General features: G+C 39.6%; 2 protein-coding genes and 1 pseudogene across 2 annotated transcripts; 2 read left to right on the forward strand and 1 right to left on the reverse strand.

Annotated features, from left to right (window-relative positions):
- The first annotated feature begins 1,892 nt into the window (after positions 1–1,892).
- LOC143564108 (uncharacterized) lies at positions 1,893–2,267 on the forward strand. Its single transcript, XM_077051484.1, has one exon. The coding sequence runs from the start codon at positions 1,893–1,895 to the stop codon at positions 2,265–2,267; it is 375 nt and encodes a 124-aa protein (XP_076907599.1).
- A 237-nt stretch (positions 2,268–2,504) lies between these two features.
- On the forward strand, positions 2,505–3,551 carry LOC143564109 (uncharacterized). Its single transcript, XM_077051485.1, has one exon. The coding sequence runs from the start codon at positions 2,505–2,507 to the stop codon at positions 3,549–3,551; it is 1,047 nt and encodes a 348-aa protein (XP_076907600.1).
- An 11,309-nt stretch (positions 3,552–14,860) lies between these two features.
- LOC143564110 (G-type lectin S-receptor-like serine/threonine-protein kinase At4g27290) lies at positions 14,861–91,003 on the reverse strand (annotated as a pseudogene).
- Positions 91,004–106,319: the final 15,316 nt, after the last annotated feature.

The following is a 106,319-nucleotide window of genomic DNA, read 5'->3' on the forward strand; positions in this document are numbered from 1 at the left end:
GGGGCGCATTTTGTGGGGATACAAGAAACTAAGCTCTAGTCTTCGTCTCTCTTTCTAATTAACAAGGTATGGGGTCGAACGCTTTTTGACTCTGAAAGAACTGATTCTCGGGGCCATTCGGGTGGCCTTTTGTGAGTCTTGGACCCGACTTTTTTCGTGAAAGTTGGGACGTTTAAGAACATGAGATATATGATCATAACGGGGCTTATTAAAGCTACAGGGGAGAGGGTTAATATTTTTAATATTTATGCTCTAAACGACCTGGCTGACGGAAAGGAGCTGTGGCCGACCAGTTGGAAAAAAGATGGTCTTGCTTTGGTTTGTGTGTGATGGTCGGCGATTTTAATGATGTTCGGGACTCTTCAGAGCGTTTATATTCTGAGTTCGTGGCGTCGCACGTGAATGCGTTTAACAGGTTCATAAATGATGCGGAGCTTGAGGAATACAACATGGGTGGCGGGACGTTTACTTACGTGTCGGATCAGGGTGATAAGCGTAGCAAAATTGATTTATTTTTGTGTGTAAGGAGTTTAAAACTACCTGGCCACTAGCGTCGTAAATGTCTTATCGAAAGGGTGTTCGGATCATAAACCGTTGTTTCTTAATATGGTGCCGACTGATTTTGGGTATACTCCGTTTAGATTTTTTAATAGCTGGTTGGAGATTCCGGGTTTTTGTGACTTCGTAGTTGGTTAGTGTGCTCGGTTCAGATTTTCGGGTCGGTGGATATGTCCTTTTCCACCAAACTAAGATGGTTGAAAAAGAGAATTAAAAGGTGGTTAGAGGTGAAGAACACGGAGGAGAATGGTGTGTATGATGGAAAAAAGAATATACTTATTGAATTAGAAGAAATTTCCGAGCACAGATCGTTATCCGAAGACGAAATGGGTGAAAAGTGTGAGTATTCAAATTACATACACGAAGTGGATGAGGTTAAACAAAAAGACTTAAGACAAAAAGCTCGGAGATTGAGGGTGACGACAACTCGAGTTACTTCCATGGTATACTAAATGCTAATTTATCCTCAAATCGTATACATGGTTTATTGATTGATAACGTGTGGATAAATAGTCCAGCAGTGATTAAAGAGGAAGTTTTTAACTACTTCCTGTTGCGGTTCACTGAACCACTTGGTTCTAGACCATGGTTAAGTAGGCTTGAATCGTGGTCTTTAAACGGAGTGGAGGCAAGGTGGCTGGTGGAACCTTTCTCGTTATTGGAGATCAAGAATGCGGTGTGGGAGTGTGACGGCGATAAGTCGCCTGGACCAGACGGTAATAATTTTAAATTCATAAAACGTTGCTGGACGTGTTTTGAAGCCGACTTTCTAAAGGTGTTTGATGAGTTCTTTGCTCATGGGCAAATTATCATCTGGGGTTATTGCATCATTTTTAGCGTTAATTCCCAAGGTAAAAGACTCGGTTACGTTGAGTGACTATCGTCCGATTAGCCTTATTGGTTGTCTAAACAAGGTGATTTCAAAGGGTTTAGTTGGTCGGTTGAAAAATGTTATTGGTAAATTGGTTACGGTGGAACAAACGGCTTTTTTGGCTAGTCGAAGTATACTGGAGGGTCCTCTAATTCTTAACGAGTTGTTGGCCTGGCTAAAAAAACTGAAAAAAAAGGGCTTGATTTGCAAGGTAGATATTGAAAAGGCTTATGATTCTCTAAACTTGGATTTCCTCCTTTCGGTTCTTGAACAAATGAACTTCCCTAGCAAATGGAGGCTGTGGGTTCGTTCCATTTTGGAGGGAGAAGGGCTGCGGTTCTTGTGAACGGTTCGCCGACACCTGAGTTTGAGTGTTCGAGAGGTCTTCGTCAGGGGGTCCTCTTTCGCCATTTCTTTTTGTTTTGCAATGGAAACGTTAACTGGATTCATGAGAAGGGCAGAAATGGCAGGTGTATATAAAGGATTGAGGTGTGGTGTTGGAGGTCCGAAGGTTTCCCACTTCTTAAATGAGGATGATGTTGTGTTTATTGGGGAGTGGGAAAAGGAAAACGTGGTAAACTTAAGACGCATTTTGCAGTGCTTTTACTTGGTGGCGGGGTTGAGAATTAATCTGTCAAAAAGTTGGTTATATGGGATTCGGGTCGAGGAACCGGAGCGAATACAAATGGCAGGTCATCTAAGGTATCAAACGGGTTCACTTCCATTCAAATATCTCGGGTTACAGGTGGGCGGTAATATGAATTTAATTGATGCATGGGACCCGATAGTGGAACTTTTCAGAATACGGTTATCGTTATGGAAAGCAAAAAAATTATAGATTGGAGGTAGAGTTACGATCATAAGGTCAGTTCTAAATTCTCTCCCGACTTATTATTTTTCCTTGTATAAAGCTCCGGAGGGTGTACTCGAAAAACTCGAAAGGATAAGAAGAGCGTTTTTGTGTGGAGGCTCAGAGGAGGAATCAAAAATTAACTGGGTAGCTTGGAATAGAGTTATTGCTTAGGTTCGTAACGGTGGTCTCGGGCTAGGGTGGCTGAAAGAAACAAATCTCGCCATGCTCGCGAAGTGGTGGTGGAGATTTAAGAATGGAAAAGATGAACTTAGGAGAAAAATTGTGTGGGCGATTCATCACTCGGATAGGTCATGGACGGTTATTCCAGCGAAAGTGTCGATTCCGGGGCCGTGGAAACATATTGTCAATATTAATAGAGAACTTTCTGCACTTAGTTTTGACCTTTCAAAGCTTATTAGAAAGGAGGTAAAAAATGGAGAGAACTTCTGGTTTGATTGTTGGAGGGGAAATAAACCGTTTGTTGAGAGGTTCCCATTGTTGGTTGATCTTGAGATAAGAAAGGGATGCTTAGTTTCAGATAGGTTGTTAATGCATGAGGGGGTTATTTGTGGAAGGTGGGGGTGGCATAGACAACCTGTAGGGGCAAATGAAGTGGAAGAGTTAAGGGATTTGTTGTTGGTTTGTCAACAGGTGATATTGGAGGAGGGGCTAGATCAGTCGGTATGGGGTAGTGAGGGTGGATGCGACTTTTCAGTGAGGAGCATGAAAGACGGGCTTGACGAAATTAAATCAACGGCTGAAAATTATGTGATGGAATGGAATAATTGGGCTCCAAAAAAGATCGGTATCCACGCTTGGAGAGTGGAAATGGGTCGCATCCCGGTCCTGCTCGAGCTCGTTAAAAGAGGAATTTCGGTGACAACGACAGTGTGCCCGGTTTATGAGGACGACCTAGAATCGGCGGAGCATTTGGTGGTGTCGTGTAATTTCGCGCAATCTTTATGGAGTGTCATCTCCTCGTGGTGTAAGGTCCCATCTATATACGCGTTTTCGGTTAAAGATTTGTTGGAGTTGCATAGGTACACCCGTTTCCCAGAAAAGAAAGCAAAAGCTTTTAACGTGGTGTGCTTGACGACAATTTGGTGCATTTGGAGCGCGCGTAACACCCTTGTTTTTGAAGGTAAACCGGTTAATCTCAACAATGTGGTAGGTGAGATTAAGGCACTTAGCTTCTTGTGGGTAAAGAACCGGCGAAGGAATACGAGGCTTACATGGGAGAAGTGGCGGGCTTTTAACTTCGAGTTGTAATGGGTAGTTGGGTTGTGTGGTTTTGTTGCGGTGGGCTTTTGTTAATTAAGGCTGGTTGGTTTTGTACTTTTTTGGTATGAGCGTCTTGCTTGTATCGATGTTTCGTTTATATTAAAGTTTTGGTTAATCGTTCAAAAAAAAGGTTAACAAAATTAATTAGGCCCAACTATATTCTTTTGGGCCATTTTTTTCTTTCAAGCTTATGAAACAGCCGAAAAACTAAAACCAAACGCTTTCTAAAACCCAAAAACAAAACTTTGTTGTTTTGTTTAGTTTTAGCCTAAAACAAACACAAACCTAAATGGGCACACTTTCTAAAATTTCATATCCATAAATCATATCCGGTCTCTATCTTTAATCTTGATATATATCGAACCACACCTCCCAATAATTGGTATCAGAGCAGAAACGCTCCTTGGAAAAATCGAGGCTTGTGAAAGGGAATTAAATCAAAAAGGAAGATTGGATCGTTTAGGGGGTTGCGAAGGAAAATGATATAAATTTGATTCAATTTTGTTTAAATCCAATTCCTTTAATTACATGGCACACAACTCTTCCAAATCTAGTCCAGAAACAAAAGCATTAATTATGTACAAAGAAGGAGAATCTTTATTAAAGTTCAATTTCCTAATATTAAATTCTACAACATATACTGTTTGAAATCAAGATCATTATCGAAGCAAAAATGTAGGTCCTCTTTGGATGGATCTAACAACTTTACTCGGATCAATCCGTGTTATTAGCTAGAGAAAATCACTAACAACACTCGGATCTCGGATCTTAGTTTGTATGAACAAAAGAAAGAAAGAAAGATAAAGTTGGAGGTGTTTGGTAGTGAGAGAATTCTCTTTATTTCCTTGGAATTGATGTAGAATTATGAAGAGTTGTTTGAAGAAATGGGTAAAGTGACCTTTTATATGGTCATCATTTCTCTAAATTTTATATTTCGTTCTTACAAAATAAACGTACTAAGGTAAATAATACACAGACTAAAAGCATTTATAAATGCATACGCAATCCTAATACTAATATAGAATATTAGCCCTACAATCTCCCTCTAGGATTGAGTATGTCTAGGAACCTTTATCAAGTTCCTTGCTTCGTCTTTATTTCTTGAAATTGAGTACTTGTCTTGATCCAAGAGCTTGAACGAGATTGGATCTTGGACAATTCTTTATTTTCCGATCTTGAAGACTTGAACTTCAATCTTATTTTCTGGGAAGGGTCAGCAACATAAAATTTTAGAAACATCATATGCGGGAGGCTCGACATCTAATTTTCCTTTGTTGACTTTCTTGGGCCGATTGGTTTCTTTTCTTTGTCCTTCGACTAATCTTCAAACACGATCAGCTCCCTTTTAGGTCCAACCGGCAACTGTCACCTTCTCCTTTTCTTTTAAGGTCTTTAGCATCTACAACTTCAGTCTCTGCAGCCCATGACACTTGATCTTGAACTACCTATCCATGTACAGCTGCACAAAACTCAAAACGAATAAGATTCGTTCAAAGAACCTCTCGAGGGTCAAAGAAGAGTTTTCTTTTTCAAAACATGCCCCCTCAACTTGTAAGTGATTTGTTTAAGTCTCAGGTTTCCAACGAACTTTGTATGAACGACCATGACAGCAAAACACATGATTTTGAAATAAAACAAAGATTTAATAAAATATGTACGAACACATAAAAACTTAAAATCTTTTTGGAATTTTTCATATATTATAATATTTCGAATATATATATATATATACATAATGTATTAAAATTGAAGCATAAAATAAAACAAGAAAAATGAAAAAGATAGGAGTAACGATAATTAATATTATATAATAATAATATTTACAGAATTTTCTAATGACTTTACTATTTTTGCGATAAAGATCACAACATGGAATCATATTGATCGATGACATCCTAGATCACACTTCTATTTGGATATTATTATGTCAAGAAACCAAAGTCGATTGTAGATATATTTGTTCACTTTAAACTTAACAAGTTTTTTAATTTCACTGTGATACGTTAAGATATGAATTAGGCACAATACTTATGTGGTCCTCGTTAATCCGACATGTTACAGACTCCATCATACCTCGAGCATAGTTTGTGTTCATCCGTATCACCCCGAATTGACTCCGGCCCTAATGATCAAAACATTTTAAGCTTATTTAACTTTTTGCTAACTTTCTTTCAAACAACTTTTAAAGGTTGAACCATAGACTTACTAGCCATAAGGACTTACATGCCTTCATATAAAATGTTTAGAACTTACTTGTTTGCCCCACGTTACGTGGTTCTAATATACCCATTTTTTTTTTGATAATTTATCAACATTTTTGTTGTCGATTTTAAATACTTTTTGAGCATTTTGCAGTTTTTCTGCTTTAATATTAATTTATTTTTCAATATTTGAATCTAAAGCAATAAATAATTTTTATTGTGACCAATCACTAACGAGCTCGTGTATGTCTGACTAATAACATTTTTGCCTTCATCGATATGACTTATTTTGAGTCGGCAACCGCTTCATGAGAGTGTAACCACTAGCATAGGCGAGTATTTAAGTTTATATCACTATAATACTTACTCATTTTTCAAGCCTATCTACACATCAAACAATGATCTTGTTGGCTTTTGATCTACTCTTTTCATGTGGTAGGATCATTAAAGATAATTTCCTATCATTTTCCAAATGTCGGATCGATTTCTCAAAATTTTATGATATTTATAATATCCGACTCCCTCTAGTCAGGAGCTCCCTCTAAATGAGAGAATACATTTTGAAACTTTTTCTGGTTTTCTTAATAACATGTAAAATATTTCTGGTAAGTCAAGTGACTTAAATTTGTTTTTCTTAAATAAAAAAAAATTGGTGAGTTAAACATAACTCATTTTCTCCCTCTAAAATTGTGACATATTCAAAAAAAATATTTATAATTTTATATACAAAAAGATAGATAGGTTGTTTTAATCAAAATTGATCAATGGCTTTAATGAAAAGATCAGCATAGCTGTTGTCAGATGGACTATCCTAAGTATGCATTATCACATCATATTACAAAGTGGAAGGAGATTCAAACCGAAGCCCAGCAGCTGACGCTAGATCCATCAGTTGAGAGAAGTAATTGAATGATGTGAGTTTGAGAAATGCTTGACAAGTTCTAGTTGAGCCATTTGAACAATGTTAGCATTGTTGAAGCACAAAGTATGAAACATTTTCCATTTCCTGAAGTTTGTCCTCCCGTGTCGCTTAAGAAAGACTCGAATCCGCCATCGAATGGTTTAGCATTAACAAGGGTTTGTCTTCCATCGTATGTCGGGTGCAACCACTATCTAAGTACCGAATACTCTTGATAGTCCTCCTTGATTGACCCTACATGCACTAAGCGTTTAAATGGACATGGGTTCCCGAGACTTAGTTGTCTCGGGAAAGTCGACTATAAATCGACCAAACTTGATTTTATTTCTTGGGGAAGCTTCACTTGATGAAGACTCGTCCTTAGGAATACAAGCCCAAACTTGTTCCTTGGTTCTGGAAATTTTGGAATTTTTTTTTCTTGTTTTTGAAACTGTTTTTGTTGAATCATTAGACTTTTCAGTCTTAGGATCCTTTTTTATTTTATCCTTTTTAGTTTTACAAAAAGGTTTATTTTTGTGTTTTACCTTAACTTTGGATCTCACATCCACATCACTGGCTTCACTATCAGCTTGATCGGTCCTTGAATCAGGGCTACTAAAAGCACCTGTTGGGGACTGACTAAGCAGCTTTTCAATATCAAGTTGCTGCTTGAACAAGTGCTTGAAATGTCTTGAAATGTGAGAAGAATGACCACAAACAAAACAACACTTTCTCCTAGGAGCACTATAGAACTCATCAGAACTATAATGTGGTTGGTGCGGTGGGAAAGGTGATCTGTGGAATGGAACATGATCATAAAGCACATTTGATGTGTGACCCCGATCATCAAAAACGTTAGTGTAATATGGATCAACAAAAACTTGTTGATAATGACCATAGTATTTGTTATCAAAACAGTTGTATGACTGAGGACTTTATGAAGGATTAGTTGTTTGAAAAAATGATCTTTTTTTATGGCACGTATTTACATGAAGTACTCGTTTCATTATCATTTTCAAACACTTTTCTTTTACTTGAATTATCCTCGGTCTTACAACTTGATGATGAACAAATATTTGATATGTTCACCTCAACAGGCATTTCCAACGACCCACTTTCTTCTTCACAAGCTGTTGAACAAGATAAATCACTACTAGAACTAACTGCTAAATGAATGAGATCAACAGTTTTGGAGACATGAGGAACAAATGTCTTTGGTTTTGGTGCATGACCAATACCATAGACCATTTCGTCCTCTTGTGGGGTATTGAAATCAAAATGAGGTAGGCTAGTATAATTCTCATTAAAGGGAGGTGGAACAGTTGTATGATCGTAGCCGTCTTTTGTTTCACCCCAACCTATGCCCCAATAATCCCATTCAACTTATCAGAGGCTAGCTCAAATCTTTCAACAGCTATTTTCCTTTGAGCTAAATCTAGCTCTAATTTGGCAATGTTAGCATTTAACTCAACCGCACATTTTTTATGATGTTCAGCTAGTTTTCCAGCTTGGAATAGTTTTTCATTTAACTTAGCCATATCATTATTATGAGTTTTAATCCTAGTGGCGTAGATCTTTTCAGCTTTCTTAAGTTCATCATTATGACATTTAATGCCAAAGATTTGATCTAAAATGGTAGCATTATGGGTTCTATAGTGTATAACTTTATCAATACAAGCTTGTGAGCACAAGTGTGTGTACCTCGGGAAGGATAAGACTTGCTTGACTACTTCCACCTGCAGCACATTCAGGGATGATAGGACTTGCTTGACTGCTTACACCCGCAACACTTGTCTCGGCTTTATTTTCTTTGGACCGATTGTTTATTCGGAGGTTGTCATCCATTAATTCAAAAGACTTGATGGTAGAATCCAACTCTGAGAGTGTTATGGTATTCAGATTTGTGGTTTTCTTGATGGTAACCACACTGATGTTCCATGCGTAAGGCAGTGAATTCAACAACTTCATGTTGATCTCAGACAAGTCATGGATGATACCGGCACTTCTTAATTTAGTAACGAGTGACTCAAATCTGTTGATGAGAGAGGCAACCGATTCTTCTTGAATTTGTTTAAACATGTTGAATTCTTCTTTTAACATGTCATTTTGGCCTTCCCTCATATTGAGACTTCCTTCAAGCTTAACATTGCAAGACATTTTTTTTGTTCAACGGGTCAAAGTCAACGGTCAAGGGGTCAACTTGAACTACTTTGACTCGATTAGATTATATTAGAATATATTAAATTAGATTAGATTAGTTTTTTTTTCTAAGTAAACTGATTATAATAATATTAAAATAAAATAATATTAAAAATCATTCGACTACTTTTGATCATTCGATCACCTTCTTTTTTTTAATATAATGATTTTAATAATTTTAAAATAAAATAATATCCCATTCGATTACTTGAATTAATAAAAAAAATTTAATATCAATTGAATATAATAATATTAAAATAAAATAATATTAAAAAATCATTCGATTAGTTTTGGTCATTCGATCACTTTTTTTTAATATAATATGAATATAATAATATTAAAATAAAATAATATTAAAAAATTTTCCTTCGACTACCCACATTCATTCGATTAGAATTTGATTTTTTTTAGAACATAATAAGCCAAATATTAATAAAGTCTAAAGGACTTTAGCCTAAAAACCAATAGATTGGTTTAGATCTAAGTTTTTATACTGGACCTGAACTCGGACACAAAAACCAAGAACACTAAACACTTAGATTTGAAGATTTTCGGGTATTTCTCGGATGTAAAGCACTCCAAATGTAGTGAGTAACACGAAGAACAACCTCAAATCTACCAAAAACTAAGATCAAAACTCGAAAAGTTTGATCCGAGAACCAAAAAGTTGAGCCGAAAGCTCAAATACCACTTGTAGGTCCTCTTTGGATGGATCTAGCAACTTTACTCGGATCAATCCGTGTTGTTAGCTACGGAAATCACTAACAACACTCGGATCTCTGATCTTTGTTTGTATGAACAAAAGAAAGATGAAGTTGGAAGTGTTTGGTAGAGAGAGAATTCTCTTTATTTCCTTGGAATTGTTGTAGAATTATGAAGAGTTGTTTGGAGAAATGGGTTATATGGTCCTCATTTCTCCAACTTTTACATTTCGTTCTTACAAAATAAACGTACTGAGGTACGTAATACACCTACCAAAAGCAAGTATAAATACATACATAATCCTAATACTAATATAGAATATTATCCCTACAAAAAGGGTTTGGGGAAACAATTCAACCCACTGCCAACACTTAACCCAATTCAAGATAAGATTGTTGTTGCATATCCATTTAAGTCATTACTTTTAGTACATTTAATGTGTCTATAGATGTCTGAATAGACTGGGGTTAGTCTAGGGATGAATATGTGTGGTGTATGTGCTCATACGCATGGAATGTATGTGTATGGAGGCCATACGCATGAACCATGCGCATGGATGTGTCCATGCACACAGGCCTATAAATAGGCTTATCTCATGCACATGAACTTAGAAATCCTAAGCCTGATAACAATTTGTATCATTCCCAAGTGGGGTTCTCTCTAGGATGATAGGTCGCCTAGATATACGCATCTAGGTAGATAAAGTTTAAGCGTATGTATGTACATACGTACGTATGTATGTATGCATGTATATGTGTGTATATGTGTGTATGTATGTATGTATGTATGTATGTTTGTGAGCATATGTGCAATGTGTGTGTGTGCATGTATGTTCATCTGTATTCATTGTATTCATTCGGTTAAATACAATGAGGAATCATTCGGCTCGATATCAACATATTTTCCTCAAATAGATCAATGTATCACTGTTAGCGACTAGTTCCTCTCTTGTAAATCATTTTTATAGTTACCGAATGACTTAATCCTTCAAGTCACAAAATTCAAAATCGCAAATCAAGTGTGGGATGCACTAAAGACAAGATACATAGGAGTGGATCATGTACAAATAGTGAAAGTTCAAAGCTTACGAATAGTATTTGAATTGATGTAAATGACGAAACTAGAACTACTGGCGACGACAGGCAAATAGCCGCAGATCTTCCTTTGGTGACACAGTTTTGGCACGCGAACTTCTACACTTTGTTCCAAACAATTTTTAGAAATAGTTTGGCACACGAACTTTTACACTCTGTTCCAGACAATTTGTAGAAATAGTTGCTTCTAAAGAGGAGTATCCAGACCCAGACAGTAGACGTATATCTTTTGATGAAATAGCCAGAAGATTAAAGGCCTATGAAGAATGAATCTATTCCAACGAAGAAAAATACGATGACACATTACTATTCACACGCCATAAAGCAAAAGTTGGTCAGATAGTATGGTGCAAACGATGGAAAACGGCGAATAAAGAGTGATTCTCGATACATAGTGTAAGGATAGATCTCTTATAAGTCAAGAAGAAGCAATAACAAAGAAAGGGATTATTCCGAGCAATGCAAAACGAGTTTATATGATAAGCCTCGTGTCATGTTAGATTAATGTAAAAAACTTGGATCCTATGCTAATCACAAATATCTAAATAACAAACACAAGAATGGAAAATCTATTTTAGTTGTAATTGAAAAGGAAGAGTTGTCCCTCTTAATGACAATATAAAGAAGACAAAAATTGATCCATGATCAATAAGAAGAAACAAGGTCGTGTAAAGAAATTAAAATTGAAATTTTTGTTTAGGGAGGAAACCACAAAGAGTAGGTTGATTATTGTGATATGATCAAGAGGAGAGAATCTGTGATAGACCATACAAAAGAATCATGTTATACGGAGTTGTGCAACAACCATACTTAAACGTTTGTGTGAAAAAATAAGAGAAGTGCGAACCAAGTGTGTGAGATGATCTAGAACCCGTGAGAAAACGAATACAACCAAAGTGATACAGAATATGAGATTAAATGATATTAGACAGAAAAAATCAAGGATACGTGTGAAACAGACTCCTACGATTTGTGAAAGATCGATCAAGATCAAAAGAAGACAAGTTGCATGAAACAGGTCAAATCTAAAAGGAAGATATATGTTGGGTTGAATTAGACTTTTTCTAGTCAAACACAAGACCAAGAGGAAGACACATATTGACCTACGACAATTGGAGATAAAAGGACGCACGACAAGGCATGAAGCCAAAATCATTGAACAAAGAGGCAGTAGTTAAGAAAAGTTGCATAAGTTAACAATCAAAGAAGAGTAAGCTAGTCACACAAGTGAAGGGAAATCAAATTTAGTTTCAGTCAAAGAGTGAGACATGGAACAAGTCAAATTAGAGAGGGGGAGGAAGACATATGTTGTGTTAAATTTCTCTTTTTCCAATAAAGCATAAGACCAAGAAGAAAGCGTGCGGCAAGGATTGACGTAAAAATCATTGAACAAAGAGGTTATGAAAGCAAATTTGCATAAGGTAAAACTCAAAAAAGAGTAAGCGAGTCAAACGGTTTAAGGGAAATTGAATATTTTAAATCAAAAGTCAAGCAAGATATGGTACGACGTGTATTAGATGAACAAGAAAGTTGGACATTACACACCAACCAAAAATTGCCATAAATCCTTGATTAAATAGGGAAATATTGGAATTATAATCTAAACTTTTAACTATATCCTAATTTTCACCATGTAAACTTGTATTATTAACTTTAACCTTGAGTATGATTGTGTTAAGTTAGTTATGTTAACGATGTTAAGTTAGTTATGATTCAAACAATCAACTAGTTAGTTACTTCAAAACTATAGATATGTGTAAACATATGTAAATTATATCTATCAATCATATACAATTCTCTATCTTTGTTCTTGTTATGTACTCATCCATACCTTTTAATACATATGTTACTATAAGATTGTTCTTAGCTTAACTTAAAAAGGCTAAAGCACTTGATTGCTCAAAATGCACATTTGTTGCAACATACTTATGTGACACGCATTTATTGCTTTGAGAACAAGTCATACGATGACCCAATTCCAATGTTGTAGACTAAATCAAACATAGGATCAACTAAACCACGTAAATGGATATTTTTTTAATAGTTTATCATTTGGTTTATATTCCGTAGTCGTTTTCTTTTGTTTTTTTTGTGTATAGAATGGCATATGTGTCTTAAAAGTTTGTGTTGTAGGGTGCACTCGAATAGGGGAATGAAATAGCAGTGAAGCGATTAGCAAGAACATCCACTCAAGGACTACAAGAGTTCAAGAATGAAATCATCTCAATATCTAAGCTGCAACATCGCAATCTTGTCAAGCTCTTTGGATGCTGCATAGAAGGAGCCGAGATCATGTTGATTTATGAATACATGCAAAATAAAGGCCTTGATTCCTTCATATTTGGTAAATGAAATAATGAAAAACATAGAAAACTACCAAATTAACAAGGACATGAACTAACTTCAAACTATTCAACTCGCAGATAAAACTCAAAGCCAACTACTTGATTGGCCCATGCGTTGCGACATAATCATTAGAATTGCCCGTGGACTTCTTTATCTTCATCAAGATTCTCGTCTCAGAATCATACATAGAGATCTCAAGGTAAGGAATATATTGCTTGACAAAGATATGAGCCCAAAGATATCGGATTTTGGCATGGCTAGAATGTTTGGTGGAAATCAAATAGAGGCAAGGACAAACAGAGTTGTTGGAACATAGTGAGATTTATCTACCATATCCTATATACAATATACTTAGTGAATCGCTTATATTAATATGATATATTACAGTGGCTATATGGCGCCAGAGTCAGGAGGTGGTGTCTTTTCCATAAAATCAGACCTGTATAGCTTTGGCGTATTAATGCTAGAAATTATGTGTGGGGAGAAAAACAGAGAATTTTTCCATAAAGAACATTGCAACCTTACTGGATTTGTAAGTTACTCTTAATTTTAATTTTGAAGGTGCAAACTGTGAAAAGCTTTGGTTTTACTTCTTTTTTTTTATTGTTGATGCATAATTTGGTATTCATCAACATAAACTAACCAATTTACAAAGATATGTATAGTTAAAATAAAAAACTAATACTAAAATAATTAATCTAACATGTCAAAATGACGTGGTGCAAATATTTGGCACGGTGGCTTTTTCTTAATGTGGTGGTTAACTTTAAAGATTACTCAAAATGAAAACGTTGTTATACTATGGAGAAAAAAAACTAGAACATTTTGAAACAACATAACATAATAGGTGCCTTATTTGTTCTTGACAGGCATGGGGACTTCATAATGAAGGCAAATCCTTGCAATTGCTTGCTAGGTGCCTAGGTGAACCAATCAATATATCTCAGGTTCTACGGTCAATCCATGTTGGTTTATTATGTGTCCAACGCCGCCCAGAAGATAGACCGACCATGGCTTCTGTGATTCTGATGTTGGAGAGTGAGGGTCCATTGCCTTCACCCAAAGAACCAAGATTTTATGTTGGAATAACTAAGCAAGATAGTAGACAATCTACAAGCTCATATCAAATAACTTCTAACAATGATCTTAGCATTACAATGTTGAACGGTAGATAAGCTGAAAGATATATGTTAATATACATTTGCAAGAGATAAGCTACAAGATCTATCTTAACTTACTCAGTTTTACCAATACCTTCATGGAGTACAGTACAATTTAGCACCCTGATATTTTGTTCTCTTAGAGCATTCACAACTTATCCCTTAACTTCAAACAAAATTACACTAAAATCAATATCTTCATCTTTACATTTCTCTTTTCCTTCGCTCACAATCACTTTCAAAAAACATTAAAAATCAAGGGGCGAACAGTAGTTTTTCAAATATACGGAAAAAACACTACATTTTCTCTCTTTTTAACTCATAACACCCTAAACTGCTCCTTGCATTATAAAAATCTCCCTCGTAAAATTAGATGGATTAAATGTGGATGCTTTTAGTGTATAGAAAAATACCACCATTTTGTAAACGAAGACACATAACCAGTATTCCAACTTCAAACCATCACACTTATTTCACCAATGTCCTCATGTCTCTTCAAATTCCAAATTCTTAGCTCTCTTAAACGTACTTACGTGGATAAGAGATTTTATGCATATCTTCACTTGACTACATATGTAACATGTGTTTATTGTAATAGTACCACACTACCACCTAGTTTACCAACAAATTTGAATGAACAAGATCATCATCTAGTATACACAAATCGTCTACTTGAATGCAGATTGTTTACAAAAATCATAATGCCTGATCTTGTAACATGTTTAGTGTGGCAGTGATATAGACATTCCAAATATAGAAAGGTACTTTTCTATCTAGGTTGCAAATATGTGACACTTAATTGGTTGGATGAACTCCATTCATGATTACTAGATGAAGATTCTACTTCTTGTGGTCTCCTTCGTTCTGTATAAAAACCAGGCTGTTTTGGTTCGGGCAATGGAATTTCACTACTTAGCATAAGAACCACCATAGTCATGTCTGGTCTGTCTTCAGGATACTTTTGCACGCACAGTAAACCGACGTGAATCGATCGCTTCACTTCTGAGTGCACATACGAACCCTGAATGGTTCCAACAAGCAACTCCAACTGCTTACCATTCTTGTATAGCCTCCAAGCCTGATTAGCAATGAAATTCATTTTAAGAAAAAGATGAATGCAGTATAAAGATTAGTGGCTAGGTTTTAATACTTCAAAACTTACATGTCCAAGAAGATTGAGATCATGATTGGCATGACGAAATCCTCTATTTTTCTTTCCCCTTATTATCTCTAGCACCAATACACCAAAGCTAAAGACATCAGATTTGGTGGAGTATATGCCATCAATGGTATACTCGGGTGCCATATATCCGCTACACGATATTAATGAACGAATAAATTATATCTGAATTAAGGTATAATATGAGTTTAAGCTCCATTAATTTAGGGTATTCACCATTGAGATTTATTCACGGAAATGCCCAAACCGATGCAAATGAGCCGGTTTGAGATTTATACGGTTCAGTTTACAGTTTGAAAAGTAAGGCTTAATGGTTCGGTTTCATGTTTTAAACCATTCAGTTTACAGTTTGAGAATGTATTAATGATATGTATAATATTCATGAATTATCAAGTTTATCATTTTCTAAAATTCATAATACAAGCTAACTCTTGAAAAAAACAATTGGTTTCGAACCTCCCGAATGGTCAACCCAGCCAATTGTAGGGTTCTTAAACCGTAATCAGTGGTTTGGCATAAAACTTTTGTCAAACATGGCTGAAACGGGATGTGAATACCGCAAGTTAATGATGATAGAAATGAAATACTTACTAGGTTCCCATCACTCTTCTTGTATTTGCTTTGGTGTCACTTCCTTCTAAACTTCTTGCCAAACCAAAATCTGAAATTCTCGGATTCATATCTTTATCCAATAATATGTTGCTAGCTTTCAAATCTCTATGAATAATTCTTAGTCTTGAGTCCTGGTGAAGATAGAGAAGCCCCCTTCCAATCCCAATTATAATGGTGTAGCGCTTTGACCAGTCCATTGACTTTCTTTTTGCTTCATCTATCATCCACATAGATGGAAAGCAAATGGTATATTAATTTACTTGCACTTGTGTAATAAAGAGCAAAATGTACCAAAAATAAAAGAATTCAAGCTTTTATTGGGCATGTATTCATAGATCAGCATTCTTTCTTCTTCATCAATGCAGCATCCTAAAAGCTTCACAAGATTTCGGTGCTGAAGTTTAGCGATACATCGAACCTCGTTTTGAAACTCGTCTAGTCCTTGTTTTGATTTTCTTGAGTGCCTTTTCACAGCAATTTCTTTTCCATCCTCCAAGATTCCCTGAAAATTAGTAATTTTAGTTAAGTGGATATAAGTTTACCTGCACATTACAAGTTATGCAGCCATAGAATGATATATATAATTAGCAAGCTTTCTTCATGGGAGGTTGTTTTTCGCGATAAATAAGTCACAGTTAAAAAGTCCAGTTATATTTCGAAATGCGTGTACAATCTTGAAAAACTTTACCGAACTAGAGATTTCCATTCTCATCTTGTCCCGTTTACTTATGAATGCGCTATGTTTAGTTGCATTTTAACTTGAACGGGCCAATATACATAATTTACCTAGAAGGGGAATGGATCAAATTAGTCGAATAAGTCAAACATGATGAAAATCATCCGAACGACAAACTTTAGTACATACAAATATACAACCTCCTAAATCATTTTTATTCAAAAACTTTGTTTATTGTAATATTGAGGTTTCTATGCTCATAAATAGCAAAATTTTATAAATACAAAATATTAAAACGTGAGCAGAATACTAAGTATCGCAACTTATGAGTAATATTACCTTGTACACAGGCCCAAAACCGTCTTCTCCAAGCTTACATTCATCTGAAAAGTTGTTTGTTGCATCCACTATTGTATTGAAGTCAAACAATGGCAATTCCCAATCTTCCTCCCTTTTATCATTGGCAAACTTGTTTACCCGAACAATGACACTATTTACACCTATAGATACAAACATATGACGTTGTAAGTATTAAGTGATCGACATATCGTTTGAAAAGATAAAGGATTTTGGATATACCAGAAACATAATGGTTCTTCTTCTGCTTTCTTTTCCGGTAAACAAACAAGCATATGCCTAGAAGAACAGTAGCCGACACGAGCACAGGAATGACTATAACTCGAACACTTCTCTTTGCCTTAGCTTTAGCTTTACTATCTGCTGCATAATAAATGTAAAAATCTTGGACAAAAGTGTTACAGCTTGAGTTGTAAAACTATAACACAATATTTGAAAAACACATCTTTTATTTGAAAAATTATAACACAATATTCATTTTGATTAATGTTGATTTTTTTTAATAAAATCCAGTCACGTGTAATGCTCGAGAAGGTATTTTGGTCATTTTACCCTTTCAATAATATAAAAAACGTAGAAGAATCAATAAAAAAAAATTAAAGAAAACCCACCATGTTACTCGTTTGACCTGTTACCCAACCATATAAGGGTGTTTTGATCTTTTTCACTTTTTTAATTAAAAAGAAAGAAGTTAATACAGAAATTAAATATAAGCCACTATCTTAGTGGTTTTGACTTGAACCCAATCTACTACTTTAATAAAATACTACTGTAGATTTAAACCACTCACTGATTACAAACCCTAGGTCATCGCCATTGTTGTTATTTCCCATCTTCGTTCTCTGATTGCATGTGCGATGTCTTTCATCCACACCATAGCTGCTGATTCAGATCGTTTATTCATTTTTGAGCCTGAACAATCATAATCGCTACTTTAATTGCAGAACATGAACCTTCTTCTTCCCAACGCAATTGAAAATCGTCACCCATTTTCGCATGCTGCTTATTATCAGGTAAGCTAACAATTCCTTCCTTTAGATCCTTCGATTTTCATGTTTTATTAATTTGAAATCATTTGGATTTTTGATTAGCTTTTGTTCAGATTTAGATATCTGTGTACTTAATCTGTGTCATATAAATTGACATGTAGGCCATACTTAATTTGTATTTTCATAGCCTGCAGATAATTGATGTTAGTCTTAGAAAAAAATCATCTTTCTTTTACCCCTTTTCCAAATTATATATTTTTAATGAACCTTCTATATTTTATTGTTTTATGAGAATTAGCTTTTAAGCCACCTGTTTTTTTTTTTTTCTAGCTAATGTTGGTTAGATTTTTTTTTTAACTCATGAAACTAAATTGGAAGTGGAATAGAGGGAATGACAAAGTACCAAACACATAGCCGATTATCCGAGACTTTTTACTATTTCAACTCATTTACGTATCAATGGGCAACATGAGTGATTAAAACGAGGGTGAATCAATTGTTTTGACTGAAAATATAACACTTTGATTTCATGGGAGCAGAGCCTAAGCAACTTGCATTCTCCACCGTTCTCAGAATTACATTAGGAGGGTTCCCAAGTGTTAGTATTCTCTTTAAAGCACATGTATTAGGGTTGATGTGATTAAACTTTGTGCACTATAATATAACTAGATAACTAAAACTCTTGGTGCATATGTAAGGGCGTTTTAGGTATATTCTTATGATTATCATGGTACTCTGGCAAAGTCTATTATTTTTGCCGGTTTGGGTTTTCGTTTTGACATTGCGAACTCTTGTGAATCATGAACTTAGTTTGACATGATTGTTGATCCACCATTTTATCAAAATTGTTTACAGCTGTTCGGTTAATAAGTAGATTGGTCAAAATGATGAGAACAATTGATTCTACTTTTACGCTTATTTGCAACTTATTTTGGTTATGCCATTTGTAAATTATACTATAAAATTAGTTAATTGATCTACATGTTTCCCTATGCTTTATAACATTTTTTTTCCTTTATTTTGTGTATTGTTGATAGGATCCTCAAAATTCAGTGATGGTTATATGTGATGAAAGCTCAAGGAGGCTTTTGGAAGTGAAACCATTCTAGCAATGGATATACCTCAGTTTTTGGTCAACCATCATTTATATAAGCGATGATCGTATTGACTGGTATGTGTTTTAGACTTCTATTTTGTGATTTTGTTTTAGTCTATCCACATTAATATTGTTTTATCAAGACATTATTGATTTAAATGTTAACAGAAATGCGGACCCATTTTGATTAAACTATTTTTATACTTCTATTTATCCAGGTTTACAACTAATGACAGCATTCTCAGGCCTATTATATCTTGTGAAGTAACTTGGTACTGACTGTGTTATGTTTGAATTTTTTTAAACGGGTTTTTGTGTTCACATTGTTAGAAATATGTTACATGGCTTTACAAATCAACTTTGAAGTTTTATTTGTAATGTTGCTAGGCCTTGGCCCATATACGAGCCGATGGTAGTTTCAATGTGGTTGGACTTGATAATCTTTTCAAGCAATAATCTACAAAAAGAGTTGGCAAAAAGGACCAAAGACGAAATGTATGGATAATGCTTCCTTCAAGTTTTTTGTATCTCCACATTATTTTGTTATTGGTATTAAATTTTTATGGTCAACAATTGTTAATGATTATACTTTTTTGTGTTTAAATGGACCAGGAACAGAAGCTTCATCTTCACCAGCTCAATCAGTAAATTTTACAAAATTATAAGTTTCCTTGTATATTATTTTAGCTAAATATTTTTTATGGATGAAATCAAGGGTTTGATATGAGAAAGGTACAATCAGGGTTTTTTGGTTAACCTGCGCAATCATGTATCATGTTTACCTAAAATATGTATTCTTTTATTGTTGGATGGCTACAATCACGCTTATTTAGTTTGTTTAAATAATTATAGATATTGAAGTCTACCAAATTAATTCATTATTATTACAACTTCCTAAAGTATTCCCCAATCACACTAGATTAATATTGAAAATTTGAACATAACTTTCACCATGACCATAACCATAAACAAAAGCAAGGTCAATCACTATAAAAGGTTTTTTATTGGTTTGCACTTGAAAAAACAGGTGCTCTCACACAAACAACTATACAATCTTATCAAGAATTACAATCAAGTATAGACTAGAGATTTTGACTTTTGATAAACAAGGTTTATTGGCGAATACAACTACAAATGTAGTGTATATGGGAATTTTTAGTTATTTGTAAAATACTTGTGTAATGTTTGTTTTGTAATTCCTATAATTTTAATGTATATTGTAATTGTATTAATAATATACAATAATTATGTTGTTGATTGTGTTTTGGCTAATGTTTAAATTTTAAAATATTAATCAATTTTCCGTGTAATACACGGGCCTCAAACTAGTCATGACAATATTTTAGTCTTTTTACTCTCTTAATAAAAAGAATTTAAACAATTAAATAAATAAATACATAACCCATTGTCTTAGTGGTTTGGCATGTTACCCAACCAGTCTGACTCGTCAATTTTATCACGTCACTACTGGAAAATAGTTCATTTCGTACAAAATTTTTACAACATGTAATTCTAAACAAATGTAGTCGAATTTCCAACAACAACAAAACTAGCCCTAGTTTTGCTACAGTCCTGCAACAAATTAGTAACAACACGATTTCTCGTGGAAAAATTGTTGCCAACTATCCAACAAAAATACATTTACCAATTAAGTTAATTATTTTTGCTAGAAAACTATTGGAAAACATCATGAATATAATTATTTGTGTTATATATAGTATTATAGTTTTGTTAGAAAGTTATAGAAAATTAAAATAAATAAATAAATAAATATAGGTTTTGTTGGAAAATTGTAGAAACCTTACAACAATATATATTTGTATAATTCTTTTAGGAAAAGTTATTGAAAAAACGTTGAAAATGATTTTTCCGCAATGTTTATTTCCCACGCAGGTTTTTGTAAGAAAATCATAAAATAGTTTTCCAACAAAAACCGTCGTATTGACTCATTTTTCAGTAGTGTCAATACGACATGTAATAAAGTTTAGTCGTACCTAATTCCGAGGCAGCCATTCTTACATAGATAACCTGCCCATCTTCTTGTGCATAAGATCTAATATCAACCAAATCAAACACCCACTTCCTGTTCTAACATCCAAAGTCCCATAAGCCGTACAATTACACTTCCTTAAACACACATTCTTACACTCTTCAAGATTCATACTCACATTAAACCAAGTCTTCCTAGTATCCGGTACCTTAACACCTAATTGTTTCACAAACCCATCACCTTCACATTCCAACTCAGCTTTCCTCACATACCCGTTAAACATATTTCGTGTACGGTTTAAAATATTATTATTATTATTATTATTATTACTGATGAGTCTGCCGGATAATGTAATCCAGCAAAGCCACGTCTCACAAAGGCCATAGATGGATTAAGATTCGCAAATATGAACATATATATAACAATTTAGAAAGTTCAGCTTGTATTGTATATCTATATGTCAATGCTTTGAAGTTGAATAATTCAAAGCAATTTATACCAGTATACCACAATAGATCATACCATCACTCAAATTCATTGACCTTACACATTTCACGGTTGACTTTTGATCAAAGGCACTAGTTTTATACAACAATTATCACAAATGTCAAACTGCCATCAATAATTTCTATAACTTATCTTACCTTAAGTGTGACATTGGAAACCTTTTGGTCTTTTGCCGGGAGTTGATGTCCTACGGTGAAGGGCACTACTTGTGGTTTACATTTTGATACCGTATATGCAACATACGTTGCATATTTAACACGAGACTTGATGCCGTCAGTGCTACACTACATATTTCACATCTAACACTTCCCTGAATTTAAATTATCATAAATTGCTTTGCATATTTTGCGATCTTTTTAGCAACTCACAATGTTTTTAAGAAAAAAATTAATCCGGCCCAAAACTTGTACAAATTTTAAAGAGATGTAAAAGGTTTCGTAAAGTCAATCACAATTCGCAAGTACTTTGTAATTCGTTTCATAAATTGGTCGCAAAAGTGTCATGTATCGTCACAAATTTATCGACAAATATTTCTGTCACTAAAAGAGGTTGCAAAGTGTTTTTGGTTCATAAACAGATTAGCTATGGAATGATTTTGTTGAAGAAAACCATTTTTATTTTAGGGCATTTGCAATTAAAGTGATTTTTGTTGAAGAAATCAAGAAAACCATTTTTGTTACCATCCAAAGGTGACTAGATCATAAGAATTGTTTTGTAATTATTTGACAAAATGTGATGATTGATGGCCATGTCGTGTCCACTTCTGGAGGTCCACCCTAGACTTCTATGAACGTTTGTCCCATTCAGATTCATTTACTAGCATATAAATGCATATTCAACGATTCTAGCATAATCTTTGACGCCTTTAAATATACGTTTTGACTTAACAACTACGCATTATTTCCAAATTTGTTATTGAAATTTTTTAACAAAACAAATATATAAGGCGAATAATAACTTATTAGCATGTATCTAAGGACCAGATGTTGACGATGTCACAACTCACAACGTGTAAGGCCCGGTTTTGTTTGTTCAAGTCTTTCATATTTGTATTACATTCTTGTACTTGAAGCCCATTGGGCATTTATTAATGAGATGGGTGTATGACATACTCACACTATATAATGTGTGTGTATGGAATACACCAACCAACCCTTTGCATTATTATTTTGTTCAAGTCTTTCAAACCCTCTCTAAACCCTCACCCTCACACTAACTTTCGGCTCTCTACACACACACAAGATCCGAGATCTCGGTCCAACTAGTTGTTTCCGCCAACTAGTTGTGAGGTTGATCCAAGAACAACTAGTATCTTAGTTTGTTTTGTTGTTTGATCCAGTCAGGGGACCTATACAACACAAGATACATCATTATTTATATAAACTAGGGTTTCATCCAAACTTGACAATGTAGACTTTTGTTCCAACAAACATTTTAATTGAGAAAATGTTAAATAGATAAACATTTTTATATGATCGGAATTTATTTATTTTGTGAACAAAGAATACGTCTAAATGCCCAATTAAAAGTGGTTTAGTCACTACCTTCTCTGGTATGATGATTAAATTTCAAATACCAACGAGTTTTGGCCTAACGGTATTGTTGTCCCCCTCTATATATTTTATGTGATGAGGGTTTGATCTCTCATCATACAATAAATAGTACATGGATTTAACGGTGTAGTTTAAAAGCCGTTCAAAAAATTAAAAAAAATATAATTTTACATAATTGAGAAAATAACTTATGGGTAATTCTTTCCATCTTTAACATATAACTAGTTTTGTACCCGTCGCATTGTGGCAGTACATTAACGTGTATTTGATTTGTATGGGTTAAGTTTGTAACAATATTGATACATTCAGGTTCCATCCTACAATTGTTAGTTGATTTATAAGCAAAAAGTTTCAAATTTTTATGACAATTGCAGAAAATCATATGTTAAAATAGCATTTAATGTTTCGCATAACGTATTTGTGTCCAAATGAATACAAGGAATATTTGTAAATATGGGGCTGAAGTAAAACTCTATTTTCAGAAAACTATCTTTAACTCGTGTAACACTATTTAAAACGTAAGTGCAGAAAACTATCTTTAACTCGTGTAACACTATTTTCAAAAGTAAAACATTGGTGTTGAAGTTATTCAAATGAATCCAAGGAATATTTGTAAATGTGGGGGCTAAATCATTTGATAGAGGACTAGAGACACTTGTTTTTTAAAGCGTATAGTCTATGGTTATTGATATAATTAAAAATAGGGTAACAACTTAGAGGTGGGCAAAATAACCGGTAGACCGAACCAACCCGAAAATCGAATCGAAACCGAACTGGTTTGAAACCGATTATCTAGAAACCGATTGAAACCGTAGGTTCGGAACCGGTTTGTGATTTTCTTCACCGAAATCGGTTAACCAAAACCGATCAAAACCCAAAATGAAAGCGATCAAAACCCAAACCGAAACCGATCAAAACCCTAGCCAAAGTCGATCATAAATTGGTCAAAAAAACGGTTTCAACTTAAACCAAAACTGATCATACACCGGTTTTGAGTTGTAAACCGGTTTACGCACCTCTAAAACAACTCATAATATTCGTTGAAAGTTGAGAGGGCCAAAATTATCTAATGGAATTAGAAAGACCGAAGTCCAAATGTCAAAAAAGGCTATTATTGGAAAGTTATCTGCTATGACAGTTAAATAAAGGAATTTGTAGGTCAACTCAAAGTTAGGAGAAAATTATTTATATCGAGTCGTTTTGAAAATATTTATATTTTTATCTATATTTATGTTAGCTAGATCGTTACATATTCGAGCTGTTTTTATCTGTTTTTTTTTACAATGGAATTTTATAAAACTAACCTACTAGCAAGACGCCTAACGGATAACTTACAAAAATAAAATATAGTTTTGGATCCACTCGATCCCCTTAACCTTACCTTACATTTCTGATTTCTACCATAATTATACCATAAGAAAGAAAAGTAAATAATGTCTTCCAGAAGAGTATATTTCAATTCTGATTTGAGGAGAAGACCATGTTGTTTCTAATCGTCATATCACCCACCAAACAACATATATTATCAATCTCATCAACTCCTTTTTTTTTCAAAGGACGGATCGTATCTTCAACCCAACTGATAAGTTCCAAGCCCCATAATCTAACTGAAACGTGACATTTCTCAAAAACATGTGTAAATTCCTAATATATTCGAGTTGTTTTATGTCTTCTTTAACATCCTTGTTTGCTCTCTGTATACAGAGATGCTGTTGTTTTCATTGTAATATAACAAAATACATATTAATGCGTTATCAAATTTATTAATTTGTTTACGCTTTTCAATGATATTATTTAAACACAAAAATATAAAACGAATGATAAACAAACAATATATGAAAGAACAAGTAAAACATAAAGTTCCCAACTATTATATAATCATTACCTACATATGATAATAAAATACATATGCAAATCAAGCCCCACGAACGCGGGAATAAAATGATGTCAAACATATACATAATGGACTTTGCTGATCCATATATGCCATAAAATATTGAATGATGGGGTATTAGCACCACTTAATTAAAGATTAGCAAAAAGAAATATCAAATTGTTTTATGGTTTGACTTTGTCAAAGATTACATTAGGGCTGTCATTTTTACCCGAAACCCAACCTGAAAAAACCCGTACTTGAACCCGAACTAACCCGACCCGAAAAACCCAAACCCAAGAAAAGACTAGCCCGATCCCGAACCGAAGTACTTCGGTTGGTTCTCGGGTTTGATATTAAGTTTCGGGTCAACTCGAAAAACCCGAATAAACTTTTAGTTTTGAAATTAAATATATTTTAGGTATAATATGTTAGATCTTAACCACTAATATTATTATTGCCTTAATCAACTATTTTCATTCCAACTATTATGGATCAATTGTTTATTGTTAATTTATGTTTTCCGTTTATTACGCTCAATTGAATACGATTATGGCTCGAGTTAGTTGAACTCTTCTTTTGGATTGTTTTATTTAAGTTACATATGTTGGTTTCGTATTTGATTATTTGCGTTACGAGCAAAAAAGAATATGATGCAGGATTATCTCCGATATCTTTTATTTTTATATTTATTTGAATTTCCTATTTTATCTTATTTGGTTTCCTAGTTTAACTATGATTCTCACCTATAAGTTGCGATCAAGGGTTTATTGTTTATTGAGTTTTTGATTGAGTTTTATATTAAAAGAGCATTGTTCTTGAGCCTTTTGGTTCGTTTATTTGCCTTTAATTAATCATGAGTCTCTCGAGCCATTGATCGCTTCCAAAACTGCATCAGTTGATATCAGAGCTTTTGGTTCTCAAATGGCTCGACGTGAGGATGAATACTTGTTTGCTCGTAGATTCGCCGCCCTAGGCAACGACATAAGTATGGCTGATTCACGTGCTCACGGTAGAGATTGGTATTCTACTAGCAGAGTCGCCACGAGAGGCAGCAGTGGAATCCATCCCGACCCGCGGGATCTTGAAGAGATCAAACGACTCCGACAATGAGTCCACGATCTTGAGGAGATCAAACGACTCTGACAACGAGTACGCGATCTTGAGGAGATCAAACGGCTCCGAAAACGAATCCGCGATCTCGAGTTACAACGGGAGATGCGCAAGGCGAAAACCGAGTCGAGCACCGTCGTCTGAGACGAAGGTGGCGACGGAGAGCAGCAGTCGTTTAGCCGTCATCCAAACCGGTTCGATGAACCGATCTATCAAGAGTGTTTATCGGAAGAAAAACCCATATTCTATGAAGATGGCAATAATTTTGATGAAGAAGAATGTTTGTGTGTGCAAAGTATTCTTAGCGGAGTAACACGTGATGAATCAATTTCCAAGATCATTATTGATGCAAGACTAGATGGTTTTATGGCTATTGGTAATAAAACGAGTGCGGATGGAAATCAGGAAGTTTGTTTGGAATTTCCATTAATCAAGGCTTCTAATTTAGACTTGATTATGGAGCCAAGAAATCAGGTAATTAGTTTTTAAATGGTTGTTGAGATTTCATCAATTACTTCTTTCAATAATGTTGACTTTCTCGATATTCAAAATGGAATGGATATTATTGTGGAAATTACATTTGCATAACTTCCATGCATTGACCGATTTCATCATCATCATCATCATCATCATCATCATCATCATCATCATCATGCACATGAGGATAAGATGGCTTATATTAATAAAGCATTTAACAGTTTCAGTCCACATGATTTAATAAGCAATATTCGTGGGATGTTGAAGAGGTAGGTCCCAGCAGAGCCCAGTTGAACCCGCAAGACTCATCTTGAAGAGGGACGTCTACGCAAGGACCAACTGCTTCCGCAGGACCCACCATGCTCAGAGAAGACCTTACGCGCAGTACGCCAGCTGTTCCCGCAGGGAAAGCCTCCCAATGGTGAAGTACCCTGCTTGTTCCCGCAGCTGCGGATACAAGCCATCAGGGAAGGCTACCCGCACTGATAGCAAGGCTACACGCACAAGGCACTAACTCGATACTTCAGTAATGTCACCTGAAGGAATGAGCAAGGCGGGAATACTCCCGCCCAAATGAGCCAGTCCGTATGCTTCTGGAAGATCTTTTGTACTATACCTGCCAAGGTATGGGCAGAATAGACGATCTGACCAAAACAGCCCATGAACCAATCACAGGATGACAGCTCACCGACAACAGTACGAGGAGGAGCACCCTCTAGTACTGTTTGTCACTATTAGCCGCTGCCTACTCACCAACACTCACTGTGAGACGTGCGTAGCCTACAGTTGGTGGAACAGTGCATAGCCGGCAGTAAAGGAACAGTATACAGCTGGCCTTGTCACTATCGGCCGCAGCCTATCCACCAACCAGCATGGCTTGTGCGTAGCCCACTGTTGGTAGAACAGGGATACTATTCAGCGGGCTGTACCTTCTTGGAAACCTACCTTCGGCTATAAATACTCCAACACCTTGGAATGGTAAGAACATCATCTGATATCTCATTATCTTATCTTCTCTAGCAATCTCTTAATATACACTTATATTCAGAGCAATCTAGTCTGATTCTAACGCCGGAGGGTGGTCACAAGGAGGAACCCCCCCTTCTCAGTGACGAGCTTACGGTGTCTGTTTTGCGGGTCACCTGAAGAACAACTTTTTTTGCTGGACCTCATCCTCGTGGGAAACATCTATTTAACCCCCAGATTGTCCGTAATCTGCCCGGGGTCGATTAGTGTTTCTTCATTGGCGCCATCCGTGCATAAAAGCTAGAACTAATTCTTAGTTTTTTCAAAATTTCTGAAGAAATGGTTAACGTTACTCCGGTCCCAAAGCCAGTAAGTGACCAAGAAACCCCGGTAACCACAACCCCAGCAACTGGGGGGAACACCGGCGGTTATACAAATTTTACGAACACTACCCCGGTTACCCAAGCCGGGACAAGTGCAGTAAACAATATTTCACTGGGGTTCACTGATGCCCAGTTGGAGAAACGGACGAGGGTCCCTCGCCAAACACTCGATCAAGTTAAGGCGTGGGCCGAAGCACGTCAGAAAGAGTTCCAAGCTGAGTTGGATGAACGCTTGCGTTCACTTCAACAGGCTGACGAATTCGGCAGTACTCGCCAACATCTCAACATGAACAGTGAGTGCGAGTACTCGGACGATGAGCGGGAAGAATCCGATACCGACGCAAACCCTCGCCATAAGGCAAAAGGGAAGCGTAAGGAAACCGACTTCCAACCGACAAGGAATTCTGGAGAAAGCTTTAAACCAACAAACGCGGGGAGAAACCCACATGATTTCTCCAAAACCTTTAGACCAACTGCTACAAATGCAGGAAAGTCCAAGTTTGCAAGGGACATTGCGGAAGCAATCGCCCCGAGAAGTGCCAAACAAATGTCCAACATCGGCACTTATGATGGTCTATCCGACCCAGACGATCACTTGAACAGATTCATTGCGGGGGCAACCGTCAGTAACTGGACGGAACCCACGTGGTGTTATATGTTCCAGATGACACTGGTTGGAGCGGCCAGGGCATGGTTCGATCGTTTACCGGTCCACCACATCTATGATTGGGCGGACTTTCAGAACAAGTTCAGCCAACACTTCAGCCAACAGAGGAAATATACTGAAGAACAGTGGACGATCCTCAACTGCGTTAGAGAGGAGGATGAATCTTTACTAGACTTCATCACTCGCTTCAACTCCAAAAAGCTGAGTCTGGGCAACATAAGTGAAGATCTTGTTCGCGCCGTTTTCATCCAGGGCGCCGAATACCCAGAGCTTATCCGCACGTTGACGGGTAAGGACGGCATGCCATCCACATGGGATGCCATCATGACGGCGGCCAAGCGCTTTGCCGAGACAGAGAAGCAACTGGGTAGGGATCTTCCCCAGAGTACACACCTCTACACGCAGAGGACCAGAGAAAACAATGTTCGGATCGCCCGGCAGAACAAAAAGAGGAAGCTAGGTATTTGGCAGTCAAGGGTGAACTTTGACACCTCATCCAGCTCTCGCCCTCTTGTTGGCGGAAGGGATAACACACACCCTTCAAGCCGAAAACACCGGTGGACGCCACTCACCAAAAGCGTCACGGAGATATTTGCCACCGAAAAACTACCATGGCCAAAAGCTCCAATGATCCGGCAGCGACCTAATGCGGATCAAAGCAAATCCTGAGACTTCCACGGGACAAAGGGTCATAGTACGGAGAATTGTACATCCTTGAAGGGTATTGTCGAAACATTCGTCAAGGATCGTGGCATCAATCAAGAAGGGAGGAAGGAATGATAACCGGTACAGAGGCAACGGACGAAAGCCCGTTGACATCAGCATCAACATGGTTCATGGCAACATCAGAGGAAGAAAAAGGCGAGCGACAGAACCATGCGCGTGGAAGGAAGCTGAGGTGCGCTTCCCGCGAGTGCCAGGAGGACCCAGCAAAGAAGGCCCTATCGTCATCAAAAGCCAGCTGGGGCACTACATCACTTCTCGCACTCTTGCTGACAACGGCGCCTCGTCAACGGTGATGTACAGGCAGTTCTTCGACAAGCTAGATGACGAAGACAAGGAACGCCTGGAAACGGTCTACGCCTCGGTGGAAGGGTTCGACGGCAGCACAAACACCCCCTGGGTATCCTATCTTTCCCCGTCACTCTTACGGACGGGAATCACTCACGCACAGAAGATGTGGATTTTGTCGTGATGAGGAAGCCACACCACACATACGACATTCTCTTCGGAAGAGACGGGATGGCAAGATTCAACGCCGTGGTATCTTCAGTCCACGGCATGATGGGATGGCCAACAGCTGAGGGTGTAGCGATGATCACCGGCATTCCCCAGGTATGCATCGCATCTGTCTCATCTAAACCCAAACCAAAGATGGCTAAACCAACCATCACCGAACCAGAAAGATGGGCCTTAAATGGCAAATACCCTGACCAGGCCGTTACCATTGGCCCAACAGTTGTTGATCCCACACGCACCTTACTCAAACGCTTACTACAGAAAAACGCTGACATCTTCGCGTGGACACCAGCTGACATGACTGGTGTACCCCGAAGAAAGGCAGAGCATAAGCTCAAGTGCGATCCGGCTGTCACGCCAGTCGTACAAAAGCGCAGAGTAATGGGGCCAGAACAAACTAACGCGTGTAGAACCCAAGTCAAGGAACTCCTTGACGCAGGCATCGTACGCGTTAGCAGATATCAAACATGGGTTGCAAATCCCGTTATGGTACCGAAGAATAACAAACAATGGCGCATGTGCATAGATTTCAAGGACTTAAACAAAGCATGCCCCAAAGATTGTTATCCGTTACCCGAAATTGATCTTAAGGTGGATTCGTTAGCACCGTTTCGCCTTAAATGCTTCCTGGATGCGTATAAGGGGTACCATCAAATCCACATGGCCATTGATGATCAGGACAAAACCGCTTTTCGGACGCCCGATGGCACATTTTGTTATCAAATGATGCCATTTGGACTTAAGAATGCCGGGTCCACATACCAACGCCTGATGGACAACCAGTTTCATGCCCAAATTGGGAGGAACTTGGAAGTCTACATGGATGACTTGGTCATCAAAAGCCCTGACGCAGAAGCGATGTTGAAAGACATCGAAGAAACTTTCAACACGCTCAGGAAGATAAACATGAAGCTCAACCCGAGCAAGTGTGCCTTTGGAATGGAAGAAGGGAAGTTCTTGGGGGTCATCGTCACTAAAGATTGCTTCAGAGCGAACCCTGAAAAGGTCGAAGCCATTATCAAAATGGAATCACCTACTACCATCAAACAGGCTCAGACACTGAATGGACGACTAGTCGCACTTAATCGCTTTTTGGCATACCACGCGGATAAGTCGTTTCCTTTCGTGTCAACGTTGAGAAACTGTTTAAAGAAAAAACACTTCCGCTGGACACCAGAAGCGGAAGCAGCTTTTCAGGAGATTCGGTCACGCTTGATCGAACTCCCAACGCTCACAGCACCAAAAGCGGGGGAGGAGTTAATCCTATACCTTTCCGCAACAGATAGAGCAACCGGGGCGGTCCTGCTAGTGGAACGGAAAGGCATCCAGATGCCAATCTATTATGTCAGCCGTATCCTAACAGACGTAGAAACCCGGTACTCTACCCTCGAAAAATTAGTCTTAGCACTTATACACGCTTCACGCAGGTTAAGACGATATTTCCAGGGTCACCCAATCACCATTCTCTCCAACTTCAAACTTGCAAACGTTCTACGCAAACCCGAGTTATCGGGACGCCTAGCCAAATGGGCAATTGAGTTGGGGGAATACGCGATAAAGTATAAGCCAAGACCAACCATAAAAGGCCAGGTTTTGGCCGACTTTATTGCGAAAGTGCCTGCATCACGGGAAAAAGAGTGTCAGGAAGAGGCTCAACCCTCTCCAGCACAGGACATCAATGATGTCTGGCGACTCTACACTGATGGAGCAGCCAGTAACGAGGGTTCAGGCGCAGGGCTGAAACTAACCAACCCAGTAGGCCAAGAATACACTTACGCTATTCGACTGGATTTTCCAAGTACGAATAACGAAGCCGAGTATGAAGCATTCTTGGCCGGGCTGAGAATTGCGCGTAAGATGGGAGTGAAACACTTGGAAGCCCACGTGGATTCCATGTTAGTAGCCAACCAAATCAACGGGATGTACACGGCTGTGAACGACACAATGGCCCTGTACCTCGCACAAGCAAAAACCCTTATGCGCGATTTTAACGATTGCAAAGTCATACACGTCAAGCGTAGTGAAAACAAATCTGCGGATGCGTTAAGCAAGCTTGCATCATTAGCCTTCACCCACTTGGGAAAGGACATCCGCATTGAACTCCTCGAGGCACCTTCAGTCCCGCACAAGGAAATTTGTGTCATCCAAACCGGCACAGAAACGTGGATGACACCAATAATAAATTACCTTGCGGCAGGTACACTACCAGAGTCAAAAACACAGGCAAGAAAACTACGCTGTAAAGCACTGAATTATCAACTCATCGATGACATCCTTTACAGACGTAACTTTCTTGGCCCACTCTTAAGATGTGTGGACAACCAAGATGCTGGCTACCTCCTAAGGGAAGTACACGAAGGCATCTGTGGAGTACACGCAGGTCCACGCGCTGTTGTAGCTAAGCTAAATAACGAGGGATACTTTTGGTCGGGGATGCATATGGATGCGCTGGCATACATCAGAAAGTGCAGGTCTTGTCAGCTCTACGCACCCAACACGCATCGCCCGAAGAATGAACTTGTTCCGGTCACCTCTTCATGGCCATTTCAGAAGTGGGCCATCGATGTGACAGGCCCATTTCCTACAGCAGCAGGAAATGTTCAGTTCCTAGTGGTAGCCATCGACTACTTCACCAAGTGGATAGAAGCAAAACCCTTAGCCCAAACAACCGCGAAACATATCAAAAAATTTATTTGGGAGTTTATTATTTGTCGTTTTGGACTTCCACAGAATTTGGTGAGCGATAACGGCACCAACTTTGCTGACAAGAAGCTACAAAAGTGGCTGGAAGAACTTCAAATCACCCACACTTTTACCTCAGTGGCGCACCCGCAGGGTAATGGTGAGGTAGAAAGAGCAAATAAGAGCATCGTCGAAGGCATAAAGAAAAGACTCTTGGAACACAGATCCGGCTGGGTGGACGAGCTTCCGCACGTCCTTTGGGCAAACAGAACGCTGAAAAAGGCCAGTACGGGAGAAACCCCGTTCAGTCTCACTTATGGCACTGAAGCCATGGTCCCGGTCGAAATTGGTTTACCCTCACCAAGGGTCTTGATTCAGCCAGAAGACAATGATGCGGAAAGACGATTAGACCTTATGCTAACCGAGGAACGCAGAGACTTAGCCGCAGTGCGTGAAGAGAACTACAAGCGACAAATGCAAAAGTACTACAACACGCGGGTAAAACTCTGCAACTTCAATGTAGGAGACTACATACTGCGTAACAACGAGGCTTCGAACCAACAACGCCCAGGAAAACTGGCCCCGGTCTGTGAAGGGCCATACATTATCAAAGAAGTTCTGGGAAAGGGCGCATACCGGCTCGAAAGGCTCGATGGCACTCCCATCCAAAGAACATGGAATGGAGCTCAATTACGCAAATGTTATATGTAGATCAATTCCAAACTTGTAAAGAAAAGGCCTAGAGCCACTTCTAATGGAAATGATTCTCCTTTCACCATGTGTTGATAGCCTTACCTTTATACTTATGAACTTCCCACACTGATGTGCCGGTATTCAACGCATAAATGTGGGAAGAAGTAAGTCGTTACGTGTGGAAGGCGGCAAAACCCGCATAAACACAAAACGGTAAAAATTTCAGAAGAAAAGGAAAACCTTCACGCAGGTCAGTCATAGGTAAACTTTGGTCATCCCACTAAATGAAAGTGCCGGTCCTAACCGCACAAATAATGATAGAGGAAACTGAACTAACCTATTGACAACCGCGCGTCGAACGGTTAACTTATTCAAAATGCTTAGAAAATTTCTAACAGAAGAATGAGGAAAACCTCCACGCAGGTCAGATGTAGGCAAAGTTTAGCCATCCTACTAAGTGCAAGTGACGGTCTTACCCGCACAATGACGAATGAGGAAGCAAAACTTCAACCTATTATCTACCACGTTCAAAGGTTAACTTATTCTAAACACTTAGAAAATTTCAAAGGAAAAGATGAGGAAAACCTCCACGCAGGTCAGATGTAGGCAAAGTTTAGCCATCCTACTAAGTGCAAGTGACGGTCTTACCCGCACAATCACGAATGAGGAAGCAAAACTTCAACCTATTATCTACCACGTTCAAAGGTTAACTTATTCTAAACACTTAGAAAATTTCAAAGGAAAAGATGAGGAAAACTTCCACGCAGGTCAGATATAAGTAAAGTTAAGCCATCCTAAGTGTAAGTGACGGTCATACCCGCACAATCATGAAAGAGGAAGCATAAACTTATAATCTGCCACGTTAAAAAGTTAACTTATCTAAGTACTAAAGAAATTGCTAAGTTAAATCAAAACATGCGTAAAATAAACAAGGCAAGGAATTAGCACATAATCTTTATTCCATCAAAATTCAAATATTACAAAGATTGCTGGGTGCATACCCGCATACAAAAGAAGCTATACAAAAATAAAAATCTACTCTAATGGTGGAAAGGGATCTTCAGGATCAAGCTTCAGGACCACTTCCACTTGGACCCGCACCATCAGTAGAGCGTGGCGGTTCAAGGAAAGCTTTAAGGATAGCTAGCCCATCATCAGCAGCAGCAACTTCGTTCACCTTCTCCACCACCGGATGCGGGAAGGCGGCATACTGGTTCACTACTTGGTCATAAACAGCTTCAGTATCCACATCATACAAAGGGAAGTTGGAAGGCGGGATGCCTTTCTCAACGAACCCTAGACCAAGCAGGAAGCCGGCCTTTTCCCCATCCTCATGAGAAGCGTTGAGGGCTGCGCTCATGGCATCGTCGTATGATGTGTCCGTGAAGACTCGATGCACAAACTACAAGAAAAAATACAAGTGTCAAAACCTTTTCTATGTGCAAAGAAAAGTGTAAAGATATGAAATTACGCATACCTGAGACAACGCTTCTCGAAGAAGCCATTCCTTGGTAACCAGAGCTTCCTGGAGGGCAGCTTGAGCTTGGTTACGGGCGCGTTCGGCTTCACTTTTGTTGAGGTTGGCAAGCAACACTTCTTTAGCCGCAGCCTCTTCAACGCCCTTTAGCTTCCGCTCAGTGTGGTCAAGCACCCCCTTCTGGTCCAAGATCTCTTGGAGCTTCTTGGCGTCTTCCATCGCCAAGGCATCATGAGCCTGTTGGAGCGCCTCTAGTTTGGCTTTAAGTTCCTCATTCTCGAGGCGTAGAGGCTCAGCAACAGCTTCAGCCTTGGTGGCCCTTTCAGTTGCGTTCCGAACAGTTTCCTTAGCCAGCCGAAGCTGTTCGTTAACAGCTTGGGCAGCCTTGGAACGGGCCTCGAGACGGGCCTGAACTTCAACTTCAAGGGCCTTGAAGGCCTTCTCCTTCTCCGCAGCAACGGCGGAGAGCCTCCTATTCTCCTCCCGGACAGCCCGCGCCTGAGCTACTTCTTGGATACGAGCTGCTTTTAACTTGTCGTTTTTAAGACAAAGCAGCTCGACGCGCGGCTGCATCCGGGCCAGGAGAACCCGAAGCTCATTGGTTAGCCTACCCTCCTGGTAGCTAGCCATGGCTTCCCCCAACGCACCACTGGGAGCTGCGTGACGAGCCCACTCCACGCACTCCACAGGCATGCGAAGGGTTGTTCCTCGGCGGATGTTCCATCGTGGAACATACACTTCATTGGAATCCGACACTGCAAAAAACAAAAAGCAGTTAGGAAAAGATGATATATAAAAAAAAAAAAAAGAGGTTAAAAGAACCCTACGCACCTGTAGGGTCGAAAACAGGCCGATAGCCGCCAAACCCATCACCTGAACCCAAGGGAAATCCATCCAAGAGGTCAGGCAGATGGGAAGGAGGCAGAGGTTGGCGAGAAGCCCCAAGCATACCTGAAGGATCGGCCGTAGCTGCCGACGTCGGAGCAGGCATGGAGGCCGCCGCGGTAGAAACCAACGGAGGTGAACTCACAACCGTGGTCGCCGCTGCGGAAGTATCCGCAGGAATAGTCACCGCCGGCTCAGTAACAGATTCGGTAAATATGGCACTGACAGCCGGCGGAGATGTCATCGCAGTTGGAACAGTTACCTCAACTGGGTGAGCAACTGAACCAACAACTGAAGCAGGCGCAGCCGCCTGGGTCATCGCCTCAGGTAGGTTGACCAAACCTACCGTCATGGGTCCGGAGGTGCTCCTCCCCGCTCCACCCTGGAATGCGGTAGCATCCCGCCTGCACAAAGAAGATATAAGTATAATGGCGGAAAGATATGAAGTTAAAAAGTAAAGTTTGTACTTACGGGTTTTCTTGAACCTAAAAGTGCGAACAGGCGGGGACGAACCCGATGGAGCCGGCCTCTTCACGCCGCTCACCGTCGTTGTCCTGGGCTGCTCGGAGGCAACGGTCGTCTCAGCCTCCGGAGCAGTGGTCTTATCACCACCAGGGTTCCCCGCCACCTCCTCGCTCTCGGTCTCTGAATCAGACAGAGGCACCGGATCGGCAGTGGAGGCAACCTTCGCCTTCCCCTTCCCGCCGGCAGCCTTCTTCTTCCGCACCAATGGAGGACCATCTGCGGATTCCTCATCAGAACACAAGATTAGAGGAATTCCAGCAGAGGTTTCAGCATTGAGGGGTCGAGGGTTGAATAACTCCTTACCTGGCCGCCTGGCGCTCAGGATCTCGTGGCCTGGCGGGTAGACCTCCACGAACCGATCCGCCGTCTGTTCAAGGATGGGCAACTCGTTCTCATCTAGAGCACGAGTACCCATCCGAGCAGGACTATCAGCCTCCCGCGGATGCAGGAGCGACTGCAAGTCGTTCCCCTCTGAAACAAAAGAAAAACAGTTAGAAGACAAACCTATATAAACAAAGAAGACAGAGCATACCGTAAGGGACAGATTTAAACCGTATTCGAGGACGATGGGAACCTGTGACGCCTCCTTCCACACCCGGCTCATCCCAAGCATCACCATCCCAGACTCCGCAAGGCGGTATACCGGAGTCTGGACCCGGGAGATCTTGGCGAACCACTCCGCCTCCTGGTAGTTGAGGGCGTGAAGGGCGGGGAGTGCTCTCCCATTCTTAAAGGTCATCGCAAGGGGGATGACGCGAGCGGAGATATAAAAAAACTCACGCTTCCACGACCGAAGACTGCGCTCGGTAGCGCAGATCTTCAACCCCTTGATCCGAGACCAAGGTGTACCACCCTTGGATGCACCTCCAAGAATAGAAGGTCATCAACCGGTCAGCATGGGGCTCCACGCCCAGAATGAGGCACACCCACTCAAAGTGGCGGATCTTGGCGATCGCCATCGGGTGTACCTCCGTCAAATGCACGCCGTGCCTCTCCAAGACACGGTATACAAACTTCGTCAATGGGAACCTGAGATTCCCATAAACGAAGAATGCAGCGTACACCCCTATCTTGCCCTGGGGGGCATCGTACACCGTCTGGTGTGGCTCCAGAAACTCAGGCTCGAACGACTCGAGCATGAACTTCCGGACGACGTACCGATACAGGTCGGCCGGAAGAGCACACTGGCACTCGCCAGCTGTACTCTTATCGTCCTTATCAGAAGTGGACGAAGGATTCTCGACGAACACGTCAGACTCCTCGGCAAAAGAAGACATGTTTGGATGTACAGAAAAACGATTTCAGAAGAATGCTCGACGGAATAGTGAGTATTCGCCGGAAATCGTTTAGAAGATGAAGAGAAGTGAAAGTGTGGATTGCAAAGGACCCTCTCCCCCTTTATATACTCATCGCAATTAATGCGATGAATTTAATGCGGAAGAGAGAGAAATCGCAGGTGCAATGAAACTATGACACGTGGCAATGAGCAAGCTGGCAACAGCTGTTGAAAGGACGCGTGCCATTAATTTCGCGGCCACGCGCCCGAAAATTCGCGCCCACGCGCCTGAAAAAGTGCCTGGAATGACCATATACTGTCACGTCGCCATAACTTCCTGCACGTCCTGACACTGTCAGAAGAAACCGTCGGACGACGTTTCAACAGTTTGGACTGTTCTTATCCTTTCACCAACTCTTCGAATTTCAAAATTTCAAAAAGATTCAAAAGTAAGCGGGAAAATACCCCTTACCTTGGCAACCAAGTAACTATAAGACAGGTGCGAGTATAGTGTTAAGGCAAAACCCTTCACATACTTAGCACCCGCAGGGAATTGACGCCAGGAATACCTTGGAAGTAAAGTAACCGTAAGACGAGTGCGGGTACAGTGTCAAGGCAAAACCCTTCACATACTTAGCGCTCCGCAGGGAATTCAAACCAAGAAGGATCTTCTGGGCCATGCTTGCGGAAACGGGAATAACATCCCCGCATAGCGGGAACGTCGAGAACTATATTGTTTGAAACTCCAAGATGGAATTGGTGGTTTTAACATAATTGATCACTATGTTCAAAACTACCAAAACCTCATGGAGAATCCACACAAGTGGGACTCAACGCTCCTGACTTGCGAGGAGGTTACAGACCTACCCGCTTCATACCCAAAGATCAAGCAGAAAAGTCGGGAATTTCTGCGTGACATTAGGAAAACCGCGGGAAGAATCCCCACGGAAAACCTTAAAACTAAAAACCCTTTTCAAAACCCCTTGCTAAAGTCCAAAAGTTCACCTCACTTATTAATAATTCATGAGAAGAACATTGGACTGGGGGGACTTGAAGAGGTAGGTCCCAGCAGAGCCCAGTTGGACCCGCAAGACTCACCTTGAAGAGGGATGTCTGCGCAAGGACCAACTGCTTCCGCAGGACCCACCATGCTCAGAGAAGACCTTACGCGCAGTACGCCAGCTGTTCCCGCAGGGAAAGCCTCCCAATGGTGAAGTACCCTGCTTGTTCCCGCAGCTGCGGATACAAGCCATCAGGGAAGGCTACCCGCACTGATAGCAAGGCTACACGCACAAGGCACTAACTCGATACTTCAGTAATGTCACCTGAAGGAATGAGCAAGGCGGGAATACTCCCGCCCAAATGAGCCAGTCCGTATGCTTCTGGAAGATCTTTTGTACTATACCTGCCAAGGTATGGGCAGAATAGACGATCTGACCAAAACAGCCCATGAACCAATCACAGGGTGACAGCTCACCGACAACAGTACGAGGAGGAGCACCCTCTAGTACTGTTTGTCACTATTAGCCGCTGCCTACTCACCAACCCTCACTGTGGGACGTGTGTAGCCTACAGTTGGTGGAACAGTGCATAGCCGGCAGTAAAGGAACAGTATACAGCCGGCCTTGTCACTATCGGCCGCAGCCTATCCACCAACCAGCATGGCTTGTGCGTAGCCCACTGTTGGTAGAACAGGGATACTATTCAGCCGGCTGTACCTTCTTGGAAACCTACATTCGGCTATAAATACTCCAACACCTTGGAATGGTAAGGACATCATCTGATATCTCATTATCTTATCTTCTCTAGCAATCTCTTAATATACACTTATATTCAGAGCAATCTAGTCTGATTCTCACGCCGGAGGGTGGTCACAAGGAGGAACCCCCCCTTCTCAGTGACGAGCTTAAGGTGTCTGTTTTGCAGGTCACCTGAAGAACAACTTTCTTTGCTGGACCTCATCCTCGTGAGAAACATCTATTTAACCCCCAGATTGTCCGTAATCTGCCCGGGGTCGATTAGTGTTTCTTCAGATGTTTAACAAGTCGGATCAAAATAATATTACAGGAGAAAATGAGGATAATTCAGTTAGTGGGAAGCTAAAGATTAATATAAATATGGAAGTTAAACTGAAGCACAGTAATATAGCAATTGCAAAAACAAAGACGGTTTACGCTCATTTTGAGCATGTCAAATTGCATTTGAACAAATCACAACCCGGGGTTCCGTTTGATCCTGGTGGTACCAGTCCAAAGTCGAGCGGCACAACAATGAAGTACAGATTTTTGTGATGGTAATAATTAGAAATCGGGTTGATGTTCCTTTCGATCCGGGTGGCTTTGATCCGCAAGCAAAACTCGAGGACGAGTTTTTTTTAAGACGGTGAGTATGATGCAGGATTATCTCCGATATCTTTTATTTTTATATTTATTTGAATTTCCTATTTTATCTTATTTGGTTTCCTAGTTTTACTATGATTCTCACCTATAAGTTGCGATCAAGGGTTTATTGTTTATTGAGTTTTATATTAAAAGAACATTGTTCTTGAACCTTTTGGTTCGTTTATTTGTCTTTGATTAATAATGAGTCTCTCAAGCCATTGATTGCTTCCAAAACTGCATCAGAATATGTTTTACATTTAGCATTATAATTTTTTATTTTTTTTGTGATTTTTTCTAGGATACTCGAAACCCGAGTAACCTAACCCGAAAAAACCCGAACCCGAAAAACCAGTGAGAAATTTTGGTTGGGTTTCGGGTTAAGATTTAAAACTTTGAAACCCGAATTGCCCGACACGAAAAACCCGAAACCCAAAAAACAAACCCGAAGAACACCCTTAGGTTACATGTTAGAAAAAAAATTAAAAACAAAATGTTCATTTGAACAACTCAATTTCAATAATGTCCACGTAAATCCACAACTCTTCATTCTGTAGACTGGAAAACTAGTCGTCCCGTTTAAATTCATATCATAAAAATACTAGATTTTAAATCAATCACCAACTCCCATGTGTACTACTCTTGCCAAAAATGTTTCGGCGGATCTGGATGGTTTTTGAACTCCTGGTAGCTACTAGATTAGTAAAGTTAAGTTTGGGGGGTTTCAAAAACCAGCCGTAGCCGTCGGTTTTCAAAAAACCTTGTGGCCGTTGGGAACATCTTTGTCAGCAGGTCAAAAAAATGGCGCTCCGCATGAAACATTTTTGACAGTATTAATTTAAAATCTAGTCTTTTAAGTATTTAGATTTTGACAAGCCGTCTAGTTCTGCAGGGGACATAATGAAGACTAGCATGTTTACATGGACATTATTGGAATGGAGTTGATCAAATAGACATTTTGTTGCTTTTCCTTAAAGGATTAAAACTAGATTTAAATAATTCCAACGTCAAATAACAGTCACAATTAACAAGTTAACTGATGGCGGTTCCATCTTCTAACATATTTATTCATAGTGAGCCGTCTCGGAAGCTGAACTCTGTTATTACGATGATGGCGTGTCATGCATATATGTCAAAAACATGCTTATGTGGCAAAATCGGGCTTATGTAGCATGTTGCATCACCGCCACCATCACATACTTGCACATTGTCATCATCATCACCACACCACACCACCGCCACCATCACCATCATCTCATCCCTCCTCTCCCTCCAAATCACCATCCTCATCTTCGTCAAACTTGAAAATGGTGCATGCAAGTAGAAATCAGCACCGGACAGGGGCGAATCCAGTTTTTGGTCAGGGTGAGCGTCTGCACCCACTCAAGTCCATAGTTTCCTTTATAAATTTGTAATATATTAAGTAGGGCTGGCATATCGTGTATACCCGTACACGATAAGACACGAACATAATAAGACACGAACACGAAATGTGTATACCTGTACACGACATGAAAACTTATCGTGTGCCTGTAACCCAAACACGAACACGAACCTGCTATTACCTGGTATACACGATAGTACACGATAATAGTTGTTTAGAAACAAATATTTGACAACCTAGTGGCGGAAGAGAGATGGCCGACGGCGGGTGATGGCCGGCGACTGGAGGAAGGCTGACGACGGAGGATGGCAGGCGATGGTGGGATGGATGATGAGAGGCGAGTAGGCGACGGTTGTGGTTTGGTTTGTAAGAATGATTTGGATGAATTTAGGGTTAGCGATGATATAATATATATATATATATATATGTGTGTGTGTGTGTGTGTGTGTGTTTAAGTTCATGCAAGAAATGACTTTATTGCAAGAAATGTGAGAAATCAATCCAACCAATAACTTTTGTTTTAGTTTTGTAATTAATTTAATAAGAAGGACATATTAGTAAAATATTTTAGTTCTATATTTGAAAAGTTATACTAAGTAATTGAAAGGTATAAATCAGTTTATTTATTATTTTTTAATAGATCTTTTATTCAAAATTCATTTTCATCAAATATATTATCAAATTTCGAAAGATCTTTATTTTGGATTTATGTTTCTAATTTCTATCACATGACCTGAATATGTATATGTTTTATCAAAAGTTGTATTTATAAAACGAAAATAAAAAGGACAGCGACTCACATAGAAGGTAAATTATGCATCCAAAAATTACAGACAACCAATAATTTTTATTACGATATATAATAAAAATTTAGCTTTGAATAGTAGCAAACAGCAACGAAAGAAGTGTAGGTAAGTTGAATAGATTTTCGAATTGGACATAGCTGATATTTCTTATCAAAATATAAATAAAAACCCCACAAAAAAACAAGTTACATAAAAGTCCTAATTGCTTCCTTAAATTATTAACAGTTTACTCTAAAAAATAATTACTATTGAAAATGACCTTTTACATAGTAACATTTACTCATACACAAGAAGTATGTTAATTACATTCACAACGATGGATAATCCTACACAACATATATAGATTATACCCTACACAACAAAGTTACCCTACATAACAATCATCACATACTACACAGAATTATTAACATATGTGTGTGTGTATTATGTATATAAAGAGACAATTTGACATCCTACACAACAAACAAATAAAAACATGCAACCTACACAACACGTACATTAACTCCTTAACATAATTCCCCTACACAACAACATAACTTAAATAAATATTTTTATCTCCCAACGCACACCAATCCTACACAATAACAAAAACCCTTACACGTGCTAAAAAAGTACATGCATAAGATTATATAGTCTACACAAACTTCTACACTATAACAATGTGCTTACACAACAATGACCCTTACACATGCTTGAAAAAATACCTAAATCATGTGATACCTACACAAGTTATATATATTTACAACAAACCATACACATTAAAAATGTATAAACATATACATTAGCAATAACCCATACATATCACAGTAGCAATAACACAACCTACACAGAAAACAAAATCCCTGCACATATTTTCCAATACCACAATAATATGCAATAAACTTTATTTAAACATATCCAACACATTATTAATAACCCGTACACATCCTCTAATCATATATATAGACAAAAATTCATATATAGCCTACATAACTTTCCTTCATATTTATTCGAACAACCCCTACACAGTAAAGCTACTACTACACAGTATAATTCATTCATATGCATGCCTAATATAACGTTTTTCCTCTGTTATATAACACCTACACTATAACAAAACCTCCTACACATGTATTTTTTTAGTTTTTTAAGTGTTGTTCTCTTATCACACAATACTAGCAAGTGCATGTTTTTTTGTGTATATGTTTTCAAGTATCACGTGTATGTTTTAAACCAGCGTATGAATAAATTAAATATTTTAATATGAAATATAAATAAACTGAATTAGCATGGAATATAATTAATCAATAAACAAAATAAAAAGAAAATCCAAACAAATACCGAAAAGTTCAAATATTGAAAAGTTCAGAAAATTAACTTTGAGAAACAAAATTATGAAAAATATATTAACGTAAAGATTATTAAATAAGAAGTAGGTGCTCTTTCGAGCTTCAAAAAAATGAAAGTTTTTAGCAAAGAAAATTAGATATTAAAAATGGAAAGAGATCATTGATGATATACGTTGACATTAATTGTCTACACCTAGTTGACCAAATTACCCTTTTTATATTAAAAAAATGAACTTTATCTTTCATATTATTACAAGTTTGCCACTTTTATTACAAACCATTGATTAACATATTGAATGGTCAAGATCTATTTCTAACATTTCTTACAATAAATTGATTTCTCTCCTGAACCATCCCATATAAATATATATATACACACACACACACACATATATATATATAAATAATTTTAAAAATAAACCGGTATTATACATGTTTAGTACACGAAACTTGTTAAGGCTTTACCTGTTACATGTTAAGTCGTGTAGGTACGTGTCGTGTATTCGTGTCTCGTGTATAAACTGCCAGCCCTAATACTAGGTCCAAAGACCCAAGTGACCCATTACAAAAAAAAAATTAGTGACCCATTCTTAATTTTTTTAGTGCCCCAAACTTAACATTTTAAATTTTAAGCCAAAATTTTTAAGTCCAAATTTAATTTTGTTATGAACAATAATAATTAAGCCCATACTAGTTAATTGCTCAACCACTTTAATTGAAAATTTAGAATTAGTGGGAAACGAACATATTAGGTTGCGAAAAGATAAAAGATTTGCTAATCTGAAAGGAATTGCGGATTTTGCTAGAGTTATGGTGGAAACAAGGTAACATATCTCGTTTCATCTGGTTAATCGACTATTAAAGTTAACATTAGTTTTGCCTATTGCAACCACAACGGTTGAGAGATGTTTTTCGGAAATGAAGATCATATAGACATATTTATGTAGTCGAATTGGTGAAGATTTTTTGAATGCTTGTGTAATTTGCAGTGTTGAAAAATAAGCATTTTTAAGTGTTACGAATGAAGCTGTAATTGGCCGTTTTCAAACGATGAAATCACTTAGAGGTCAATTGTAATATGTATTTTGTTTATCTTTAATGAAAATTATTGTTTACATTTCTATACGTAGTTTGTTTAATGTAATTTTTTTACTCGACCTATTTCGGTTTGACCCGACCCATTTTGGTTTGACTTGTTTTAGTTTGAATTGACGAATTCTAGGTTGAACTTTTTTTACACACACTGACTAAATTTTCTGGATCCGCCACTGGCACCGAAATGCTACTGGTAAACCAAGTTATGCCATAATCCACTCAAAAATCATCACTCAACACGTTGATTCTTCCACAACCAAAAGTCTACCCCACCAAGAAAGCGGCTGGCGGGGATCCCTAACAGCCGCCACCGTCTTCTTCACAATTCACAAATCACCACCGCTGTCGGAGCCATGAAAGCGGATCCTCTTCCTTTTCGGCGCGACACCAGGGTTGTTACCAGACCAAATGTTTGAATAGTACATGTAAGAAGTTGTTAGTAGATTAGATCTATGATAATCTTCTAGTCCTCATCGTGATATCGTAGTTGATTTGGTTTGACTCCATTATCTATTTATCCATATAAATATCTATATCTCTTCTTTTGATTAAAAAAAACATGTTATATATTTCATTAAAAGTAGTGTTTAATTGCGTCGATGCAAAAGATAAACAGTCAACAAGTGTAAGAATAAACACATGGATATGTATATTTATGTATGGCCTACATGATCATTTATATTATAATAGATCAAAGTTAATTAATTATACCTTATTATTATATTAGCTAGGTAATTGTTGATGGACCAAATTACACTTTCTTGCTAATCAAGGGTTTCCCCTTGGGTGTATATAAATATATGGAGAGACTAATTAACATCATAGAACATAACCTAACCCTCACATAAATTCGTGACCCTCTCTCCCTCTATATTATTCAGTTTCTCAAGAACCCTAATCCCCATCACTAATATACATCCTAAATGGGAACCCGACCAAGCTGACTGTCATGTCGTCTGGATCGTTCTCATTAGCCGTGGCCTCTCTCTGCTGTGACAGGTATGTTTTATTTATAGGTTTATCATAATATTCATGTTTTCTGTTATATACATGAAGAACTGATCAACATGTGGTATGAGAGCGATGTTGATTAATCAGTTCTTCATGTCTTCCATTAACTCAGGATCTAAAACCGGAAGACACGGACTAAAACCTGATAAACCCTAACAATTTTTTATTTTATTAATTCGTTTTATTTATTTATTGTTCTGATTAAAATCCGAAAATAAACAAACCCTAAAAATTTTTCGGTTTTAAAAATCGTATCAGATATAAACTAACAGTTTTTCGAAATCTGGTAAATTAAATGATTATTCGTCTTCATAACAGTTTTCGAAAAACTGGCGTAATCTGGTTCAATATCTATCTGGATTGTTATAATGTTTTACTAAATTTTTTGATTAAGATTTAGACCAAGATTTTTCGAATTCAGTAAAACTTAATAAAGGAATTACTTTGAAAATAATCAAATCTTGGATAAAACAAACAATCCCTGAGAATTCTGATCAAACATTATTAACTGTTCATAAACTTATGCGTATATGTGTTTACGACTAAAACAGTTTTCGGAGAACACTGAGTTTCCGAAAACACTAAAACTCAAAAACACATCAAACCAGAAAACTAAATTTTCCCGAGACTAAAAATTTTTGTTTGCTATTAACTGTACTAATGTTTTGTAAATACTTATAATTCATATTGATTACTTTTACAAAACATATAAAAAGCTTAACTTGAATAAATGATGATGTACACTTCTGCTCAAAGGTGATGTGATACATCTAACATTTCATTCAAGTCTAAATACAAAGTTGTGTTAGTTTAGCTTAAACATGATTTAAATGTATCACTTCTGCCCAAAGGCGATGCGATACATCTATATCAAAGCAAAAACTAACTCGTGCATGATTAAAATGGTTGTTTCACTTCTGCCCAAAGGTGATGTGATACAACTGTTTTGCACATATATTTAAGTAAAATTTAATTCTGCCTAAAGGTGATTTATCTTTTTTTTTTAAGTAGAATTTTAGTAATTACATTAATCTATTATTTTGATGTTAATAATAGTATTTATTATCACAGCTTCATAATTTAAATGGTTCTTATTTATACCTGCATTAGTTTAAATTTCCCCTAGTTCACTCTAAGTTTCTTCTAGTTTAGTATCTTAACATTCTCATATAAATTCCAATAACAGCTCCGAATGATGGAATCACATCATTAACTGGAGATAACTTTGTTGCCTGGAAGAACTCTCTTATGCTTAATCTTGCCTTCCTAGATTTCGACTTTGCTCTAAACGAGGATGAACCTCCAGCACTAGCCGCTAATAGCACTCCTTCTAAGCACTTACTTTTCAAAAAATGGAAGAGATGCAACCGCATCTCTAATGCTTATGAAAAACTCCATTAGCATGCCCATAATAGGATCTATTCCAGACTCTGAAAATGCTAAAACCTATCTGGCTTCTGTGAAGGAACAATTCAAATGAACGTCTAAGGCGCATGCTAGTACTCTTATTCTCAAGCTGGTGACTACTAAGTATGATAGAAGGAGTGGCATTCGTGGGCACATTATTAGGATGAACGACATGGCCCATAAGCTGAAGGGATTAGACATGGAGATCAGCGATGGTTTTCTGGTGCACTTCATCATGACCTCTCTTCCAGCTGCCTATGAAGCTTTCAAGATCAATTACAACACCCAGAAGGACAAATGGACTATGAGTGAGCTGATTGATATGTGCGTGCAAGAGGAAGAGCGTATGAATTTGGACAAACCTGAAGTTGCTTACCTTTCCACCATTTCCAAGAAGAGGAAGAACACTAATCCAAGAAATGAGTTTGCTAAAGTTCAGAAGACTAATACAGGTGCCTCAACCAGCTCTCAAAACTCCACTGGAAAGCCCTTCTGCAAGTTCTGTAAGAAGTGCATTCATAAGCAGAAGGACTGCTCAGACTTTAAGGCTAAGAAAAGTAATGATCTCTTTATGATACTTGAGTCCTATAATTTAACTATTCCTGCTAATACACGGTGGTTTGATTCTGGTTCTATGGTTCATGTGACCAATTCTACTCATGGATTCCTTTCAATCCGGAAGCTGGAAAGAAACCAAAGAACACTAAGACTGGGGAATGATAAAGAGCTTGAAGTCAAGGCTGTGGGAACTTTACAATTAATAATGAAAACTGGTTTATGTATTAAACTTTATGATACCTTATATATTCCTGAGATTATTCGAAATCTTGTATCAGGACCAAAGTTAGATATGGACGGTTTTGATGTTTCTCATGGTCGTGGAAAACTTACTATTTCTTTAAATTCTCAAGTGTTTGGTTATGGCTTTTTGGATGGTGGTCTTTATAGATTAGAACTAGATGATGATTTTTCTAAATCTTTGTTGTCATATAATATTAACGAATCACTCACAAAGATTAAAGAAAAACGAGAATTAGAGACTTCTACTATGTTTTGGCATCAAAGTTTAGGCCACATCTCACGAGACCGGTTAGCCCACCTCGTGAAGAATGAAGTCTTACCACATCTCGATTTCACCGACTTTAGAACATGTGTAAAATGCCTTAAAGGCAAAATGACATCAGCAAATAAGAGAGGCACCACTAGAAGCTCTAATTTATTAGAACTCATTCATACTGATATTAGTGGTCCTTACCCCATTGCTGGCATAGCTGGACATACTTCATTTATCACTTTTATTGATGATTATTCCCTATATATGTACCTGTATCTCATTAAAGAAAAATATGAATCTGTAACAACTTTTAAAGATTATAAAATTAAAGTTGAAAAAGAATTAGATCGTCAAATAAAAGTTGTCAGGTCAGATAGAGGAGGTGAATATTATGGAAGACATACTGATGTGGGTCAGGCCCTGGTCCATTTTATGAGTTTTGTAAGGGCCATGGGATCGTGAACCAATATACCATGCCAGGTACTCCTCAGCAAAATGGTGTCGCTGAACGGAGAAATCGAACCCTTATGGAGATGGTACACCGTATGTTAGCCAACACTAATTTACCTCTATTTCTATGGACTGAAGCCTTAAAAGCAACCATTCATATACTCAATAGAGTTCCTTCTAAGTCTGTCCCTAAAACTCCTTATGAACTTTGGACAGGAAGGAAACCGAGTTTTAATTATATGAAAGTATGGGGCTGTATTGCTGAAGCAAAAGTTTATAACCCTTTCATAAAGAAACTTGACCCTAAAATTGTTACCTGCTTCTTTATCGGGTATCCTGAAAATTCAAAGGGTTATCGTTCCTATTGTCCTTCCCATGTCACTAGTATCTTAGAAACCAAGCGTGCCATGTTCTTAGAGGATTACAAGATCAGTGGGAGCAGTACTAACCCTTATGAAGAATTGCAAGAAATACAAGATGCGGGGGGGGGGGGAGACTCGTCGATTACTGTAACTCCGGTTATTCCTCTTGTACCCTATGCAATTGAACCTTCTGCACCACCTTCTCCACACTCAGAACCCGTTATAACAGAAAATGAAGGCACATCAAACACTCAAAACCAAGACAATGTTGAACCCGCTAATCAACTCAGGAGGTCATCCAGGTCTAGAAGACCAACTAACTTTGATGATTATGTCACCTACCTGACTGAAGCTGACGCCGGAAATCTTAATGATCCTATCTCTTATAATGAAGCCATGAGCAGTGATCAGTCTTCGGAATGGAATAAAGCAATGATTGATGAGCTTGATTCCATGAGGAAAAATGACGTTTGGGATTTGGTAGAATTGCCCAACGGTGTCAAACCCGTAGGATGTAAATGGGTGTTCAAAACAAAACTTGATCCAAATGGGAACGTTGAACGCTATAAAGCGAGATTGGTTGCAAAGGGCTACAATCAGAAAGAGGGAATTGACTATCAAGAGACTTTTTCACCTGTCTCTCGAAAAGATTCATTAAGGATCGTTATGGCCCTAGTAGCTCACTTTGATTTAGATTTGCATCAGATGGACGTGAAAACCGCTTTCCTTAACGGCACTTTAGACGAAGAGGTGTACATGAAGCAACCTGAAGGTTTTAAACCTGAAGGTCAAGAACATCTAGTCTGTAAGCTCAAGAAGTCAATATATGGGTTGAAACAAGCATCACGTCAATGGTACCTAAAGTTTGATGAAGTCATGAAGAAACAAGGTTTCGCAAAAATCAAGTGGATCAATGCACCTACCTCAAAATGAATGGGAGTAAGTTTACTATACTTGTCCTTTATGTAGATGATATTTTATTGGCAAGTAATAGTTTAGACATGTTGCATGAGTCGAAGCGACTACTCTCGCATAACTTTGACATGAAGGATCTCGGAGATGCTTATGTTATTGGCATCGAAATTCACCGAAAAGACACAGAGAATCTTAAGATTATCTCAAAGGGCCTACATTGACCGGGTCCTTACTCAGGGGCGGAACCACAAGGGGGTCAGGAGGGTCCGTTGACCAACCGGCCGCCGGAAAAGTTACATATCCGGTATAAGACGTCGAAATGCTTTGGGTAGTTTGACCCTTTAAATAGTTGCCAGAAGTAGTTGAAAACTAAGAAAAGAAAAGTGAAGTAGACTTATCATATTTTTTTCCGGCAGACTAAATGACTAAATGAGGTTAGTATGGAGTTTGGTGAGGAAGAAGAAGTAGAGCACCCAAGAAGTAATGGAGGACCTAAAATGACAGTTGGAGTCTGATCACACTGAAAAGGGTAAAAATTTGACATGCTTTCAGATTTACTTTGTCTATACTTGATTTTTTAATCTTTTTTACTTGTGTCTTATTGAATTAGATTATTTTACTCTGTATGCTTTGATTCAATAATTCTATCTTATATTTTTTCGAAAGTATTACTATGCATTTAACAAAATATACACTTAAGGAATCATTTTTACTAAAGTGGATTTTTTACATTTATTGTCTTAAATTATTTCCGATGCTTTTAACAAAAGACAATTAACGAATAGTTTTTAATATGGGAAACTCCTGTAGTAAATATAATTAAACCAAGACACCTTAAGATTATTAACTAACAATTGTTTTATTCATCAAAGGACAGTGTACGACAGTTCATAGTGGGTATCTTTTCTCATGAGGTTTAGAGTTTGTGTCTCACAGTGTACAATTATTTAGATTTAGAAGTATGATTAGATGAGTGTATATGTGTGTACGGTTTATTGTTTTAAAATCAGTTTTCGTGCTTCTAGAGTTTTGGTTACAATATAACAATTTATATGTTATGACCCTTCGGGTAAAAGTTTCTGGTTCCGCCACTGTCCATACTCGTTACAAAATGCAACATTGTAACCCAACTGCAGCTCCTGTAGTTAAAGGAGACGTTTTCGGGGCATTCCAATGTCCGAAAACAGAGGTTGAAAAGGAGAAAATGAGATTGATACCATATGCGTCAGTAGTCGGGAGCCTTATGTATGCACAAGTTTGTACTCGCCCAGATATTGCTTATATTTCGGGAATGTTAGGTCGTTATCAAACTAATCCTGGCCTTGAACACTAGAAAGCAGCTAAGAAGGTGCTTCGATATCTTCAAAGGATGAAAGACTACAAACTGACTTATAGAAGAAGTGATAATTTAGAAGTGGTAATACTGACTTTGCTAAATGCAAAGATGACAAGAAGTCCACTTCAGGGTATATCTTTATGTTAGCAGGCAGGCCCATCTCATGGAGGAGTCATAAGCAACAGTTAACGACTACTTCCACTATGATAGCAGAATATATAGTTGTTTATAAAGCTACCTGTTGTGGAATGTTGCTTAAAAATATGATCTCCGGGCTCAAATTAGTCAATTCTATTTCTAGACCATTGAAGCTTTATTGTGATAATTCATACGAGTTGAGGAAAATAAACTTTGTATTGAGTATATTAGTAAATGAAGAGGTATGTACCCGCCTCAACACCGAGCGAGGCGGGTCAACCCACAAGATATAGACAAGAGGCTTGAAATCAAGATATTATGAAGGCACAAAGCCAAAATCTATGCGCATGGCGCATATCACATATGCTCACGCATATCACATATGCTCATGCATCACATGCTCAGGCATCACATATGCTCATGCATCACATATGCTCAGGCATCACATATGCTCACGCATCACATATGCTCACGCGTACCACATGCTCACGCACCATATATGCTCACGCATATCACATCTGCGCGTGACGTATCCGCGCGTGGCGCATATCACATGCTTGTGCATATCACATCTGCGCATGAAACATCTGCGCGTGAGAATAAAGAGAAGACCATCGGTGAAATAGCATAATCACACCCGAGGAAAGTTGATCGTCTACCAGTGAGTCGATCCACGTTTCTTCATTGGCGCCATCCGTGGGACCCCAATTACACAGTATTCAGCTATATTAAGCAATACACTCCAATTTCCTTACGCTCAGATTATTATCTTCTCCTACAAACTCTTATTCTCACACCGGAGGGTTACCCCAAAGAGGACCCCTCTGTCCCATTCTGAGGGGTAAGTTTACGGTGCTGTTCATTTTGTAGGTGGAAGAATCCAGATCCCAGAGATCCATCGGTGAAATAGCATAATCACACCCGAGGAAAGTTGATCGTCTACCAGTGAGTCGATCCACGTTTCTTCATTGGCGCCATCACCTGTTACAACGGCAACAAAATCTCATCAGATCTCTAAAAAAAAGAAAATTTTCACCATGGTTTCTGGTGTTCGTAACAGCGATCAAGTTCTGGAGGATATTGAGCATGAGGATGTTAATGAGGGACAGCAGTTTCTGAGGGTGCCGCGTGATTCTACGCGCGCCACCAGCAACCGTCCCTTCATCACAACTCCTCATGGCCAGACTGAAACTCCTCCAGACGATCTCACGTTCCAAAATCTTACCGGCGAGAAACAAAAAGGACCAATGGGTCCAGAAGATGAAACCAATGATCCAAAAGAATGGCTCATAAACGAGCAACGACGTCTAATGGACAAGTACAATGAGCTGGTCAAACACAAAAAGTTAGCTGACTTAACACAAAGGCAAGCGTTTGATAAGCAAACTGTTCATGGAACAAAAAGGGCGCGCGCGCATGAAGATGGTCACTCTGTTCACACTGAACACGCTGAGTTCAGTGATGAAGAAGTGCACAGCATCAGGAAGACGCGAGACACTCATGCAGGAGGCTCACAGCTCCGCGCGCAAATGAACATAGCGCCTGGAGCCAGAGCCGATCTGGATCTGCACACACCGTACAGCCCACCAGTGAGAGGGCAAGTGGACGTAACCACACCGTACAAGCCAGCCATCTTAGTGAAACATTCAAAATTCACTGAGCGCATCGCGAAGGCCCCCATTCAGCACAAAACCAAGATGCCAAGTGGTTTGGGCAAATATGACGGCACAACAGATCCAGACGATTTCTTACAAGGTTTTTACAACACTGGAAACCTAGAAAGCTGGACGATGCCAACATGGTGTCACATGTTTGCTCGCTGCCTCACGGGCGCGGCGCGTGTCTGGTTCGAGAGCTTGCCTACTGGGCAAATCGATGGGTTCGAGGAACTATTGGAAAAGTTCCAAGCTCACTTCGTACAGCAGCGCAGACACACGCGTGACCCTGATGACATCATGCACTGCGTGCGCAGGAATGATGAAACGATTGAAGACTACATAACTCGTTTCAATCAGGAATCTCTGGCAATCAGAGGTATCACTGAGCAACTATTGCGCGTGGCCTTTATACAAGGCGCGCGCAGTGATCAACTCCGCCGAGCTCTCGTGAGCAGAGATGGCATGCCCACCACATGGGCCAAGCTAATGGAAGCATCGCGAGTCTTCGCGAGAAATGAAAAACAAATTGCCCAAGATAGAGCGAGAGAAAGAGGGCATCAAGCAGAGGCACCGCGCAACAACGAAAGAAGGGGCAAACAGAACTCTGTATGGTCCAGGTTGCAATCAACCAGTTTTTCTTTCGCAGAAAAGCAGGCGCAACCAAGCTCACCCCAGCCCCAAAAAGACGTTCGTAATCGCGGGGAGGGTGACAAGACGGAAGGCGGCAGAGATCCTAACAGACCTCTGCCAAGAATATGAACTCCCCTCACTAAAACGCCTTCACAAGTTTTAAGCACTGAGAATGTCCAGTTAAAAGCCCCAAGCCACTACACCACAAGGGACCATCAAACAGTGGCAAGTATTGTGAGTTTCACAAGTCCACAGGACACAACACTGATGCATGCCACCACTTGAAGGATGCAATTGAAAAAGATGTGAAATCAGGCAAGCTGGCTCACCTGGTGAAAAACTCAAGACCAGAAAATGAGCAACCAGAAGGAGCCTCTGCCAGTAAAAAGTCAAAAGAATCTGTGTAGCCGAGGGAGGAAGGCAAGGGCAAGGATCAAGAAAGAGAAACGCGCAAATCCAAGGAGATTGGCGCGAGCAACAAGTAATCTTCCCAAGAATCAGGGGAGGCCCTTCCATCAGCAGTCCTCTTGTCATCACTACACACATTGCTCATTATGAAGTGTCAAAAGTCCTGGTGGACACTGGCAGCGAATCAGACATCATGTATGAGCAATGTTTCAGGAAGTTGGATCCAGCAGACCAAGCAAGGCTTGAAATTGTGAATGCACCAATCTCTGGTGTTTCAAATGAAATCATTCATCCCCTAGGTCAAATACAATTTGAACTAACTATGGGGGATTAGAAACACAAGCGAGCCGAAGTTGTCAACTTCTTGGTCTTGCCCACCACTTCATGCCACAATATGATCTTGGGTAGGGAAACGATTGCCCAATTCAACGCCATACCGTCGCCTGCGCACGGCGCGTTGGGGTTCCCAACACCAGCAGGTGTAACTTTTGTATACCGAGATCATTTGTGCGCAGTGACAAGTACTCCGCGGGAAGGGAGAATGAAACTTCCAATGGCAGACAACGCGCCAGAGGAATGGATTCTCAACCCAAAATTCCCGGAGCAGACAATCACAATTGGCGCTACGATATCAGACGACACGAGGTTGAGAATGAAAAGATTGCTCACAGCATATATATCGGTCTTCGCGTGGCAACACTCTGATATGACTGGGGTTCCGCGAGACCTGGCCCAACATTCTCTCAACACGTTCAAGTCTGTAGAGCCAATTGCTCAAAAAAAGAGAGTCATGGGGGATGAGAAGGCGAAGGCCATGAATGAGCAAGTTGAGGATCTACTGCGCGCAAACATCATCCGCCCGATACGATACCAGACATGGGTAGCCAATCCTGTGATGGTAAAGAAAAGTAACGGGTCGTGGAGGATGTGCATTGACTTCAAGGACCTCAACAAAGCATGCCCAAAAGATTGTTACCCCCTCCCAAACATCGACGCAAAGGTGGACTCCGTGGCGCCATTCAAGCTCAAATGTTTCCTGGATGCCTACAAGGGCTATCACCAGATTCAAATGGCACCACAAGATGAGGACAAGACCGCCTTCAGAACCGACAAGGGTGTTTTTTGTTACACAAAAATGCCCTTTGGTTTGAAGAATGCGGGAGCCACCTACCAAAGACTTATGGATGCCGTTTTCAGCGAGCAAATTGGAAGAAACCTAGAAGTCTATGTGGATGATTTGGTGATCAAAAGCAGGGAGGAAAAACAAATGCTCAAAGACATCGAAGAAACCCTTGGGCGCCTAAAGGAAGTTAACATGAAGCTCAATCCGAGCAAATGCACTTTCGGCGTACAAGAGGGAAAATTTCTAGGTGTAATGGTCACCAAGGATGGTTTCAAGGTGAACCCTGAGAAGGTGGAGGCCATCCTTGACATGCCTTCGCCATCCACCATGAAAGAAGTCCAGAAGCTGAATGGTAGATTGGTATCAATCAACAGGTTCCTAGCGAACCATGCAAGCAAATCTACCCCATTTGTCAACACATTGAGAAATTGCTTAAAGAAAAGCCAATTCAAATGGACTCCTGAGGCCGAGCAAGCTTTCAGTGAGATAAAAGAATGTTTGATAAATCTGCCCGCGCTCACAGCTCCACTTCCTGGTGAAATTTTGACATTGTACCTATCAGCAGGAGAGCGCGCCATCGGCGCAGTATTGTTGGTGGATCGCAAGGGAATCCAAACGCCAATATACTATGTGAGTCGGGTGCTGACAGATCCTGAGACGCGCTACTCCATCATGGAAAAGTTAGTTTTATCACTAACACATGCGTCGCGCAAGCTTCATAGATATTTCAATGGTCATCCTATTGAAGTTCTGACTAATTACAACATCCAGCAAGTCTTGCGGCGCCCCGCGCTCTCGGGAAGGCTAACAAAATGGGCGCTGGAATTAGGAGAGCACACGATCGCCTATAAGCCTCGTCCAGCAATAAAGGGACAAGTCTTGGCTGATTTCATTGCAGAAATCCCCGAAGGAAAAATTGAAGAGGCTCAGCGCGAGGTAGACCCTCCGCGAGCCAATGATGAAGAAAATGTTTGGAGATTATTCACCGACGGAGCTTCAAACAACGAAGGATCCGGCGCAGGCCTCAAGCTGGTGGATCCAGAGAATCAGGAATATACTTACGCCATCAGGTTGGACTTCAAGAGCACCAACAATGAAGCTGAGTATGAAGCCCTGCTGGCTGGCCTGCGCATCGCTCACAAATTCGGAGTTAAAAAGCTAGAGGCCCATGTTGATTCATACTTGGTAGCAGCACAGGTCAATGGCCTTTATGATGCCAAGGAGAACACCATGCCTCTGTATCTAGAGCAGGCGAAAAAGCTCATCGAGCAATTTGACTGCTTCAGAATCATTCATATTCCGCGCAGTGAAAACAAATCTGCCGACGCGCTGAGCAAGATGGCATCAACCAGCTTCGATCACTTTGGCAAAGATGTCAGGGTAGAAGTAATGAGCAACCCGTCGGTGGGAGCGAAGTCTGTCCTTGTAACTCATACAACCCCTTCATCATGGATAACTCCAATAATGGAATTCTTGAATGAGGGAAAAGTACCGGACGATCGCGCACAGGCGAGGAAGATAAGGCACAAGTCGCAGAACTATGAGCTGCTTGATGGTACACTATATCGACGCTCTTATCTTGGACCGCTCATGAAATGCCTGGATGCTGAGGAAGCAAGCTATGTGATCAGAGAGATACACGAAGGAATCCGTGGAATACATGCTGGCCCGCGCATGGTGGTTACCAAGGCAATGAGCGCAGGTTACTATTGGCCAGGCATGTACTTGGACGCTTTAAAAGAGATCCAAAAATGCAAAGCGTGTCAGAGCTATGCGCCAAACACCACGCGGCCAAAGAACAACTTGATTCCGGTGACCTCCGCATGGCCTTTCCACAAATGGGCCATCGATATTGTGGGACCCCTACCGCAAGCGCAAGGGCGAGTAAAATTTTTGGTAGTGGCGGTAGACTATTTCACAAAATGGGTTGAAGCCAAGCCACTAGCAAAAATCACAGCCGAAGCGATGAAGCAGTTTATTTGGAGCCACATCATATGCCGTTTTGGCTTGCCCATGGAAATTGTGAGCGACAATGGCAAACAATTCACTGACAGGAAGATATCCAGCTGGCTTAAGGAATTGCGCATCAACCAAATCTTCACTTCAGTATACCACCCTCAGGGGAATGGCCAAGTGGAGCGCGCGAACCAAAGCTTGTTAAATGGGCTGAAGAAAAGGTTGGAGGGAGAATCCCATTCTTGGGTCGAAGAGCTACCTAATGTCCTGTGGGCACACAGGACATTAAGCAAAACCAGCAATGGCGAATCCCCGTTCAGCCTAACCTATGGAACGGAGGCTATGATTCCAGCAGAAATTGGATGCCCATCCCATAGAGTGCTCATGATGAACAAGATTGATAACGAGCGCGAAAGGAGGTTGGATCTTAACTTACTTGAAGGGCGCAGAGAGGCGGCTATCATCAGTGAAGCCAAGTACAAGAAAAAGCTGGAAAAATATTACAATCAGCGCGTGAAAGAATGCCACTTCAAGAAGAATGATTTTGTTCTTCGAAACAATAAAGCTAGCCGCGCGATACCCCCGGGAAAGATGTCCCCCAATTGGGAGGGACCTTATCAAGTCTCGGAAGAATTGGGAAAAGGCGCATACGCTTTAAAAGATTTGAATGGAAAGAAGATCCCGCGCGCATGGAACGCGGCACAGCTTAGAAAATGTTTCATGTAAAAATTGTCAAATTTGTAATCAAGGCTCTTTAAGCCATTATGAATAATGATACGCGCTATCTTCTCTTAATGTGGATTCTATTACCTTTTGCATACATGTTTCACACTTCCCTTTATTAATTTTGAGCAATATGACAACATTGTATTGACATCAAAACAAAAATAAAACGAAGTAAAACATACATGCGCGAGCTTCAAACTCAAACGCGTTAACGAGTCTTAACTCTAAAACGTCACGGCCTTAGCCCAATAATATGAGCCTTAGCTCAGGGCCTTAGCCCAATAATGTGAGCCTTAGCTCAAATCACTCACAACATCCATCCTATATGCTGCGCAGCCTGACCATAAAAATACCTAAGCACAACTAAGGCAAAGCAAATGCCAAAACATAGTTGTTAAGGTCTCAGGTCGAGGTCGCGCATGAAATTTTAATGGATATCAGAGTAACACATACTGACACGTAAAGGCTAAAAAACTCATAATTCCCTATAATAAATGCGCGATAACGTCGCGCAAAAGAGGAATAATGAAGCGCCAAAGCACGTGTCAACATAGTCAGGATATTGCAAAATCACTTACAATATGACAAGGATTAAGTATAATAATTTCCTCACAACCTTGTTCTTATTTCAACGTGCAAGCATATCTTATATTCAACAAGCAAACATGCAATATAAAGAGATGAATGGGGAATGCGCAAGATGCGAATAAGGGAAAAACAAAATTTCATTCCAAAGCATTGAAATTTACAAGTTTACAAGATGATGAGATACAAAACTACAAATAAAAAACAAAAAACATGAAGGGTTTCTCAAGTCTCCACGTCGACGTCAACCTCTTCATCGTCCTCATCACCGCCCTCAGCATCTAGCGCAGCCCACTCCTCGTCATCTCCAAACTGACCATAGTCAAGATGTTCGTCCTGAATGGAGTCGCCTTCTGTCACAATAGTGTCAGGAGCGGGTCCTTTGGCCACGCCAGAGCCGCTAGCAGGGGCAGCATTCCCCGCGCCATCATCGCCGCCACCAGCCCCTTCGCACTCGTCAAGTAATTTCTTTAGCGCGCCGAGATAGGGCTGGTCAGCAAGCGCGGATATCTGCAAATCATAAGGAAAAATATGAGTACAAAAAGACTTGGAAAATAAGTCAAGGTAATCTCATTAAGGTTAAAATACCTGCGCAAGGATGGGAATGGGAGTATTCAAATACTTCTCCCCCATCTCGGCCATGTCCGCGCAGGCAACGTCGCTCTGATAAGGGTAGTCGGATGGGTTCTTCTTCAGCATGCCATATTCATAGCCATCCTTAAACCCTTCAGCTCGACCCATCAAGCGCGCGGCAGCGTTTCAATCCATCACAAGGGCCTGAAACTCGTCTGAGTATTTCATCGCGTAAGCGTAACGAGTCCTACCCTGTGAGATTAGCCATTGGCGATCCTGCGCGAGGGAAGAAACAGACGTCTCAAGAGCAGGAATCTAAGAGTTTAACAACTCAACAGTTTCCTTAGTCTGTTTCAGCTCCTCTTTGTCGGACGCTGCTGCCGCCACGGCTTCTTCCTTTTCCGCTCGCGAAAGCTCGAGTGCTTGCAGGCTAGACGATGCCGTCAACAAGGCAACATCTTTCTCGGCCCGCGCGGCCGCCAGCTCCTTCTTCAGGCGCGCAACCTCACTCTCCAATGATGATTTGTCAGTTATAGACTGAACAAGAGCTTGGTCACGCGCCTCCGCGTCCAACTCCCAGTCGCGCACTCTACGCGCGTACTTGGCCGCGTCCACCTCGGCCGCGTGTAGCTTCTCCCGCGCAGCCTGTAGCTCATGCCCGCGCTTCACGAAGGCGGTGTTGGCACTTGCTCTGTTCTCGCTGAGCTCTGCTTGGAGTTTCTCAGCTCTCTCTCGAGCATCAGAAAGATTCCAAGCAGACACTTTAGCCTCTTGCTTGGCTTCCGCAAGAGCATCACGTACCTTTACGTAATCATAGCGAAGCTCTTGGGAGGCAGCAAAGAAAGCCGACCCAGAAAACAGATGATCGTTGAGCAAGTCATCGCGAGCGCGGCCCTCCTGAAACCTCCTTTCAGCTGGAGGAACAGAATGAGCCCAGAAGTCCTCACACACACCCATGGACTGAAATGAGCTGTCCTCAGTAATATTCCATCTCGGGCGGTAAATGTGATCGGCTTCCTGCAAACACAAAGTAATGATCTAAGTCATCAAAACACTAATATGGAAGTCCGTGCAGCGGAGCAAAAACGAACTTATACCTGCGGGGATGAAGCAGAAAAGTCAGCGCCAGGCCCACGAGAAGACGGCGCCGCGAAACCTCGTGGCGCTGCAGGGCTGGCGCGGCCGCCGTCGGAGCCCTCAACTTGAACCTCCTCATCATCCTCTGAAACAGGCCTTTTCTCCTGCGACCTAGAACCAAAATCAGTCTCGCGAGGAGGGCTGCGCGCCGGAGGAGGTGAGGAAGGTCTCGACGCCGCCAGGTCGGCGCGTAAAACAGCCTCCTGCTCCTTAGTAATCCCGATGAGGGGAGATTCAGCGCTTGCAGGAGCAGGAGCAGAATCAACGGCGCTGGCACCGGCGCCAGCAGTGCCGCCAGCAGCTTGTACGCCAGCAATGACTCCTATGAAAAAATCAACAAAAAGAAATGGTTCATGACTTGATCTAAAAGAAAAAAGTCAGAAAATAAAAGCGCAATACATACCTTGGCGCAACTCCGTTCGCGAGTCAAACATCGCCATGAAGTCCATTCTCCCCTTTTTCGAGGGTAAAACAGGGGACTTCGAAGCGACCTCCGGCGCAGGCTCGGCACCTTGTTGCGCCTGAGGTTGATCCACCAAGGTCGCCGGCTCTACAAACATTTGAGTGAGCAAAGATTCATTAGTAACTCTATCAGAATCGCGCTCATAGAACCATAAAGGATAAGCAAAGTATACCTGTCGAAGAGGAAACGGCTGGCGCAACGCCGCTCCCCTTTTCCGCCGCGCGAAGGGAGGAGGTAGTGGCACCATACCTCGTGTGGACAGGAGGTCTGCCCACTTTTTGAGGCAGGGAAGACAAGGAAAACTTGGTGGTAAACACCTGGGTTTTCTCAAGTCCCTTCGCCTGAGTAGGAGGATCCTGAACAACAGGGGCATCATCTTTCTTCTGTTTCTTACTGGCCCCTGCGCCAGTTTTCCCTTTAGCCTTACGCTTTAGTTGGGGCACCTCAGCCTCCTCCTCCTCCTCCTCCTCCTCCTCCTCCTCCTCCTCCTCCTCCTCCTCCTCCTCTCTCCGCGAGCTCCAGCTCGTAGTTCTCAAGCGCGTCTACAATACACGCAACAGAAAGGTTAGCCAAATCTGGTATTATAAAGGCGTAAGCATAAGTACAAAGGCTTACCAGGCGCGTCGCTGTCAAAGGGAAATCCCAGATCAACAGGGATGAACATGTCATCGAAGCGATCGGGGAAGCCAACCTCCCCAGCGCCCAGCGCGACGGAGTCACCCTCCATGTGCTCATCATAGGCGGCGTGGACATACTCCTTGCTGACTGCACAAAACAAGTCAAATGATATCAGAAAAATGATTTATGTTCGCGCAGAAATAATGCAATGAGATTAACTTACACAAGCCGTCAACTTGGATAACAGGCTCAGTCGCGCTGTCGCCCCACCTCCTGCTCATACCAACCCCCACCAGCGCCTCCTCGCAAATGTTCTTGGCGGGGGATGGTTCGGCAGTCAACTTTTTTACCCAGGCGCCAGTTGGGTTCTTGAAGACACCCACATCCGCAGGCGCAGAAGAGATCGCGCGCATGGTCATGCGGATGGGGATCACACCAGCCCTGATATAGAAAAATCTCTCAGACCAGTCATGAAGGCTCTTGAATGAAACAGTGCAGCACTTGACCTTCTGACTGCGAGGAATAAATGAGAACCAAGAATCTTGGATCTTGGGCTTATAAAAAAACTGAAAGCGCCGAGGGGTGGGCTCCTCGCGCTGAGATTTGCACATGAACTCAAAATGAGTCATGCGCACGAGTCCAAACGGATGGACTTGGGATATATGAATCCCATAAAACCTAAGCAGCGCACCCACAAACCTTGTCATCGGGAGACGAAGGTTGCAGTGGGTGAAAAAATGGCAATACAGGGATATAAAGCCGGTGGGCGGGTCCGCCGCCGTTTGCCCGGCAGCCGGCAACATGCAGCCATACTCAGGGAGAAAACCCTGAGAGGCGATAAGGCTGTCAAAATCGGACTGCCTCAGTTTACAGGGGATCTCATCCCACTTCTTCACTGCCTTGGTCTTCCCTACCTCCTCCGATGAGGCCTCAGCAGCCCTCTTCCCCTTGCCGGTCTTCTTCAATGTAGACATTACTAACGATTTCACACGGCGATGGATAGGGGAGATTGTGTTGTCTGAGCTATCAGACATACAACTATAAAATTGGACAAGGGATGCTTCTGAAGAACAGAGATCTGGAAGCAGAAGACAGGTAATCGGAATAGAATGAAAGAAAGGAAAGCTCTGAATAAACAACAAGGAAGATGAAGGATAAAACTCTAAGGGCTTGCTTTTATAGGCCCAGGAGAGAGAAAATTTGGTACTGATCGGACTTCACGCGCCTCCACTCGAAGGTGTAAGCCAACGCGAACGCGACACGTATCCCTGACACTGTGTGAGGGGACACGAAAAGAAAAGATACAGGGGCTGCCAGAGTTCACGCGCCACCACTCGCAGGTACGGACCAACGCGAGCGCGACACGTGTTCCTGACACTATGTGAGGGGACATGAAAGGCAACTGTAGCACCTCGAGCACACGAAAAGTCTGACACGTCTCCATCACCGACGCATGTCAGCAACAACCAACCACGTACAGGGACGATTCGTTTTCAACCAAAAGGATAGAATTTCGCGCACCGATGAGTAATAAGAAGAAAACACAAACACTACTAAAAGAGCAAACTATTAAGTCTAATATCTATCTTACCTCGCTCGCGCGAGACAAGACACACATTAGACTGGGGGGGCTTGAAGAGGTATGTACCCGCCTCAACACCGAGCGAGGCGGGTCAACCCACAAGATATAGACAAGAGGCTTGAAATCAAGATATTATGAAGGCACAAAGCCAAAACCTATGCGCATGGCGCATATCACATATGCTCACGCATATCACATATGCTCATGCATCACATGCTCAGGCATCACATATGCTCATGCATCACATATGCTCAGGCATCACATATGCTCACGCGTACCACATGCTCACGCACCATATATGCTCACGCATATCACATCTGCGCGTGACGTATCCGCGCGTGGCGCATATCACATGCTTGTGCATATCACATCTGCGCATGAAACATCTGCGCGTGAGAATAAAGAGAAGACCTCGCGCATCCTCAGGATAGGCGCATATCACACATGCACATAATCAACCTCGTCCTTATCCAAATCAGGATTAGGGCAACCTTGATTGTGCACGTCAGACAACCTTCCAGAAGGTATCTTTTTAAGGAATAAGAATATGCTGATGTTGACAGCTGCCAATGAAAGGTGGACAACTCAGCAAAACCTATGTGCAATAATCAATGAAAAAGCACCAGGTGTCCCAAGGACACGTGGCGCGAAGCAATAGAAGGAGGCCAAAAAGGCCCTAATTAGGTCTGAGCCCAATCATTGGAAACCCTAGCACTATAAATACCATATCAACTCCACAAGGAGAGGGACACCCAATTACACAGTATTCAGCTATATTAAGCAATACACTCCAATTTCCTTACGCTCAAATTATTATCTTCTCCTACAAACTCTTATTCTCACACCGGAGGGTTACCCCAAAAAGGACCCCTCTGTCCCATTCTGAGGGGTAAGTTTACGGTGCTGTTCATTTTGTAGGTGGAAGAATCCAGATCCCAGAGATCCATCGGTGAAATAGCATAATCACACCCGAGGAAAGTTGATCGTCTACCAGTGAGTCGATCCACGTTTCTTCAGTAAACATAATATGCTAGCGGATCCGATGACTAAAGGTCTCCCACCTAAAGTTTTTGAAGAACATGTTGCTAATATGATATTTACTGAAGACCTTATTTAATTGCATATTGTACTTATTTACATTTTATTTAATAAAGTTTCATCAGTTTTGATTTTGTATGTCTCCTAATATGTTCTGCATGCGTAATGACATATAGACAAATTATTATACAAATCAAATACTTGAAGGGCTTACTTATATAATTTTGATCATAACTGCTTAGGTTTTAAACAATGACTGCAGTATGATTAATGAGGTCTTGAGCTGATGTTCAATTCAATGACTGTATTTCTCTGCTCCAGTTTGAGTTTAAAGCTAAAATAAGTGTTAAAATCTGCAGACTAATCTAATGCTCATAATAAATGATTATTTGACCAAGTGGGAGAATGTAAGAATAAATATATGGATATGTATATTTATGCATGGCCTACATGATCATTTATATTATGATAGATCAAAGTTAATTAATTACACCTTATTATTATATTAACTAGGTAATTGTTGATGGACCAAATTACTCTTTCTTGCTAATCAAGGGTTTCCCATTGGGTGTATATAAATATATGGAGAGATTAATTAACATCATAGAACATAACCTAATCATCACATAAATTCGTGACCCTCTCTCTCTCTCTATATTATTTCGTTTCTCAAGAACCCTAATCCCCATCACTAATATACATCCTAAAGGGGAACCCGACCAAGCTGACTGTCATGTCGTCTGGATCGTTCTCATCAGTCGTGGCCTCTCTCTCTCCGACATGTATGTTTTAGTTATAGGTTTATCATAATATTCATGTTTTCTATTATATACATGAAGAACTGATTAACAACAAGTTGCTTCGCTAGCTCTTTCTAGATAGCAGAACTAAGTTGTTTAAAAATATAACATTCATAAAGCTTGAGGTCATAACAATATTATTCATGAACTATTGAAAACTCTTATATTTTACTTTATGTACCTAAACGATATAGCTTTACAGAGTGTATTTTACTATAGCCTAAAATAATAATTTTATACAAACTGTTGTTGATGCGTCCAAATGAACATATGTTTTTATAAGTAAATAAGTCCACGTTTGAATACATTTTACTGTGAATCTGATATAAATAGGTAATTAACTTATTACCATGAGTGGTTTGCAGAGCGAAATTCAATGTCATGGAGGCAAAATATCATAAGACGAAGCTGAGCTAATAAAAGTATACAAATCAAAAGAATTACAGGGTCCGTGCAACTTTTAAGACTTATAGTCTATCCCCCTAATCTGAGGCTTCGTAATGATCAAGTCACATCCAGTGGGCTAATATGGGCCTGTACAGTAAGTGGTCAAAGCCTTTTACGGACCGTGCAACTCCCAAAATCATAGGAGAGCCTCCTTATTCGTAAACCCGGAGAGGAGATGACCATAACTCTCTAATGCGACTGTGGACATCAAAGGCAACCCTAAACACTTATCCCGAAAGGTCCAAATCCATGAAGGAGGCTAGGATTAAAGATCTAGATCCGATGTTCATGCTTCTCTCTACCGGGTTAGTTTGTTTATTGTTTGGTAGTCAGGCTAAAAACCTTAGTAACGGTTTGGAGAAGATGACTCTTTGATACTTTGGATGTTTGATTTATATCTATTTATATATGGTCTTGTGGTGTATATGATTGCATGTGATTATAGTATGTGTGATTGAGTTACGTTGGCCAGATCGATCTTTCAATGAAGTTATGCTAGCTTGGTTAATCTAGTTTATCTCTAGGTTATGTTGACGTCCTTTAACTTAGGGATTGAAATCTAACCAGTAATAGACAACTCGGTAATATGAACGATAAAACATGTGTGCTACCTATCGTAGGAATCTAAATAAAAGGATACCTGAAAATAGTTAAAAATTTTCTCGTAACTATTCAATATTAGATCATAAGTCGCTTGCCATACTGTCGTATATCAGGAGTCATAGATCGAGTAGCACGAGCAGTTAAGAATCTGAATCACAAGTGTTCGTTATAAACTTGGCTTCACTAGAATAGAGTCTCATATGTGTCTATAGCCGACAACCCCAACCTAGTGGGATTAGCCCGAAATGGCCAATCTATGTCAGCATCTTACCCGCTACTATCGGGAGTGATCCTGAAGTGGTGCCATAGAGAAGATTAGCATCTGTGTCAAAAGCTTCTTAGATGATTTGCCTCTAATGGTAACTTATACGTCATCTGTTTTTCCTTAAGTTTTCGATTCTAGTCTAGTAGTTAGTTAATTAGCTAAATTAATATATACAACAACTATTTCTTAAAATAAACTTAGTTTACCTTAGGTTGGATAATTTAGTTCTAATACTACACGTACAATAGGTACGCTTCCTTGTTAACGTGTTAGTCTAGTATTTTAGGTTATTTTACCATTTAAAACTAGTATGTGCATGATCTATTGATCTTAATTATATGTTACTATTAGAGCACGTCAGTGTTGTACTTAAAAGGTGTTTATCAAACTAAAGTTTCATAATTAAAGGTTCAGGTCTATTTTGAGATTACTGCAATCTATATAACCTGGCTTTTACGACTAACATCATATCATGTTCTACTAATGAAAGAAAATTTTGAGGCTTATGTGTCAAGCCTACATTCACTCATATCCTAATTTTCTCTCCTAATTTCTAATATTTTATTTTATTCATACTATAGCTATCCATAGATCATGGGTCAAAATTATTTTGTCAATTCGTTTAAAACATAGTTAAGTGGATTTTATTTTGTAACAATTCGGTTTTTTTCTGTATTCGTATTTTTATTGTATACCCAACATAGGTTTGTTATTCGGGTTGTTCGCATTAATAAAAACGCGTATTTATTGAGTATTTACTTGCATTTATCTCATTTTATGTATACAAGCCTCATGTAATCATCTATCGAACCCATATCTCGCACATTTCAGCTTTATATTTCAACTATTCAAAAGCTCAAACCAAATATGAAATTTTAAAAAAATATGCCTCACCGCGCTACGCGACGGACATGATCAACTCTGTCGCGGAGCGCGGCGGAGGATGATTCAGACCCATCGACGGGTCCACCGCGCTACGCGGGGAACCCGGGCTGGTCCTTCGCGTAGCGTGGGAGACCCCCTGTCGATGGTTTCATTGTTGAACCTTTTGAATATGCCATTTTCGATCCAAATCTTCATATTCTCATCAATCACGAACCTAGACATGTTTTTTAACCTAAAACACTAACTTCTTCCCCAAGAATCGAGCTAATTTGGTTAATTTATGATTTTATTCTCATTTTACTCAATCTTGCATTTAACTCTGAATCAGAACAATTTTGTATCCTTGGCTTCTGCTAAATGGTTACTTCAACTCACTTTACCTCCAATTCGTGTTATTAGTGTTCTTTGATTGTGTTCTTGACGGTTTGACTTTATTAAGTCTAAGACTTTGACTTCTCCGATTCTACTTGTTTCATCCATTTTCCGCGAAAGTGTTGGAACATGAAATCTATTCATTTTTATGTTTAAAACGAAATCTCCCAATCAATTTCAATGATTGTCGGGATTTCGGGGGTCAATTACATTCCGGCCCCATAGGGTTATAATAAAGTTAGTTTTGGACTTTTCGATTTCACCATGAAATTTTATTTTTGAGTTAGTCAGCTAGTTTATTCCTTTTTTGTCTTATAACAAGAGTTATAGTTGGAATTGTAATTTAATTTCAGTCTGTATATTTTTGGTTTTTAATATATTTCATCGTATTTGGATTTTTTTGGCAATTCATTTGAAAGTTGTCTACTCGCTTATTTCCGCTTCCACATTTTCTTTAACTCACCTGATTTCTTTAAGTACGATAATGTGACATAAAATAGCTCAAATCCATCATTGATAACTATATGTCACACATGTCCCTTAACACTTGATTGAGCATCGTTAGTCACAATTAAGAAACATATAACTTAATTAAGACTACACACATCCAAGATCAAGATTATCAAGTTTATATCTAAAAAGGTTGAATCAAGATTTCTACACTAACATGTAGATGAAGAAATCATAAGACTAATATGTTGAAGACTAAGTAACAAGTTAGTTAAGATAGGTTGTTAGTTTTTATATAAAATTATATATTTAAGGAAAATTGGTTTTAAATAATCCCAACTATGGCCTATTGGTAAATATCCATCCCAACTTTACACTTGCCTGCTGGCAGTACCAACTACCTGTACATTTGTTTTCAATGGGCCGCGACTAACGGATGTTAACTCCGTTAGTCTTTGTCTGACGTGGCCATCCCAGCTGGCAAAAACTTGATTACGTGGAACGCGACGTGGCGGCTAACTATGTATTATTATTATTATTATTATTATTATTATTATTATTATTATTATTATTATTATTATTATTATTATTATTATTATTATTATTATTATTACTAATCACCATTTCAACTAATTTACATATAGTATATTACCAAACCCTAGTCCCCAATCTTCCAGACACCTATGACTACTATGACTACATAATAATCGGCGGCACCACCGGGCGCCGGCCAACAGCCACCGCCCTCTCTATCCGACCCGGTGGTGATGGCGGGAACCTTGCAAACCCTAACCCTAACTTTTATTTACCCACTTCATTGTGCAATACCCGATCAAAAATTATGGCATGAATTGGAAAATCAGATCTGGATCTGGATTTAAAAATCAGCTACGGATCTGGATCTGAAACTTTATTGCCAGAGTATTTAGGGTTGATCGGAAGCACATGGCTCGTTTTAGGTATGATTCTTGTGTGCTTGTTTTTTGGGAAGAGTTTAGTGTGGATATTAGAACTAGAAGGCCATGGAAGATTATTTTGATAAAGAAGTTGCAGGTTTGGAGAATGTGTTGGTGGCTCGCTGGGAAAAGAGGGGGGTGGTGGTGGCTCGCCGGGAAATGAGGGGGTGGTGGTGGCTCGCCGGGAAACGGGGGGGGTGGTGGTGGCTCGCCGGGAAACGAGGGGGGTTGTGGTGGCTCGCTGGGAAACGAGGAGGGATGATGGTGGTGGTACTGAACTAACAAAAAGGGGAGGGGGTATAATAATAATAATAATAATAATAATAATAATAATAATAATAATAATAATACACAGTCAGCCGCCACGTGTCGTTCCACATAGGATGATTTTTGACAGCTGGGATGGCCACGTCAGATAAAGACTAACGGAGTTAATATCCGTTAGTCGCGGCCCGTTAAAAACAAACACATTAATAGTTGGTTCTGCCAGCAGGCAAGTGTAAAGTTGGGATGGATATTTACCAATAGGCCATAGTTGGGATTATTTAAAACCAATTTTCCTATATTCAAACACAATTGTTTAAATATGTAAAATATTTGAATATAAAATATTTAAAAGACTTATTTCACTTTTTGTCAATCTTCCATCTCCTTCATGCATTAGACTACCAAATCTACTAAAGAGGCAAGTCAAACTAAAATGTGGAATAGGTTGAAGCTTTTGTTGAATATGATAAAGCATGTTTAATCAAATGAGTGAAATACTTTGTTTGTGTTATATGGAGATCAACCGAAAGTGATTCACTAATTTCTTGCGTGATCGAACATTTTTACATCTACTTTTCATTAATTTTAACAGTCTCGTCGCAAATCACATGTCCAGCTTTACTTTTTCATGGTTTACGCTCCCTGTCACAACCCAGGGGGCTTAATACTAAATAAAAATAAAATGGAACAACAATATCATCTCATGTGGGGGTGTTCAAGAAAAACCGAAAACTGAAAAGAAAAAAAAAATCGTATCCGTAACCGAAAAAAACAAATCTGAATTCAAAATTTGATTTTCGGTATGGTTATAACCGAATTTCGAATTGGATTTGCGGATCTTTTTTTTGCTAATGCGATTTGTTATGTTTATTCGGTTTAAACTAGTTAATCAATTAAAATGTAGACTATATTAATTGTTTTGTATATTTTGTATTATGTGTTGTAATGACTTCTTATTTAATTGTGGTATTGAATAAGTTCAATTTGAATTATTTATCCTTTGCGTATTTCTATCATATGGATAAAATTATTTTCAAGCTAATTGTTTATGATACCGTACTCCTATCTTATTTTCCTATTCTTGTTCATAACGATCAATTTCTCGTAATCTCATTCAAAATTTTAATCTCAACGTCTAGGATTTCATTTCCTTTCAATTTTAGGATTTATACATTTATACCGAATGATGTTTAAAAATTTTCACTTCTTTCCTTAGTCAAACTCGAAATTTCACCTAATTTGCTTTATTAGAAATGTTTCATACATTGATGATCTTCTGGTTTTACATTTAAAATTTATTAAAACTTTTACTTCTCACAAAGTTTTGTCATTAACATATTTTGTAACTCATACGATCCAGCAATAAAAGTAATTATGGTCTGGAACATAATTATCAAAGTCCTTGCATAGAAATAATAGTAAGTGAGATTGTGTGATATAACTTAGAACCGAGGGTGTTTTGGTCAAATGGTGCAAATGTGAAGATGATAAGGACATGGTGGATATGTCGTTGGTACTTCCTATGTATGAGTGCACTTATCGGATTTTCATTTGAAACGTTGCTTCCGCCACTCGAAGTTCCATGTTATGTTAAAATATTATATTTTATTTAAAAAGTTTTCCTTTAAATTTAATTATTTTTAACATGGTTATGTTTCATAGGTACTTTTCTTATGTACCTATGGGTGCATGTTGGATTTGAATCAGATTTCGGATCAATCTATATTGACTGACTGCCTCCATTATGTTATCGCTAGCAAATACCAATATTTTTGGCTTCGGCTCTTCCAAATCATCCCGCAGGAGATCCGGACCCTTTTTTCTGATCCTTCGATAAAAAGATTCATCATTTTCATTAAAAAAAATAGGAAATAGAACCAATAAAACCAATAAAGATGCCGTTTTCCACTCATACCTGGAACTGAATACCCCATTCAAGAATTGATTTGGATAGAATCAATAGAAAGGCAAATCTCTTACGATACACCATATCCGGCTCGGTTATTGATATAGTGATTAAATCTGCCATTTCTTGAAATGTCTCTTCTGATTCAAAATCATGGTGTAACGTGTGGCCTCCTCTGTTGCATCCAAATGACTTGAGAACAACAAAAAGATGTTGCCACATATTAAGCTTCAGCTGTTGACATAGACACAGTCTGCTGCTTCTTAAACAACCATGAAATTAGTCTGTCACCCAAAAATTGACATCTACCTGATGTTGATTTCCTGCCAATATCACAACCTTCATAATTGTTATCATCAAAAGAATATAAATCAAATTCAAGATTGTTAGGACACCGGAGACCAAGTTTTGGTCTCCCTTAACGTACCTAAAAATCCCAAAATGTCGCTTGTTTGGAGGTGTTGTGTTGGTTATTTTAGTGTTATTGGATTAACCTGTCGATCGAGGGAATAATGTTAGAGATTAAACGAGTTAGGTGATGCGGGAGAGTGAGCTCGTTTAACAATAATATTATTTGGGCTTTGTTATTTGGTTTTATACTTTGGTTTATGTAATTATCTAGCAATTAGTCTCGAGTGTAATATTAAGTGGGCTTCTAATTAATTATTTGGGCTCATGTGGGAGGTGGGATATAGGAATCAGGTTTTATATGCCAATGTTTCCATTCCCTAGAGTTTTTAGTCGATCGATTAAAAACATAAGAGACCAACGGTTATAGGGTTCTCTCTGGGTTTTCATTCATATACAGAAACAATGATGATTCAATTCCATGTTTAGAGTTCTCATTCTTCGATAAATCATCGTGTGTAATAGGTTTATCTGATAGTGATTACACAATTCACAGAATAATCCAGGTTGCAATTTCTTCATATACAATCGCATACAAGGTTACCAGGTTTGTTTATTGGTTTAATTAATTTATTTCGGGTTATAGACTATACAATATATACAAAATGTTGGTTAGTTAAAGTTTGTGCATGTATATGTTGGTTGGTCGTGCTACGCGACCAACTTGGAAGAAATCTCCGCGTCACGCTACGCGACAGGTAGGGTTACAAGATTAGTTCCTATATTTCTATAATACATGTTTTTAAGCCAAAATAAGCGATTTTACGGGTTTCCAAGGGTTGTTTGATGAGTTTAAATAACATGAAGATATAAAATGAATTACCCCAAGTTAAATACTATTAAATTTAAGATTTTATAAATACGAAATATCCGAATTACACTCCCGAATCGAATAAACGAATACGAATACTAATACGAAAAATCCGAAATGTTACAATATCTCATACTTTTAGGAATTTCGTCCCGAAATTAAAGAAACTATCATATAGTAGAGGTAGATCAAATACAAAGTCAATTTTACATGCTAAGGGCCAAACTTATATATAATGGTATTCATTATAATGTTAGTGAACGGGATTATTAAATGAAGAGGGTATCAATAACTTATTAGTTACTTAGTGTGACGTGGTGATAATTATCTCAATCGTTTATGCAGTGCTATTGTTGGTATAAAAACCGAAAATAACAATTAGCCTACTCACAACAGTCTTTTTTTTACTTGTTTGGCATAAAATGGAAATGGTAGATACAAGAATTTTTATAATTTATTGTGTAAGACATCTAAACTAATAATTTGTAAGTTCGATTACATGTTTATTATATCAAGTATAACTAATGATTTTTCAATAATAATAACGATAGAAATTATTCGTTTAATCAATGATATATTAATTCCAAACATAATCCAAATCATATCGAAACCCTAATTTGTTATATGTCTTATATCTTTTATAATTTAACACATAAAATTATCATTATTGTTAACTATGAATCCTTGTCGGTGAATGTAACATCTACTTTTGATATAATAAATAAATGAAATTTCGTTTATTCAATAAAGTATCATGTGTCGGCTTAGATAAATAAACTAATAGAAGGCGGGCTTGGACTTTAGATAATGGAATAAAATATGGGATGGGCCTTAGGTCCATAGGCTTAAGGGGGTATAAATACCCCCTAAACCCTAAATCTTTTCATTTTTATCCATCTCTACACCATAGCTTACACCTTGGAAAACACACACAACCCGAACCAAGATCCAAATGCAAAAACCCGAGTTTGTTGGTGCTAGAACGCCGTGACGAACTAAAACAACATCAAGACTAGCTCGTGTTCGTAAACCAACCCGTTTAAGGTACGTTTACAATGAAAACTTGTTCATTTAGGCTCGGATTCGTGTAGGTAATCTTAGATCTATTTGAGAATGATAAAAACGAACCCAACAAAGCGAACTTCACTGAAATCCATTACAGTTTGATAGGTTAATTTGTCGAATGTATAATCGGTCTATAATGGAACAAATCGCACCCCTTAAACATGAATGTTTGGCCGATTTGATGGTTAGGGTTTGTAGGCGCTTGGATTGCGAGTTCAATGGTACCAATTTCATGTTGTTTCGTTAACAATCGAGGGTTTGATTGCAGATCTGGTGCCTGTTGACTGTTCTTGTTCAAATCGATTTTGGCTTTGACCCCGAGTCAAAGTCTGGATAAGAATATAGGCTAATTCGTCAAGGTTTGGATAAGACGGGGCCAATTCGTTATGTTAAAATAACGAACCAGATGATTTGTTACTCACCCAATTCATTATGATTACAACAACGAACTAGGTCATTCGTTACTGGTCAATTCGTTATAATAAGACAACGAACAAGATAACGAATCAGGAGATTCGCTAATAACCAATTCGTTATATTTAGATAACGAATCAGTTGATTCGTTATTCACCATTCGCTATGTTAAGATAACGAACCAGAATAACGAATCAACTAACGAATCAAGTCATGTTTAGATAACGAATCGGAATGACGAATCAGATGATAAGATGACGAAACAGGATAACGAATTAGGGAAGATAACATAGCGAATCAGAGGCAGTTCGCTATAACGAATGAGTTAACGAATTAGAAAATTATTTAAAATCATAATGGAAAATGTGTTAGCACAGTTAATAGAAAAAAAAATCTCCAGCTTAACCCCAGCCAGGGGCTCTGCCCCTTGGACCCCGCTAGGGGCTGCCGCCCCTAGAACCCCGCTGCCAGGGGCGCTGCCCCGGACCTCCGTTCGTTGAGGGAAATAATTAAACTAGAAATACGTTATGGACAGTGAAAGTAATTAATACGCATGGTTGTTATACAATTAGCCGTGCACAGCTAAAGAAAGGGATTACCATAAACGGTGAACGTAACCTCATTCAGGTGAGCTTCTAGCCCCATTCCTTGTTATATTTTTGGGCTGTGTGCATACTCGATGTGATTTTTTAATACACTTATCCTAAGTGATAAGTGTATGCCTTATGTGAATTATGTGAAAGGTATGATTTACTGCTTGTCGGTACGTGAACGATCTTCGGATATTTCACGTATTGTCAAGTTATGATTATGGATATAATGCTATGTATAATGTATGAATGATATGTAAGTATGTTATGAAAGAATGTAAGAGGTAGCCAGGTATAGAAGAAAGGGACTAAGCTCTAATTACTCAAGGTAGAAAAGGGACCAAGCCCTTTATAATCTCGAGGCAGAAAAGGGACTGCTCCTACTCAAGGCAGAAACAGGGACCAGATGTAACGATTCCGGCAAATTCAGGTATACCCTAGCCGGTATATACTATTTACGTGTTATTAAATATTGAATATATGAATTATAATGCATTTATACGAGTATATATGATTCACAGTACGAATTATACTCGATTATACAGTGAATCGTATTGGAATTACGATTAACCGATGGACGATTATTGAAACCCGAACGAATCGGGGATTACATTTAGACGAAATATATGATATTTAGTGATGTTTATAAAGTATTAGAGCTTCGGGAGAAGTGAAATAAAGCACGGAAAGGAATTTCGATTTAATGGTACGTCGGTACGTTAAACGAAACCTTTAATACCAAACCAAGCAAGAGACGATCGATCAAGCAGAAAAAGACGCGCAATTACTAATAATATGATGTTTTAAGTTAATTAATGTCATGGTTTAAGTTTTCTAAAGTTTTTAAATCAGTTTTATATAAATTTCATTTTTAAGCCGAAAAACGACCGTTTTAGCCTCGTTTTAAGCAGAATTAAACCTTTAACCGAAAAACGAACTGAACCAGATTATCCAAAACATTATCCAGATTGCGTAATCTGAACTTGTGGCCAAGATTGGAGGTGTGGGCCCCACCCCACCCTCCTTATTAGGCCGATCGGACCAAGGGGTTTCCCCCTTGGCTTCCATTTTCTTTTTTCTATCATCCCAACTCCACAATTCTCTCAACCCTTCAAACATTCATCCAATTTTCCTTTGATTTACACCAAGAACACAAGGTAAATGCATGTTGTAAATGCATAAATTCTAGTTTCAATTCCATGATCTTGAGTTTTTACAAGAAAATGAGGTTCCAAGTGAAAAATGGGTGAAAACCCGAAATAGAACCGATTCTTGCATGATCAAGTGATGTATACAAGTTATACAAGGGATCTTGGTCCAAGAAAGGAGTTAAAAGAGTCAAACACGAATTTTTACGGTTAAAATCTTTGTTTTGATGTCTTAACCGAAACCATGAAAGAAATGGCTTGGTTGTGGGTGTAACTTGCTTGGTGTGGTGTTATTGTGCTTGTAGGTGTTATATCTAGTTGCTAGCAAAGGCTAGAAAGCAAGATCTTTGCGATCTAAAGCTAGAAACACAAGGTAGTTCGGTTTTTCGTATGATTTATATGATTTGGACAGATTGTGATAGACTTAGAGTTGGGTCATGAAATTTCACAGAGATGATCTACACATGAAAATATGAGATCTGTGAAAATTTGGTAATTTTTGGACAAAGGATGAATATTTGGTGAATTTAATGCTCGGTTTTGGCTAAAAATGATGAAAAATAGTTAAACATCATGAAAAATTCTGGAAGATTCCAGATAAGCTTTTTATAACATATAAAAGTCACACACAAAATTTCAGATCCGTTGGAGAAGTCTAAGTAGGCTTTTCGGTAAAACGAGTTCTAGGGTTTTCTAGCTCGGTTTTGGTGAAAATGGCATGAAAAATGAGATTTTGGTTCTGGAAAAATTACAGGGAACTATTTGGATGGCAGGGGTGTTCCCAGAAAAATTTGGGATTTTTCTAAGGTCGTTTGGTATTTTCGATATATTTGGTGTTTAAATGACGTTTAAAAATAGATAAATAAATGTTAAATATAAAAATTAATTCTGGAAATATTTTTATAAAATTCCTTACTGTCAAAAAGTGATTTGTGCAAAATTTCAAGATCCGAGACTAAACGGATAATTATTTGTGCTAAAAAGAACATAAAAACAAACTTTTAAAGCTTAAAACGCGTAAACCGGCAAAGTTCGTCTAAGCGAGCTGACTGGTGTATAAAAACCTTAAAAATGAACTATTTTCATGAAACTAAGTTAATCAAGTAAAAATAAATCATTCGAAAATAATTCGGATGATTTGGGTATTTTTATCCGAAATAACAGTTTCCGGCACCCTAAAGACGGAAACGGGTCCCGCGGCCAAACGAGACGTCTAAACCGAGCTCTAAATTCACGGCTTTAACTAAAATATCAGTCAAACACTATTTTCGGGTCGTGTGTGACCAAACTCATTTTTGAAACATAAAAACGGATAACCGTGCTAGGCACGCAAAACGGGGAAACCATAATAATAATAATTTTGACGGTTAAACTCTAAGAAATATCACAATCTGAGTCCTGAGAAGTGTCTCTGGGTTAAAATTGTCCCCGGATCGAGTACAGTACTAGGTTAACAGTGTCCCCAGATGTACCAGTTGACACGGATTTAATTTATGGAAATTGTATAATAACGACTTAGGTATCATATTACAGATTCAGGCTCATAGCTGTTCACTGTACTACATACTGACTCACGAGAAGGTGAGTTTCACGAGCCCCTTTTTATTGAACTGTTTTAAATATTTTCCCGGGGCGGAAAGCATGTTTCTATCAAAATGTTTAAGTACATGCTGATCGCATGGAAATGAATGTATTTATATAATGTTTATTGTACGGGAATCGTACGGTAATGTATTAAGATGGTAATTGTCTGAGTTGCTAACATTGTAAGGCACGAAATAGTGTTCTGGGTTAACAGTGTCCCCAGAGGTTATTAAATGGGTTTCTGGGTTAAAAGTGTCCCCAGAGGGTATTAGATGTGTTTCTGGGTTAACAGTGTCCCCAGAGGTTATTAGATGTGTTTCTGGGTTAACAGTGTCCCCAGAGGTTATTAAATGTGTTTCTGGGTTAACAGTGTCCCCATAGGTTATTGGATGTGTCTCTGGGTTAACAGAGGTTTCACTTGTGGGCTCAGCATAATTTCATCGCTAATATATGATTACTATAATGATTTGTCGTGGTTTATTTAAATTAGTGAAACTCACCAACTATTCGTAGTTGACCCGTTTTCTTTACATGCTTTCTAGGTACTCCCAAACTGGAATAATTGATACGTGCTTGATGATGCGTGCTTTTGTGGAGGCTTAGTGATCTTTATTTTGTATTGAATATGTTAACGTATTATCGGTAAAACTTATGTGTTAACGCCTAGATGATAACGAAACCCGGAACAATGAATTGCGATGTAAATTAATGTAGTGGTGTTTTCTTTACAAGCAATGCTGTTGATATCAGATGCGTTTGTTGCATCCCGTTTACGTTTCCGCTGCGGTTACGGGGTGTTACAGAACTTGGTATCAGAGCCATTGGTTATAAAGAATTAGGATGTCTTAAAAAGATACCTAAAATATAACTAGTAGCTCAAGTATTATAGGATCTGAATATCAACTAATAATTTATAGTGACGAGATTTGGATGAACTTGGATGGACAAGTGAGTTATTATGGTCCGGAACATAATAACAGACTTGTCTGCACGAGGGAATTCAGGGGAAGTCACGGGGACTTTAATAGGTAAAATTGGCAACATATGTGTAAATATATGATAATATTGTTATGTGGTAAAGTTGTATAAGTAAGTGTATAGTAATTTGATTATGGTTTACACTATGGAAAGAACTATATGTTTGATTAACTTGTGTGCAGGTAAGAATGTCGAGAACTCATAGTTTATCGGTGGAGGAGGACCCGGAGGAAGTCAGCTCCGGGAACTCTGGGAGTCTACGCATATCATCCAGCTCTGAGCCTAGCGAGGCTAGTCGTAGGAGCTCTAGCCAGTCCTCCCCAGTCAGGATTGTCAGATCCCCCACCCCACCCGCACCACAGGCCACCCCTATCCCTCCCGGATTCGGACCCCGCCTCACGGCGCGGATCAGTGTCCCGCATGTCCCACCTACCTCTCCCCCACCCAGACCTGCTACCCGCAGGGGCGAGTCCTCCCGCTCCCAGCCCGAGCCTGTGACTCCACCTGTGTGGGGTCTTCCTAGGCAGGAAAGGGACGCGGCGGCATGGCTTCGAGTGCTCACCGAGCAGGTGAATGAACACTCCGCCGCCTTGACAGTGGGAGTGCAGAGGCGGATGTATCTGGGGGACTGCATATTGGACCACCAGTATGCGATTGCGCAGCTAAGGAGGGAGTGCTCATACTCCCAATTATTGATTGATCGGTTAGAGGCGCGGGTCCGGGGTGTGTTGGCAGTGATGGTGGTGTTGGTGGCAGTAATGGTGTGGTGGGTATACCACCGTGTTTAGTGATGTTAGGATGGTAGAAGTCATGGACCGCTTTTTGATACTCTGTGTAAGCAGTTAGTGGTGATGCTAACATAGAGTGAATCTTGGGTAGTTATAATACAACCACTGGCCCTTAGGGGGTCTCTTTTGGGGTATATCATTATAGATACTTTTGGGTATCATTCAAGCACTGACCCATTGCGGGTTATGTCGAGATGATGCCGACATAGGCCTTATGTATGAAAACTTAACCTATGTAATGATGACAGGAAAGTATGTGAACTGACGTTGATGTAATATGTACTGATGTTTATTAATGAATGGAATGTGGGTTGTGTGTTATGACTGGAACTTGTATTAATTATATGTATTTTCTTGATGTTGTGTAGAATGGCACCAAAACGATCAGCTCAAATGTCGGAAGTAGATGTGAGCCGTTTGATTGCTCAACAGTTAGAGGCGGCGATACCGGATATAGTATCGCGCATCGCCTAGGGTGGTCGTTACAGACAGTAATGGCCCTATACCTACTGTAGAGACGAACCGTACTGAACCGATTCCTGCATCCAGGGGATGTTCGATCAAAGACTTTATGTTGTGCAAACCCCTAGAGTTTAGCGGATCTGAAGGACCAAATGGGTTGGTTAAGTGGATCGAGAAAATAGAATCAGTTGTGAACATCAGCAACTGCCCCGAGGATTGTGTTGTTAAGTACGCCACCTGCACATTCACGGACCATGCTTTGACATGGTGGAACACCATAGTGCAGACTCGCGGTCAGGCGGCGACAAACCGCATGACCTGGACAGAGCTCAAGGCTCTTGTACTGGAACATTTCTGCCCGAAAAACGAATTGCAGAAATTAGAAAATGAATTGTGGAACCTGGAGATGCAAGGGGCGGACCACTTGGGTTATACGAACCGGTTTAATGAGTTGTCGCGATTAGTACCGTGGTTGGTCACCCCAGAGTCGAAGAGTGTGGAGCGTTATATTTGGGGACTAACTCCAGTAGTAAGGAGTATAGTTAACGCGGGGGAGACGTTTGAGGGTGCGGTGACGCGGGCTGGTATCGTCACATATGATTTCGTAAGGAGCGGGTCACTGAAGGTGGCAGGAGAATCCGCTGGGGAAAGCGGGGTACACATGACCATAGGATCCAGGAAAAGCAGCAAAGTAAACGTGCTAGGCCCGCTGCCCAGAACTACGCCATGACTAGTTCAGGCGGAAGGCAGGAACCGCAGACAAGGACGTTTCCTAGGTGTGGGAAATGCGGTTATCAGCATGGGGGCGAGTGCCGGGGAGTAGTGTGCCATCGGTGTGGCAGGGAGGGGCACTCCGCACCGAGATGTAGGACAAACCTGAACAACCTGAACCGACAACCACAACCTATCCGTGCGCAGCCATTTAGGACCCAACCAGCCCGACAACAAAACCAACAAGGAAACCAAACGGCGACCACCAGCCGTGCATGCTATGAGTGCGGCAGCACGGATCACTTCAAGAGGCACTGTCCGAAGCTGAACCAGGGAGGAAACGGGAGGCAAACCACGGGTCAAGCGTCGTCGTCCAATCCGGCGAGAGGCCGAGCATTCGTGATGGGGGCGAGCGAAGCACGCCAGGACCCCAGCGTAGTGACAGGTACTTTCCTCGTCTCTGATCATTACGCCTCTGTATTATTCGATACGGGCGCCGATAGAAGTTTTGTCTCCGTTAAGTTTCTATCGATAGCAAACATTCCAATTGGTGAAACCATAGAACCTTATACCATAGAAGTCGCTAACGGTAAAACCATGATAGTTAATCAAATAGTTCGGAATTGCCCTTTTATTCTGAACGAACAATCCTTCCTGATTGACTTGTTACCGGTAGAATTGGGTAGTTTTGACGTGATAGTGGGAATGGATTGGTTAGCACGTAACAAGGTAGAAATAAACTGTGAAAAGAAAATCGTCAAGATCCGGGTGTCGGATGACGAAGAGGTATTAGTGCAGGGTGAGAAGTCGGGCAATATGATACCGTTTATATCCCACCTCAAGGTGTTGAAATATATACGCCAGGGAGGTGTGGCGTATCTAGCGAGCTTGACTGCCACAGATTCTGAGGAGAAACGAGTGGATGATATACCAGTGGTGCGCGAATTTCCACAAGTTTTCCCAGAAGAACTTCCTGGATTACCGCCAACCCGACAGGTCGAATTCAGAATCGACTTATTACCTCAAGCTGGCCCTGTTGCTAAGGCGCCCTACCGACTTGCACCATCCGAGATGCAAGAATTATCCAACCAGTTGCAAGAATTGTTGGATAAAGGATTTATACGTCCCAGTTATTCCCCGTGGGGTGCACCTGTACTATTCGTGAAAAAGAAGGACGGGAGCCTTAGAATGTGCATTGATTACAGGGAATTGAACAAGTTAACAATCAAAAATAGATACCCTCTTCCTCGAATTGATGACCTGTTCGACCAACTACAAGGTGCGAGCTACTTCTCAAAAATAGATCTTAGATCGGGATACCATCAGGTTAGAATTCAGGAGGAGGATATCCCAAAAACCGCATTCCGGACTCGCTACGGCCATTACGAGTTCTTAGTTATGCCTTTTGGGCTAACAAATGCGCCAGCAGTGTTCATGGATCTCATGAATCGAGTCTGTAAACCCTACCTCGACAAATTCGTCATCGTGTTTATTGACGATATTTTGATATACTCGAAGAGTAAAGAAGAGCACGAGCAACACTTAAGATTAATTTTAGAACTTCTTAATCAGGAGAAGTTATATGCAAAATTCTCCAAGTGTAACTTCTGGTTACAAGAGGTGCAATTCCTAGGTCACGTTATAAACCATCAAGGAATACACGTTGATCCGAGTAAGGTTGAAGCAATTAAGAATTGGCAAGCGCCTAAATCTCCAAAGGAAATCCGCCAATTCTTAGGCTTAGCTGGATACTATCGTCGATTTATAGAGAACTTTTCCAGCATCGCCCAACCTTTAACCCTTCTGACTCAAAAGGATCGAAAGTATGAATGGGGAGAAGAGCAGGAAACGGCGTTTCAAACGCTGAAACAAAGATTGTGCCAAGCGCCGATCTTAAGTCTCCCCGACGGAGACAATGGTTTTGTCGTGTATTGTGACGCATCCCGTAGAGGGTTAGGATGCGTGTTGATGCAGAATAATAAGGTTATAGCCTATGCTTCTCGACAGTTAAAAGTACACGAGAAAAATTACACTACTCATGACTTAGAACTGGGAGCAGTTATCTTCGCACTTAAAATCTGGAGACATTATCTCTACGGTACAAAGTGCACCATCTTCACCGATCATAAAAGTTTGCAACACATATTAGATCAGAAAGAACTGAATATGAGGCAACGAAGATGGGTCGATTATTAAGCGACTATGACTGTGACATCCGTTATCACCCCGGCAAGGCTAACGTCGTAGCCGATGCCTTGAGTAGGAAGGATCGGGTTAAGCCATTGCGAGTGCAAGCGCTGGGGATGATAGTCCAGTCGAACCTTTCGGACCTGGTTCGAGTCGCTCAACGCGAGGCGTTGAAAGAGGAACAATTGGAAAAAGAGGGACTTTACGGTAACGAGAAGAATTTCGAACAGCGCGTGGACGAAATTCTCTATTTCAAAAATCGGATTTGGATCCCGACCCTCCATGACCTTCGTGAATTAATCATGGACGAAGCGCATAAATCGAAATATTCCATACATCCGGGATCGGATAAGATGTACAAGGATGTGAAGGAGTTCTACTGGTGGCCGGGTATGAAAAAGGATATAGCCACATACGTCGGCAAGTGTACGACGTGTGCGAGGGTTAAGGCGGAGCACCAGAAACCCTCGGGGATGTTACAACAACCGGAAATTCCCGAATGGAAATGAGAGCAAATCACGATGGATTTTGTGACACATCTCCCTAAGACGTCCCGTGGACACGATGCAATCTGGGTAATCGTGGATCGATTAACCAAGTCGGCACATTTTATTCCGATTAGAAATAATTATAACACCGAGAGACTTGCGCAGATTTATATAAATGAAATTGTGTCTCGTCATGGGATACCCATCTCAATCATCTCCGATCGAGATAGCCATTTCACCTCCAATCTTTGGCAAGCTGTACAAGAAGCGCTGGGAACGCGTATTGATCTAAGCACAGCTTACCACCCTCAGACCGATGGTCAGTCTGAGAGGACCATTCAAACCCTGGAGGATTTGCTTCGTGCGTGCGTACTGGATTTTAAGGGAAATTGGGATCAACATCTCCCACTCGTTGAATTTTCCTATAATAACAGTTACCATAGCAGTATAAAGGCAGCACCTTACGAAGCATTGTATTGACGGAAGTGCCGATCACCACTCTGCTGGACTGAAGTGGGCGACACACAGGTTATTAGATCAGATCTGGTCCAGGAAACGACCAGCAAAATCCTTGAAATTAAGAACAATCTGAAGGCCGCACGGGATCGGTAGAAGAGTTATGCCGATACCCGTAGAAAACCGTTATCATTTGAGAAAGGTGATAAAGTGTATTTGAAAGTATCACCTTGGAAAGGAGTAGTCAGATTTGGAAAGGCGGGGAAGTTAGCCCCTAGATACATTGGACCATTCGACATTACTGCAAAAATTGGTCCTGTAGCATACCGATTGGAACTGCCTGATGAACTGAGTGCAGTTCACAATGTGTTTCACGTGTCGAACTTGAAAAGGTGTCTGTCGGATGAGACATCGGTGTTACCCTTAGAGGGTGTCCAAATAAGTGATAAGCTTAATTTCGTAGAGGAACCCATAGAAATAGTGGACGGGAAAATCAAGCAACTTAGACACAATAAGATCTCGTTGGTCAAAGTTAGATGGAATTCGCAACGAGGCCCAGAATATACATGGGAACGAAAGGACGAATTTCGGAAGAAATACCCCCACCTATTTCCTCAAAAAGAATAGTTGACGCGTAAAATTTCGAGGACGAAATTTTTGTAACGGGGGAGAATGTAACGATTCCGGCAATTTCAGGTATACCCTAACCGGTATATACTATTTACGTGTTATTAAATATTGAATATATGAATTATAATGCATTTATACGAGTATATAGGATTCACAGTACGAATTATACTCGATTATACAGTGAATCGTATTGGAATTACGATTAACCGATGGACGATTATTGAAACCCGAACGAATCGGGGATTACATTTAGACGAAATATATGATATTTAGTGATGTTTATAAAGTATTAGAGCTTCGGGAGAAGTGAAATAAAGCACGGAAAGGAATTTCGATTTAATGGTACGTCGGTACGTTAAACGAAACCTTTAATACCAAACCAAGCAAGAGACGATCGATCAAGCCGAAAAAGACGCGCAATTACTAATAATATGATGTTTTAAGTTAATTAATGTCATTGTTTAAGTTTTCTAAAGTTTTTAAATCAGTTTTATATAAATTTCATTTTTAAGCCGAAAAACGACCGTTTTAGCCTCGTTTTAAGCCGAATTAAACCTTTAACCGAAAAACGAACTGAACCAGATTATCCAAAACATTATCCAGATTGCGTAATCTGAACTTGTGGCCAAGATTGGAGGTGTGGGCCCCACCCCACCCTCCTTATTAGGCCGATCGGACCAAGGGGTTTCCCCCTTGGCTTCCATTTTCTTTTTTCTATCATCCCAACTCCACAATTCTCTCAACCCTTCAAACATTCATCCAATTTTCCTTTGATTTACACCAAGAACACAAGGTAAATGCATGTTGTAAATGCATAAATTCTAGTTTCAATTCCATGATCTTGAGTTTTTACAAGAAAATGAGGTTCCAAGTGAAAAATGGGTGAAAACCCGAGATGGAACCGATTCTTGCATGATCAAGTGATGTATACAAGTTATGCAAGGGATCTTGGTCCAAGAAAGGAGTTAAAAGAGTCAAACACGAATTTTTACGGTTAAAATCTTTGTTTTGATGTCTTAACCGAAACCATGAAAGAAATGGCTTGGTTGTGGGTGTAACTTGCTTGGTGTGGTGTTATTGTGCTTGTAGGTGTTATATCTAGTTGCTAGCAAAGGCTAGAAAGCAAGATCTTTGCGATCTAAAGCTAGAAACACAAGGTAGTTCGGTTTTTCGTATGATTTATATGATTTGGACAGATTGTGATAGACTTAGAGTTGGGTTATGAAATTTCACAGAGATGATCTACGCATGAAAATATGAGATCTGTGAAAATTTGGTAATTCTTGGACAAAGGATGAATATTTGGTGAATTTAATGCTCGGTTTTGACTAAAAATGATGAAAAATAGTTAAACATCATGAAAAATTCTGGAAAGTTCCAGATAAGCTTTTTATAACATATAAAAGTCACACACAAAATTTCAGATCCGTTGGAGAAGTCTAAGTAGGCTTTTCGGTAAAACGAGTTCTAGGGTTTTCTAGCTCGGTTTTGGTGAAAATGGCATGAAAAATGAGATTTTGGTTCTGGAAAAATTACAGGGAACTATGTGGATGGCAGGGGTCATCCCAGAAAAATTTGGGATTTTTCTAAGGTCGTTTGGTATTTTCGATATATTTGGTGTTTAAATGACGTTTAAAAATAGATAAATAAATGTTAAATATAAAAATTAATTCTGGAAATATTTTTATAAAATTTCTTACTGTCAAAAAGTGATTTGTGCAAAATTTCAAGATCCGAGACTAAACGGATAATTATTTGTGCTAAAAAGAACATAAAAACAAACTTTTAAAGCTTAAAACGCGTAAACCGGCAAAGTTCGCCTAAGCGAGCTGACTGGTGTATAAAAACCTTAAAAATGAACTATTTTCATGAAACTAAGTTAATCAAGTAAAAATAAATCATCCGAAAATAATTCGGATGATTTGGGTATTTTTATCCGAAATAACAGTTTCCGGCACCCTAAAGACGGAAACGGGTCCCGCGGCCAAACGGGGCGTCTAAACCGAGCTCTAAATTCACGGCTTTAACTAAAATATCAGTCAAACACTATTTTCGGGTCGTGTGTGACCAAACTCATTTTTGAAACATAAAAACGGATAACCGTGCTAGGCACGCAAAACGGGGAAAACATAATAATAATAATTTTGACGGTTAAACTCTAAGAAATATCACAATCTGAGTCCTAAGAAGTGTCTCTGGGTTAACATTGTCCCCGGATCGAGTACAGTACTGGGTTAACAGTGTCCCCAGATGTATCGGTTGACACGGATTTAATTTATGGAAATTGTATAGTAACGAATTAGGTATCATATTACAGATTCAGGCTCATAGCTGTTCACTGTACTACATACTGACTCACGAGAAGGTGAGTTTCACGAGCCCCTTTTTACTGAACTGTTTTAAATATTTTCCCGGGGCGGAAAGCATGTTTCTATCAAAATGTTTAAGTACATGCTGATCGCATGAAAATAAATGTATTTATATAATGTTTATTGTACGGGAATCGTACGGTAATGTATTAAGATGGTAATTGTCTGAGTTGCTAACATTGTAAGGCCCGAAACAGTGTTCTGGGTTAACAGTGTCCCCAGAGGTTATTAAATGGGTTTCTGGGTTAACAGTGTCCCCAGAGGGTATTAAATGTGTTTCTGGGTTAACAGTGTCCCCAGAGGTTATTAGATGTGTTTCTGGGTTAACAGTGTCCCCAGAGGTTATTAAATGTGTTTCTGGGTTAACAGTGTCCCCAGAGGTTATTAAATGTGTTTCTGGGTTAACAGTGTCCCCAGAGTTTATTAGATGTGTCTCTGGGTTAACAGAGGTTTCACTTGTGGGCTCAACATAATTTCATCGCTAATATATGATTACTATAATGATTTGTCTTGGTTTATTTAAATTAGTGAAACTCACCAACTATTCGTAGTTGACCCGTTTTCTTTACATGCTTTCTAGGTACTCCCAAACTGGAATAATTGATACGTGCTTGATGATGCGTGCTTTTGTGGAGGCTTAGTGATCTTTATTTTGTGTTGAATATGTTAACGTATTATCGGTAAAACTTATGTGTTAACGCCTAGATGATAACGAAACCCGGAACAATGAATTGCGATGTAAATTAATGTAGTGGTGTTTTCTTTACAAGCAATGCTGTTGATATCAGATGCGTCTGTTGCATCCCGTTTACGTTTCCGCTGCGGTTACGGGGTGTTACACCGGACCCTAATAATATCCGAGGCAGAATAGAATAATGTAAAGTAGAATTTAGAATAAAGTATGAAGGTAAGTATATATATCATGTACGAAGTATGAGAATATAAAGTATGTACGAAAGTATGTAGTAAATGAATGTATTGTACGTTGTATGATTAACTAGAACTCACTCAGCGTAGCTGAATTTTATTATGCACGCAGGTGAGTAGAATGAAGCAGCTCGCTTGAGGGGAACACGTGGCAAACGAATAAGAGACTGGCATCCGAAGACTCAAGTCGTTTTATAATTTATGTTTTGATTTGAAAGACGATATGTTTGATAAGACAAGTTATGGATTAATGTGTAATGTTTTATGTACGTTTTAATATTCCGCGAATGTTTTTATTAACTCTGATGGTTAGAACTATGTTAATGAGTAAATCCAACGTCTAAATGTAGGCCCTGGTAACGGGGCCTTACAGTGAATCTGAGTTTTTTCCTTGATTATTTGTAAAATCGTAGTCATGGTATGGAAGTTAAAAGAAAAACACGTCTTAAGTAGAAGTATGTTTGCTCTATACAACTTTAATATGATGTTGTTTCTGTCGATACACGAAGCTTTCAATTTATCTACTGTTCGGCATTAAAATGGTCAGTTCATTGTTAGAACATGTTCCGTATGAGCTTGAAAATGGTGTAGTATCTTCCTTGGTTGTTCCAATGTAAAAGCCTGGTTCTTTTGGTGAAGGTAAAGGACCCTCACTCTCCAACATCAAAATAGCAGAGGACATGGTTGGTCTATCTTTTGGGTATTGTTGAACACACAACAAGCCAACATGGATTGAACGTATTACCTGAGACGCATTGATTGATTCACCTAGGCACCTGGAAACTAATTGCAATGATTGATCTTCAATATGGAGTCTCCATACCTGTGAAAGTAATAAGAACACAAATATTATGTTTCTTTGTTTCAAAAGGGCAAATCACATTAAAAACAGTTAAACTCCTTGTTCTCGTTCTTTGTTTGGGTAAAAGATTAACATGCCACTAAGTCACTAACTTCCATATCAACATTTTGATACTTAAAATTACCTTTTGTTTAAATTTGTGTTAATAATTTTTTTATAAGTTGCCTATACCATTTGTTTTTGAAAACTTGCACACCCTATAAGAAAAACCTAAGCTTTTTACCCTTGCATACAATTGGCACTTTAATTTAGAGTTAACAAAACAAAACTTACATGTCCAGTAAGGTTGTTGCAATGTTCTTTGTGAACAAATGTCCTATTTTTCTCCCCACACACAATTTCTAGCACTATTACACCGAAGCTATATACGTCTGATTTTATGGAAAAGGTACCATGTCCTGCATACTCCGGTGCCATGTATCCACTGCGAGAAATGAAACTAAGTGTGCGTGATTCACTAAATAAATTATAATCAGGTTAGATCGACAACATGAATCTTACTATGTTCCAACCACTCTATTTGTGTTTGCCTCTATCTGATTTCCGCCAAAAGTTTTAGCCATGCCAAAATCTGATATCTTTGGGTTCATATCTGTGCTAAGCAATATATTGCTTACTTTGAGATCCCTACGTATGATTCTAAGCCGTGAATCCTGGTGAAGATAAAGTAGTCTACGAGCAATTCCAATAATTATGCGGTAACGTGCACGCCAATCAAGGAGTTGGCTTTGAGTTTCATCTGTAAGATGTAATTTTTAGCTTATGTCGTTGTTTATTTGATATGTTTTGACATTTGTTCAGAATATTTAGTTTACCAAATATGAACGAATCAAGGGACTTGTTTGGCATGTATTCATAAATCAATATCTTTTCGGCTCCCTTTATGCAACATCCCAAGAGCTTGACAAGATTGCAATGTTGTAACTTAGATATCAAGATGACTTCATTCTTGAACTCGTTAAGTCCTTGAGCGGATGTTTTTGCAAGCCGCTTTACTGCTATTTCTTGCCCGTTTTCAAGTACACCCTTGAACATGATTTCCTTGAACATGATTTATTATTTAAGATAAGTACGGCATAAAATTTTTCTGTGTTTTTTGGTCCTACTTGTTTCACTCCATCTTTTCTTAATAGTTATTTGCCTTATAGTAACTCATGGACCCTACATGTACTACATAAAAGGCCATGGAGTCATTGAATACCTTGTAAACTGGTTCAAAGCCACCTTCTCCAAGTTTGTTGCTAATTGAAAAGTTGTTTGTTGCGTTAAGTAATGTAGAGAACCCAAATAGTGGTAGCTCTAGATCTTCGTCATCACCTATATTTTCTGGATCGTGCCGAAACTTGTTACCGGGTATCCTTGTTAACCATATAACCACAACTTCACTAAAAAGAACTAGGAATACTATTACGTATATACAGTACTTTTTTTTGTTGGTTGATTAGGAACACTTTTTCTTAACATCAAAATTGTTTATAATAAATTAGTGTCATAAATATGATTAAAAGAATCTAATAAGTTTACGTAGTAGTAGATTTTGATGATAATTTCAAACTCCAAGTCACAAATCGTTGAACTTGAGGGACCGATATTGATAAGCAGATCACAATTGGTCATGTTTCCTACAATTGTCTTCTAATTAAAATAGGTTATGTTTTGGCTAGCAAGTTTGGTTAGCCTATATAAACCGAGTAATGGTTAGATCAGCGAGTTAGGTTCATCAACCAAAACATGGTTATGTGTAATAGGGGTTTTTTAGTTATGTTTCCTCTATAATATATTAAGAGCTATTCAATATTCATTTCATGTGTTTTACGTTTTGGTTAGTGGTTAGTTTATCAATTCGTTTAGTTTATCAATTCGTTTTTGAGATTTAATAGGTTTATGCGATTCAAATTACATTTTGACTACTTTTAACCTTTTGGTATATAAATACGTTTTTGTTTTGATAAAACATAACTTGAACGACTCATTCATACCTTGTTGCTGTTGCTGCTGCTGCTTCTTGTTATAACAATAAAATAAGCATGTTGAAACTATTATGAACAAAACAACAAATGTTACGGGGACAATGACTCGTACTCTTCTCCCTGCACCTGAGCTTTTACTATTTTCTATCGACTCTGTCAAAACCAAATGTTCATTTAAAATTCAGACAGATAATTACTAATTTTAATGAATATAAAACTGTTGTTTTCATTTACCTAACTCTGAATGAGACAGTCTTATGTAAAGAATCTCCTCGTTTTCAGCAAAAGTTCTGATATCTATTAGATCACCGAACCATAGCAAGCAACCACTCCCACTCCCTGAGATATTCGAGTTTGAGTAAGCGGTACATGAACAATTGCTTTTACACATTTTCTCACATTCAGCAATGGTCATGGTCCGGTTATACCTTGACCCCCGAGTGTCGGGTAACTTCAAATTATAATATTTGTTAAACCCTTCCCCAGGGTCACAATTTAACGGGACAGTACGTCGACACCCATGAGACCAATCTCCAACACTCCACTGATCAGGAGTTGTGGGTACAAACCCCTTCAAACATTCACAAATCGGGGACTTGTTAATGCAGCAACTCCCAAATGCCCCGCACACTGCATATCGATCACAGCTGTCGATTTCTGGAACTAAATAAGGATCCCATTCTTGTTTGCTATCAATCCAATACAAAAGCTCTTTACGACCAGTTGGTTGCAACACCAGCCTCATAAAAACGGAACTATTTAAAAGATTATACTGGAAGTATATTTCTTTTTGATTAAGAACAAATGTAAAGTTGTAAATCGGGTTCGGTCTCAGATTAGGAGCTCCACTAAATCTGAGTCCATTCCAGGGACCTGCCCGATACTTTATTTCCGGGCCATCCATTAGGATCGCCTGAGGGTAACCGTTGATATCTATCCCTGCAGAAAACTAACCGGAAGAAGGATCACCTTCGGATTTCCATGATTTGAATCGTGTTTCAATCCGCTTAACAAAATCCCATCCCTCCTTCATTCCGGGAAGTAAAGTGTCTGTCATAAAGTCGAAACTTTGCCATATGGGGTCTTCTTGATTGATGTCCTCACCTTCCTCTTGAATTATAAAGTTTCCTGTATCTAGAAGCTGACCAATTGGATTCCTCACTAACGTGTTTGACGCGTTAGGTGACGACCATAGGACGTGGCCCATGGTAGCATTCCGGATAATTAGAACTCCTTGTAGGGTGAGAGTCAGCTCTACAGAGGTATCAGTGAGTGGTGTGTTCCGGTTGGCTATCCATACAACCGTTCCGGTCGATATTTTTTTGTACCAAATTCCGACATAATGGTTGATTGAGTTACCGGGGCTAAAGAAACCAAGTTCGAAGGTTTGTTGTGGCGAAATGATGGTTTCATTGTATCGAACTATTTGGTTTGCAGATATGGTGTCTGCAGCATAGGCACAAGTTATTGATGCGTAAAGCACGACAAGCAAAAGATCATCTTGGTGTTGGTCACTCTGTCCTTTACTAACGCATCAAATATTAAAACACAAAACTCCCATTCCGAAATTCAAATTCTATTTTCTTGGGTTGTGATAAGTGGGCCAGTGAAGTATCGGTATCGCCAGCATAGAAGTTTTTGGACAATAAATACGTGGTCTCCATCGTTCAATGAACTGTTTATGAACCATTATGCTAAAAGTTCATTTATATTCGTTTATTTAATAAACGAACGAACATGAACAAAAAATTTGTGTTCGTTTAATTAAACGAACGAACATGACATGTTCCATTCGTTCATTTATGTCATGAATGTTCGTTTATATCTGTTTATTTATGTTCGTTTATGTATTAATTGAAAATAATTAAATATTATCTGGATAAGTCATCTACTTAAAGGTTTTATATTTGTTAATTTGTGTTCATTTAAATGTTTTCATTTATGTTCGTTATTGTTCATTTTTATTCATTTACATTTGTTCATATATATATTCATTTCTTGGTTTATCGTTGTTCATTTATGTTTATTAAGATCTTAAACAAATTAACATAAACAAACGCAAATGTTCATTTTTTTAAATAACGGACATGAACATTAATATTTGTTCAATTAAGTGTGTGTGTGTTCGTTTAAAGTTAAATGAACGAACACGAACATGCCCTTGTTCATGTTTGTTCTATTCATTTGCAAGCTTATATTATTCACATTGATGAATACATCGGTCTCAAACTCTTGGCTCTGCTGATTTTATTTGTGTTCGTGAACCGTTTGTGAACACATTCATTTCCTTAATAAATGAACACGCATATAAAATCTCGTTCGGTAAATGTTCGTTAACCGTTTGAGAACACATTATTTTCTTAACAAACGAACATGAACAATGTCTTGTTCGTGTTCGTTCAGTTCGTTTATAGCCCTTAATAGCATTATCAGAAAATGCAAAGAAAGAGCAAAATAATAATAAAAAATAATATGAAGATGGGAATGAAGAATGGACTGGGGGTAGATTTTTAGAAAATGATGTTGTTTTTTTAGTTAAGTGAGAACTCCTTTGACTTTTAAGAAATCAAAAGAAGCCGATATAACATTTTTTGTTTTTATATATATTATATGTATGTTATATTTACTAGAAAAAGTTTTTTTTATTTGTTTTTTATTTAAAAAATGAAGCATATGTAACAAACTGTTACATTACATCGTGTAATGTAACAGTTCGTTAGTTCGCTAGATTTGTTACACTTTTTGATTATTGTAAAAAAATAAAAAAAATCTAGTAAATTTAATATACATACAATACACTTGAAAACAAAATTAAAAAAAATTGTCGCGTTGAGTTCTTAAAGCGCGTTGTGTGTGTGTTATGGAAGAATTTTTTAGGGTTGAAGTTCAACAAGCAATTTGTTGGGTCATTCAAAAAACAAAAAGAAGAAAGTTGAAGACAGTGGAGATGAGATGCTGAGATGGATGTCCGGAGACACAAGGTTAAATGAGAAGAACTGAAGTTTTCATGAAAAGTTGGGTGACGTGTATATCATAGAAGATAAGAGAAAGAGGGTGTTTAAATAGTTTGATCATGTGACGAGAAGCAGTAAATGTAAAAACCAAAGAGAAAAGGGACGTTTAAATAGTTTGATCATGTGAAAAGAAGCCGTAAAAGTAAAAAACCAAAGAGAGAAACGTTTAAATAGTTTGATCACATGACAAAATGGTGGCTTTAGTAAAAGTAAAAAACCATGGAAACAGTAACTATGGACGATTTGAGAAGCAGAAGACATATCACTCTTGCGAATGTACTCCCTAGACGGGATACTTTACGCGTTAGCTACAACACAGTTAACGCTTGCCACTGGTGGCTAACCTAGGTTGGGGTGAAAACTACAAAACTAGGGTCTTTATGACACAATTAATAATTCAATTCATTTTCAATTAAGCCTTGCTCTAGCTTCTTTAGGGGTTATTACTTTGTTGGGGGCTCAACACATGTACTCTTTACCCACTCAGACCCCCTTTTTTACTCCGATAGTATCATAGATTGCGCCAATACAAAGGAATTGAATGCATTTTATACTATACTATTAAATAATCTGAAGTTAGGTGAACTGGATCTTACGAACCCCGCTCGTGTAATTTTTTTTGTGATTTCGTGGTTAGGCCTTCAGCGTATTCTTGCATATTCGTCCATAGGGAAAATCGACACGGAAGAGAGGATAAGACAAGATTTGTAAATTTTGCATCTCTAATAGCACATGATCAGAGATAGAAGTTATAATTGCAGATGCAAGAAAAAATTTATAAACTTTTAAGGTACTGTATATGTTTTTGATTTGTGCATTTGTCCTTGGACCTTGGTTTCATATCATAGGATATATGACTGTCAATGCTATTATGGGCATTTAATCAAAATTTTTTTTTTTTGGATTTAATGCCTGGTAAAAACCTAACCGATAGTGACAATATTCATGTCTGATTTATCTTTCTGATTTAGTGTTGATGTCGTAACGAACATAATCAATACGAACCTAGTTATTAGCGTGTTGAAGATGGCGTAAGTATTGTGGTTGACATGCAGCATGGACTTGACTTTTCTTTACTTGTATGAGGTTGGTCTATTACGGCAGAAATTAGATAATTGTCCCATTGAAAAGAAAGAAAACTGTCCCTTTGTGTTTGAAATTTCTTGATGCATTAAATCTTAATAATAGACGCAGGGATGTAGCTTTGTTGGGGCCAGGGTGGCCCCGGCCCCCTCCGTTTTTTCACTCGGTAGTGTAAAGTTATCCTTTTTCGGGCGAAAATTTTTATATATAGTGTAAATTTACCCGTTTCTGACTAAAATTTTGAGCCCGGCCCCCTCCGTATTTTGCTCGTTAGTGTAAATTTATTCTTTTTTGCCTGCAATTATTATTCATAGTGAAAATTTACCCGTTTCCGCCTGAATTTTGAGCCCGGCCTCCTCCATTTTTGCGCTCGGCAGTGTAAATTTATTTTTTTTTCAGCTGAAAATTTTTATACATGGTTTAAATTCACCCGTTTCCGACCGAAATTTTGAGTCCGTACCCCTCTAGTGTTTGAATTATTTTATACATATTGAGTCCGGCCCCCTCGACGTGTATGTCCAAGCTTCGCCACTGAATAGACGAAGACCAAATCTTAATAGACGAAGACCAGGATGATCTTCGTCTCATTTCTTGTACTTTAAGCATCAATAACTTGTACCTATGCTGCAGACAGTCAGACATTATATCCGCAAACTAAATCCTCAGATATAATGAAACCATCGTTCCACCATATCTGCAAACCACGATGCTCTGCGACCAGCCTTTTTTGCTACCTAAAATATTCAACCGGAATTCAGGTCATGAAATTGTTAAAAAAATAATAAATAGCTTTTAGATTCCAAGAAAAAAATTTACTCGTCGATCCTAAACTTTACACAAATTCACAAATTTCTAATATAAAAATATTAATTTGTTTCTTAAAAATCTTGATTTGCTTTTTAAATTCAGTTCGAAGTGGCCCTTTCCTTCAGTTTTGTCACCTACATAATATACAATACACAAGTTTATATTCCACAACTAATAATATGGGTTCCCTTTTTTATAAAATAAAGATAACAATATAAATATTAACAATACTCTTCGTTACTAATAAGAAATATACCAGTGCATACCATTTACATAACCAAACAAATGAATACACAATACACAAGTTTATATTCCACAACTAATTTGAACCGGTCTCTATAACGGGTCTTCGAGTTGTATCCTCATTTTTTTTGTTTTCATCACATTTGATCTTCGACTAAGCCCCTTGACTACAACATTAAGCAAACAAAGTGTTGATCGATGGTCGGCAAGTATGATGGTCCTAATGATGATCCTACATGTATTTCGTGTATATCTCACCGATGAGGATTGTGGCTGAGGATTCGTGTTCAACACAGGTCCCCTAATACAGATTCTATGCATCTACTTAGACAAAGAATCTGTCTCTCAGGGTACAACAGTCGAATCAATATGTACTGTTAGGGAAATCCATGCACCCGAGGTTACACCAGATAAACCTGTAGTGTTTGAATTTGTGGAAAAATGAGAGCAAGTAGAGAGTACTCCTGTCTACATGGTCTCCAATATATAGGTATTCAAGCGTTCATCCCCATCTCCAAGATTTATTTTCTTTCCCTTTTGAATAAGGCATGAAAGAACTCTTATATACAGTCATGGATGGGAAGAGTCTCTTTTTGATTAGAGACTTGAAATTAGACATTAAACCTCTAATAAAGTAACATTATACCTTTAATTAAGATGCATAAAAACCTCATTTAAGACTATAGTGTTCAATTCACCACTTGAAGAGTCACATTTAATAACTCTACTAAATATCCATTCACCACATTTTCGAACAATCTCCCGTGTGAATGGAGATCGGTCAAAGCACACCCAAAATATCCAATGAAACCTCGGCCGTTAAGTATTGCAGGATACTTAGTCTCATAGCTATTTGTAGACGTGATTTCCTTGAATAAACCGCCATTTGTGTAGGCGACAATAAACTTCACACAACACTCTCTCTAGACGGGCATGTGTAGACGACAACACATGTAACACCCCGACCAAAGGCGGATTATACATCGGGGCGCCACATATTGTTTCATTACTCGTGACACTATTGGGTGTCAATATTTAATAAATATATTCATTCGCGCACGCGCAAAGTAAACAAGATAACATAAATCATCATAAATCATTATATTATAAATCATAATATTCGAACAGCAAAAACTTGTCTTGATATATTTTAATCTAGGCCCAAAATAAAGAAAACTTCCTACGTGTCCACAAGCTCCAAAACAGCTACTGCAAACCTGAACATGTGTTAAAATAAACGTCAAACACTTGCGTGTTGGTGAGAAATCAAGTTTAATACAATACATAGATAACAATAATTCTGCGCGCAACACGTGTATGTCTGGTGTTTAACAAGGGTGCAATCAGATTGTGATCAAGCCTAAATAGATCATAGCTCATAGTTCATAGTTCAATCCGTGCTCCCAATTGAGCACAAAAACGAGAAAACATCTGTGCAAGTGTAAACAAAGAAAACCGTAAACGATAGGTCTCCCGTGTTCATCTAATGGATCCATGAAAACTGCGGAATAGGCCGAACAAAGCGGTTAATGATACACACATACAAATAAACAGCCAAGCAAACGTCCTCAACACATGGGATACTGCGCGACTAAAGTTCATAAACCAGTTTAAGACTCAAGTTTGTATGAACACATGAACATCCCAAAACATTAAAAATAAAAAGGGATTAGGTACGAGATTACTCACTTGATAAACGATGCGGTGTAAGATAAAGCAAGAACCAACTTTAAACAAGCACAAGTTAACCTATAAACAAGATTATTGTTTTAATGATTGGTTTTAAGTCTTGATTATGAGTTAGCATAATTAATAAGTAAATTATTATATATATTATATATTACCGGAAAAGCAGGGCAGAACAGGGAGGAAGACGGAGGCAGAGAGGGAGGCGACAGAGGATCAACGGCAGAGAGCAAGGAAGAACAGGAGAGATTAAGTGTTTTGTGTGTGTAGTGTTAGGAAAAATAATACTATTATTTATAGAGAAACCCTAGGGAACACAATCCCTAGAAAAAGGGGAAAAGATCTCAAAAAGCAAAAGATTCCAAAAGCAAAAGATATCAAAAGATATGGCAGCAGGGAAAAAGAGAAAAAGGCTGACAGGGAACAGTAAAAAGGCATGGGCGGATCAGATAAAGGTACTGGTCAAAGCATGGAAAAAGCAGATCTCCAAAGATAATGTCAGTCACTTTTTCTGCCAACCAATGGGGTTGGTGCGCATGCTGCGCCAAAAGTGGCTTTTCAGACATAAAGCAGATTAGGTCAACAGCACTAAGATAAGACAACACAAAAGCAAACGGCTAGATTAAACAGAAGAAAACTCAAAGGGTTTAGCGCGAGAAAGCTCGAGCGCGAAGGCAGACACAGAAGGTCAAGAGAGCGCGAGCGCGAAGGCAGACAGAACCAACCTTAACGCGTCGCGGAAAGAACTACATTTCTAAGCGCGCCGCGGGAAGAATCACATTTCTTAGCGCGCCGCGGGAGGAACTAAAATTCCTAGTGCGCCGCGGGAAGAACGATAATTCTTCGCGCGTCGAGGGATGAACTACGATTCTTAGCGCGCTGCGAGAAGAACTACAAATCCTTAGCGCGTCGCGGGAAGAACTACCGTTCTTAGCGCGCTGCGAGAAGAATTACAATTCTTAGCGCGCTGCGAGAAGAGTTCGTCTCGCGTATCGCTGTAACAGGTGGTCTTCACGCAGGATTCCTTGCGTGGAGCTGCGCAGACAACCTTAGGCGGGAAGGAACAAAGGACAAGCAAAGAGTTAGAAGAAAAAGAGGGAAACAAGGCTTAAGGGCGGGACGGCGACAAGAGGGAAAAGAAGGCGGAAAGAGAGAAGGAAGAGGGACGGGACGGCGGAAAGAAAGAGAGAGAAAGAGGCGGGAAGGAAAATATATTATTATTATTAAAAGTAAAATATAAGTATAAATAAATATTAAATCATAAAAGAAAGAGATCGGGTCAGAGAAACGGGTACCTGGGTCGGGTCGGATCGGGGCAGATGTCACAGTCTCCCCTACTTTAAGAAATTTCGTCCCGAAATTTATCTCGAAGTAGGTTGCGCAGAGAACAGGTGCGGGTACTTGATCTTCATTTGATCTTCCCTTTCCCATGTAAACTCGGCTCCGCGCTTGGACTCCCAGCGAACTTTCACGATAGGGATACGACTGAGCTTGGTTTGCTTAACCTCGCGATCCATAATCTCAACAGGCTTCTCAACGAAATGCATAGATTCATCAACTTGAACTTCATCAAGTGGAACGTGAAGGTTCTCGTCAGCTAAACACTTCTTGAGATTGGATACATGGAACGTTGGATGCACATTACTGAGCGCGGGCGGCAGGTCAAGTCTGTAGGCAACTTTTCCTACACGCGCGAGAATCTTGAATGGACCAACATAACGAGGAGCAAGCTTACCTTTCTTCCCAAAGCGGACAACACCCTTCCAGGGCGACACTTTGAGGAGGACAAGATCACCAACTTGAAATTCAAGAGGCTTCCGCCTACGATCTGCGTAACTCTTCTGTCGGCTTCTGGCAGTCAGCAGATGATCACGGATCTTGGCGATTTTATCGGTTGTCTCTTGAACAAGTTCGGGTCCTGTGATTTGAGCTTCTCCCACTTCGCTCCAACAAATCGGGGAGCGGCACTTACGACCGTAAAGTGCTTCAAATGGGGCCATACCGATACTGGAATGATAGCTGTTATTATAAGAGAACTCGATTAAAGGCAGGTGCGAATCCCAATTACCTCCAAAATCAAGAACACAAGATCGGAGCATATCCTCAAGAGTTTGAATAGTTCGCTCAGACTGACCGTCAGTCTGAGGATGATATGCCGTACTCATGTCCAAGCGAGTTCCTAGCGCAGATTGGAGAGATTTCCAAAAGCGAGATATAAAACGGCCATCGCGATCGGATATGATGCTCAAAGGAGTACCATGGCGGCAGACAATCTCCTTGACATAAAGCTGCGCGAGTTGCTCAACACGGTAGTTTTCACGAATGGGCAGGAAGTGAGCAGACTTAGTCAAACGATCCACTATTACCCAAATGCTATCATGTTTGCTTGCTGTCAAAGGTAACTTGGTAATAAAGTCCATCGCTACACATTCCCATTTCCACGTAGGAATTTCTGGTTGTTCGAGCAAACCAGATGGGCGTTGATGTTCAGCTTTTACCTTAGAACAAGTCAGGCATTTAGCTACGAACATAGCAATATCCTTTTTCATACCGGGCCACCAATAAGTAATGCGCAAATCCTTGTACATCTTATCAGCGCCAGGATGAACGGAATATCGAGATTTATGCGCTTCACTCAGGATATCAGCGCGAAGATTCTCATCACAGGGAATCCAGATGCGATTAAGATAGCAGAGAATTCCACTCAGATTAGGGACAAAGTGCGCTTCCGCGCCACACGCTAACTCGGCGCGAAGGTTACCATTACTGATGGATGCGCGCTGCGCGTCACGAATACGCGATTCAAGGTTGCTTTGAATCGGCGTGAAGTGAAGCTGGGTGCGCGGCAAGATACAGTTAAGCTGGCAGGGTTTTCGGCTGAGCGCATCGGCTACCACATTAGCCTTACCAGGATGATACCGGATCTCACAATCGTAATCGCTGATGAGTTCGTTCCATCGGCGTTGCCTCATGTTAAGTTCCTTCTGATCAAAGATATGCTGAAGGCTTTTATGGTCAGTGTAGAGGATACACTTCGTACCATAAAGGTAGTGTCTCCAGATCTTCAAGGCAAAAACAACTGCACCAAGTTCAAGATCGTGAGTTGTATAATTCTTCTCGTGAACCTTGAGTTGCCTTGATGCGTAAGCGATAACCTTGCCTCGTTGCATAAGAACACAACCGAGACCTTGGTTGGATGCATCGCAATACACGACAAAATCATCATTACCCTTAGGTAGCGCAAGAACAGGAGCTTCACATAACAAACGCTTGAGTGCTAGAAAGGCTTCTTCTTGCTTCGAGCCCCAAATATATGGTTTACCTTTGTGCGTTAGAGCTGTTAAAGGCAAAGCGATTTTCGAGAAGTTCGAAATGAAGCGCCGGTAATAACCAGCTAAGCCCAGAAAGGAACGGATCTCAGAAGGAGTGGTCGGCGTAATCCAGTTCTTGATTGCCTCAATCTTGGATGGGTCGACATGAATACCCATCTTGTTCACAACATGGCCAAGAAACTGTACTTCATCAGACCAAAATTCACACTTGGAAAGCTTAGCAAAGAGCTGCTCGGTTCGAAGCTTTTGCAACACCAACCGAAGATGTTGCTCATGCTCGGCCTTGGTCTTAGAATAAATCAGAACGTCATCGATAAACACGATCACGAATTTATCCAAGAAAGGCCTACACACCCGATTCATTAGATCCATGAAAACGGCGGGTGCGTTGGTTAAACCGAAGGACATGACCAAGAATTCAAAATGGCCATAACGAGTTCGAAAAGCAGTCTTTGGAACATCTTCATCGCGGATGCGCAACTGGTGATAGCCAGAGTGGAGATCAATCTTGGAAAAACAAGAGGCACCTTGGAGTTGATCAAAGAGGTCGTCAATACGCGGTAAGGGATACCGGTTTTTAATGGTGAGTTTGTTCAACTCGCGGTAATCTATACACATGCGAAACGATCCATCTTTCTTTTTAACGAACAACACCGGAGCACCCCAGGGCGAAGAGCTAGGGCGAATGAATCCTTTAGCAGTCAACTCTTGAAGTTGGCTTGCCAATTCTTGCATCTCAGCAGGCGCAAGACGATAAGGAGATTTAGCTACGGGGGAAGCACCAGGGACAAGATCAATACGAAACTCGACTTCCCGAACGGGAGGGATACCAGGAAGATCATCAGGAAAAACTTCAGGGAAATCACGCACAACAGGGATATCGCGAAGCTTCTTCTTTCCTTCATCGGGTTTAACCACATGGGCTAAAAATGCAATACACCTTTTCCGCATGAGTCTTTGGGCTTCGGCGCAGGACATAAGTTTAAGACCGCGGGAGGGTTTTTCGCCGTAGATGTGAAGATCACCATTTTCTCGAGGAATGCGAATCATCTTCTTGGCGCAAATAACTTCGGCGCGATTATGCGTAAGCCAGTCCATACCAATAATAACATCAAAGCTTCCAAGAGGCATGGGGATGAGGTCGATCAGAAAATCGTTTTCGTTAAGGTTAAGCGTGCAATCTTTAATCACAGAGTTAATTAAAACAGTTTCGCCATTAGCCAATTCAACTGAAAAATCTTCTTTTAAGTTATCGCGCGGTCGCGCAAGCTTCTGCTCAAACGCGCGAGAAATAAAACTTCTATCGGCGCCAGTATCAAAAAGTACAGAAGCATAAAATCCGTTAAGCAAAAATGTACCATTAACTACGTCATTATTCGCTTGCGCTTGGTGCGCGGTTATGTTAAAAGCTCGTCCGCGTGTCACTTGGTTCGAAATCTGGTTCACCGGATTCGCTTGTGTGATTTGCACTTGTAGTCTCGGGCACGCGTTCCGGAAATGACTGGGATCACCGCAGTTATAGCACGACCTGGGTCGTGGGTTTTGGTAGGTTGGTTGTGGGTTCTGCGGGTAGACTGGTGGTGTTGGCGCAGTTGGGTTGGCGAGAGGGACTCTACAGTATTCGGTAGAGTGACCAACACGGCCACATCGGTTACATTGTCGACACGGGGTTTGGGTTGGGTGGTGAAGTCTACAGGTTGGGCAAAAGGGTTGATTTCCTGTGTAAGGTTTCTTAAGTGGCGGGGCAGGGAGTGCGGGATTGGTTAAGGCATAGTTATGGACTACAGGAGGTGTTGGGTAGGCTGTCAGTGGGTTAGGCGTGTAAACTGGAGGTTGGTAGATGGGTTGCTGGACAATGGACGGGTTGGTAAGCGCATAGGCTTTGCGCCTGCGCTTGAGGTTGTTACGGTTTGAGGGTTCTGGTTTGGTTTCTGTTGGTTCAGGAACAGTCTTGGTGAGTTTGGTCTTTTCTGTTCCCCGCAGGAACAGGGTTCCTGCTCTGACATGGTTGTCGCTGAGCACAGCGGCCAACTCGATGGCGTCAGAGAGGGTAACTGGGTTTCTGGCCCATACAGAATCTTGAATTTCCATGGGGAGACCCCCAAGGAATTTCTCTATGGCTCGGCGGGAAGGGGTAACAAGGTGAGGGACAAGCAGGCTTAGTTCATGGAAACGCGTCGCGTACTCGCGCGCTTCACCGCTGTATTGCTTAAGATTCCAAAATTCTTCCTCCAAGCGCTTAACTTCGTTGGGAGGGCAGAATTCTCGCGTCAGAATTTCCTTAAATTCCTCCCAGAGCATGCTGGAAGCAGCTTCTGCGCCACGCGCATGAGCTACTCCATTCCACCATGTAAGCGCTCTAGATTCCAGGACACTGGAAGCATATAGGGTTCGTCTGTCAGGAGGGCATTGGGTGTGGAGGAAAGTGTTTTCTATTTTCTCAAGCCACTGGAGCATCACGGTGGCTCCTTCAAGACCTGTGAACTTTGGAGGGTTACCCGCGTTAAAGGACTTAATGTTGTAACCAGAGGTGTTGATATTGTTTTGGCTCAAAGCTTGGGCTATTGCGGCGGCCATTTCCTGGGAACGTTGCTGCGAACGTCTGCGCGCGGCTTCTTTCTTCTTGAGATGGCGAGCTGATAGCGGAGGCATTCTATAAAAGTTTTAATTTTAGTTAATATCTTGGTTTTAGCGCAAAGTATAGCCTCAAAAAAAAAAGCTTGGATTTACGGAGTCAGTTACTGTCAAAAGTTAAAGTAAAATAAATGACCCTAAATGCAGACTTAATAAAGGTAACAAATTCGAATCAAGAATCGACAATTCATGTATCACCATGACTTTCCGAATTCCCAATTTAAAATATACGAGCAAACGAGTATTGGAGATTGACGATTCATGTATCACCATGACTTTTCAATCTTCAATATAAAACATACAAGAAAATGAGTATTGGAGGTTGACAATTCATGTATCACCATGACTTTTCAAGTCTCCAACCTCAGAACATAATCGTAAATGGAAATTGAAAATCAACTATTCATGTATCACCATGACTTTTCGGATTTTCAAATCCAACAAACGAGTATGTAAGTAAAATCAATAAAAATCGAAATTCAACAAAAATCGAAATATCGCGAAATAAAACATAAAATCATATACTGCGCAAGCGCGAGCATATTCATAAATAACGAGTAATTAACAATAAGCGTGCAAACATGAGATTTCTCTCATGCGCGAGAAGGGACTCTTAGGTATTCTAGGCCGTTACGTCTAACCACCTATCCTAAAGTCAACGAGCTCTGATACCAATCTGTAACACCCCGACCAAAGGCGGATTATACATCGGGGCGCCACATATTGTTTCATTACTCGTGACACTATTGGGTGTCAATATTTAATAAATATATTCATTCGTGCACGCGCAAAGTAAACAAGATAACATAAATCATCATAAATCATTATATTATAAATCATAATATTCGAACAGCAAAAACTTGTCTTGATATATTTTAATCTAGGCCCAAAATAAAGAAAACTTCCTACGTGTCCACAAGCTCCAAAACAGCTACTGCAAACCTGAACATGTGTTAAAATAAACGTCAAACACTTGCGTGTTGGTGAGAAATCAAGTTTAATACAATACATAGATAACAATAATTCTGCGCGCAACACGTGTATGTCTGGTGTTTAACAAGGGTGCAATCAGATTGTGATCAAGCCTAAATAGATCATAGCTCATAGTTCATAGTTCAATCCGTGCTCCCAATTGAGCACAAAAACGAGAAAACATCTGTGCAAGTGTAAACAAAGAAAACCGTAAACGATAGGTCTCCCGTGTTCATCTAATGGATCCATGAAAACTGCGGAATAGGCCGAACAAAGCGGTTAATGATACACACATACAAATAAACAGCCAAGCAAACGTCCTCAACACATGGGATACTGCGCGACTAAAGTTCATAAACCAGTTTAAGACTCAAGTTTGTATGAACACATGAACATCCCAAAACATTAAAAATAAAAAGGGATTAGGTACGAGATTACTCACTTGATAAACGATGCGGTGTAAGATAAAGCAAGAACCAACTTTAAACAAGCACAAGTTAACCTATAAACAAGATTATTGTTTTAATGATTGGTTTTAAGTCTTGATTATGAGTTAGCATAATTAATAAGTAAATTATTATATATATTATATATTACCGGAAAAGCAGGGCAGAACAGGGAGGAAGACGGAGGCAGAGAGGGAGGCGACAGAGGATCAACGGCAGAGAGCAAGGAAGAACAGGAGAGATTAAGTGTTTTGTGTGTGTAGTGTTAGGAAAAATAATACTATTATTTATAGAGAAACCCTAGGGAACACAATCCCTAGAAAAAGGGGAAAAGATCTCAAAAAGCAAAAGATTCCAAAAGCAAAAGATATCAAAAGATATGGCAGCAGGGAAAAAGAGAAAAAGGCTGACAGGGAACAGTAAAAAGGCATGGGCGGATCAGATAAAGGTACTGGTCAAAGCATGGAAAAAGCAGATCTCCAAAGATAATGTCAGTCACTTTTTCTGCCAACCAATGGGGTTGGTGCGCATGCTGCGCCAAAAGTGGCTTTTCAGACATAAAGCAGATTAGGTCAACAGCACTAAGATAAGACAACACAAAAGCAAACGGCTAGATTAAACAGAAGAAAACTCAAAGGGTTTAGCGCGAGAAAGCTCGAGCGCGAAGGCAGACACAGAAGGTCAAGAGAGCGCGAGCGCGAAGGCAGACAGAACCAACCTTAACGCGTCGCGGAAAGAACTACATTTCTAAGCGCGCCGCGGGAAGAATCACATTTCTTAGCGCGCCGCGGGAGGAACTAAAATTCCTAGCGCGCCGCGGGAAGAACGATAATTCTTCGCGAGTCGAGGGATGAACTACGATTCTTAGCGCGCTGCGAGAAGAACTACAAATCCTTAGCGCGTCGCGGGAAGAACTACCGTTCTTAGCGCGCTGCGAGAAGAATTACAATTCTTAGCGCGCTGCGAGAAGAGTTCGTCTCGCGTATCGCTGTAACAGGTGGTCTTCACGCAGGATTCCTTGCGTGGAGCTGCGCAGACAACCTTAGGCGGGAAGGAACAAAGGACAAGCAAAGAGTTAGAAGAAAAAGAGGGAAACAAGGCTTAAGGGCGGGACGGCGACAAGAGGGAAAAGAAGGCGGAAAGAGAGAAGGAAGAGGGACGGGACGGCGGAAAGAAAGAGAGAGAAAGAGGCGGGAAGGAAAATATATTATTATTATTAAAAGTAAAATATAAGTATAAATAAATATTAAATCATAAAAGAAAGAGATCGGGTCAGAGAAACGGGTACCTGGGTCGGGTCGGATCGGGGCAGATGTCACAACACACTTCACACATCCCCTTATTATCGTGTCTATTATGGTCTTGGAACACTAGCATGGTTCTGTGAAAGCTCTAGGAATTGCGGACCACGCAATTTCATTAGATGACTCCACTTCTCTTTCACATAGGTGATTATCCTTAAATCATTAAAAGCATTAAGGTTAATGTACACAACTCATTAACCATAGATTATGCTTAGCCTCACAATATGTCATTGTTGTTATAGGAATGGACTAGGAAGTAGTTAAACTCCCTTTGCAATTTTGAAAGATATGCATAAGCATATATGATAGATTATATATCAAGATATACATCAGCTATGCCCCCCACCCCCTACCACCTTGGATATATGAATCAGTTATCCTATTGAACCTAGATCTTGGAGTTTCTAATCAACTAGGTTAGGTTCCTCCACATATCTTCAATCATGGACTTTAGTCTCGTTCCACAACTCGATCTCTCATCAACCCTCTGGTTGTTGGGGGACGATCCCCCGGTGGCGATTTTAGTATGATTCCAAGCCGTGATACTCTTATATTGGATGCTTCATCTATGAATAGCATCCATTCTTCATCTGTTTCACCTAGTTGTTGGACTTCTATATCTGCTTCTTATTGAATATCACTACTGAAATCAACCACAAAATCTGCTAGAGCCTGTGATTTGATTGATGTTCTTGGTTCATATATCAGATTATAAGCACTAAGTTTCATGGACCACTTAGCCATCCTGCTTAACATTTCTGGATTTCTCAAAACACACTTAATAGGATAATTAACTTTAAGCATCTATCTAAAAATAACATCTAAGTTTAGTTGATGTCATGACTAATGCAAGTATTAATTTTTCAAGATGAGAGCACATAGTCATAATATATTGTTCACCTTCATGATCCTTGACAAGCACGCCACTTATAGTGGTCTTGGATACCGCCAAATATAAGGATAATGGCTCATTTTTCATAAAAATACATACAACTTTTTAAAAAAAAAATAATTTCGAGCCTAGTGGAGTGTCGGGCATGTGGTCGTCAACCACCCTGCCCCCCTCTAGGGTCGGCCCTGATATGGAGCTAACTCATTTGATAGAGGACTAGAGACACATGTGTCTTAAAACGTATAGTTTATCGTTATTGATATTATCTAAAGTAGAGTAACATTTGCCTTTTAAGAAAAAACGACGACTATTAATTGAAGTGGATCTAAGGGATAGAACAGCTTAGAGGTGGGCAAAAAAACAGTTAACTTAACCGAATCGAACCGACACAAAATTCGAACCGAAACCGAACTGGTTTGAAATCGATTATGTAGAACCAGTTTGAAACCGTAGGTTCGGAACCGGGTTGTAATCTTCTCCACGAAACCAGTTAACCGAAACCGATCAAAACCCTACCCAAAACCGATCAAAACCCTAACCAAAGCCAATCATAACTTCGTAAAAAAC

Source organism: Bidens hawaiensis, unplaced genomic scaffold, assembly GCF_021521415.1.
Source record: "Bidens hawaiensis isolate Kalapana, Puna unplaced genomic scaffold, B.hawaiensis_p1.1 tig00021722_1, whole genome shotgun sequence".
NCBI classification, from domain to species: domain Eukaryota; kingdom Viridiplantae; phylum Streptophyta; class Magnoliopsida; order Asterales; family Asteraceae; genus Bidens; species Bidens hawaiensis.

Bases quoted from the DNA above. Each gene is read 5' to 3' on its own strand.
- LOC143564108 (XM_077051484.1), top strand. From the start codon at position 1,893: ATGGCAGGTGTATATAAAGGATTGAGGTGTGGTGTTGGAGGTCCGAAG.
- LOC143564109 (XM_077051485.1), top strand. From the start codon at position 2,505: ATGCTCGCGAAGTGGTGGTGGAGATTTAAGAATGGAAAAGATGAACTT.